At 38.6% G+C, this 106,990-nt stretch overlaps 5 protein-coding genes across 9 annotated transcripts in view; 2 read left to right on the top strand and 3 right to left on the bottom strand.

The window, feature by feature from the left end:
- Positions 1-13,203: 13,203 nt before the first annotated feature.
- On the bottom strand, positions 13,204-37,036 carry PLEKHA3 (pleckstrin homology domain containing A3). Its single transcript, XM_019654029.1, has 8 exons — positions 36,581-37,036; positions 31,778-31,894; positions 26,532-26,687; positions 24,289-24,425; positions 22,587-22,751; positions 19,157-19,200; positions 17,516-17,631; positions 13,204-14,519 (listed from the first exon to the last, which is right to left on the bottom strand). The coding sequence occupies exons 1-8, from the start codon at positions 36,618-36,620 to the stop codon at positions 14,392-14,394; spliced, it is 903 nt and encodes a 300-aa protein (XP_019509574.1). The 5' UTR covers positions 36,621-37,036; the 3' UTR covers positions 13,204-14,391.
- Positions 37,037-39,361: 2,325 nt separating this feature from the next.
- On the top strand, positions 39,362-48,157 carry FKBP7 (FKBP prolyl isomerase 7). Its single transcript, XM_019654030.1, has 4 exons — positions 39,362-39,666; positions 41,185-41,336; positions 44,610-44,743; positions 47,832-48,157. Exons 1-4 carry the CDS (start codon positions 39,458-39,460, stop codon positions 47,991-47,993), a joined length of 657 nt encoding a protein of 218 aa, XP_019509575.1. The 5' UTR covers positions 39,362-39,457; the 3' UTR covers positions 47,994-48,157.
- Positions 48,158-50,994: 2,837 nt separating this feature from the next.
- On the bottom strand, positions 50,995-57,166 carry PJVK (pejvakin). The gene is made up of 6 exons (XM_019654031.1): positions 55,938-57,166; positions 55,011-55,206; positions 54,362-54,503; positions 53,164-53,281; positions 51,614-51,712; positions 50,995-51,401 (listed from the first exon to the last, which is right to left on the bottom strand). The coding sequence occupies exons 1-6, from the start codon at positions 56,146-56,148 to the stop codon at positions 51,109-51,111; spliced, it is 1,059 nt and encodes a 352-aa protein (XP_019509576.1). The 5' UTR covers positions 56,149-57,166; the 3' UTR covers positions 50,995-51,108.
- A 1,475-nt stretch (positions 57,167-58,641) lies between these two features.
- Positions 58,642-77,245, top strand: PRKRA (protein activator of interferon induced protein kinase EIF2AK2). Of its 5 annotated transcripts, none has more exons than XM_019654032.1 (8): positions 58,642-58,877; positions 59,420-59,589; positions 62,606-62,687; positions 64,795-64,873; positions 65,898-66,015; positions 67,732-67,826; positions 73,334-73,508; positions 76,410-77,245. In XM_019654032.1, the coding sequence occupies exons 1-8, from the start codon at positions 58,813-58,815 to the stop codon at positions 76,565-76,567; spliced, it is 942 nt and encodes a 313-aa protein (XP_019509577.1). In that variant the 5' UTR covers positions 58,642-58,812; the 3' UTR covers positions 76,568-77,245. The 5 variants fall into 5 exon arrangements, with proteins under 5 accessions (XP_019509577.1, XP_019509581.1, XP_019509578.1 ...); XM_019654036.1 differs by having other exon boundaries at positions 58,844-58,877; positions 59,420-59,465; positions 62,606-62,736; positions 76,410-77,112; XM_019654033.1 differs by having other exon boundaries at positions 58,848-58,923; positions 76,410-77,112.
- A 15,682-nt stretch (positions 77,246-92,927) lies between these two features.
- Positions 92,928-106,990, bottom strand: part of OSBPL6 (oxysterol binding protein like 6) — a 210,586-nt gene continuing 196,523 nt past the window's right edge. Inside the window, exons 18-25 of the mRNA XM_019654014.1 lie at positions 106,712-106,849; positions 106,284-106,347; positions 104,729-104,807; positions 103,034-103,178; positions 100,895-101,039; positions 99,246-99,372; positions 97,684-97,806; positions 92,928-96,637 (exon numbers count right to left, since the gene is read on the bottom strand). Coding sequence (XP_019509559.1) covers positions 96,529-96,637; positions 97,684-97,806; positions 99,246-99,372; positions 100,895-101,039; positions 103,034-103,178; positions 104,729-104,807; positions 106,284-106,347; positions 106,712-106,849 — 930 coding nt within the window. The 3' untranslated portion in view covers positions 92,928-96,528. The remainder of the gene's footprint in view (positions 96,638-97,683; positions 97,807-99,245; positions 99,373-100,894; positions 101,040-103,033; positions 103,179-104,728; positions 104,808-106,283; positions 106,348-106,711; positions 106,850-106,990) is intronic.

Below are 106,990 nucleotides of genomic sequence, written 5' to 3'. Positions count from 1 at the left end.
GGAATGGTACAACCCACCCTGAGAAGGTATTGACTAAGGTGAGGAGATATCTGGTTCTCCTGATTGGGGGCATGTGAGTAAAGTCTATCTGCCAGTCTTGTCCAGGAGCGTGGTAGCGAGCCTGGTGGGTGGGAAAGGTGGGGGCCCTAAAGTGCGCTGGGGGGAAACTGACAAAGAAATGTGGCAAGTGTTAGTGATGTCCCAAAGAAGGGGAGGAAAGTTTTGACAGGTGAGGACGGTCACAATAGGTGATGTAGGGTCCTAAAGCTATATGGAAGGATTGATGTATTTTGGTGAGAATGTCTCTCCACTGGTTATTGGGGAGGATGGCTGCATCCTTCTGAAAGAAGCCACTTGGCTTGGGGTTGAGCTTCCTGAGAGAGAAGAGATTGTTTCTCATTAGGTACATATTGGGGGTCCATAGAGGGGACAGCGATGAGTTGGTTGGCAACCGAGAGAAGGTGGGAGGCTCTTTTAGCCTCTTCATCTGCCCGGCGATTGCCCATTGTGACAATGTCAGATCCCTCTGGTGGCCCTTACAATGGATAACTCCAGCTTTAATAGGAAGGTGGGCAATCGTTCTGCCTTTTGTGAGGCCATGTCCAATGGGAGGGGATGTGCCTCGATGGTAGTGGTGGGAGTGACGATGCCACAGTCAGCTATACAGGAACCCTCAGAAAGGGTGGAGCTGCCATCGATGAACCAGGTGTGTTCCGGACTCGGGAGAGGGTTGGGGGTTGTATTGGAGAAGTGAGGCCCGATGAAGTCTAGGACTTCGGTGCAAGAGTGGGTGGAGGTCTGTGTGGTTGTGGGTAGGAGTGTAGTGGGGTTGAGGGGAAGGTTTTTCCCAACTATGAAGCTAGGATTTTCAATAAAGGTGGCATGGAGGAGCTGTAGCTTTGAAGGATATAGATTTTTCATCGCTCTGTGTGAAAGGAGCTCTAGGAGGCTGTGAGGGCTGTGGATTGTTGTTGGCTGTCCAAAGGTGAGATTTTTGCTGTCTTGGGCAAAAAGGGCTGCCACCGCCAAGGCCCAAAGGCATGTGGGCCATCCTTTGGTTGTGTCATCAAGTTGTTTTGATAAATAAGCTACCAGCCTGAAAGAAGGGCCATGGTCCTGTCCCAAGACTCTTAGGGCAATTCCGGCTTTTTCTGCTGTTTACAATTGGAAAGGCCAGGAAAGGTCTGGAAGGGAGAGGGCTGGAGCAGAAATAAGGGCTTGTTGAAGGTTGCAGAAGTGGGGATCCAAGTTTATTGTGGGGTCTAGTGGTTCCTCTGGGGGACCCCTAGCCGCTTCATATAAAGGGTGAGCTAGAAGGCCGAAGTTAGGGATCCAGATACGGAGGAAACTGATGAGACCCAAGAAGGAGAGGATTTCATTTTTTTGTAGTGGGGAGTGGTATGGATTTAATAAAGGAGATACGCTTGGCCGTGATGGCCCTGTGTGTGGGGGTGAGTTGGACTCCCAAGAAGATAATGATTCAGAAAGTTTAAGAAATAACTTTCCTACATGTTTCAGAGGGAGAGCATGCAGATTGATGCCCAGCCCCTCTGAGAAATACCTATACAGGCCTCCCATGAAAAGGGCCAGTGATAAGCCCCATGGGGAAAACCCTTCTGGACTCTGAGGCTCAGAATTCCTTTCCTTCTACAGCCGAGAGGTGCCGCTGCTAATGAGCCTTGTGTAGGAGTGTCCTTACCTAAAGGCCCTCCCAGAACAGGAGCTCCTGAACCAGCAGAGACCCAAGGACAAACGCTCTTTGCTAAAAACTCTTATACTAGGTACAAATTCCCTTAATAGGGAAAGTCTCTAGAGATGTTGAGAGGACCCTGTCCGACACCAGTCTCAGCTTAGAGAGGAACAAAGGGACAGAATTCTTCTCTGCAACTGTTAACACATGGGTGAAGTCAGCTTCTTGTTGACAGCCACCAGCTGCGTTGGAAAGCACTGTAACGTTTTCAGCTTTTAGTCAGGTGAGGCACAGGTGCTCCTCGTTCCCCCACCTGCTGAGAACTCACCCACATCCAGAGGGCAAGCTGGCCATCCCACCTCCACTCTCACTTCCATTACCTAGAACCACCCAAAGAAGCTGGAGAGAAGGGACATCACCAGGTCCATCAAACGAGGATCAGATGGGAGGCTGAGATGCCCTGTCCTAATAAATGGAAGGATCACTAAGGGGAAGACAACGAGGTCTCTAATGGAGACATCCACCGGAAGGAAAGGGGAGAACGTTGAGATCCAGGGTATTCAAATAACATGCCCAAAGTCACATGGTTAGTAGCAAAGCTGGCACTAGAAGCCAGGTCTCCACGTACCAGTGTGGACTTGCTACCCCTTCACGACACCAAAAATCATACCTGCTGGAGAGTGAGAGGGCAAGAGAGGGCTTGTGTAGGGAGAAGGCTCTCTGTTCCACTTTCAGGGCCTTTATAGTTCCGGGGCACGGTAGACAGCAACAGCCCTTTAGGTGACTCCTTGTAAAAAGCTCCCTCTGTTCCAGAGCAGTCAGTTCCTCATCTCAGAAAGCTAAGGCCAGAAATGCTGAACTCTTCATTGGCGTCTGCAGTGTAGCCAGGAAATAGGGTGCTTATCTAACCCAGCATGACATGTGAACACACAGCAGTGGGAAAGCCAAAAGCTTTCTGTAAAGGATGCTATGAACGCTAAAGAAACAGAAAAGAACCTTTCCAATGTTCGAGGATGGCGGTATCCTGACAAAACAATCTGCCTGGTTCTTGGTGGTACCGATACAGAGGGAAGCCAACTGAGAGTTCCTAGAATGTTTAAGGAAGGGACTGCCACCATGAGAAGGGAGGTTTCCGGAGAGCAGGGTGCTGGATAGACATTCCAGAGAATAGGGAAGATTCCGTTTCATTAATTTCCGTTTGAAATTAGGATGAGTAAATAAGTGTCTTAAAGGGAAATCTCTCTCTTTCAAAGAATTCTCAAAGTGAGGGCATGTGGGAAGTATCCTTGCAAGGACTATACTTTTTATTTTTCCTTAATACACAAGACAGCTGTGAACAGGGATTGAAAGAGCATGGCCTTCAGGCTAGCGACCATTCTTAGTTCTTCTCTTTCTCCATGTTAGGGAGAGTGGCGTTTGGTGGTGATGGTGAGAGTGGTAGTCATTTCCTTCACATGTGCTTTCTATCAGAAAATCATTCATTTTTCACCCCTCTATGAAAATGTCAAACCTTACTTAGGACAGAAAACCAGAGAGAAGCAAAAGGGAGGGTGTATGAAGATAGACATTTACCTTAATACAACCTCCGACCTTTTTTAAAGTGCAGAGGGGGAAAAAAAAAGTGCAGAGGAATCACCTGGGGGTCTTATTCAAATGCAGAATCTGGTTTAGAGGGTCTGGGAGGAGAGCCTGAAATTCTGCGTTTCTAACAAGACCCCATGTGAAGCTGAGGCTGCTGCTCCTCAGACCATGCTAAGGACCAGGAAAAAAGTTTGGCCTTTCAGGCTGTGAGACAGATGATGGCCCAAAACTTTAATGCTATATATACACACACCTCTTCTTAGATACAACAATCAGGAGTGGGAATTTCTACCCAGTCCTGGTTTAATGGCTCTCAACCTTGGCAACCCATTGGAATTCCTGGGAACTTGAAAAAATACTGACGACTGGGTCCCACCCCCAGAGATTCTGCTGTACTTGGTCTGGGTCAGTCAGGCATTAGGGAAGTTTAAATGCTCCCTGGGGGTTTCCAATGTTCATCCATGGTGGAGAACCCCTGCGCTAGCCAAAAGGTGATCCACTTAATGTTTTCTTTAAAGGCTCAATCTTACTTCTATCTTTTCTCACATCACAGCAATAGCTTTAATTTAGCCAATCAGATTTTACATTTAAGTATGCAGCAAACCAGTTGTCATATACATATTTTTTAAAGCTAAGTGTTATACTTCCTTAAACTTTCAAAACATGCTGTACTTAAATTTTTCTCAGTAACATGGCAAATGTATTAAACATTTTCCCCCACATGTTGACACGGCTCAGTTTTATTGATTTATAAAATTGCTATAATACTTCAAACAAGCATAATTTTCAAACAAATTATATATATATATATATATATATATATATATATATATATTTAACAAAAATATAGAGTACACCTTTTGGCATTTGGAAGAGAAAGAATACTCACAAAATAAGTATACATATATTTTTAAATGAAGTTTATTTTTCCCCTGGGAATAAAAATCCTATTCTGGAAATGTTTCGAAATGGAAGTGCTTAATTATATCAATCTAAAGTCATATTTGCTATTAGGTTACTAAGTTTATGTAGAGTCTAGCTTTTCTATCAGTTTCAGTATTTCCAATTTATTTAAATTCCGAAGTTACAAATTGCTCACTTAAAACACCCACAAACTCTTGCTGCAAGAACCATTGTATTATGCATTAGTTATGACTAAGCAAAAATAAAGACATTTAAAAGGCAAAAAAAACCCCAAAACCATGTGCTCATGTTTTCAATAATATTTATATACAGAAAGATAAAACTATTTTAAAACAATCATGATATTGTCTAATGCTCACTTATTTATGTTGAGGTTAAAATAATAGTTGGTGTGCAAATGTGAATACTATTTAACTAAATGGTAAAAATTTAGGAAAGCCAATTATAGTTGATATTCAATTTCTCAAAACTCTTAAAAATAAAGCAGTGAGTGTTAAATGCACTCAAGAATTAGAAAGCAAAGGTGAATACTAGCAACATAGCATTTAGAAAGTGGTCAATGAATATTGACTGAACAATATTTTTTGAAAAGGTGAATAAACATAGAAGCAATCCTAAATTAAACGTCCCCTTGGACTCACCACCCTTCCCAAGTGATTCTCTTTTCCAAAACTGTCCACTAATATAGAGATATGGAAGAGGCTATTTGGACTATAACTGTCAACCAAAAATGGAGAAAAAGATAACATGATAAGAAAAAAGTAAAGATAGAAAAAATAGGGAAGGTTTATATGATTTTTCTCTTTGACTAATTATGGATGATATTGGAAAGCTCTTAGAAACTTACTTTTAACATTCAACTATGATTTTTGTTAACATACAACCATAATTTCTTCAGTGCTGGTAAAAAGGAAATAACATACAGAATTTGAAAAACAGAGGGGGAAAAAAAACCCAACATAGTGAATCTTTTATTTCCTCTAGATCAAGCCAGTGATGGACTTGAACTATTAAAACACATCATCTAACATTCTAACATTCTAATCACTCCCTTACTCCTTCCATACTCCCCACAAAGAAAGAAAAATGCCTGCAGGAGAGATGTACACGTGATAGGAGAGGAAGCCACATGCCCCGAAAGAGACTGTTATGAGGCCAAAAGTCACCTGTGCCTTTTGCCAGGTTTCATGACTCAGGCCACATTCACAGACACTGTGGCCAAAGTGGCTTGATTCACAAAGCAAGAAAGAAAAGTTTCCATCTGGAAAATTTCTCCCCCCAAATTACGGCCTATATGTGAAAAACACAGCAAGGAGAAAGAAGGGCAGCTCGTCTGAGGCTTGCCACTTAAAGAAAAATCACAAATGAACTGAAACTCTTTTCTCAAGTGATGACTAAAGGCGATCTAAACACAAAAAATATGCTAATAGAATTTTACTTGCTAAACTCATACTCTTTTAAAGTTTTTTTTGTTTGTTTGATTTTTGTAAGTATGGCACTTTTGTTTTCCTGAGCACCACGTCAAGGTTGCAAAGGTCTTCGAATTCACAAAGGCACTGCTAGTAAGTGAAGGGTGTGTATTACTTGTGCACCAATACACTGGGCCCAATGCAGGTGATGGGCTATTTTTGTTTCCCTTTTTAAAATATACATATGATTAAGTTCATCCTAGTGTGACAGTAGAAACTGAAAACAGGGAATCAATATGAGTTTTTTCCACATTGTTTGTTGTACTTAAAATATATATATAATCTAGCAAAGTTATGCAAAGTTAGACCATAATCACTGCCCTATATTCTGGGTGACAGAATATCCTTGCCACCATTCGCCACACACCCTCCTGCCAAGCCCATGGCAGACATCGTTAATCAAGATAGGTCACTGTGATAATCTAGCCTCAAACTCAGAACCTGGGAAGCCACGCTAACAGAAAGCTTGATGCTTAACCCACAACTTCTAGCCATACTTTGGACTGCTGCCAAACAAAAACACTCAACTCTATTTTGACCAAGTCATGGTAACTTCTGTAGCAAACCTGTTTTATTCTTTGCAGGTAACTTGCTTTATCCTTTGCAGCTAAACCTGTAAAATCAATTGTAAAACTAAACATAAAGCTGTATCTCAAAACAAAACGATTTCAAGTTGCGTTGTCTATAACGAAGAAACCACGCACACAGCCCTGCACTCATACTCTCAATACACACGATTAAAGAAAAGTACTAGACCCTCTGGGTTGTCTCATTCTATAGCTATCTAGAAAACGCAATCAATTCACATTTCTTTGCATAGAGGGATTAAAAAGAAAATGAGCTGGAATGCCTGTCAGGTCAACAAAGGCAGAGGCCAGAATTATTCTACCATTGCCCACAAAAATTACTTATAAAGGCTCCTCTCTTTTATTACCAGCTGCATCATATAGATACATGCCACTGTTTACTTCATCACCTTGTTAGTGACGCGCTAATCTGAATGACTGCAGTGTACACTTCCATAAGACCGAAGTCAATGCGCGGGAAACGATCTAGAAAGAGACACACAGAAAAGAGTGGTTATCCCTGGGGAGGTGGGGGTGTCAAGGTGAACTTGCACTTTATTCATATTGTCTCAATGATTATTGAATAAAGAGAATATATTCAGGTATTGCTTTCAAAAACTAAGAGGAAGGGTGGGAAATAACCCAGTTCTCCCAGAATTTAAAGTCCAGGGTACTGGGAGAAAGATGGCACTGAATGGGACTGAAAAGTTTTCCTGGAACACCCCTTTTCATCACACACAACTCAGCCTTTATGCCTAAACTGCTACATCTCACTGAAAATGACCAGCTCTGCCTACTAATACCAAGAGAGGCTGGGAAAGAAAGAGGGTGAGTCTAGTTCCTAGTGGCTATTAATCCCTTTGTAACACAATTCTCTCCTTTGTTCCTGTCTCCATGCTACCAAATCTGGTAATATACTTTTTATTGAGATTTCAGTGGGTAACACAGTCTTTCTGACAGGCTTTCCAAAGCACAAAGAATATCAACAGCTTCTTCCTCTCACTCTGACAGAATAACACTAAGGACGGAATTCATTACAGTCATGCATTTTATTCATCTTTGGTATTCTGAATACATTACCCATGGAAACTTCCCCCTCCTTAATGTGTTAATATCCCTGTACAATAATTCATCTGATTTACCTATCACAATTAATCAAAACTTAATCTGCCCTGCCATAAATGTTGGGTTTTGTGATTAAATTCTGGGTTATTTATTCAGAAATCAATACTACTCCAGAACTAAAATACTAACTAAAATAAACAGATCATTTAAACAGTATTTCAGGATATAGTAACAGAATATTCATCATTCTAATCAATCACATGAGTTTATCCTGGTTCTATGCATCTTGGTTGCTCTTGTATTCTTGTACTTTCACATCTTTATTCTGAGGCTAAACTGAGGTGAATTAACTGGCCCATAACAAGTGTTCCAAAATGTTTTATTATCGAAGAGACAAACAAAAGTCATTTTGAGGGGAAGGAGAGCACATTATATGGCTGAAAGGGCAACTTCCATCCTATGAAAAGACATAGATTAGTTACTGCATTTGGAGAAGAGGCAGTGTAAGGGCTCTACAGAGGTAGACATGAAAACTCTGGAGATGAGATCTCAAAGCAAGAAGTAAGGGGACACAATAAACACAGTCACAGTCACATCTAGGGAGGCGGGATGCCAGCATCAAGCTAATAGCAGGCACTGCTGTACCCTAACCATGTCTACCTGTTTCATCTGTACTGCCGAAGTTATCCTGATAATTTGCCAAGCTTATTCAACTAAGCAACTGGCCGTTGTTTTTGCAGAAAAAATTCTCATCTCTAGTGGCACTGATATTTAGTGATTTGTCACAACAATGGGACTCTAGTGAGAGTCCTTACGAATAAAAATCTCCTTCCCCCAAGCATGCAGCTCACTAGCCATAAAGAGTGGTTAGATCACCTATTACCACTTCATCTCTAAGAATTATAATTCTGTTATCTATCATATGCTCAATCCAGATACAAAGGAGATACTTAAAATAAGTGAACAAATGCAGGCATTTTGCTTTGTATTACTATAAGTTCACATTTTCGGAGATGTTTCTCTCCTCTGTGTATCAAAGAGGGTACATCTACTGGCTGTAGGTAAGGCATAATAAACATCATCTCCACAATTTTAGTCTTTATACTTCATATGTAGATGATAAAAACAAAACATAATACCAATAAAGCTTAAAACCACATCAAAATTGTTACCATACACTTTTAAAAACTTTTAGACTATTACTGACTGGATTTCTTAAGGCTTTAACGTGTCTTAGATAAAATTTAACACCTGAACATTTCATGTGAAGTTTAATTAAATGTAAGGTCAATATTATCAAACACTTGATTTTCCCATGTATCAACAATTCTTCCTATGGTGAAAACATCTTCAAGTCTAAGTGGGTTACTGAATTAAGAGTAATAGTAGCAATAATAATAATGGCAACAACAATATTAATACTAGTTAATACTTATTTAATGCATACCACGTGCCAGGAAGTGTTGTGCTTTTAAGGGATTGATTCTTCTAATCTTCACAACGGTCCTATGAGGTAGGTAGTAGAGTAAAACCATATTAATTAAGAAGTATTACAGGGGCAGCTGGTTAGCTCAGTTGGTTAGAGCACACTGCTCATAACACCAAGGTTGTCGGTTCGATCCCCACATGGGCCACTGAGATGCACCCTCCACAACTAGATTGAAACAACTACTTAACTTGGAGCTGATGAGTCCTGGAAAAACACACTGTTCCCCAATAAAAAAAATTAAAAACAAAAAAAAGTATTAGAGAGTAGAAAAAATGAATTACAGAATACTAAAGAAATTTTATTTTCTGAACACTATTAGAATTTAAATCTAGACTTCCAGTTACATGATAGACTAACCACATTTATTTTCTATACCTCCAAAACCCCACGAAAAGATATTAAAGAAATATAAATGGTATTAATCCACAAAGACAGAGAACAGACTACACAGCCATGAGATTTCAATAGCATTTATACAACTGAAAACCAGGAGGAGGTGCAATAACTAACCTAGCAGAGCAGAGGAAGTTAAGACGTTAAGTGCCCAAAAATATACCCTACCAAATTCCTGACAAGCTCAGCACTGGGAAGCACCAGGTATTGTAGAAAAAGTGAGTTACAGGGATGAAATTAAGACTAGAAGTCCGTATAAAGAGCAACTGGACACCAGGTCCTCTCCTCACCCTCCACAGCCAGACAGCCCACCCAGTAACTTTCATCCACAGGAGAAACTGAGCCTTAATATAAATGGATGATCTCTCTAATTTTCTATGAAAGCCTTCAGAATGAAAGACAATTCACAATATATAAACAGAAAACAGGAACATGGAGGAAACAGGAACAATGCAAGAAATAGGAAAGACATGAGAAAAAAACACATAATTATCCTCAGGAATAATGAGAAGACATTGAATCTATAAAATAAGAATAGGGTATTATGAAAAAAGAACAGAGAAAAAAGATATATTACAAATTAAAATACATTGTTAAAAAAACTTCAACATAAGAGTCAGAAGATAACAAATATAAACAAATACAACTTATGGAGCAACTGGAGAGGCAAGATTTTTAACATTAGAGGATCAATCTGGGAGATTCAACATTCAAATAACAGGAATTCTAGAAAGGCAGGGTGGAGAGAATGGAGAAGAAAAAATTATCAAAAAGATAACACAAAAAATTTCCCAGAATTGAAGTAGACAAGTCTACAAATTGACAGACTCTACCAAGTACCCATTAACATGAATGAATGAAGATCTGCATATCATCATAAAATGTTGGGGGTAAAAAGAAGCTACTAAAAGATTCCAGAGTGTAAAAATAGGTCCATGTAAAAGAACGGTATCAGAATTTTCACAGGGATAACAAATGCTATAAGACAATGGAGCACGGCCTTCAATTAAAATTCTGAGGGAAAATTATTTTCAACATAGACTCCAAACTATCAATCAAGAGTAGAGACATTTTCAGAACTGTAAAGTCTGAAAATCTTTACTTTTCATACACCTTTTCCTAGAAAGTTTTGGGTGGTGGATACACTTTGGCAAAAGAAAGGCACTGATTCAAGAAAGAGGAAGTCATAGGATCCAATTAACAGGAGATATAACGGAGACTAACAAAGAAAGAGGGTCCCAGAATGAGCACCGATTGTGCACAGGCCTGGAGAGCAATGGTCCAGATGGCAGAAGATGAAGGCCTGTGGAAAGATGTTGTTTTGAGCATTTAAGCCTTTGGGTAATCATTGTGATCGGTACATATTATAAAAAAACAAATCACATTTTAAAATCAGGCAATTATTAATTCTGGGAAAAATAAGATTCCAGTAGAAAGGAAATGATGATAGTTGACCATTGGGTCTGTCAGTGAACTTTTATTATCTACTGATTTAACAAAAATTGTGATTAATCTCTATTGAGAGGGACAGGGGACGTAGAGAGATAAGAAAAGTAAATCCTGCCTGCCATGAAAGGAATTCAAGAATCATTTCTGAAATTGATAAGTCAAGGAAAGGTAATATAACTATTTTCAAATAAGAAGGTAAATACTAAAACCACTAAGAGCTGAAGGTGCTTGTCTCTGGGGTGCTAAGCTGGGGAAGGGAAAGCTACTTTCTTCTCATTGTAAGCCTTCTAGTTCTTCTTGATATTTTTAACTATGCATGAATTACTTTAGTAAAAATAAAGCTAAATTAAAAAAAATTTAGGGCCGAGTGGCGCGTTGGGTAAGAATTGGCTTGGGACGCCAGCTCTGAGCAGCACAGCCCCGGTTCAGATCCCACATGAGGGCCAGTGACACTGCACCCTCTACAGCTAAGATGGTGAACAACAGCTGGAGCTGGGCTGCCATAAGTGGCCAGCGATGGCGTAGGCTGCAGTGAAGCTGCAATTGGCTGCCATAAGCTACCGTGAGTGGCTGGCAGCCGGTGTGAGCAGCCGTCAGCCAGCGTGAGTGGCCGTCCAGAAGCCAGCGACCAATCTGCCTCACCCAGGAAGAGCGTAATGATACCAACACGGGCTAGTGAAGCGACGTCCTCCACAACTAGACTGAAGAACAAAAGGACAGCAACTTGTCTGTTCCCCTGTCCCAATTCCCCAACGCTGTTTCCCTCCCACAAGTCCCCAATAAAATCTTAAAAAAAAAAAATAAAAAAAAAATATATATATATATATATATATATATATATATATATGTAACTTTAAAATTCAGTATGAATTCAAAGAAAGAAGGATTGGGGAACTGGAAAGACATGAAAAGGAGCCCTACCTACCAGCTACAATTTACTTACCCACCAGGTTATTAAAAGAGAGACCGCCTCAAAGGTCTAATGTGCAGTCTAACCACGCTTTCTTTCAAGGCCAGGACAGGACACTCCCTCTGCACCAAGTGGCAACAACATGGCTCAAAAGGCCAACCCAGAGTTACTTCATTTAATGAAGAAAGTATTGGTAGAGTCCAAATTAATATTATAATGCATATGGAATTAGTATAAACAGTAGTATAATATTAACATATTATAAGGATACATTTCCTGAGATCTTGTGATAATTTCTAAATACTAAATGTAATCATGCAAAACTACAATTCAGGGTTCAAAGCTTTCGTGGTGACTGTGGAAATGAAGATACTTCATCTCCTGCCTTGGAATTTAAGGTTAAGCAATAGCATCCATTTCTGGACGTGTCCTGATTGAAGATAATGCAATAATTCAGTGTAATATAACCAAGTTCAAATTTGGTCCCACTTACAAAAGAATTCTCATCGAAGTCACTTTAACCACAGAGGCCTGCAATTCCCATACAACAGAAGAAGAAAAGCAAGCACTGGTTTTGCTTAGATGATCACTGATATACCAAAAAGTCTCCAAATTTCTCAATAATCCCATGGCCTAGACAAAGCAAAACAACCAACCATTATAATCATAAAAAATCCTGGCAAGCTACAATTCTTACATAATTGCTCTTATTTGGTTCATCTTTTTCTTAAAATTCAGAAAAGTCAAGCACACTTGAAAGGGCTCCTCAAAATGCAAGTTTCCCTGAAGCTTTATAGGTTGCTTCATGCTCCCAATTCAGTGATCAAAACCTAGATGTAATTCAAGACACATTTATGTCCCCTCAAAAAAATGATTTCATAAATACATTGGTTCCTAAGGAAAAAAAGTGGCTCCATAGTTAGGAATATAGCAGACCTGTTCAAAGCACCTGTTTCAAGGGGAGGAAATGATAAGGACCAGAAATGACTGCATTTTACTTTAGAAAACTGTTCAGAAACTCAGCTTTTTGGATAAAGCAATAGAATGGATTTATTTCCTGTGAGTTCAAAACCTTGTTATAGTGTTTTCATTATAAACCTATCAGTTAAAATAAAAAAAAAACACTACCAGGAAAACTCCTTATCAGTAGCACCTTGACCTTCATGGTCTTATCCTTTATGTAAGTTCTTACTACCACACACACAAAAAAAGCAAAAAATATGATTACTCGCTCAATATGACAACTTATTACATTATCAAACTTTTTTCTCAAATTAGACATATGAAGTACAACATATGAAAAATATTCCACTTAATGCAGTCTAATGACCTGTGTGCTATTTAAAATCACAATTTCTTTAAGTAGCATAGTTTATCTAAATGTATCTTAATGATTATAGATTGTATATGTCCACTTGAAACTTAAGGGAGAAAGCTTATAATTACCGATTTATTTTAGTAAATACCAATATTGACTCTTAAAAAATTCCCACATACACTTACGAGAGAAAATTTAAGTGAAATAGGCTACACTATTCTAAGCTCATAGGCAACAAACCTAAAGATATGCTTCATTTATGTATTCACTGTGAGGTCTGAATATACAAACAAAATCAAAGCAATAAAGAATACTGTTAGCACCTGATAAAGATTAGACAGAATACCAATAAATGTAAAAAATACAATGTATTATATGATGAGTTTGAATGCAAAAACCACATATTTATTAAACACATGATTAACTTAAAAACACCAAACCAGTTTGTTTTAAAGTGCTCTCATCCAAGACCTTGGACAAAACTGTCACTCCAAAGTGAATTTAAAAAAAACAGTTTACAAGGCAAACAATGACAATAAGTATGGACAAGCACTACTAAAAAATGCTATTTGTTCTTTAATTAAATAATGCCATTCTTGAGTGATATAAAGCATTCACCTTGACAGAAATCCTTTCTTGTATAAATAGTCATAAATAAAAAATGTCTCTAGATATTCTAAAGAGCTGCAAACATTAATACCTTACAACAGCAGCTTAATGTCTATTTGAGGGAAAAAAAGTCACTAAAATCCTCTTCCATTGAAAGTCGTTTATTTCTCTGGTGAAGTGAGCAAGGTCACTACAATATTAATCTCTTTTCTAGAACAGTGTAAATAACAATGTATACACATCTTAAATTTGGTAGGTCATTTTTTGATGCAACAGAACAATAAATAAATAAAAATTAAATACTTTAACCCAACATTTGGTATTGACAAATCAGTAGTGTCAACTTCACATATGAAGGACAGCACAGTCTGGTTTGTAAAAAATCCTCAATGTCATGGTACTTGGGTTAAAAATATTTAGAATATTAAATGTTTCCTTTTTGCTTAAAGGAATACAGTACAATCACCATCAAGCTGCTATCGTAACTCATTTTCAGCTGGGGCAAAGTGACCATTTGGTCCATGGCACAAGTTACATATATCACACTTCTGTCAAACTGAAACCTTATGTTTATAAGATTTCATGTTTATAAGCTACAATACACACTGAATAAGCTGTCAGTACCTCACAGTTTTTTAGAAAAATATCTACATTTGTCCTTATGGATGTCAAAATGTTACACCATCATTTGTTTAAAAAGAAAAAAAGATGCACATTCATACTGTGAAGTTATTAGGAAAATACTCTTGCAAATAAACTATATAAAGATAAAATACACTTCAAAGGTATGTGGGTTGTTTTTTTGTTTGTTTTACAAGATTCTATAAAGTGCAGAGAAATCCTAAGGGAAAAACTACTCCCTATAATAGTTTAATTACAGCAGCTTTTGCATAGCAATTCTTAAAGGAAGTTGGACACTTCTGTTTCCTCAGGAAGAGAAGGATGGAAGAGGATCTTCCAATTCAGATTTCTTTTTGGCCATAAGTCTACTTTCTTCAGGAATGGTTGTTGACGCCAAATCTCCATTAAGTGTATTTCTTGAACAGTGAACAGGTCCTATTAAGAAATTGATTAAAAGGTTAAACATCCTATCAATGTTAACTCCAATCTTCTGTGAAAGAACACTCTAAGTTTCCTATTCAAGGACATGAAATTCCTTTAGTTTTCTGCCAATTTTTTATTGTTTGATAGGAAAAAAATCTACCTTTTCTACTATTGGCGGTCATAAGGAGAAACTTCAGAGTTTATGAGATAAAATATGAAACTACCTAAAGTAGAAACATTATTTTGTTCATTGCTAGAACCATGACTGGCACATAATGGGAGTCAATAAATATTTGCTGAATTGAATTTAGTCTTTCATAATTACCTACTCCTTTTCCAACCTAATCATTTGAATGCTATTTAGTATCCTCCTTGCTTTCTACGCAAAGAAGCCAAGACCCAAAAAAGATTACATGCCTAATGCAAGATCACACAATTTGTAACAGGACTAGGACTAATTCAGGTCTTGCTCTTTCCGTCACTAGACTTTCTGAGCAAAGCTGACAAGGTACCTCACACTGAAACATCCCATATTTCCATTCGGAATACAACTCACAAAACTATCACTGTAGGAACAAGGGAACACAGCTCAATACATTGGCAGCTGCCTGTTCCAAGGCAGCTGCACTTTCATAGGTGCATATCATCTGACTTTAACACGTACATTTATTATTTTCATATATTTTTAAAATCTAGTTAATAAAAAATAGGAGTAGCTACATTTGTCAAGGAAAAGAATGTTTTGGTATAAAGATTTTCAACTAAGACTTTCACTGCAAACACATACTTTCTAAGAAGGAGCACTAATTCAGTCTCCACTTTGTCAATTAACTGAGACACTAAATTTTAGGATAAGCAGAAGGTAATCTAAGGAAAAAAATTCTGACCTAGCTTACAGGTGCAATTTTTAAAAGTTCTAGAGCATAAGATATATGTATGTATATAAATATGTATGTATGTGTGTGGGTATGAGCGCACGTATGTCTAATTTTGTTACACTCCTTAACAGCTAAATTGGGGAATACTAAATGAAATAAGGCATTGTATTTTTAGATCTTACATGAAAACTGTCTTTAAAAATTCAGGACCATAATGCCTAATGCAGAGGAGAGCTAAGGAAAATGGCTAGCTTTAAAAAAAATCAATTTAGCTATCACAAATGAAAATGTTGCCCTTAAAGAAAAAAAGAACTGGTATCTAGAGACAAGTAAAAGGCAGCAAAGAGAACTCTTTCCCGAGCTGTGGATTAAAACGGTCATGTACAAAAGGCATAGAGAACAAGGTAAATCAGAATGTATACACTACCTGTTTCAGGTAACATTTTCCCCCCATACCTAACCTCGTTAACCCTTTCTCTTTTCCTTCTCTCTTCCAAGTTGTACTAAATTGATTGGCCCCATAAAGTTTGTTTCTCCCTTCCCCTTCTCAACCTCACCCCTTTCCTTTCCTCATTTCTTTACCCATTGTCCCAACTTAAATCCAAAATGATAATGAGAACAGAGTAGTGCTCTATATCAATAAATAGGTTATTGGTTCTGTAACAAAAATGGGCATAAAAACAAGATATCAACTTCTAAAGATCTGAAAATGGCAAGCAGTCGGGCCGGCCGAGTGGCGCGATGGTTAAGAACTGGCTTGGGACGCCAGAGGGCCCCGGTTCGGATCCCACATGTGAGGGCCAGTGACACTGCCCTCCACAGCTAAGATGCTGAACAACAGCTCAACCTGGAGCTGGGCTGCCGTGAGTCGCCAGCGACGGTGTAGGCTGCAGCCCCTGTGGCAGTGGGTTGCCATGGGCTACCGTGTGTAGCCAGCAGCCAGCGTGAGCGGCCAGCAGCCGCAGTGAGCGGCTGTCCAGAAGCCGGCGACTCATCTGCCTCACCCAGGAAGAGAGCAATGATGGTGCCAACTTGGGCCAGTGAAGCAACATCCTCCACAACTAGACTGAAGAACAAAAGGACAGCAACTTGTCTGTTCCCCTTCCCCCAATTCCCCAGCACTGTTCCCATCCCCCCAATTCCCCAATTAAAAAAAAAAAATCTTAAAAAAAAAAAAAGATAATGGCAAGCAGTCCTTTTTAGAATCTCCATCATCTTCATGAACTCTACATTCTCCTCTAAATATAAACCTGTTTAACCTAGTTAAGTAAAACAACTCTATCTTAGTCAATGTTCTCAAAATATTCAAATACTAGAAATCCAACACCATTGTTCTGTACCACTTTAGTCATACTACGAATTAGCTGAGCTCTTTAGGCAATCTAAAGAATCTAACCATTTGTCATGTCATTTCCATAAGGGAAATAAAAGCTGTGTTCCACACAACTGATTTACAAATAACTCTTGGAACACAATCTGTTACTTAATTGGGATGTAATTTCTATCCCATATGCTTCATGGGAATAGTAAAGACTTTGAAAAGCAAAAGTTGTAATAATAAGACCATATTTGTGTTCACTGGAAATCATGGTCACTACTGCCTAACTAGATACCATAATTCACTGTCATCACCAGAAAAAATGATCTTCCTTGGCCATTTCAAATTATTTAAGTAACAATGCTGATTTTGTTTCTTTGAACCTCGAACTTGCTTTTATTTTTTCTTATTTTTGTTTCTTGTTTTTTTCTTAGAATTCAGAACTTGCCCTACCCACAATTTATTTTTTCTTCTAAAATGTTTTTAAATGTAAATGTAGTGGGAGTGGAAAATTATTAAGTGCTTACTAAAATGTAGTGGGAGTAAAAGATTTGGGTATTTTATATATATATATATATATATATATACCTGAGATACAGTAGTTACAAAGAGATACTCAGCACTTCTTTGTTAATAACAAAGGTACCTTATAAGAAGATAAATGAGCTTCTGTTGATTATGTACTGTTTGCTTAGCTTCAAATTAAGGAATTAACCATCCAAGGGTCAAGTACAGTGTTCACTTGTGAGTATTCTTCATTTCAACCATTTTGCTGAATAGGCCAAAGAAAGAGACAGCCCCATCTAACTTACTATCTGGGTCTTCAGGAGGAATGTCATTATATGAGTCTGTATCTGAGTAGGTTCTTCGGCGTCGCTGGGAGAGTCGGTGAAGTGTAGACACTGGTTCTTTCATAGAGTGGCTACTCCTGAAAATTAAATAAAAAACATTAAATCGTATGGCCTTAAACAAATGGAAATACCCTCAACTAATCTGGAGTTTTAAATGGCTTCTCTTTAACTGAAAGAGGAATTATTTTTATGCCCAAATAGTATTTTGGTAATATTCTACTTGTTCAGAGGTCAAGACACAGTAAGTCAAATCATTTAGAGCCTAGCTGGTAACCTGGAGACTACATCCTCTGAGTCAAACTAAATGGAAAAGGGGTACAATAAAGCAGCAGCAATTTCTTTTATAGAGGAGGATGCAGCTAGGCAGTAGACATATTAGATGGTTAACAAATGTTTGAGAACTAAAAATTATCAGTTTTACAACTACACGTATCTAGTGTCAATCCATATCTGGTCAAAAACAGCCGAGTGAAGGGACGGGCAGATAGTTTGGGAATACGCTAAAGGTCAACTTCTGACAGCAGCAAGACAGATAAAGGTGGCAAATGGAGCCTAGAAAAACTATTTTAAAAGTCAGTCTAGAAAATCAGAAAACTAGAGAAATCAATCAAAAAAATTCAACACTGAAGCAAATCACCATCACTCAACAGCATCTTGGCTACCACTGTATGAAAGCCCAACATCAATGTTCTTAATGACAACTGTGATTCATCAAGAAGAAAATAAAAATTAAAATTCTTATTATATTGTATTTAATAAGGCAGAAAGAATAAAATACAGAGCAGAAAAATTTCTATCATAAAAATAAAATTTTATCAAAGGGATCACACTTCTATTTTTCTGGAAAATTCAGCTGGTGAAACTTTTCATTCAGTGATAGGATTGGATACAAACATCACTGGACTCCTCTGAGCACATGATAGTTACATCAAAGATTACATAATCATCAGAGGGAGAAAAAAGGTGATAAAACAATAAGGGCTCAGTTAGCATTTATTCTTAATGTAGAGAAATAAATACTAATGTCAATGTAATTTCATCACTTTCCAAAGAACCAAATAAGAAAAACATAGCAACTTAAAAGAAAATCACCTACCAAGATAAAGAATACTTTAATAGCCTGGGATATTGGCAAGATCTATCTAGAAGGTAAATTTTATTGATATGAATATATACTTTAAAATATCAATTGCTTTTTTTTTTCACTTTTTTCAATGAGATCTTTAGCTTCTAATAAAACAATAGCTCAGTATGAATATATGATACTATAAAAAGCTGTAGTAAAATGAGCCTAAGCTTTGGAGCCTTGATCCATCAAAAATAGATTTCTATTACCATCATTTGATATAATTTCAAACATCTAACAACAGCTGGCAAGGTGCTTACCTTGAATAATTTATTCACTCATTTTTTTCTTTACTGGCTACCTACTGGGGCCAGGGCCCATACTGAATACTAGGAGATAAAAATGCTAAGCAAATCAGAAACAGACTCTGCCCATACAGAGTTTATATTCTACACCACTTTATATTAAAGGCCTAAAGAAATTCCCTAAGTAGATATAATTTTGAGAAACTTGGTCAAAATAAAAGGTTATTTTACCTCTCTGAACTGCAAGAACCAGGGTGGCTGACAGAACGCTTCATCTAGAAATTTAAAAAGAAAATGAGCGCAATCCATATGTCAAGTAGAATAAAGCAGTTTTAGTATATTATTATCTTTATTCAGAGAAAAATGGCTGGCCAAAAACATTCTTTTTTACAGACTCAAGTAACATTATTATCACATCAAGCTTTCTCCCTAATAACCATTAAATGGAATCTTTCTCAACACATATCGAAAACGCCTCTCTCCGTCTCTCTCTCTCTCTCTCTCTCTCTCTCTCTCTCTCTCTCTCTCTCTCAGGGCAGGAACAGAATCTGGTAGCAAAGCTTCTCTTTACCATTCATTATTCAGGTAGCTGTTACACAGATCTCTAAAGTGTGGTTTTCATGGAAGACGACATGAATAATTCAATTCTCTAAAGAACTCAGAAGAAGAATCCTACACCCCAAATAAATTTCTATATATATTTAAAATATAATAAGTAAAATTTGATTAATAGGAACATTAATAAATATGACAAATACTAAACATAATTTAGAAGATCCAACTAATGCACCAAAAATATAGAAAGAGCCAGTCAAGTAAAACAGATCATTTCAATGTTTAACAAGGTAGCAGAGAAACAAAGTACTTGAATATACTAAAGGCTAAGGATGGTTGCTTTTATATACAAGGGTCAAGAGTCTTACACTTGAAGTCTAACATTTGTATTATGTAAATGCTTTCTACATTTGTAACACGAGTTATCAGTTGCTCTGAGAAATCCCAGTTGAAACAATAACAGTTATGATCTAGCCAGTTTGTAGTTCAGGGACATCCCCACTACAATTATCACTCAATCTGTGGATCAAAATGACTGTTGTTTGAACTTCCATGATGATTTGAAATAACTGAATACAAGTTAATTTTAAGTGGGACACAATGAAAATAACTACATAAAATGATTATAATGATCAGGTTAATTTTGGAATTCTCAAATGTTTCGGCTTTATTTTTCATTTATGCATGTTATTTGAAAAAAAAAAAAGAAAGAAAAAAAGGATTTTCCTATGAAGACTGTTTGACCTTACTTTCCATGTTATTTGTCTCCAGAACTAATTTAAGCCGCAATTTTTGCTTTATGTACGAAGGAAAATGGCATAGCGAAGAAAAATAAGCAGCCACTAATATTTTTTAGGTTAAGTTATTGGATTTCCTATAATGTTTCTACTGAGAAAAGGTTTTGGTTTAAAAGTGACAGTTATTACTGTTTCTTATAAATAAAACACATATATGACCTTTCTGGACTCTACAACATTTGTAGCAAGGCATTTTCCTCATAAGTTCAATGCCAAAACACGGCAGCTTTGAGATATTACTATTGTGTTTGACTCTATAAAGTACACCTTTAAAAAAACATTGTACCTCTTGTACATCCATCTCAAGAACATAGCATTATATATCCACCTCAACAAATCTTTTTTTCTTCAGCTATATGTGTTATTTAACATTTCACAGTATGTTTACAATTGTTCTAAAAGCAACATCGTCCAACTGTGTTCTACTGAACACCACAGTCCTGTGAGATGTTATTCAATAATAAACAAGAGGGTTTAATTGTCAAATAAATTTCAGAAACACTGCATACCGCCTCTCCTTCTCAGAGATTCATAATATACTTTAGCATTACAAAGGCAAAACAGAGACGACACAGAATTTAAGTGAACCTAGCATTTCCCATACTAATCTGGCCATAAAGCTCCTTTTCATGGTACACCTATCTCATTAGTCCATCATACATTGATTAAAAAACAATGATCTAGGGCCGGCTGAGTGGCGTGTTGGTTAAGAGCTGGCTTGGGACGCCAGCTCTGAGCAGCAGGGCCCTGGTTCGGATCCCACATGAGGGCCAGTGACACTGCCCTCTNTTAAGACATTACAGTCAAGATTCATCATGAAAAGTCATAGATTTTGTATTATAGTTTGAGGACGTGATTAGGTTAGTTTTAGGAGATTAGATTCATCTCTGAAATGTGAAGAACCGGGCCAGCCAAGTGGCGTGTTGGTTAAGAGCTGGCTTGGGACGCCAGCTCTGAGCAGCAGGGCCCTGGTTCGGATCCCACATGAGGGCCAGTGACACTGCCCTCTACAGTTAAGATGGTGAGCAGCAGCTTGACCTGGAGCTGGGCTGCCGTGAGTCGCCGGCAACTGCGTAGGCTGCAGTGGGGCTGCAGTGGGCTACTATGAGTTACTGTGAGTGGCTGGCAGCCAGCGTGAGCAGCCGGCAGCCAATGTGAGCTGCCAAGAGCTGCCGTGAGCAGCCATCCAGAGGCCGGCGACCCATCTGCCTCACCCAGGAAGAGCGCAATGATGATACCAACATGGGCCAGTGAAGCAACGTCCTTCACAACTAGAATAAAGAACAAAAGGGACAGCAACTTGTCTGCTCCCTTTCCCCCGATTCCCCAGCGCTGTTCCCCTCCCCCAATTCCCTAATAAAATCTTTACAAAAAAAAAAACAAACAACAACAACAAAAAACAATGATCTAAATAAATTTAGGTAATAATGTTTACTAAATCTCTTGTAACTAAATTTGCTGGGGTGGGTAAGAGAACCTAGGAATAAGCTGTACCCTTTCTTTCTTCCAACAAATAAGTTTTCGGTAACTGCTTAGAATACCAGGTAGGTGGCATTCTTGCTTCTCTAAAAGGGCTCCTGAAAACAGTTTGATGAAAAAAATGTAAAGTCTCATCAAACCTTACCTCACCTTGGAGTTCCCCACACACAATGGCTATAGCAATTTTATTCGCTTGAAAAGGACAACAAATCTGCTAACCGCCCCTCCTCCCCGTCCCCCAGCAAAAAGAATACTTGTTCAGTGATCAGAAAGTAATATTAAGCACCTATCATTAAACAGGTCAGATCCTTTGAATGACCTTCTGATGTAGAAGATATCTGATGTTATAGATGAAGAAAATGAGGTCCAGAGAGATTAAGAAACTTGCCTACTTGGGAGGGTTCAAGTCCACATGTGGACTACAAAATACTGTTTCCTCTGTTGTTTCAAATCCCTTACAACTTCTGTAAATATTTGCTTATTTTATCCCATTGTGGGTAAAACATTACCCCATTGTGACGTTTTCACCAAGTAGAACAGTTCTCCCCAACCTTTTTTTGTGTCATGGCACCCACAAAAGATTATATTTTCCTGGCACATTACCGTAATTAGCACAGCCCCTCTGAGGGGAGGCGATCAGGACCTTGACACATGCTGAGCCTACCAGATGAGAGGCTCCAATACGGAATGTAAGTACAATAAAAAAAATTTCAACCTGTCGACTATTTCCCTCCCACTGCCATATTCCACCTTAAAAATAAAAACAAAACAAAACAACAACAACAACAAAAACATGCAATATTACTGGAAGAAAAACAAGTTGTTCCAACCATTTGAACAGGAGAAGGTGACACAGGAGAAACTAAGGGATCTGGATGGGGCAGCTGGAACATCTCAGGTTTAAACTTGGCATTTGCTATCTTCACACATTCTTCAAGCGTTGTGATGAATGTATTACATGTGGCACTAAGTAGAGAAGAGGCTTCATTCATGTTCTGAAAAATTACACACAAAGAGTTAAACAGACTCACACACAACTATATGGAATCATGCACCACTTCATAACCAAGTAGTGTAGCATTATCTCCAATGGGCCCCTTACTAGGTTATGTTCAAATCTATTTAAAATACACTACCTTAGAAAATTAAAGCAACACATGAATAAGAATTGCCTGTCTCGCAGGTAAACAATGTATGAAATTAGATTCCAAGAAAAACAACTTTTGCATTTAAACCAAATATCATACTGCAAAACTGTGTACAAAATTTACCTTTGACAAACCTAACCTAAATGGCAATTTTCTAACTATCAGCATTCCAAAGGTGATCATAGCAGTGGAACACCTGTACAGTTACTTAGTGGCAGGCACAATTCATGTCTACCCCAGGCCCATTCCCCCATTTCTTTCTTGGTAGAATAAAAACTCTGATTTTTTTTTTTTTTTTTAATGACAGCCAAGTACCCTGACCTTGGGGGATGAATACAAGCTGGTTTAAGCCAGTCAAGGCTATTCCATGACCCTTTATCAAGTACTCACTTGTCCTAGTTTCCACTGACCCAGACCAAAAGGATGGTGAGAAGTCTGCTGGGAAGTTTCTGGGATTTTTGTTCCATGATAAAAGCTAAGGATGCAAGCTGAAAAAGTCACTCTCCACCCTGGCTACCCGACTCTTCCTGCCTTTGTGTGGCTTCGGCAGCCACCTTGAAGCCTTGGGTATGAGGAGGAAAAAAACCCAACACAGCAAGAATGGCAGAGTGGAAAGGTGCAACGAGCCTGGGTTCCTGATACTATCCCTGAGCTGCTGGAGGAAATGTGAGGGCGCCTACCTTCAGAGAGCTTGTGGTAGCACAATATGTGGCCTCAGGGTTTAATGTACCTACAACCAAAGGTGACCTACCTCACACAAGATTCCTGCCCAACAGGAGGAGGCCAGAGGAGAGGTAGGAAGATTTCTTGTCCCACTTCTCCCAAGTTCAGCTAAAGGGGACTGGGGACCATGCTGGTCTTTCAGCCGGAGAGCAGAGGGCTCAATGGCCCTACTTTATCAGAAAGAGTAAGCCTAATCCATAGCCAGGTCCTACAAATCTGAGTTTTGATTCCTACATCATCGTCCTGAGAGTATTATTTTTAAGTTATTTCATAAAGCTAAGTTATCACCTCTCAGTAATTAAGCTACATCCTTATTACAAAAGGAAGAGAATAGCTGTTGTCCAATCAATTCAAGTAGTCATCCTGGAAAACAAATCCTGGAATGCTGCTTCCCTACTCCAACCATCTAATTATCAATTGGCTGCAAACATAAGCCTTGGTTCCCTAGAGAAATGTGCTGCTGCCTGCTTTACTCTGCCTGCACACACATAATCTAGAAGATTCTACAGATTTCCAGATTTCCAGTCTACAGTAAGGAGAGCTCAGAATAGCTGAAAATAACTCATTTTGAAAATGCTTCTCTGTTCTCTTATGGGAAGAACCTCACCCACCAGTGTACTGCAAAGCATAACCAGACATGAAAGGGTCATCTTTGTTGTACCTCTATGCTGGGAGGTGAATGATTCTCATCATGGTGAACAAATTCTTGGATCGTATGAACTTGCTGCATTAGAAGGTCACAGTAGAGGCGAAGTTCAGACATTTTGGTTTTCAGAGATTCACTGGTTTCACTTATTTCTGAAAGGAACATACATAACCATTCAGTTAGATCATTTTCGTATTTGGGGGCAAAACAACAAATGGAATAATTAAAAACATAAAACAATAAAAATACCTATAGCTTAAGAGGTATGAGACCTTCAAAATAGGATACAAGGGCCCTGAAGAAACACCTTCTCTTCAGATAAATAGAAAAAAACTGGCAGTCATAAGCCTGACACGAAGTTTAGATAATTTCCAGAGACAGGGTGATGACCACTGATATTCCCACTCCGTTACTCATCTTTCATTTGAAAAGTACTTGTATTTTGTCTTTTGTGAATTGGACTTTCTTGTCCTTAACACATTTTTCCAGTTCTGATGTTTGGGTTTTCTCTTAATAACATACAAATTGATAATTTACAAAAGTTCTTATATACTGAATTTAGCAATCTTTCATTTGTCCCACACACTGCAAATACATTTCAAGATCTGCCAGCTCTCTTTCAGTTTTCTTTATTGTATATTTTGGCATACAGAAGTTTTTAATTTATATATAGTTAAAACTATTGTATATAAATATTCATTTATTTTCTTCTGTTCCTTTCATTGCTTCATGTTCAGAGTTTTTTAATTAAGAGCTTACTTTCTGTTCTTTAAGCTCTCCAGGCAGACTAAACATCCAGCCAAGATCTCAGCCCCTCACTTACCAATGCCTTCTAAACTAGTGGTGTAAGCAGGGGAGGAAGGAGGAAAAAACTACACAGCAGATCCTGCTGCTGCTCCATCTTCCTCAGCCAATGGAATGGCTCTGTGGTACTAGCCACAAAGCCACCCTAGCCAGAGTGGACCAAAGCAGCTCTCTCTGCCCATCTAACCTAACCAAGTTAATTTCTACCCAAATTTAAGTCCATTCTTTTTTTTTTAATTGTAATAAAATATATTATTACCATTTTAACCATTTTGAAGTATACAGTTTGTTGGTATTAAGAACATTCATGTTATTGTACAACTATCTATTTCCAGAATTTTTTTATTTTCCGCAACTGAAACTTTGTACACATTAAACACTAACTCCTCATTCTCCCCTCCCCCAGCCCCTGAAAACCAGATTCTACTTGCTGTCTCTATGAGTTGACTACTTTAGGTGCCCCACATTAAGTGGAATCATATAATCTTTGTCCTTTTGTGACTGGCTTATTTCAGTTAGCATTATATCTTCGAGATTCATCCATGTTGTAGTGTGTCAGAATTTCGTTCCTTCTTAAGGTTGAATAATATTCCATTGTACATACATACCGTACTATGTTTATCCATTCATCTGTCCATTATGAGTATCCATGCCTTCTCATCCTACCCTTAGCCATATTCTATCCATGATGTTTTCATATACTTGAAAACTGTCACAAATTCAACCCTTACCCTTCATTTTTCAATACCCATAACTAGCTGCTTTCACTAATACAGATTAACTTCTATTGTTTTTAATTATAAAAGTAATACAAGGCCAATGAAAAATTTTGGAAAATCAAAAAAATATATAGAAAAAAAAAAATCAACTGCCATCTCACTACCCAGATCTAAATACTGTTATTTTCACATTATATCTGCATATAATTGAATTAATACCATAAATTATTTGCTTTGATTTTGATTTTTTATTTAGTCCCTTTGAATTGGCCATATATGTACACAATAAAGTCAAAAGGTACAGTCAAAGGGTACACAGTGAAAAGGGAGTCCGCTTTTCACAAATTCCCTTTCCAAAGGTAACAACTTGACCAATTCTTATATCTCTTTCCTGAGCTGTCCAATGAATAGATACATAATTTTGAATCCTGCTTTTTCAATTATTTAACCTTGGGAATTTTCTCACATCATTAAAATTCCATGTAAACATTTTACTGGCTACATAATAATATATCAGCCTATGGAAGCACTATATAGTTTACTGAACCATTCCATTAAAGGTTTAAATTTAAACCTTTGCACTGTTTAAAATGTTTTTTACTGTGAGGAACATCTATGTACATAAATCCTTTTCTATTGGTTATTTCTTTGGAATAGATTACTGCACATGAATATGACAATTTACATTTATGTTTAAGAAAACAGTCTCATCACAATGGAAAAATCTGTAGTTACCTTTTTCTTTTTTAGTCCTAGTATCAGTCAAACAGGCTTTGGAGCTCCCCAGAGCTACCAGCCACCTCTGTCTTTCAGCTGCATTCACAGCCTTCATGTAGAAATGCTGCTCTCCTGGAATGATTAGTTCCATTCTTGTGTTGTCTGCTGAATGGACTATGATGATAAACAAAGGGGAAATACAGTCATGGATGTAAGTAAGGGAGAATCAAATCATCACTCTTACATAGTATCAGATGTTTCAGACACCTCAAACAACAAACTAGGATTCAAGACGCAGGCAGTGCTGCTTGCTAAGGGCCTACCTAGTGGCACCCTCAACCACCATTCTCACATCTACCCTACCTGGCAGTGGTGCCAAAGTGGTGGTGGCATGTAAAAGGAGAAAACAGCAACAAATTGACTATTGAAAAATGAGAACTAAGAACTCCCTCCCTTGGGGCCAACTGCTCCACCTTAAATAAACATGCATTATTATACTTATCACTCAGTTTTTACTGATTTCTTTAAAAGCAGAGTCTGCGTTTTGGTATCTGTGAAGCCTAGGACAGTGCCTGGCATACAGCCAAAGAACAAGGAATGGTAACTATGGCCACCTTCCATAAGAACAATAGTCCTCCACTAACACACATATCATAATCACCTGGAAAGCATGAAGATTTTGGAGCCTTCCTCTTTCCCCTCCATCCATCCTCTTCTTCCTCTCCTACACACCACCCCACCTGTTGATACTCTGACAAAAGAGAGCTAATCAAGAATTATGCTGAGCCAATCCTACATTTCTGTTGTAAGACTAAATTTGTGTTACGTTTCATTAATCAACACGTATTTACACAACTCAGAGCAGTGATGGTAGAGGGGAAGACAAAGCAGGAGAAAAAAGGTGTCTTTGCTCTAATACAGGTGAAAATTTAACAGAGGAAACAAACTGACACACTAAAAACAATCAAAACACCTAAATGTTGAACGCTTTGGTACAGAGACTTCATGTGGAATTATAATGAGAGAAAGGTAAGAAGCAGCAGAAAATAAAGAAGTCTTCAAGAAGAGGGATTAGATGACAGTAGGATTTGATTAAATCAGAAAAACTGCAAAAGAAAAGTTCTAGATGAAAAAATATGTACTGAGGATATCATGAGACAGGTCTAAATGGAGCCCTGTGTTGTATAAAAAAGCAATGATATTTATGAATGGATAAACAACCAATGATGGGTGCAAAAGATTTCTAAGCTAAGATAAAACTACTGAAATTCCAAAGCTCCAAGAGTAACTTTTTTTTGCTACTTGTTATACTAGTGAAAGCACCAACAGCTACCTTAAAAGGAAACAATGCTCTAATTTCCAGTGATGTTTCTACAAGATGAAACTAAAATAAGATGACTCATTTTTAAACATACTGTAATTTATATATCAGTCAAGAGTTGTCACCTGAGAAGGCAACAAACTTAATTAAGAACAATGCTTCCAAAAGACCAAGTTCCTAGGAAAAATGGACAAGACCTCTATACATAAATCTGCAAAACATTACTGAGAGAAATTAAAGACCTAATTAAATATAGGAATATACCACACTAATGGATCAGAAAACTCAATATTGTCAAGAATACAGTCCTCCCCAAGTTGATGTATAGATTCAATGCAATTCTAATCATAATTCCAGCAAATATTTGTGGAAACTTATAAGCAGATTCTAAAATGTATAAGGAAACGCAAAAGGCCAATAATAGCCAAGACAATCCTAGAAAGCAACTAAGTTAGAAGACTTAGACTATCTGATACTAAAAAGTATAAAACTAAATAAATTAAGGCAGTGTGATATAGGCACAAGGATAGAAAAACAGGCCCATCAAACAAAAGACAGTCTAGAAAAAGACCCACCCCACACATACATGGTCACTAGCTTTGTGACAAAGATGTCCCTACATTGAGTGTGTGGGTGCAAGGTTACTCTTTTCAACAAGTGGTGCTCAGTCAACTGGATATCCATATGGGAAAAAAAAAATGAATCTTGACCCCTGAAACCATATATAAAAATAAATTTTAAGCCAATTTTAAGCCACAGACCTAATATAGACCTAAATGTAAAAGGTAAAACAATAAACGTTCAAGAGGGTAACAGAGGATTTCTTAAGTGGGATATAAAAATTTCTAATAAAAAATCGACAAACTGAATTTTATTTAAACTACTATAAGAACTCGTGTTCATTAAAAGATACCATTAACAAAATGAAAATGCAAACTACAGAGTAGGAGAATACCTTTGCAATACAAAAAAATCATTGTGAAATTGGGCTAAAAAATTGAAAAGGGACTTCAAAAGATGATGTTCAAATGGCTAATTAGTATCTGAAAATAACAACTCAAAATCATTAGTTATTGAAGAAATGCAAGTTTAAACTACCATGAAATACCACTATACACTATAAATATTCAAAATCTTAGCTGAACCAAGTTTTGGCAAAGGTGAGAAACAACTAAAATTCTCATACTCTGTTAGTTGAAAAATAAATTGGTACACCCACTTTGGTAAACAGTTTGGCATTATCTGTGACAATGATTCTCTCCTTGATCAAACTTTAGTCATGCTCCGCTGAGCCTTCTGCTTGACTAGGCCCCAACTTGGACTTCCATCTCTGTCTTTGTAGAGTCCAATTTTAGCAAGAATCCTGACAAATCAGTTTAGTCAGAATCCCCCGCCCTCAATATCTGATCGCCCTAGATATCTGACCAAATTCCTCTTCGCTACCATCCCCCAGGTATTATCTGATCACCCTGGCCTGCCTTAAAGAATCCTGTTAGGTCAGTTTGACCAGAATCCCCCTTTAGCCCTAAAGTTTCCTCTTACTAATTTTCCATCCACCTCTCTCTCCCTCTCTGCTCCTTGGCTATAAATTCCCACCTTTCCTTGTTATATTCACAGTTGAGCCCAATCTCTCTCTCCTACTGCAAAACCCCATTGCAGTAGTCCCTATACCTAAAACAACAGACTTAAACAGTTTGCCTTACTATTTTAACAAGTGTCAAGAATAATTTCTTCTTTAATATCTGTTAAAGCTGATTCAACAATTCTACCCTAATTTTAGATATATACTGAAAAAAAATTCATATACCAAGGGGTGCCAAAAAAAATGTATACACATGACTTGTATTCATCTTTTGTTATCGGTATATATCGAGTATTACAATTTTAATACAGTTTTTTCATTACTTAAAATGTATATATATATATATATATATGTATGTATATATATATATTTTGGCACCCTCTGTATGTGTATAACAAAAGAAATACATAGGGATGTTTACTGCAGCTTTATTTATTATAGTCCCAAAATGGGAGGGAAAAAACATCCATCAATACTAGAATGGATATCCAAATTGTAGGAAAGTCATACAATGAACATATTACACATTAATAAGAATGACTGAACAACTAATACAGAGAACAAGGATGAATTTCACAAACATAATGTTGAGTGAAAGAAGCCGGGCCCAAAAGAAAATACTGATTGATTCCACTTATAAAATGTTCAAAAGCAGGTAATACTTATCTATGGTGATAAAAGTCAGATTAATGGTTACCTTTTAGAGGGATTAGTGGCTGAGAAGACATAATATCCCAGCACATAGGATACTGATAATATCCTAATTCTTGATCTGGGTGGTGGTTATACAAGTGTGTTCCCTTTGTAAACATTCTTCAAAGTGAATATTTAAGATTTGTGCCCTTTTCTATGAGTATGTTATTCTTTAATGAAATGATTACTTTAAACAAAACAAGAACGAAAATACTTCCATGGCTTAAAAATGCTTGGAACTGCCTTAGAATTCTGTCAGTAAACAGTCTCTTAAAATCCGCAAAGTTGGCAAATTGTTGAACTTTGAATGTAGTTTGATTTCTGATTTCATCAAATTTCATTTGGAATCAAATCTGGGGAATCCAATAAGATAAAACCATCACTTTTTAAAAAAACATTAAGGGCCGAGTGGCTCAGTTGGTTAAGAGCTCGCTCAAGAGTTTGAGTTCTGAGCAATAGCGGTTCAATTGCCGGCCCGAGCTGAGCAGCCGCTGAGGGGCCAACAGGCAGCAGGATGGCTCAGCTTAAAATAAATAAATAAATTAATTAATTAATTAAAAAACATTAAAATTCATGCTTTGAATGTGCTATTCTTGTGTGATTTATAGAAATAAAACAACAAAATTCACCTCATATATCTCAGGGAACATACAATCAACAATGCAGCAGGCTGAAGTGTTTCTTTATCTTATATAGCCATGATTCCCTATTGGGGTTTAACAGTCACTACTCTAGAGCTTTAATTTTTCTTCAATTCTCCTTGAAGAATTCAATACTTTTCATTATCATTTTGTCTGATCTCTCCTACCTATCTACCTCCACCCCACATACCCCAACCATACATACAAATGAATCAATGGTCCATGAAACCTTCCTTCATGAAAATTACAGCACAACTCATTGTTTTATTTCTACCCTTCAGAAAGTGCACAGTATGGAAAGGGAGGAGAGAGGGTAACTTTACAGTATAGAAATCTACAAACACTGCCTCAGCCAAGTGGTCAAGCTTAATTTAACATCAAGAGTGATGTGTCATGTTGATACTATGGATTCTTGATATGATGTGTTGAGAATGGTAGTTTACCTTTGTGATCTTCCTCCCTAAAACTCATAACACCAGTCTAAATCATGGGGAAAACATCAGACAAAATCCAATACACGGGCTTCCTACAATATTCCTGACCAGTACTTTTCAAAACTCTTAAGATCATCCAAAAAGAAAGAAAACATCTCTGTTACCCAGAAGAGCTTATCTCCAATTCAGCAAAGAACCAGAGTTTGACTGACTTCATACTTGATGAAAAACCTACGAAGTACCTTTAGAGTTCAGCTCCCAACCTTTCTAATACCTTTCTACCAGAATGAAAGAGAATGCTTGTAGACTCAGCATGAACACTTAAGTGGCATTCGCAGAAATTGTTTTTCAAGTCCAAATTGGAAGACTAGCACTAGTACTTCAAAATTCAATTAAAAGTATATTTATATAGAGAGAAATATCAAAAACTGTGCTTAATAATGCCAAATGACATTCCCGAATGCTAAGGAAATAAATGGTACTAGAAGATCCTTACTTGGTTACAAATGCTCTTTTTCCTCTTTGTGGGGTATGCTGAAGAGCCCTTTTACTTACCTAACTTCAAAGTCCTCTAATTCCATATATTCACTCACCTTTAATTTCACAAACTGCCATCTTTATACTTCCTTTGCTCCCTTTGCAAACATCATCTTGTGAATCATAGTAGGATAAGATTCCATTATCTAAAACAAACCATCGAGGCTGCCAACCTACAAAGATCATAAATAACAAATAAGAAATTATTTTCATCACATGGAAAACTGAACTCAAAACTTACCATCCATGTTATTCTTGGCTCCAAAATAACATTCTGACAATGAATTTTTTAATTGCCAAGCCTTGCCTAAAATGTTCTTGCATCCATCTCCACTTTGTTAGGAGAGATTTCTGGGGAACTCTCTCGATCAGCATAAATATGGGGAGTAATACCTTTATTCTAGTTCACAACATTCTCATTAACAACCTGTGGATGGAAAAGGGGCCACATGTTAAACATGACAAGCTCAGGAGACTGAAAATAACCACAGAGGATGGTGTGAACATAAAAATTCCTAACTAAGGTAGGCCATGGCGGGAAGTCACATCTTGAGCTTCCTTATTAAGTTAATCTGTGTGTTTTTAGAGTGGGCCTGTTCCTCATCTTTTTGTACCTAAAATAACATATTTAATCCTTTTCCTGGACCAGAACTGGAAACTGCAAAATTCCTCATTATTATACTAGTCTCCAGATTACCATCTCTAAGTGCTGTAAAAAGCCAACTGTTAGCTATCCTGCACCCACCTGTATGGGAGGAGTACCTGTCTCTCTAATTTACTTTTATCCAATCCCAGAGATTTCCTCGCTTTCCTTTCTCCCACAACTTTATCTATCACCAATGGATTTCATGTAACCTTCCTCCTTTGATTTTATGTATAAAATAAGCTGTAAAACTGCCATTCTTCAGAACATTTTCTCAATCCGCTGAGATTTTGCTTCCCGGCAATTGTCGACAGTTTGGCTCAAATAAACTCTTATAAATTTTCTCTTAGGCTGAATGTTTTTCGTTAACAAACCCATAAGACCTGTCCTCAGTAACAGCCCTGCACAGGGTGCAACATAACTGCCCCCTTTTTCTAAAAGGGAACCAAGTTGGGTTATGATGCAATAACTCTACTACCATTCTTTAGTTGGATAACCTAGGACAAATCTTTTCATTTCAATAACTATCAAAAATGTTCAGTCTCGGGCCGGCCGAGTAGCGTGTTGGTTAAGAGTCGGCGTGGGATGCCAGCTCTGAGCAGCAGGGCCCTGGTTCGGATCCCACCTGAGGGCCAGTGATGCTGTGCCCTCTACAGCTAAGATGGTGAACAACAGCTCGACCTGGAGCTGGGCTGCCGTGAGTCACCACTGACAGTGTAGGCTGCAGTGGGGCTGCAGTGGGTTGCCGTAAGCTACCCTGAGTGGCCGGCAGCCAGCGTGAGTGGCTGGTGCTGGCATGTGCTTTCGTGAGCGGTCGTCCAATGGCCGGCGAGCAACTGCCTCACCAGGGAAGAGCGCAATGATAATACCAACATGGGCCAGTGAAGCGACGTCCTCCACAACTAGACTGAAGAACAAAAGGACAGCAACTTGTCTGTTCCCGTCCCCCAATTCCCCAATAAAATCTTAAAAAAAAAAAAATGCTCAGTCTCTCAAATGAGTGAAAAAAACAAGATAGCCTCTCAGGTGCCACCTAGCCCTCTAATTCTGCAATGTGACCTTCCCCTCTCCTATAAATATGTTTCCAAAGCAAACTCCTTTGCACACAGTGAGCACTGAAGGAGTTCCATACCCGTGGTGAGAGCATGGATTCCCTACCACCCCTCTCTCCTCGTTCTGCTGGGGGCACAGCTCAGGCAGAAATGCTAGAAGCTGCAATCATTCACTTAATTAGTATTTATTCAGTGACTAGAGCACAACTATCACAGACTGGGCTGTAAGGCAGAGCTGGGGATGAGGAACATGGCTTTCCTCAGAGATCAGTTCCTACTCTTGAAAGCTAAACTCAGTGTTCCCTGAAATCTTATTGAGCATGCTACTAATTTACAACAGTTCACTGATTAATAACACAGTGACCATGCTGGAGGCTGTGACTGTCCATGTTCTTTCTGTGACTATTAAATCACAATTCGGCCTGGTCTTTTTGGACACAGCCTGCTATATGATGAATCAATTCCACTTTTCCAGGGCCAGATAATACCAAGACAATGACAGATGAGGGACTACTCTTACATACTGACACAGACCCAGGATTTACCTATCCAAATGACTTTGCCTGCAACATTTTTGAAATGATAATGCTGAGTCATCACAAAAAGGTTAAATGTCACAGCAGGGAATGTCATAATACAGTTCAGAGAGACAGATAGCCACAAACAAGTTTCAGACGCTTGGAAAATTCTTTTTATGAAACACTATACTACTCCCTAATGAGGCCAAGCAAATTTGAAGGTAAGTTATTTTGGTACATGAACTTTACCTTATTCATCACTGCATTCCTAACACCTAGAATGGTGCATGGCACGTAACAGGTGCTACAAAAATGTATTTCTCAAGTGACTTATTGAATGAATGACTAAATACCAGAAAAGTGAGATACTGCATGTTATCCATGAGAGTATAGATATGCAGTAATTCCATGAGATTATATTGTATTGAGCATGCACAGAAATGATGAAAACATTATCTTTCCAAACACTAACTTATCGCGGCAAACAAATTATAAGCAGTGTGTAAAAATACACTTCTCCACTACAGGTCCAGTTTGATTTTTGTAAGCCTGCATTATTATGATTCAATCTCTCTTTAAAACAAATATTGATCAAAATGACTCATTTATTATTTGTAATAACTAGAAATGTGATCATGGTTAATTAATCTAATTAAGACTGTTAATTATCTATACACACCTTTTTGAAAAAATATTTAGTAAAACCACCTCTAATTGATTCACATGCTTATAAACAGAGTGCTATATCTGTGAAAAAGATTCACAGGTAGTCCCTCTTTTAAATTCGTTTTTAAAATGCACATTTTTATCCCAAACTACTGAATGTTATTGAAATCCTTCTCTACAAAGGATTCTCAAAGAACACTCATCAACCTGGAAGCTTCTTTATAGATCACTTAGTGTGAAGAGATGCTCGTCATTCTAACCCAAGAAAACTAAAATTAATAATCAGCATGTCACTGAGTCAAATTTAAATTTAAAAAATGTAATTCTTCCAAACAAAAGATTTCATCAAGGTTTTACACTGAATACTAGCAGTTAACTTAAATACCCTTCAGACTAAAACCTTAAGCACATTTGGTTAAAAGCTCAACCAGCTGGTGTTCTCAGTGTCACAGGAGATAAGAAAGAAAGCCACCAAGGCTGTATTTCGATCCAGGAATAAATTATGACTCATCTCAGTAATCTCACATTGCTCTGGGCTATGTATTAGTGGTTCTCCAAAAGACCTCCCAAGACACTGTGCTTATAAACATTTGCAATGAGATGATCATTTGCATCTCAAAGCATAGAAACTATTGTCTTAAAGTTAATACAAAATCTCAACAGTATAACTGTTCTCACAATTGCCCAAATGAAAATGCTTAATAAAAAAATTGCCTCATTTTTTAAATGTTTCCCATTAAAACATATCATTTATAGAAACAAATTGTTTAGCATCCAAGTGCCAACAAAATAAAGCATCCATGTATCATAAATGTTAAAGCATTTGCTGCTATAAATCTGGCTTTAGCATTGTGATTATCAAAAAGACAGATGCAACTGTAGCTCAATGCTTATTCCTCCAAGTATTTATGTGTAGATTTTGTACAAGGTGGGGTGTATGTAAGTTAAGTGTATCATACAATTACTAAGGAGTTCAATATTTTTGGCACAGTGAATAAGTGGGCAGCAAGTCAAGATTTGCCTATTATACTGGCCCAAGAAATCTGTTGCTATTTAACCTTATCTTAAACCCATTCCCCTTCCGCTAATTTGGTGTGATCTTAGCATTCTGAATTGGAAGACACCTCCAGGGTAAACTAGTTGATCACCCTGGTTTTATCAGATTGAGATCCTGAGAGAAAGAGGTGACTAGTTCTTACTGTTGGTTGATGGCAGAGATGGGATTAGAACTCAGATTTAAGACTCTTAATAAACCAGGTTGTTTGTGTCATGGAAAAGTGCCCTTCCCTGCTGGTCTCATTTCCACAAAAAACCTAGCTCTTTGGAGTTCTTCCTTCCAACCCACTCACTTCATGGTTGAAATTGACTTGGCTACTCCACTTCTGTGTATTGCACTTTCTTCCACTAATTCTCACACACCTGAGTTCCAAAGCACACGGCTACCTCAATGACAACCAACCCCTAAGAGAATGTTATCTGGAGACAATTTCAACAAGAGAACTGTTAAAATGAACCACGTTGCTAAGGAAATAAAGATTTCTTAAAATTAAATCTTGATTTTAAAGGGTCCATTCCAGTCTTATACCCCAATAACGGTTATTAACACAATGCTGAATTAAGTGTGAATAAGGACAGAGATTACAACACATGTAGAGTGGGAATTGTTCGGGAAGCTACAGGGGGAAACAGAAGTATTATTACACGGGCAGAGTGGTCAGGTGCACCTCCCACCGTCAGAAAGGTACGCAGTCTCGAACTGTCCCCTGCAGAAGCCAGACGGGCTCTAAAAGGGGACAGAGAAAGGGAGTTTACGCCCGGGAACCAAACAGAGCCGAACGACTCGCTTGCCGTAAGGGTCACCGCAGGCCAAGAAGAGGGAGGCGGAGCCCCTGACCTGCCTTCTCCGCAGCTTCCCGCTGAAGCCCGCCCCAGCCCTCTCCCCGCGGCCCCCGACCCCTGCAAGCATCCGAACCCTCATACCTGTGAGATAGTTGGTCCACTTGTACAGAACCCCCTCCATGCTTCAGAGCCCGGCGCCGCGCATCCTCCCGGCCTGGCGCCGGCCGCGGTGATGGGGTAACGCGGAGCCTGGGCCGCCCCGCCCGGCCCGCCGGGCCCCTCCCCCGGCGCCCCCAGCCGGCACCAAGGCTTCCTTAGCCCGCGCGCGCCGTTGGTACGTGGCGGCCCTTAGAGGCCGGAACGGCGGCCGCCCCGTGGAGCGCGAGGACCGCGAGGCGCGGGCTCAGACATCCCCGGGCGAGCCTCGGCGGCGGCGGCGGCGGCGGCGGCGGCGGCAACAAAAGTGTAACCGCGGCCGACCTCCCGCTCGCGCTTCCGCTGCCTGGCAGCTCCCTCTCGCGCCCTGGAGCTCCCCCCTCCTCGCCTGCCTGCCTTCCCCCCCGGGCTCCCCGTTTGTTTTCATTGACCCCGACGTCGCTTTCACTTCCTGGATGAAAGGGGCCGGCTCGTCCCGGGAAACCCCTCCCCGGCGGCGCGGCTGAAGGAGCCGGCGCGGCCTGCTGCCCCGCCGCGGGGCTGGAGGCTGAGCGAGGAGGGCATGCGGGCGCGGGGCACCCTCGGCCTCCTGGCCTGGGCGCTGGACAACGCTCACACTCCCTCAGGCCCTCTACTGGCGGCCCCGGGGCGCCCCATCCGCCCCGCAGCTGCGAAGGCCCGTGTTGATAGTCCCCCCAGGGCCGAAGCTTCCCGGCCCAGAACCGGCGGACTCGGACTCCGCGGTGCGCGCAGCCCTTGGACCCACCCGAGCACCAGCTCCCTGCGCACTTAACCGGGGGGCCGTGACTTAGGCCTCTCGGGTCTTCCTATAACTGAGCCTCAGGTTCTTTCCGGTGTCTCACCCACCCCCCACCCCCCATCCCGCAAGAAAATAAAAGACTTCTTTTTATGTTCCTTTGTATCCTCACATTTAGGGATCCAATAAATTATTTTTTTAGGGAGGCACTGTGCCACTGAAAATCCTCCAGCCAGGAATTGTCATCAGGCTAACAACCTTGGATAGTCACAACTGTGTTTAGAATATAAAATGTGGAGCCAAACTTTGGAGTTTATTTTATTCTAAAAATGGGGGTTTTCCTCCAGCTTTTATGATTTTTAATAACCCTGTTTGAAAATGATCATCTTACAGAATTGACAATTTTCCGATTTATGGACTTTTGCAAGCTTTAAGCAAAGCAGATACAGCAAGCTCAGTGCTGTGGTTTTTTTTAGTATCGCTGAGGTAGAATAACACCTCGTCTTCCAGAACCCAATCCAGGCCTTCAGCCTTTCTGGTTTGTGTAAGAAGTCTTATGGTATTCACTTGGAAATAAGGTAAATTGATGGATTGATAGAGAGAAGGATAGATGGATATGTAATAAATCAAATGTTAAATGTTGATAGGATCCAAGTGGTGGGTATAAGGCCATGATGACGGGGCAGTAAAAATTCAATTTTTCTGTGTGTTTGTAAGTTGTCCATTCTACAATGTTGAGGGGTAATGCTGGCTTTGTGTCAGACTTCATCAAATCCCTACTGTGTATTGGCTGTGAGATTGGAACAAAATGCCCAATTATCGTAATTACAGTAGATTCTCCTTTGCTTTTCAGTAGTTTGGCCTCCAGTTTTTGCACTTTCAGTTACCTGAGGGCAACCATGTTAAAAACATTAAATGGAAAATTCCAGAAATAAGCAATTCCGAAGTTTTAAATTGTGCCAGGTTCTTTGTAGCCCAATGAGAGCTTCTGCAGCCCTCCTCCCTCCCACCGGGACAGGAATCATCCCTTAGTCCGAGCCTCCTTGCTGCGACACAGGACAGTATTTTGAGACAGAGAAATCACATTCACTTTTAGTATAGTCTGTTGCTATAATTGTTCTGTTGTGTTATTAGTTATTATTGTTAATCTCTTACTGTGCCTAATTTATAAATTAAACTTTATCATACGTATGTATATATAGAAAACAGTAAGTATATACAGGGTTCAGTACCGCCCTTATTTCAGGCACCCACTGGGTGGGGAGGGCTTGGAACATATCCCCCTGTGGCTATGGGGATTACTGTACGTCATTTTTTCCCCACGGTGCAATGTGGGTAATTACCAATCCTGCAGAGTTGGTAAGAAAAAGGACGCTGCCAAGAGCGCTCCCCCTGCACTTCTATAGGCCCTTAAATCAAGGGCGGCCCCTAGTGATGGTGGAAAGAAATGCAAACAATCCTCCCCCCCTCCCCCCAATCGCTTGAGCCGGCTTGTGGGAAACTCCTTTAACAGCAATGAGCAGGTGCACCTTTGTTTACTCGCGACCAGGTGGCCGTCAGGTTGTGTATGCCTTAGCCTGGAACCTCTTAATACATGACTCCAATCCCGAAGTGGATTCAAGGACACCCGAGAATGCATCCTACTCCCCCACCCCCATGCCCGCTAGTTCTCTAGAGGTCTGAGGAAAACACCTGTACGCCCAGAAATGACAACATTCTTCTCTGACTACATCCCACCCTAGCTAGGCTGTTTATTTTGTCTTTTGCCAGTTTCATTTTAGGAAATGAGAACGTTACTATTGAATCCTGTAAAATATACAGACTTAAGCGAGGAGAAGCGGTGCAAGTATGCAGTGTTGCCTTGGCGACTGAGGACTGCCAGCCAAATCGCCTAGTACAGGGACACCACCCGCCCCGGGCTGACAAAATTCCCTGGCTAAGCGTGCCTGGGAAGGAGGCGTGGCCCCGCGCTGCGCCGCCCCCGACTCTTTGTGACGTAAAATAAAGCCTGCCACGCGTCGAAACTCTGCTCGCTGGGCGGCCACCAGGCGCGAGTGACACGCAGGAGCGAAAGCAGTAGTCATTTGGCGCGGACTCCAGGAGTCATGTATTTCTTACTCAGATTAATCGTTTTCTTTTACATGTGGGGCATTTTTACTGCTCAGGGACAGGAGGAAGGGGAGAGCACAGAAGAAGTGAAAATAGAAGTTTTGCATCGTCCAGAAAACTGTTCTAAGACAAGCAAGAAGGGAGACCTCCTAAATGCCCATTACGACGGCTTCTTGGCTAAAGACGGCTCGAAATTCTACTGCAGGTAGGAAATACTGCGAACAGCTCCCATGTCCAACTGAGGCATGAAATCTAGCCTCCCTCCACCAACCAAAAGCTTAATTGGTTGGTTGGTTGGGTCTTGTTTTTTAACAGTAAAAGTTAAGCCTTTTATTCCTATGGGGGGGGGAGGGGGAAGGAATCAGATTAGATGCAGTAGTTCCCTATTGAACTGAATATTACTTTTTAAATTATTGAAAATGTTGGCCCAAGAAATTATAAAAAATACAATATGTCCACACACATCCTTGACCACCACCACTGCCATTGGGACCTATAGAAGTAAGTCAAGGTACTGTCTGTAAGGATGTTCAACCTTTTCCTTTACTGTGGGTTGGAGTCTCTTTACAGAGGGATTAAGTAGGGTAGTTTAAGCGATTTTATCTGGCCTTCAGAAGCACCATATTTACAGGCTGGGGGCCACTTTCCAACTGCATCAAGAAGCCACTACAACAGTGACTTCTTTGTCCTCCCACCTGACCCCTCATTCCACCACTGCCTACTCTGATTTAATTGATGGTTTATCACTCAGAGCAAGAATGTCTTTTCTTCATCTGTGCTGTTTACCCTATAAAGACAGGATTGTGGAAAGTTAGTTTTTCCATTTAGAAGAAAATAGAGCAGTTTAATGAGAAGAAAATGTACAAATTTTAAATACCTTTCAAATTACTTTTTTTTTTAAGATTTTTATTGGGGAATTAGGATGGGAACAGTGCTGGGGAATTGGGGGAAGGGGAACAGACAAGTTGCTGTCGTTTTGTTCTTCAGTCTAGTTGTGGAGGACGTTGCTTCACTGGCCCAAGTTGGCACCATCATTGCACTCTTCCCGGGTGAGGCACATCAGTCACCGGCTTCTGGACTGCCATTCACTGCGGCTGCTGGCCGCTCACGCTGGCTGCTGGCTACACATGGTAGCCCATGGCAACCCACTGCCACAGGGACTGCAGCCTACGCCGCCGTCCATGGTGACTCACGGCAGCCCAGCTCTAGGTGGAGCTGTTGTTCAGCATCTTAGCTGTGGAGGGCAGTGTCACTGGCCCTCATATGTGGGATCTGAACCGGGGCCCTCTGGTGTCCCAAACGAGTTCTTAACCATCGCACCACTTGGCCGGCCCTCAAATTACTTTTTGAGGCTAAACCTGTACCATCATTTTTTCGAACAAATCCAGAAAGGTTAAATGAGTTCTTTGGACAAGTTATGCAGCTAGGTAGGGGCAGGAGACCCATTAAAAGTTAACTGTTGAATAGTTTTTATAAAGGTGACAAAAAGAAAATGCGATGACTCCTAATGACTAGCTTTGGACAAATCATACCTCTTTCTGGCTATTATGAGGTAAGTTTGAGCCAAGCACCCCACTAGGGGGGTTAGAATGAGTGCTAGTATGGGAAAAGAGATGGTTAGAGAGGACTCCAATTTTAATATAACTAAGTGTCCAGCTGTATTTTAAAGTTTGATTTCATTTTTCTTGAAATCAGCTTACCTAAGTTTTGCTTTTTATTATAGCCGGACACAAAGTGAAGGCCACCCAAAATGGTTTGTTCTTGGTGTCGGGCAAGTCATAAAAGGCCTAGACATTGCAATGATGGACATGTGCCCTGGAGAAAAGCGGAAAGTGATTATACCCCCTTCATTTGCATATGGAAAAAAAGGCTATGGTAAGGTGTTTTAATACTTACATCTCTGCATTATATTTAAAAATAAATCATAGACTTCTGGGTATATATCCAAAAGAATTGAAAGCAGGCTCTCAAAGAGACATTTGTACACTCATTCATGTTCATAGCAGCACTAATCACAAGAGCCAAAAAGTGGAAATAGCCTAAGTGTCCGTTGACAGATGAATGTGGTATTGACATACAATGGAATATTATTCAGCCTTTAAAAGGAAGGAAATTCTGATACATGCTATAACATGAATGAACCTTGAGTGCTTTATGCTAAGTGAAATAAGCTAATCACAAAAAAGAAACACTAAATGATTCCACTCACATGAGGTACCTAGAGTAGCCAAATCCATTGAGACAGAAAGAGGATGGTTGCCAGAACCTGGGGAAAGGGTGGGATAGGGAATTTTTGTTTAATGGGTGTAGAGTTTCGGTTTTGCAAGATGAATAGTTTTGGAGATTGGTTGCACAACAAGGTGAATATCCTTAACACTACTGAATTGTACACTTAAAATAATTATACTGGTAAATTTTATGTTACATGTATTTTCCCACAATTAAAAATTTTGAATTTCTAGAAAAATGTTAAAATAAAATAAAAAATCATAGAAGAAATAATTACAGAACTATAAAGTACAATAAACTTTAGCTGTATCTAGTCCAGTCCCGCCCAGTCCCCTCTTATTACATATAAATAAAAGAATAGACTGTTGGAATACAGATCTCTGGCCAGAGTTCTTTCTCCCACCTAGTGGCAGCACCCATAATATGTATTCTATAAGCTCTATGTTAGCCATTTTTATTTGTTTTTAGCATAATGTGTATTTGTTTTAACATAAATGTCTATAGCATATACCTTTGGTAAGTAATACCAAAGGCAAATTCATAAAACTCAGGAAACTGGAATATATGAATAAATTTCAGAGTAAAAGGACAGCACTGGAACATTGTAAAAAGAACATCTGAAATAGCTCTCAGTCACTATTACCCAAGTTCAGGAGAAGGTAGGGGCTCTAGATCCCCTAGAGCTCCAAAGTGGATTGGAGGGAGGCTAGTGGTACAAATCAGACCCAACAGATTTAAAACTCCTAAAGGGACAGTTCCAGGTAACTACAGCTTCATTTTTCAATGCTTTTGGCCAATCATTTGGTCCCAGTAGCTCCCACAGAACCTTAATTTCTAGATCCTATTTTTAGTTAAGGAAGCTCAAGGAGAAAGAGAGAGAATTAATGATAAATTAAATTGAATGCAGCACTTGTCCTTAAAATGTTGTCATAGGTTGAGGCCAATTTTAGGCAAAATGATATTGGCAGTTTGCCTTTCAGTCTCCTTTATCTCATTTTCAGAGTTTCCCTTTCTCTCTTGTGTTGTCTCATCAGATGCCTCCACAGTCTGCCTACTACCAGAGCACCCACATCCCTCATCAAGAGGTGCTCATCCTGGGTCCTGTTACCTTAAGCCAAATGACTACTTAATTTCTCTTTTTTGTAAATTATGCTTGTAGATGAATGACTACTCAGGCTGCCTAAACTGTTAAACCAAACCCTTGCTGCTGCAGAGATGTTGAAATTTTGACTCAAAGAAGTTGGCTCATATTTAACTTGAAGTGTCTGCGTAAACATAAAAATAATGAATCTCATTAGTAACACCATCAACACCTTCTTTTTACATGTGAGGAAACTGAAGCCCAAACAAAGTGTGTTCTTAAGAATGTAGTTAACAGCTGGTTTACCAGCATTACAATAGCTTGGAGTAGATTATTTTAAAAGTTGCAGTGTAGACCATAAGTAACTGCGTAACAAACAACTTCTTGATCAAAAGAGCTTTTAAAAATAAGTTATGATTAAGAGCTAACATTAACTATAACTTTATTTTAGGTAGTACTTGAAGAAGTCTTTCCTCTGCACAATGTCCTTGCCTCATGTCACAGAGCACCCCTGCATGTCTTGAAATGCATGTGACTTGTTAGTGCTTTAATTAACAGTACCTATGGTATGTATAGATTCTTTACATTAACGCCTGTCTTTCATCTGCTTCTCTAAATACAAGTAATTCTATAGCAAATGCATATTTTCTCTTCTTTATACTTCAATTTTTTTGCAAGAAAAACCCTAATTGGCAATGTTTTCTATGTTTATAGTAGAATTGTTCAGAAACGTTGACGTAATATTTTTTCTTAAGAAATTTGAATTTGTGTTTTGAATTTGTTTTTAATGATTATCAAGAGAAGTTGTTTTTCTGTTATCAGGAGATTATAACTGGACAGAATAGGAATGGGTTTTGTAAAAATGATCATTGAATCAGTCTTGAGCTCTTTTACTCTAAAGTCAGGTAATATGTGGCACTTTGGTTGGGATTGTCACATCGGTCACGTAATGCATGGGTAGATTTTTCTACATCCAGGCTTTGGACATGACTGACCCACTACTTTCGGCTGTAATTTTCAAGCTCTTTTCTCTTTGCATTATATAAGCACTTCAGCAAGAATGCTCTGTTTTTTCATTAAAGAAATTACTGGTTCCTTCAAAGAACAAACTTAGCCATTTTAAAAATAAATGATAGGGGTCACTCATTCAACAAATATTTGGGTGACTAGATCAGGCAACCTCTGAGACTCTGGGGATGAATACACCAGTGACACAAACACACTGCCTCTTAGCAAGTCATTTCTACAGGTCATTTTTATGAAATGGTCATCTGAAATAGCCCACAGCTTGCTAAAATCATCTGTGACTTCAGTTAATAGGTTAATTTCATTAAGGAGAACTATTCAACTTAATACTTAAAATTTTTTATTGTGTTTAGAAATTTCTTCATAAAATTGTTACTGGTTTATTCTGTCATCACACTTATTTTTTAATGTCTATAAAGAATTTGAATTTGAACAATGTGAACTTGTTTTACATATGCTTCCAAATAACTATAAAACAATTGTTTTCTAAAAGATTACTGATCTATGCTTTGAAATTTTTCTGCCCATGCTTTTCTTCTCTGCACCAGCTCTCTCTTGTATAATGATGGGATAAATTAATAAAAATTACGTGATTTATATTCATTTTAATTTAATCAGGAAATAATGGTCCCCTGGGTCCTTAGATCTGACTTGGTTTAAAAACATATGGAAAAGTATTTCCTAAAAAGTATTTGGAAAGCAATTTTTATAAATATGAAATAATGTAATTATAATACTAAAATAACTATTTGTGAATAAATATTTGAACATTATTTTCATGTAAGTTAAACTGTTAAAATTTATACCTTTAGCAGAAGGCAAGATTCCACCTGATGCAACATTGATTTTTGAGATTGAACTTTATGCTGTGACCAAAGGACCACGAAGCATTGAAACATTTAAACAGATAGACATAGATAACGACAGGCAACTCTCTAAAACCGAGGTAATTCACACATATTTCACGTGTACATTCCAATTTTTTATCACAATTTAAATACATGTGTGTTACAACTATTATTTTTTACTTCTGCCTAGTGTGGGATGATTACTTGGCTTTTATAGAGCTGGATACAAGAAAATCTAAACTCCAAGAAAAAAATGTGCTTTTTCAATATAAAACTTGTAACTGAGTCGTCCTGTTCAATTTCGTTTCTGCAAGAAGGCCTTTAAAATACCAAACTAAGCTCTAGGGGGCATTTCCAGCATCTAGACTACAGGAACAGATCTCTTTCAAGCAGCACTGTCGGAATTTATAGCAGGGAAATTGATTCCCACCTCATAGGATTTTGAGGATTACATGAGATTATGAAAAGAGCTAGCAAGAATTTGAATTGTGTGGACTGGAAAGTTGGTAAGCAGGAGTGGGGAGTTCAGATACCTCGCTTCTCTATCCCAGAAGCTGAGGGATTAATAAAGGTCCTGGAATAATAATAATAGGTCACTTTTCCCCACACTTTCTTAGTACCAGGTACAATTATAAACCCATTAATGTGTGACCTCACTTAATCTCCATGGTAATTTACGAGGTAGACACTTTTTCATCATCCCCATTTTATACAAGGAGCAAATGACACCCATACACTTTCAGTAACTAGCTGAAGGCCACACAGCTCTAAGTGGCAAAACCAGATTGGAACCTGGGCAATCTGGCTCCACTGCTGTGCTCTTTCTTAGCCATGAATCCACCCTGCCCTTTTCAGAGAATTCCCCTCATGCATGTTTCAAGGCTAATGTTTGTTTTGTTGAAGTCTGGTGCTGTCCTTAGTCTTACTGACTATACTCCTTTTGCTTAACTTGAGTGACCCATTTGTCTCCCCTCTGATTGGAGACAGTTTAACATACATAATTCTTACCACCTAAGTGAATAATAAAAGGCAATTAGATCATGGATTCAAGTGATAAAAGACCCTTTCTGTTTCTTTTTCTCTCCCTTGCCAATCTTGCCCCCACCCTAATCCCTCCACATCCTCCTCCAAGATATTAGTAAGGAGTTCCTCTGAAGCTCTTTGGTTGATCCATTAGGGAAGAGGGATCAGAGAAGGGGGACATCCCCTGTTCATAAAGAGCAGCAATTAGAGGGGTGGCCAACTGTCCCCAGTATGTACTTTCCGTTGACTCCTTATCACCCTTTTTAGAATGAACAGTAGCTACAGATGAATTCACTCAAGAGCTCAGCCTGTGCACACAAACCATTCCGTATCACTTGCACACCAACAGGCGCATTCTGCAGTATGAATACTTCTCAGTAGATCTTAGGGGATCATCAATTCTTTTCTGGAAAATAAAAATAGAGCAAGTCCAAAATAGTGACATGCTAAGCTACAATTTGCCCAGATGTTTCTCAGTATCAGGTATCAGCTGCATTACCACTAGATTTATGAGTGATTTTCATATGCTTGAATAATAACAATAGCTGTCTTTAATTGACAGCCGTAACATGACTAATCCTCACATCAATCCTATGATATAGATCCTGTTTCCTTCCTTTTACAGATGATAAAACTGAAGTTTGGAGAGGTTAAATTGTTTGTCCAAGATCACACACCCCATACATGGCAACGCCTGGATTTGAAACGATCTAAAAGAAACTAACTTTCTTCATCATTAGAAAGATTCAGTCAGTTATTTCTTCAGTATAAATAAGGGGAAGAGGAGGATAATTACAGAATTTTTATTAAATGACAAAGTGGAAATAATGTGGAACCTATTGCCAGCAAAATTAAGGTCATGCTCTTACCCACTGCCTTTTGTACCTCTTCACTATAATGTACCAGAAAAAGATATTTTGAGAGTCAGCAATATTGGTTATGAAAATATATTTGCTTACTTAGAAACTGAGGAATATTTGAGGCTTTTTAAAATTCTTTACACCTACATGGGATTGCTAAGGCTTAATTGGAAGAAAAAAAATGCATCTCATATAGGACTGAAGTCTCATTTGAGAATAGTCGATATATCCTTCATTAAGATCCATTGATCATTCTAAAATAAAGTCTACTAGTAATGGATTGAGTTTGGGATATGTATTGCTGAAAACCTCTCAGGGTTCAACTTTAGCCTTCAAAAATACTCTTACTTCTAAAATGCCCTGCCTTGCTGCACATTATCTCCAGATTATTGTGCATTGATTTTATTTAGTTATATCAATATATGCATATATTAGCGCTTTCCAATGAAAATATAATTGAGTGACATATATAATTTAAAATTACTTAGTAGCCATATCTTAAAAAGTAAAAACAAACAGGCGAAATTAATTTTCATGCTATGTTTTAACTCACTATATCTAAAATATTACCATTTCAACATTAAATCAACATAAAGATTGCAAATGAGATACTTTTTTTATTGTCTTAAAAATTTGTTATGTATTTTACCCTTAACATATCTGTTTGATATTGCCACATCTCAAGTGCTTAGTAGTCACCTATGGATAGTAGCTACCATATTAGGTAGGCAGTGTTTATAAGGTGTCTTTGCTTAGAGAAATGCCGTATTATTACTGAGAAAAGCGAATACTTCAGAATATCTGTTCTTTATTTGACATTATTAGATAGTCATCATTTGTAGATTTTGGGAACAGCTATAGAAGCAGAGAAAAATTAAGAAAATTAAATTTTGTTTCAAAACCTGTGTTTTATTGATTATACAACATATTTATTAATTTTAGATGTTATAGAAACACCAATTTGGATTTTATTCACTAATGAAAATCACTAAGAGTGAATTTCCTCCATTAACGTGGACAGTGTAGATTATTGGAAAGCATTTAGTTTCAATAAAATTTAATTCAGATGTTAATCTTTGAGTATGTACCATTAACCATCTGTAACCTCAGGGGAAGCTAATTTGATCTGTTTCTCTTCAGAAAATTGCTTCAAAATATGAAACCTCAAATAGCTTTTAAAAATTTTGTATCACTTATTATAAGCAGTCTTAGATATGAATTTCTTTGTGTAAACATTTTCTCAAAGTTACTAGAAATTTATTGTGATATCTTTTTATTAATGAAATATTATTTTGGCCCCTAGATAGATCATTATCTGAAAAGGGAATTTGAAAAAGATGAGAAGCCACATGACAAGTCATATCACAATGCAGTTTTAGAAGATATTTTTAAGAAGAACGACCATGATGGTGATGGCTTTATTTCTTCCAAGGAATACAATGTATATCAACATGATGAACTATAGCATATTGTTATTCCTAAATTTTCTTAGCTACTTACTGTACTTTATATATAATGAAATCACTTTTCTCCAAGTTGTGTTTTCTATTTTTTCCCCCATGAAATATATTTTGATCCCCTCAATACATGTAATTTTGGAATAAATGTGAGACTATTGTGCAAATTTCACTTTTGGGAAAGGTATGATTATTTCCTATTGCTTTATTTATTGAACATGCATTGCAGCCCCATGAAATCCATCTGTGTCCCAGTGGGCAATTTCCCCGTTCAGGAAATAGGAGAACACCTATGTCAAAATCTACAAGCTCTTTCCAACTCTTACCTTAATGGTAGAAATATCTATCCATTTTTTAATATTTTAAATGTTAAAATGCCCCATATATTGGGTTGTTGGAAAAGTCATGACATATTTTTTTTGTTTTTCATTGCAAAAATGTACCATGACTTTTCCAACAACCCGATATATATATTTTTAAATTTTTTTTTTAATTAAGGAATTGGGGAAGAGAATAGTGTTGGAGAACTGGAGAAGGGAACATTGTGTTCTTCTAGGATCCATCGGCTCCAAGTCAAGTAGTTGTCCTTCAACCTTAGTTATGGAGGGCGCAACTCAGCTCCAAAGGGGGTGGAGGGAGGAGGCACAGCCTTCCATCCTATGTGGGAGTCAAACCAGCAACCTTGTTGTTAACAGCATGTAGACCAACCGAGCCATCCAGCCACCCATAAAATGCCCTATATTTTATAAATATTCAACAGGGACCCGGGAATTAACATTTCAATGTTTATACATTTCATAGCATTATGGATGGTAGGATATTAAAATCACAGGACTTCCTCTGGTATGCATGCAGGAAAATGTAAGTTGAATAACTGTCCCACAGAGAACCTCAACACGGTCTCTACTTTTTGGTGCATGCTTCTGGCCCTAGGTATTTGTTCCACTGGGGAACATTTAAAGATATTTGATCAGACCAAAGACTTTGTGCCTCTTATCTTATAGCAGACATAATGGTGCGCTGAGTCTTCCTTCTCTTCCTTCTTGTAGGCCTTCTTCTCTACCATCCCTAACTTTTGGTCTTGATTTTAAATTGATGCCATGGTATTTCTTAGTTTCCAGTTCCCTTTCTCCAGGTATCTCTATTCTATGTCACTTCATTTCACAATGTTCTTGTTATTAATAGTGAATGAGCATTACAACCGGTATGCCATCAAATTTTTTATAAATGGGTAGAATTTATTTTACACATGAAGATATCAAATGAGGATACAAGTGAGGATACATAGTGCCATGGCAATTTTGTGACATGGTCAAATCATGACGTGGTACAGATTGCTGAGAATAAGAAGTAAGAGATCACATTGGTGCCAAAGAAAGGGTACATATTTATTAGAACATGTAAGGTTTGGCCTACTATGTATGTAGGAAAGTATAGTCAGACAGTAAATGGCTCTATTCAAAACAGCTGAGTTCAGGGCCGGCCAAGTGGCGCGATGGTTAAGAACTGGCTTGGGATGCCAGAGGGCCCTGGTTCGGATCCCACATATGAAGGCCAGTGACACTGCCCTCCACAGCTAAGATGCTGAACAACAGCTCGACCTGGAGCTGGGTAGCTGTGAGTCACCGGCGACGGCGTAGGCTGCAGCCCCTGTGGCAGTGGGTTGCCATGGGCTACCGTATGTAGCCAGCAGCCAGCAGCCGCAGTGAGCGGCCGTCCAGAAGCCGGCGACTGATCTGCCTCGCCCAGGAAGAGCTCAATGATGGTACCAACTTGGGCCAGTGAAGCAACGTCCTCCACAACTAGACTGAAGAACAAAACGACAGCAACTTCTCTGTTCCCATTCCCCCAATTCCCCAGCACTGTTCCCATCCCCCAATTCCCCAATAAAAATCTTAAAAAAAAAAAAAAGTCATTAGACTTTTTTTGGATCAGTATACTCATATTTGCATTTGAATCATATACTCTGCCCAAAAGAAAAATACAGTGACAGAGAAGGTATACATGGAAATTATCAGATAATACAAACTATAATTCTAACCTTTCTGTCCCATTGTTTTCCTACAAAGTGCTTTTAAACTTGTTTTTAAAAAACTATAGATGATGTTAAATGAATATGGAGATTTACTCAAACTAATCACATTTAAACAGCTAAAAAGTAAAATTTTAATCATTCTCCATGCATATAATATACAAGTATTTCGGATTTACTTAATTGTGTTATGCCTTCATAGGTATATACCTAATAATGAGTGCTATAATTATACACTTTGAGCTCTAGAATTTGAACACATTATTTTTGCAATTGTTTTAATAATTAAATTAGTTTTAATAATTGTTTTAATAATTAAATTACTTAAATTAGTAATTTAAGTTGTGTATGAAAAATTTCAGATCTCTTACAAAGTAGATGAAAAGATCTCTCAGAACTAAATATGTTAAATGTTTTAAACACTTTCAAAGGAGAAAATAAACGTGCCCTAGATGCCGTAACTTTAAAATGATAGTAGTGAGTTTCATAAAGCCAAAGTGAGCAAGCATATGTACATCACAGAATGGCAGCTCGCTACTGTTAGTCACCCTGTTAACTGTACACAAAACCCCACACTGAGCTCAGTGTGCTATTAATTTGATACTGCAATTAAACATTTAGGATTACATTAAATTATTAACATGTTTTTCTCATTTTACCAGACCTAGGGCAATAGTTAAAGCACCATAACGATGCACTCTGTTCATCCTTAAATGTTGAATTCAAAGCCAATTAAAAATAAGATGGATATTTAGATAAATGTCTATATATAAAGTTACCTAAAATGATAGTCTAAATCCCAAAAATACTTCAAAAGCGACTGGCAGATTTTATGAAGGAACATCTATATTCTGAATTTTACATTTAACCCTTTTTAATATAAAAATATTAATATTCATGACAGTTTATGAGGTAGACACTATTATCATCTCCACTTTATAGATGGGGAACATTATGTTTAGACAGGTTAATCTCTTTTTTCTCTCCCTTTTTAATTTGCCACCATTCATCAAAGGGAACCTAGATAATTTTGGAAAGGTGCGTGGCACTGTTGCACCTAAAACATCAGCAAGGTACATTTATTTTCCATTTTATTTCATTCTCTTGTGCCAAATATCAAAACAAGGAACCGCATGAAGTCTCACGTACTTCTGCCCATCGACAGAACACTGAAAGCACCCATAAACCGTCTCCCTTTTTAAGTTTCCCATTCCACAGAGTATACAAGGTCCTTTCGGAATGTTGTGATTAAGTAAGTTAACTCGGATATGAGTCCCTTCTTTGAGTGAAATATCAGTCATGCTGAGAGGTTTGTCATAGTAGTCAGAAAAAAGATCATCTAAGTAAAGCTGTGAACGAGAAATGACGTCCATCACTCTTCTATCTGAAAGGACAAAGACAGAGAAATGTGTTCAGAAGACAGACAAAAAACAAAGCTGCATTTATAAATACATGAATCTAAACCATCAGTCATGAAATGATTTGGCTTTTAAATTTAAACGCATCTTTAACAGACAGGATTACTGAATAGGCAACCTCAGGTGTTAATCCAAGAAGAGAAAAAAATACATTTGAAATACTCTTCAATGGACATACTTCTTTCAAATAGTATATTTCTCAATCTGTAGAACGCTGCAAACGTTGCTGTTTCTTCCCTTTCAAATCCTCCTTTTTTCACTGAAGTGACACAAATGTCTATAAGAAAAAATTTAGATGTTATGACTTGAACAACTCATATTTTTGCAGTTGATGTGACTGTGATTGATGAATGCTGGTACCTGACATTGTATTTTTTAAGTTAAATTTTATATGATTTTAGAAAAGGTAACATTCATATGGTACAAAATTCAAAGTGTACAAAAAGTGACAAATCTAGTCTACATTGAACCTAGCCTGTTTTCCACCCCAGAGGTAACCACTGTTAACTTTCTTGTGTGTACCTTCAGAAATATTCCACATATTTTATAACCATAAAACACACACACACACACACACACATATATATATATATATATATATATATATATATATATATATATATTCTTTAGGCTCAAAAAGTTACATACTACACACATTTCTTTCAACTATCTCTTAAGAGATTATTCCATGTCAGGATACATAGTGCTACCTCAAGTTCTTGTTAATGGCTTCATAGTATTCTATTGTGTGGATGCACCATTATTTAACTAGTTGCTAATAATAGATTATAAGGTTAGTTCCAATATTTTGCTATAACAAACTGAATATCCTTATACCCATAAAATTTCACATATGTATATCTGTAGGATAAATTCCTAAAAGTTAAGTAAAGCTAAAGTATATGTAAATTTAAAATTTCAATCGATATGACAGTTCTATCAGTTTATACTCCTCCTAATAATATAATGGTAAAAACCTACACCTGAAGTATCCCAAATAGAATTTAATTTGCATGTTTTGTTTTGTTTCTGGACTCCCTATTTCCCCTCTCCCACAGAACTGCAGAAACAAACAAAAACAGGTCTAAAATTGTTGTTTATAAATTACCATGGCTAAGGAGGCTTGCTTGGCTAGTACTTTGGGCTGCACTTAGACTTGAGCTGCCTCCTAATCTTAAAAGACCTGTGAAATGTGGAAATCTAAAGTGAGTTGCACTGAGGAATTATATAAGGTGATAAATAATTTTAGGGGAAGCATTCATACTTTTAAAGTTAGTTTTTAGAGAGAGTTGAAGGGGAAGCTGGATCTATGGCAGGTAAAACTGAAGAAAAATTGTCTTCAGGTAGCCTAGTTTGGGCATCCTGACACCTTAAGGCACCTTAAGGCATCTTCCTCCTCTATTTGCCATCATGAAAAACTACCGATTAGCAGGTCAACTATTATCTCCCCATGTAAGTCAAGGAATGCTTTGTCAGTGGATTTCATTTTAGTTCTTATCTATAATTTTAAGTGGGGTGGTAGGGAATATGCAGCCTTTACCAAGAAGCAGGAAAAAGGTATTGGGTAAGTAGGGATTGGAGGGTCTTTCCCAGCTATTTCACCCAAGCATAAGATTGACAGTGCTGAGAGCATCATTCTTCTATAATGAAAGAGAGAAAGAAAGATTCCTATTAAATTCTTCTTAAAAGTATAATCAATTCAGTGTTTCATGAAAATCATTCACTCACCAAAAGCACCATCCAAGTAAATGAAGAGTTCAAAAACACTGAAAGCTATGGTTGTGTGTGCTGGAAAAACAATAGCTTTGTCCCTTCCCCTGGCATTCTGTTCATCCATAAAATGAAACTATATTAAATAAATAAATAAATAAATTAAATAACATTATTAAGGATCATAACATGATAGCTTTTTGGAGAAACAAAACATCCTTCAATCCTACCAAATAACAAACAAAAAAAGCACCTCTCCAAGAAAAGAATTATCCTACTTGAAATAAACTTTATAGCAGAGGTCCAAATGGTCCAATGGGAACTCATGATCTGTATTAGGAAATACCACTCATCACTTTCTCACTTACTTCAGAATTGGAACCAATGATTAGTGCTATTACAACAGTAATGCTCTCTGGTATAGAAAACCTTTCCTTTCAACTGCAAAACAACTGCATTTAAATGCTACAGCTTTTTTAGTCTACCCTATCTACTGTTCCAAAGTCTCCAGAGTTTTCTGCAGCTTTCCAAAGCAATCACCAACAAGTAAATGGTTCAGTTCGTGCCCAAATGACCCAATGTTAATTTGGTGGGCAGCTAAATAAACAGAACCTTGATTTGCAAAGACTTGAAAAGATTGTCACTGAACCCTATCTTTCTAAAAATTGGTTTTAATAAAACCAATCAAGTCATTATTATGCATCATTGTTATGTGAATGACAAGGACAAATATCATAATTGAGCTAATAATTAAACAAATTACTTTCAAGATTTTTTTAATGTTAAAGGATTTAACATTGAATGAAGCATGTTTAGCCATTGACAATATTATTTTAGAAAAATATAAAAATGTAAATTCAGCTTTTAAAAATTCAAGTATCAACTACATCACTTAAAAATCAAATCAAAGAATTCAACATAAGCATCTAATTTTTATTCTTAAAACAGCATTTCCGTAGTAATAGGAGGGACTCCAGTATGCACATTATTTCACACAGATTAGTGTTTTGTTTGTATAATAACACATGCTTAGAATCCAAATTTTCCTGGATTTTTTTTTCATATTCTAAAACAAAACCATTACTGTGTAAAATCCTATATATACCATTGCAGCTATTTAATCTCAACATTTGACAAAATATATGTCTCATTAGAAATTTCTTTAAATTCCCATTGCAGCTTTTTGGTAAGAGAAGCCTAATGAGCGTGGTTTTACCCGCATGGCTTCCCCACGAATTCCGGCATGCACAGACAGTGAGCACTGTCGTGTGGTTCGAATGCTTTCCATGACCACACACAAGACTGCCTTTCTGCTGCTCCTTGTCTGACGTATCAAGCTGTGGTCAAAATTAATTTTTCTAAAATAAACAAGAGAGACATTCACAAGAATCTGTAACATCTGATTACATATAATCCAGTACATTTTTTGCTATCATGTGTTACACATCCATGGTCCACCTTAACTAAAAGTAAGTCAAGGCAGGCTTAATACAAGTCAGAAAGATGCTCAAAAGAAATTTAATAATCAGCCTCTCCTTTCTATTTTCTTTCGACATGCTTCTTATAGGTGTCTACTGGAGATGCTCAGCATACTTGTTGCAAGCAGATTCCTGTATTCTTTTAATCTAATAATTTTGCAAATATGTGTAGATCCAAAGCAATTTTGTGAAACAATTAAAAATTCTGTTTGAACCAAATGATTTTGGATATCTATCCTTATCCAAAGTTAGGGTATGTTACTAACTTGTATTATTTCAAACAAATAAATTACATTAGTAAAATATAACCTGAGTGTTTTAACCATTCTTTATGATGAAGTTTATATAATTAAAATATTTCATGAAAACACTGATTATTATACTGACCGTGTAGTAATTTCCTTGAGTAATGTTGATACTTCCACTTCATGTTTGGTTACTACACCAAATGACGCTTTTACTGCCACAGAATCTGAGCCAGTAACGTTAATCCCAACATCATTCACAATATGGTTGCCTCGCCTTCCATAGAGTGAAACGTCTGATTCATCCTCATAGTTCAGTAACTGATAAGATGAAATACCTTTTAAAAAAAAAGAAATTAATATATTTTTCAAAAGTCTTGAATTTGTCTAATTTAGATTACATATAGTTAACACATTAATTTACTATTTAAGGCTCGAGGACCCAAATGTTGAGAATGGCAATGCTTCAAACCAAGATTAAAAATAGCAATTCAATTAATTAGAAAACAATGAGAAATAGAATACGTAAGATGAACTCAAATTCTACAGAACTTCAAGAGCACCAAGTTCTATTGGGTCATTCAAAGAAAAACAAGTGTTGGTAAAAAATAATTTGTCAAAATGTCAATACATTCTCTAATCTGGCCTGTAATATGTAATAGTTTACCAACTGTAATAACTGAATCATAAAAAATACAAATTACTCTCATCTCATTTGACCCTGTGAGATAGGTAAGATGAAATAATGGCCCCATTTTATAAGTGAAGAAATATATTATTATGTCATATTCTAAGTTGATTTGGTTAAAACAATTTACAAAATAATTGAAATAAAATTACACAATAATCTTATAAAATAGGCTTGAAAATTACTTGAGCAGTGAGACTTGTTACTATTACAAACTTTAGGCACTGTTAATCATAATATTATTACTGCCATAGCAATAAAAGTTGTTTTTACAAATGAAAATGTGTAATTATGAACATAAGCAGTATACATGATCTATCTTTAGATTACCAATAATACAGCTGAATGAGCAGACATTCCCAAACAGACACTAAAACTTACCAGCTGAAATTTCTCTGTCTCCTAGAAGAATATCTTTCAGTGTAAAAGGTGTCGAGGTAAATTTATATCTAGGAAACAGAAAGCATCGTTTCTTTTTTACCACCAGACTTAGAGGCTGGTATTTGTCAGCTTCACTGAGGCTTGGAACGGGAACTAATCTCCCTCCATCTCCAACTTGCTTGACAAAGCTCTTGGTAGCAGCAACAAACATATTAATATGGTATCAAAAGGCCATCAACTGCAACCCTCAGATAAAAAATCCATATTGTCAAAGAAAAACAGGCACAAAACTAAGCCTTGCTTGATTTTAAATACAATTATATACATTAAAAATACAAAGCACAGTTTCACCAAGTAGTTTACAGTGCACAGTTCACAACACTGCCTCCCTTGGTGTGCTCAGGTGTTGAATTATAGATCGACGGTGTAAAATGATATACTAAAAGTAAGTCTAATTTGAAATTGCAGTCTATAGCACGAAAATATACACAGAAAACTAGTAATTTTTAAATACTACCAATGTCTTTAATGAGGGTTAAGGTTAATAGTGGCTTGCCAGTTTTGAGGGAAACATATAGCCTTATGGGGAAAGCAATTCAGTTTAGGCACTAACATTAGCCCTGGATACCAGCTACAGAGGACCTAGTCCAAAGGGAATTCCTTAAGTTCATCATGCCAATTTTGGCAACAGAAAAGTCCTGCTTTGAATCCCAATGGTTTACAGTTTATTGTTTGAGCACTTCATTCATTTTCCTTGTATGCTTACAAAACCAAGTGATCAATACAAAAAGTAAATTCACAGATTACAAGGAAACAATTGTATGCAGATCTTTATAAAATACTAAATGAAAGCCACATTACATATAAATAACTGTATAAACTCAGACGTATGGGTTTCTTACTCTGAAGCTGGCACACAGACATCTCTTTGAACGGGGGTCCTGCTTCATTTATTTATGTTTTGTTTCATAATTCTTATCCCAGCTTCTCAACCTTTAAAGAGAGCTACATAATATTTTGGCTTGTTTTAAAGGCATTTTGTGGCTAAAAATACATTTTAAAAACAAATCTGAGTGCTGAAATACTGTATTGCCATTGTTATGCGGATGTTATATTTTGAAATAGTGGCTATGTGGTGCTCACAAAGTATTCATTAAAACAAAGAACATTACGGGCTAGCCGAGTGGCTCATTGGTTAACAGTTGGCTTGGGAGCATGAGCTCTGAGCAGCAGGGCCCAGGTTCAGATCCCACATGGGCCAGTGATGCTGCACCCTTTACAGCTAAGATGGCGAACAACAGCTTGACCTGGAGCTGGGCTGCCGTGAGTCACGGGCAACAGCGGCGAAGGCTGTAGCCCCTGCTGCACTGGGCTGCTGGTAGCCCTGGTGAGCGGCCGTCCAATGGCTGGCAACCCATCAGCCTCAGCCAGGAAGAGCGCAATGATCACAATACCAACATGGGCCAGTGAAGCGACGTCCTCCACAACTAGACTGAAGAACAAACAAGAGTAACTTGTCTGTTCCCTTTCCCCCGATTCCCCAAAGCTGTTCCCACCCTGAATTCCCCAATAAAATCTTAAAAAACAAACAACAAAGAAACAAGTAAAAACAAATAACATTAGTGGATAATAACATACTATCAAGAGAGGATGGGGAAGAAAGAATAGGTTTAATTCGCGCCTCAAATAATATAAATCAATTTGATTCGATTCTGGACATTTTTAAAATCCGCTTTCAAATATCCAGGGCTCCTATGCAACCCCAAAGAATAGTTTTGAATAATGTCTTTCCATGCAAATAGTATTATGAAAAGCAATCTTCCAGAACACCGAGAAAGCACAGGGTGTCATTTCTGCAAGTGGCTAGCAAGCCCCTAGAGAAGTGACTGGATATCTAATTTCTAGCCCCCCCCACCACCACTACCACCCAAGGTGGTGCATCCCAAGCAAACTCCATTACAACCAATACCACAGCTGTGCAGAAACAGCATTTAATTGGAATCCGGTCCATAGAAAAGCCTTCGTTTACATCTAACAGGCTTTGCTGGGATCAGCGGGCCCAGCATTCACCTAGCGATGAGAGCCTAGAAGACAATGGAGCCCACCGGGCGGTAAAGGAGGGGGTGTCGCCGGACGTCTCTGCGAGCTCCTAAGGACAGGGCTCGGAGGCCGGAATAGCCCACCGCAGCCCTCAGAAGCTGATATAACGCGAGTCTCAAGCTTCCGGGCCAGGCCCGGGGATGTACGCTATAAATTCTGCACTTGGAATTTTGAAATCTTTTTCTGAAAGTGACGCAGCCCTCGTCCTTCCCCACCGCCAAAAACAGACTGGGCTTCGGATCCCACAGAGTCTGAAAGCCTTCCCGCCCGACAAGCCTCCTCTCCAGGAAGGAAACGGCCTTCTTTTAGACACAATTACGGCCTCGATCAGGCCGGGGAAAGGGTGCCGAGGACACCCCCCCCCCAGAGGACACAGGCTGGGCACCCGCGGGAGATAAGGAAAGCCTGGGCTGGGAAAGGAGGCGGAGTCTAGAGGGACAGGGGCGGGGCCAGGCGCCGAGGACTCCCGGAGCCAGTGGGCGGGACCGGGCAGGGAGATAGGCCGGGAGCTATAGGGCAGCGAGGGGGCGTAGCCGGGAGCCCTGGCCCGAGCTGCAGCACAGAGGCTCCGCCTCCGCCCCCGCCCGTCCTCTTCGCCAGAGGGACGCAAGCTGGGAGAAGGGGAGCTGGAAAAAGAGAGTCGGAGGAGGGGAGGAGCAGGCGGCGGCGGCGGCGGCGGCGCTGGCGTGCTCCTCTCCCGGACCGGCCGACCCGGGAAGCGAGGACGTTACTCCGCACTGCTCTTCCTACCGGCGTCGAGCCGTCCCTTCTCGCCATGTCCCAAAGCAGGCATCGCGCAGCAGCCCCGCCGCCGGAGCACGAGGACAGTGGGACCTTTAGGTCAGCGCCGGAGAATTCCGGGCCGAGCCGAGCAACTGCCGGAGTGGTGGGCAAAAGGGGCGGCGGCGGCGGGGGCGGGAGAGCGGCTCTCGAGCGGCATTCTGGGTAAAGCCCCTTTCAGGCGCTGCCGCCTGGGAGGCTGCGGGCCGACCCGCGGCGCTGGGGCTGGGGTCTGCGGTCCTGCACTGCCCCTCTGGCGTCCTAGGGTGGCGGGCGGGGTGGGCGGAGATTATACCCGGCCTCCTGGGGAATGGGATTTGTGTGTTTAGTCTTGAGAGGTTGCAGCACTTCTATTCGTCTACGAATCTGTACCTGCATTCAAGTTACCTCCTTAAAGACCTCCCTCCACCCTGCCAGCGCGTGCCTGACGCCGGCCGTTGCAGGTCTGGGAGATGGTACGCCTCGCCAGCTCTGGTCCTGGCCGCCGGGGAGCTTCGGGGTCTCTCGCGTCACTGTTAGTGGCAGTTAGAACTGGCTTCTGTATGCTTCTGCTTCTCTCCCGGTTTTGACATGCACAGCACACCTTTTTCTGTTTTCTGCAGTTTGGGGAAGATGATTACAGCTAAGCCAGGGAAAACACCGATTCAGGTATTACACGAATACGGCATGAAGACTAAGAACATCCCGGTTTATGAATGTGAAAGATCTGATGTGCAAATACACGCGCCCACTTTCACCTTCAGAGTAACCGTTGGTGACATAACCTGCACAGGTCTGTATACACAGCTAACCTTGTCGACCATGCAGGTTGGCGGTCAAGACTTGGCATTGCTTATCAGTTTAGAAAAGTACCCTTTTTACTAGAGACAGCTGTGAGGAACAGGTTCTTGAAACTGAGACCTCATCTCAGGTCATTGGGACTTTCCAACTTCATCTGATTCTGTCCTTAATTTTCTCATCCCCAGACACCGAGAGAAGCTCAGAGACAGATCCTAGGATCCTCCTAGAGTACTTCCAAGAATTAGGGAGAAGCAGGAAAGATTCTTGAGGCAGCCATAGCTGGATCAGTAGGTACTGTCAAGTTTTATAGTTGCATAGATCAGGAAGTATGACCCCAGAATTTTCTGAGCCTCCTCTTTTTGTACAGACTCATTTGGCACTTTTGTCTCATTATACCACTCGACTACTCGCGATTCTGTATCCAAGCAAAATGAGGAAGGCGGAAGGCTCGAATGCTCTATATTGCATAGCAGCTTCTAGTTCCTGATATACAGGTATCTTAATGAGCCATTATCTCCATATATATGACAAAATAGATTCAGAGAGATTATAAGTAATACGTCCAACGTCACATAGTAATGAAGTTTCAGAATTCAGATTCACCTTATTATGGTCCGTGAGTTTGAGCAAATGATAATAAAGCCCATTTGTAAATGGAGACTTTTTATTTCTTATGTATCTATGTAATTGCAAACAAAAAATATTGAATGCTAAATTTAATTTGGAAGGATGTCAAAAAAATTCAGCAGAAATGCCAAAGTTCCACCAGCTGGCAATCTGAGGGCATCATTTGTTTGTGTCCCTAAAAATCTGGAGTCTATTTTCATTGAAGCCACTTGAAGAAAATTTTGACCTTTTTTTGCCTGTGAGGCAAGTGAATTGAAGGTGCTAGCTGGAAGATTCCCCATATGAACTGTAGAATCAACATTGCATGACTGCTTTAGCTGGTGTATTTTTAAATATTCAGTGAAAATTCAAGAAAAAGGAGCCTTTAACCCTTCAGTGTTTTATAACCTATGGCAACCATTCTGCCTAGGCTGCCCCTACTCTGCTCACACTGCCCCATCTTCCTGTACAAGCTTATCTGCCTCAACAGTTTCAATACTGTCTAAAGGCTGATAATTCTGAAATCTGTCCTCAGCCCAGGCCCAGACAGTGTGTCAGTCTTTGTTTGCTGGACATCTTTGCTTGGATGACCCAAAGACACCTGGGTCTCTCATTGACTTAAACTGAATCCATCTTCTCTCTCACATCCATTCCCCCTGCATTCCCTTGCTCAGTAAAGGCACCACCAGTATCCATTTGCTCATAGTAGAAATTTGGGTCTCATCTTCTTGACTCCTTCCCTTCCCTCTGCTGCATGTCCAGTCTTGTCTCCAAATCTTACTTCCTAAATATCTCTTGAATCTGTCTGCTTCTCTCCTCTTCCCTTTGCTACTGTTTGGGCCACTGTCATCTTCCACTTGGATTATGGCTACAGTCTTGTAGCTGTTCTTTCAGCTTCTAGTCCTGTGATGTCCATTCAAATCTGTTCATGTACTTCCTTTTCTTAAAACCCATTCATTGGATTCCCCATGAACCTCTGGATAAATACAGGTTTCTTAACACGACTTACAACCCTGCTGCTCAAAATGTGATCAGCAGCAGTGTTGATAACACCTGGGCTCTTGATGGAAATGCAGAATATCAGGCCCCATACCAAACGTACTGGATCAGAGTATGTGTTTTAACAAAATTTCCAGGCAATCTGTATGCACATTAAAGTTTGATAAGCACAAATTTAGGAGACTGTTCCCTACCCTCCAACTCTCTAGACTTTTATCTCAAAACTCCTTCCCTCAAGCTCTGCCAGTACCCAACTACTTGGGTCTCTTGAGAACACCATGCTTTGTGTTGCCTTTGAGCCTTTGCTGGTGTTCTTTTTCTCTGCCTAGAATGTTCTTCCTAACCCCCAGCTTTCTTCACATTATTAGCTTTTACTAGTCTGTGAGGTCTTCATTTAGTTGTCTCTTCCTTCATGAAACCTTTCTGAATCCTTGCTAGGAACAGGCGAGCTGCCCCCTTTGTACATTGCCCTATAGCCTGCACTTAAGCCTGTCATTACACATACCACTCCCTATTTCAAATGCCTATTTATAGACAAAATCCTACACTAGGCTGTGTGCTCTTTAAGGGCAGGGACTCTGTTTAGTTCTCCACTGTATCCCTAACATCTGTGTTATGGATAAATGAGTATGGTTTGTGTGTCCCCTTTGTTTCCTCCACACCAGAGGAATGGACGTGAGCATTCTGATACCACTTTCAAAGGGTTCTCAATGCCTAGTTTGAACAGAGAAGGAAAAAGATTGAATTTACCATTTACTAGGTGTGATTGCTTACTGAAATTAGGCATCGCTCTCAGTGATTAGTCAGGCCTGTCCCCTGTCTCCCCCTTGGCTACCCATCCATGTAAGGGATACAGACTGTATAGAAGACACGTAACATAAGCTCTCACTTTCTTTCTATATAAACCTTCTCGCATTGAACCTAACGTAACCACAACTGCTTTGCCAATAAAGGGGTTTAATCCAGTCTAGGACAGGCTGTTAGAGTAAAATGATGCACCTTTCGCTGTAGGTGGCTCCCTTAAAGGAAACTTCTTGCCACGGAAGAATTGCTCCCCGTGAATAGGGGAAGAGTAAAACACTAAATTGCATTTCCTCAGGAGTGACATACCTACTTTTTTACCATTTTAGGTAATTAATAGACATGATGTAGGCATGATGTCGGTTTTTTTATACAGGCATGCCTAGAATTAAATACATAGAACTTGAAAACTCATGGGTTTTTTTAGTGTTTTTCATGTGAATATTTTATTATCATGTATAACTGTGTTATGTGTGTGTGTTTATTACCTAATGTGTACATGTAAAACCTGTAGTGACTATGTTTTATATTATGAAAACATCTATGCAAACCTCACATTTTCACAGCATATACTTTTTTGTTTGTTGTTAACCTTAATTCAGGTGAAGGTACAAGTAAGAAGCTGGCGAAACATAGAGCTGCAGAGGCTGCCATAAACAGTTTGAAAGCCAATGCAAGTATTTGGTGAGCTCAATTTCTTTGTATTCTGCAGCTCAAAAATATCATGGCTGAGGTAAGATTAAAAGTTTGAACATGCTCACAAATGGAACAAAGTGAACAGTTGTTAGTATTTAGCTCTAAAATTCTGTTTCCTTGTGGAAACCTGTTATCCATTAAGGACAACTTTATCCTTAAGAAATGAAATACAGCAAGGAACTATTAATGAATGCTCTCTTGAACTAGACGCTTTTTTTCCTAGATGGGGTGCAACAGGAGAAAACCAGTTTTCCTGACCAATATCTTACTGTATTAAGACTTTAATTATTTCTACACTGAGGAAAGCAAGGTGTGAGGTGGAAATAGATTAGCTATAAAAGTACCCTGTGAGGAATTCTAGTTTGGAAGGAGACAGAAAGATTTCCTTTTGTTAAAGCATGTGTACCGAATATAAGGATGTTAAGTGGGATGGTAATTCTTGACATATCTTTCCAAAATAAATTTTATTAGTACTTTAGTTACTTTGGAAAGAGTATTGGTCCTGGAGTATCTCACGTATCATAAAGTAGTATCCTTTGGTTTCTAGTTGCTTCTCTTTACGTGCACTCAAATATACTTGGAGGATAATCTGGTATATCTGCTCATAGCTGATGGCAGAGGCCCATGGAAATTTAGGAGGGGGTTTTTTGCTTCCAGCCATAGCAAAACTTGACTGAGGGATATATTTAGGTTCTCATGCAGTGCACCTCTATTTTTCAAAATTATTCTAACCATTTGGATAGTTCAGCACTAACCAGTGTAAGCCTTGGATCTCACAAAATGATGCTTAATTCTCGGGGGTCATCCATTATGGTCGATTTATGCTAGCTTCCTAGATATGCCAAATGGCATGGCAGGTTTGGATCTTCCCCCTCACTGGTGAAGACCGTGCTATTTTTGTGCTGCCCAAAGGTCAACCCAAAGTGTTAAGTATATTTGTAGAAATGAGCTAGTATCCTTCCTGTACATGGGCACTTCGCTTTGTCAGCAAAAAAGGCTAACCCACTTACTATATATTTGTACTTCTTGACAGATAATATGGGAATTACTAAGCTGTAATGAGGCCTAAAGTGGCCTGATTTAATACAGAAACTTTCTCACTTCTCCATCACAATTATTTGGGTAGCTTTGGCATGCAGCATTGTAAGTGAATATTCGTATCTCATCAGCCTATGTAAAGCTTGAAATTCTGGTAGTTAGAAAAGAAACTTGAGGAAGTAGCAATAACTGAACCTCGTTTGTCATGGAAGAGATGATTCTTCAGTTGCCTAGGTGGTAGTAACCTTGGAATGCAGCTTATCCAGTGTCGGGCACCCATCACCCAAGTAACTAGTATTTCAAACTACTTAAAAGAGATTGTTCTCTTTTTCCCTAATCACAATCCCACAAGCTGAAACCAGATGCATACTGGCCACCTATTCTATGCAGGAAACATATAAATCTTAGGAGGATTATTCTAGCATAGAGCAGATAATATATAATATATCAAAAAAAGAAAGAAAGATACAGATATGGATAATTCTTCCTTAATTATCTGCATAAAAACAGCTATATTTCTGATCTGTATTATTCACATTGCCTGACTAAATTTTCTGACTAATTGTTAGTCTTCCATGTTTGTGTAGTTGGAGCAATAGTATGCCTTATTTAAATACATTTTATTGAGCACCTATTATATAAAAAGCACTACAAGGTTTATGAAGGTAAGTGATACATAGGCCCTACCATAAAGGATTTTATAGTCTGTACAGAGGAAACGTGAGGGATGGACAAATTACATGTATTCGTAAGAATGTATAACTTATGGTAAAATAATTTACTTAAGAAAGGGTCACACCAAATGTTATAATGGCTCAAAGGAGGGAGAGATTATGTTCCACTGGGGTAAAAGAATGGGCTTTTTAGAGGAAGTGGCGTTTGAAAGATACCTTGGATGATGGATAGATCAGATTCTATAGAAGAGGTGAGAGAGAGGGGCATTCCATGTAGAAGGAACAGAAAGAGCAAAGACATAGAGGGTTAAATAGAAAGTACTTGTCATTTAATAATTTGGGGGAAATTATTTGGTTTTATAACACTTTAAAAAAATGTTTAGCTTTGCAGTTCCTGATCCCTTAATGCCTGATCCTTCCAAGCAACCAAAGAACCAGCTTAATCCTATTGGTTCATTACAGGTAAGTCGCACAGTTTTTCCATACTTAACATTTTGTCTACTGAAAAAAAGATGTCTTACATTGATATCTCCTTTTTGGCTAAGGAGAGGAATTAATATTTTGAAGATAAGATGGTGTAATATTTTGTTTTTTAAGTTATGATCATTTGATATTACAGCGCTAATTTAAAATTATTTTCCTATTTATGTTTTGGATTTTCTTCCATATACAGTATCTGCCTTTGGTTTGTGGAATTCTCATTTGAGAGCAACAGGACCTCAGTGCACATGGGTAGAGTGTTTTATACTTTAAGAATATTTCTTGCCACTCTTGTGACAAACCTCTTTCTACTCCTGTTGAGACAGAAGACTTTATATAAAGAACCCAAAGCGGGTAACCTCATTCAGGAATTAGGGAAGTGGTCTGTTTGCTTATTCTACCAAAAAATATATATTCAGCTTTGAATTTCTGTACGCAGAATATCCTTCTTGCAGATTATCCATGTGCTCTGTTGGACAACTCTCCTCCCCGTTACCCAACCAGTCCTTTGGACTCTTTCCTGCTCTATGAGCTTTTCTGTAGTTTAATTCTTTTCTCAACCTCATCCAGGTCTGCTTGTTTGCTATCTCTGCTCCTCACTTGCTCTTGCTCAAATATAGTAGTTAGCCAGCTATGGGTATGGAAGTCTATAGCTAGGAGGGGAGAGGCTTTAGGGACAGGTGACAGTGAGACCTGTAGAGATCCTCTCTGATATTTCCAAAAAGGGCAGTTTGAACTCTTTGATATCAGCTCACTATGGCTTAATGGCAGAACATCATTCATAGCAGGAAACTTCTTCAGTTTTGTAATCGCAGGCCTATAAGATAATAAAATGCAGAAATATCTATGGGAAATACAGGGTCTCCCCTTATTTTTCCATTGTATAATATCATTATTCTTTTCAAACATACAAATATAAGTGGGATTAAAATTGTGAAAGAATATCACTTATGTTATTGAGCCATTGCATAGTAAAAACTACTAAAGCCTGATCTTGGTTTTCTAGGAATTGGCTATTCATCATGGCTGGAGACTTCCTGAATATACCCTTTCGCAGGAGGGAGGACCTGCTCATAAGAGAGAATATACCACGATTTGCAGGCTAGAGTCATTTATGGAAACTGGTACTTATTTCTTTTTACCCTCATACAATTTATAAACCAGAATTAAAAGCATTTATTTGAGCAAAAGGAGCTACAGCCTGGGAGAGACAGATTCAGGTAGCAACCTAAAGTGTGTTCCACCAATACAAAGGGGAGGCTGCCTTTTATATTGAAAATTCCTGCCTCGGTTCCCATTTAGGTCCGTTTTATATAAATGAAGTATCCAAATTGTGCAGTTCTGATTAGATGAGGCAGATCTCAGTCTGTTGGTAGAAAGAGGAAACCAGGGTTTCTCTGTAGTGATTGAGTCAGAAGGCGTAAACAAGTGAGGCATAGTGCGGGAAACCGAGAGTTGGGTCTGAGGTTCTTCCCAGTATACAGAGTATGTGAGGAGCCCCCGTCAGCAAATGGCCTTAGGCTCTTACTGTTTATAAAACTTGTGCCCTCAGTTGACCATGGGGATTCCATCTCAGCAGATAAATTCCTTCTCATCCGATGAATCTTTCTTCTCGGGGTCCACAAATTGAAGATATTTGAAATATTTTCAGATGTTGGATGACCATAGAAATTTCTATTGTGATATCTTTTCAAATACGTATCTGGAGAAAAAAATTGATTAGACTCCTGTTCACCCATCTCTAACTCTGTGGTTGAATTTAACTATAAATATTTGACTTAAGAACACTTCTTAATTTGATATTTTTTAAATCATGAGTAGTTAATGGAAGGATAAATAATGATTTGACGCGTTAAGCAGTCTTCATTGATGTATTAGTGACAAAAATACTCATTTGGAGAAAAGCAATAGTAAATCTCTTGGAGTTTCAACAGCTAGAGTTTCATTCTAGAAGATGGGAGTATAAAAAGATTACATTTGAAAATGATTCATAAGAGGCTAGATGACAAAACATCAATCACAGTGTGATAAAAATAAAGTAGAAATTATCCTTTTGAATTATAGCAACTTCTATGTTATTAAATGCCATAAACGATGAGAGAAAAGTCATTTAATAAAGTACTAGTGACGATTCTTATTTTAACTTCTCTAGTGTTCTTATCATTTTTAAGGTGACTTTGAAGGGACTTTTACCTTGGCTGCATATTAGTTTTAACCAATCAACTTTTTGCCCTCAAGAGGTACTGTGGGCCAGTGCAGAAAACATTGGGCTAGAAGCAGGAACCTCCACTTGTGTTCTTGATGCAGTCTCTGATTTGCAGGTTAAGCAAATTACTTAAGCTCCCTGGGCCTCAACTTTTAAATATAGAAAACAAAAGCATGGAAGGAGATGAAATTTATGGTGTCTTTCAACTTCAGTGTCTCCTATGGCCATCTTATTCATGTTAAAGAAATTCCATATAGTTGTCAGTTTATAGGAAATTTTAAGTAAGAAATAAACATTGAGAGATAGGAGTTGTAATTTAAATGTATCTTGATAAATTTGAATGTTTGGTCAGAATTAAACCAAATGTAACTCATTAAAACTAGGCATAGGGAAATAAACTGTTAAAGAAAAACAGGAAGTGTAACTATTAAAGATAAATTATTAAAAGCAATGCCTTTAAAAATGTAAGTTTAATATCTATGAATCACAACAAGCAAAGATGTCAGGTCAGTAAAAGAATAGGCTAGTAGATAAAAACCATGAGGTTGTTCTCTGATTAAATGCAATATATATTTGATCATTCTCTGGACACTAATTTCTTTTCTAAACCTACCATTTTTTCCCCTTTATTTAGGAAAGGGGGCATCAAAAAAACAAGCCAAGAGAAATGCTGCTGAGAAGTTTCTTGCCAAATTCAGTAATATTTCTCCAGAGAACCACATATCTTTAGTGAGTAATGATCATACAGCTGTGATGTTAATGTGATGAAGTGTCTCTTGCTGGAAAGCAGACTTTCCTAGTTTTCTTGTTATATAGATACTTCAGAGTTGCCATTTTTAAAAACCTCTTCATTATTTAGTTACACACTACCCCAATTTTATCTGCTTGCTATATAAGCCAGAGTCACAAGGGTGACCAGGTAAGAGGCCTTGAGAGAGACAGTTGAATTCAGAAAAGTAGCATGGGATCTAAAGATGGTAGGCCAGTAGTCCCATTTTTGCCTTTATGTTGATAGTGCATTCCCATCCCTTTGTCTATTCATTTATCCACCCAGCAAACATTTAGTGAGTTCATACTGTGTGCCAAGCTTTGTGCTAGGTACTGACATCAGTGAATAAGACAGCCTCTGCCCCTAAGGAGTTTATAGCCTACTGAAAAAGAGAAAAGAACCTACAAACTGGTCCTTATGAGAGGGTGCTGCAGGGACATAAGAGAAGGCATGCAGCTAAGGCTGGGAGTTTGGGAAGGCTTCTTGGAGGAAGTAATGTCTAAGTTGAGACCTGTAGAATGAGAATAGGGGGAAAGAATTCCAGAGAGGAGAAAGGACATGTGCAGAAGCCTGGGAGTAGAACACATGCCATCTCGGAAGCTTAAGTAACTTGGGATGGTTAGGACATAAAAGCTGGAGGGAGGGAGTCTCAGACCAGGAGGCCAGAAAGGAGAGGAGGGATTCAGTCTTGCAGGAGCGTCTATATTAAGGAGCTTGAACTTGGTCCTGGGGGTAGTATGAAGTCATTCAAGAATTTTAATCTGGAAGGACAGGATCTAATTTATGCCTTAGAGTGGAAATCACTTGGCTGCGTCACGAAAAGTGAATGAATAGTAGAATCAGAGAGACCTAGACTGTTGTTATAGAAAGCAGACACCTGAAACTAATTAAAAAAAAAAAAAGATGAGAAATGATGATGGCCTAAACTGAAGGTAATAGCAATAGAAATGGTAGATTTAAAAATTATTTCAAAAACTAATGTGAAGGGAGGATGGTAATTGATTGGATGTGGGAAGTAAGGAAAAAAAGGAGGAGATTACACATTTTTAACTTGTCAATTGAATAGATGCTGGTACCATTTATTAATATGGGGAACACAGAAGATGAGTAGAATTTTAGGGGGAGTAGATAATGAGTTAAATGTAAGATATATTGAGTTTAAAGTGTTCATAGAATATCTAAATGAAGATATTGAGTAGACAGCTGGGTATATACATATACGGGGGTGCCAAAAAAAATGTACACACAGTTTAAGAAAGGAAAAAAATATATTAAAATGGTAATACTCAATATATACCGATAACAAAAGATGACTACAAATTATGTGTATACATTTTTTGGCACCCGCGGTGGGGTGGGTGTGTGTGTGTGTGTGTGTGTGTCTTAAAACATTGAGCTATACATGATATATTACTTGAGATTCTGATAGCTGTAGAAAGGTATGCCTTGTGATACATGATCTGAGAGTAGTGTATTAGGTGAGAATGAGAAGTGAGGGCTACAGCAGTGTCCTCATGGGGCTTATGATAAAATAAGGGCTTATTCTGTAAAAAAATAATAGAAAAATATAAAACATTGCATTTGCTTTTTTAAAAATTGAATCAGAGATAACATCAAAACCACACAGCACAGAAAGGTTTACAAGTGAATTTTGTTGAATCTTCAAGGAAGAGATAATTTTCAATGCAATTTAAACTCTTCCCAGAAATGTATACAATATAGGGGAAGCTTCTAAATTTATTCCCTAAAACCAATATGACACTAACATGAAAACCTGACGATAGCATAGCCCAACAGAAAAAAATAAGGATTAATCTCCCTTATGGTGAGACCTTATTAAAATGTTCAGTAGAACATTAAAAGAATAATACAGCATAGAAAAGCAAGTAGGCTTTATTTCAGGATTGCAAAGCTTCTCAAGGTTAGTAAATTGGTCACTATAATTAATCATATTAATGGGTCAAAAGGAGAAAAAAGTATATAATTGCCTCAATAGATGCCAAAAAGATATTTGACAAAATTTAGCAATCATTACTGATCAATACTTAAAATTCCCTATTGTGATTCAAAATATATCTAAAAAAAATCAATCATGATATATCTATAGGTATAGATGAAACAGTGTAACAGAAAATGAATAAATGTAAATCTTTCTCTTTATTTTTGATATGAAGACTCAGTATTGTAAATACATAAAATGGTAACATCTCACTCAGAATATGCCAGAATTTATTTTGGATGTTGATACAACTTTCTAAGTTTTGTCTGGAAAAATAAACTCTCAAGAATAGCCAAGAAAACTAAAAAGGAAAAGTATGGGAGTTCGGGTGCTACTCTACCTGAGAATTTTTGTGCTGTAAAAATTTAGTAGTTACAATAGGTGTTGGTACAGGAATAAACAGAAATGAATGGAGAATCCAGGTATAGACACTAATCCATATAGGAGCATAGTATATGGCAACAGTGAGATTTCAAATCAATGAGTGAGAGGATAGATTATGCAACAAATGATGTAGAAACAACTTATAGCCGTTAGGGGGACGGAAGTGTCTGTGTGTATGTGATATTTGGTTGCTACCTTATTCCTGTTGGTCTTAAAAAAAAAAAAGAGCCAGTTATTCTACGAGCAAAATGGGTTTATTCAGGAATAGCAGAGGGATTGCAATTCAGGACAAGCACACTATTGCAAAGCATAGGCAAGCCTGAAAAACAGGGAAGGACTTGCATTTGTAGGGGACAAAGAGGAACTTGAGAGGGGCTGTTTCAAAAGGCTTAGGGTAGTAATGGCTTCTCATTGGCTGGGCTGTAACCAGGAGCCCAAACCTGAAGGTAACCAGCTAAAGAGGTTCACGTTACAGTTGACAAAGGTGGAGGTGTTGTGCTGGGCAAGGAGAAATTCCTCCTTCCTCCTGCTGTGATATGTCCTACTGTTTGGGGTCTGGGTGGCAGTGCATGACAGCTCCCTTTTCAGGGCTTCCTGACTCCCATTTTAAATAAGGTTTCTTTTGTTTTTAATGTTCCTATACCAAAGCAAATTTCAGATAGATCAAAGATTTGAACATAAGAGTTTCAAACTATTTAAGTATTAGAAGACATGGAAGAGCTTTTCTTTTAAAAAATCTTAGTGCAGGGAAAGCCTTTTATACCTAGAAGCTGTAAGGTAAAAGATTCATAAATTTTAAAACATACTGCCCAGCAAAAAAAATCTATAAATGAAATTGAGAATAAAAACAGTGAGATTATGTATTTGAAAGTTGATAATAGAGTAGATCTTAAAAGTTCTATCACAAGAAAACAATTTATGTGTGGTGTTGGATGTTAACTAGGCTTACTGTAGAGATCATTTTGCAATATATACAACATGAACCATTATGTTGTACACCTGAAATTAATGTTATATGTCACTTATATCTCAATAAAAAGAAAGGAAAACAAGTGAGAAGAAATTGTTTTCAACACATGACTAAAGGGATTGTTTTCAGTACCACACAAAAAGCTCTTACACATGAATAAAAATGACAACCAAGTGGAAGAAATATAAATGATTGAAAAAGAAAAAAATGTCCAACTTCATTCATGCAAGATGAATAAAATACTAATTTCACCTTTTAAGTTGACATAAAGTTTGATAATATCTGGTGTTGGTGAGGGTATGAGAAGACAAGTACCCTCCAAGACATTTGATGGGGTTAGAAAGTAGTTCAAAAATCAGTTTGGATATACGTATCAAAGTTAAAAGCATACATGTTCTCTGACTTAGCAGTTCTACCTCTAGAAATTATTCTACAGAGAAAGTCACCCAAGCACAAAAGAGTTTTATTGTAACATTATTCGTAAAAGCAGGAAACGAGAAACAACCTAAAACCCTTAGTTGGAGGCTATTGAGATAAATATAGTGCATTTTTATGTGCTAATATGAGAAGAATGAACAGATGTAGAAGAGTAAGCTATCATTTTTGTGTTAAAGATCATATATGTATGTGTACTTGAATGTGCATAGAATGTTTATGGAAGGATACTGAAGAAATGTTTAAAAGCAAGTGCCACTGGGGAGTGGAACAGAAGTCTGGGGATGGGGTATAAGAAACAAGACTATTCTTCATTAGCTGTTCTTATTGCGGGTATTTTTTTTACCATGTGAATAAATTATGATTTTTTAAAAAAAATTAGTTTCAGGTGTACAAAACAATGTAATAGTTAGACATTTCACCCCTCACAAAGTGATAACTCCCTCCCCCCACAATCTATTGCCTCTCCAACATTGTATATAGCTGTTACAATTCCATTTACTCTAGTCCCTATGCTGTACTCCACATCTCGTGACCATATATTATATATATATATATATATATATATTCAATTATAGTTGACAAACAATATTCAGCTTCAGCTTCAGGTGTGCACTGCAGTGGTCAGGCATCTACACTGTCCACGAAATGGTCTCCCTAATAAGACGTGCCCATCTGACACCTGATAAAATCTTCACAACATTATTGTTATATTCCCCAAACTGTCTTTCATATCCCCTATGGCAATATTGTAGTTACCAATTTATGCTGTCTAATTTAATTATGATTTAAAAAATATATATATTGTTTAGTTTCAATCAAGGAATATAAAATTTTATTTAGTGAATTTTGCAAATTACTCAATTCTATAGCATGGCCACCCTTCTGATCTTTTGAAAATCCCTTAACCTCTCTTGGGGCTCATTAATAAATAAGACTAAGGATAGGTTGCCCTACTTTAGAGAGTAGTTGCTTTGGGTTTTTAAATGGCATAATATAGAAAAGCAATTTGAGAACCATAAACGAAGATGGAAATGTAAAGCATTTTAAAAACGGGTGAAGAGGGAAGGAGATAGGAGAGAATAAAGAGAAAAAGAAAAGGAGAAAGTGACCAGAAAAACCTAAGCTCACTTGGGTTCTGGATCTAAGTCTGAGAAGAAAGAACTCTCTGATGTACTGCCGTTCATTTGAATCACTTGTTCTCTCAAACCCAACATGCACTTCTTACCTTTTCTACCGTTTGTTTTCTGCTTCAGAGCTCTCAGTTGTAACGATTGGTATTTAATACAAGAAATCATAAAGATATAAAAATTATGTTTTAATTTGTAAGTTGACTGTTAGATTCAGTTATTTGCAAATTTGTTTATCGTGCTCTTAAATATCTTACGTGTCTTAATGTAACTACCGGAAAATTTGACTGAGAGACATTTGTATTGCACAGAAGTATTTTTAAATACTTCCAGTATATTATTACACATGCTTCTTCTTTCTTAACATCGTGGTATCAGTTAAATATGTACCCTTGTTAATGTTGTCTAGTTTAAATTGGAAAGTTAATCAAATGATGACCATTTAAACATGCTTTATAAAATACTAAATGTGCCTTCTAAGTACTTTTAATTATAGTTTTGGGAACCAGTCCTAGTTAAGAGCCTTAATCGTCATCTCTTGTTTTTCAGACAAATGTAGTAGGACATTCTTTAGGATGTACTTGGCATTCTTTGAGGAATTCCCCTGGTGAAAAGATCAACTTACTGAAAAGAAGCCTCCTCAGTATTCCAAATACAGATTACATCCAGCTGCTTAGTGAAATTGCCAAGGAACAAGGTTTTAATATAACGTATTTGGATATAGGTATGATTTTTTTTTTTGGCTTATCCCTAAACATGTTACTTTTAAAAATATGTTTGAGAAACAAAAACTTCAATTATAATTGATTTCAATGATCAGGGATTCACTGTATTACCAAGCAGCAATATATATAATTGATGTGTCCCATACTTATAAATAATAATAATAGCTAACATCTATACAGTTACAGTAATAAAAACAACAATAGCTGAGATTTATGGAGCTTTCCTATGTGCCAGGCACTGTTCTGAAGACATTACATATATTAACTAACCCTCTGAAGTAGGCTCTATATTTAAGTGAAGAAAGGAAGGAAGGCACAGAAAGGTGGAAAAACTTGCCCAAGATGACATAGCTAGTCAGTGGTAGAGCCAGATTAGGGGAAGAGTGACTGCAGATACACTATTAACTAGCCCTGTTGGGTAGATTGACAAATATAAAGGCACCCACATTTCTAGAACAAGCGCCAAGTTTGTGGGGCCAGACCTCTCTCTCTCCACTCTGTCACAATTTGTCTCAGTTCTTGGAGACAAATGGGGGCAAGTCAATTTATAGCTTTATCCCATTCCAGCTATCATCTCCCTTCTCTCTAGCCCTTAATCACTTAGACAAATGCGGAGAGACTGGAAAGCAAGTCAGTTTGGATTTTCTTTTAATTCATTTTATAAAGCTGGCTAGTTGTGTGCCTCTGTGTGTGTGTGTGTGTGTGTGTGTGTGTGTGTGTGTATGTATGTGTATGCATGTGCATGTGTTTATTGTCTTGATTTAAAAGTATAACAGGTGAATTTGATATCTCTTATTCCAGTCTCAATGAGCTGTGAGGACCTACCTTGTCAGAGCTACTAGCAATGAGAAAGGGTGTTTAGGAACTGAAAGAACTTCTGATACTTTAAGATTGAATGATGGCTCCAGTGCAGTGTCCTAATATACTGAGAATGAGGCCAAACCTGGGAATTTAGTGGAGAGATGGTCAGAAAAGGTGACTGATGGGAGACTATCCATTCAACAAATACTTAAGTGTCTATACTTTGTTGGATGTTGGAGACAGAGATGAATAAGCCATGTCGTGGATAGGACTAGGGAAGGTTTTGAATCTAGGAAAAGAGGGAAACTTGATCTTTTTAGATTATGAATTAATGATGCTGTTGGAATGCTTCTTAACGATATTAAGAACTAAGTAGTTCTTGTAAATAAAGGATAGCCTGAAAAACACAGTCAGTTAATTTGGCTAACTTCTATGCAAGTACCTTTAAAAGAATCTAGATGCTTCCCTTAGAAGATATACAAATGGTCAACAAGCACATGAAAAGATGCTCAACATCATTAGTCATCAGGAAAATACGAATCAAAAACCACAGTGAGGCTCCATTTCACACCCACGAGGATGGCTATAATGAAAAAAATAGCAAATGTTGGTGAGGATATAGAGAAATTACAGCCTGCGTATATTGCTCATGGGAATGTAAAATGGTTCACCTGTTATGGGAAACAGTTTTGCAGCTCCTCAAATGAGTTGCCTTATGACCCAGTAACTCTACTAGGTATATACCCCAAAGACTTAAAAACTGGTATTCAAACCAGATACGTGTACACACGTTTATAGCCATACTATTCACAATAACAAAAAGGTGGAACTAGCCCGTGTGTCCATGACAGATAATGGATAAATCAGTTGTGGTATATACATGCAATGTAATATTATTTGGCCATGAAAAGGAATAAAGTTCTGATAGATGCTACAACATGGATGAACCTTAAAAACAAACTAAGTGAAAGAAACCAGACACAAAAGGGTCACACATTATATGAAATATCCAGACTAGGTTAATCCATAGTGACAGAACACAGATTGGTGGTTGCCACTGGCAAAGGCTTGGAGCGTGGAGTTGGGAGTGTGGGCAGGCAGGTTGGGAGCCACTGCTTAATGGCTGTGGTGTTTCCTCTTGGGGTAATGAAGTGATGAAAATGCTTTGTAACTAGGTAGAGGTGGTGGTTGCACACCATTGTGAATGTTCTAACTGCCACCGAATAGTTCACTTTAAAAATGGTTAATTTTATTTTGTGTGAATTTTACCTCAAAAAAAAAAAAACACCACCAAAAAACAAAAACCTAGATGCTATAACTAGAAAGCCTCTGCAGGCCTTAAATAATCCCATTGTATCTGGATATTTTCCACTATATTGACTCTAACTGAAATAACAGTTAATCATGACCACTCTAAAACCATAACTCACATATTTCTACTTGTCTTATTTAATTTCTTTAATTATTCATCACTTGATGAGAACATTTGTTTCCTAGGTTTAGGTATTGTTTTTAAAACATCCTAACGCATACACAAGATGGAGCTAGATTCTTTGCACAGATTTATAACCAAAGAACATGAAGGCACAAGGCGGTCTTGCCCTGAACCGTGTATTTCCTGGTTCAGTTGCCTACTGAAAATAACCCTAGACTTCATAATGAAAAATACAGTTTTCCCAGGCTTCTAGTAAATGGATTTTATCCCTTCTAAAAAAGTTGCTGTGGTTCAGTAATTTGCAAACACTGTTCAACTAGCCACATTAGACTTGCATTGGGAGTTTTTTTTTTTAAATGCAAGAATGTGGCTACTGTAACCCCCAATCTGCATTTCTGATTGAGCAGGCTGGAGCGAGGCCTGGATACCTCTATTCCTTCAAGTTCCCTCATGAGTATGAAGCACACCTGTGTGTGAGAACGACTGTAGCTGCGCAATTGTGTTTTGTTTTTTGTCTGTACAAGAATGACAAGGTTGATGAGTAAGTAGAGTAGGCCACCGTGGATGTTTACAGAAAACAACAATGATAAAAACTGTATTGTTTATACAAAGGATGTACTTTATATACACTGATTAACCATCATGTTTGAATATGTCATTACAGAAGAACTGAGTGCCAACGGACAGTATCAGTGTCTCGCTGAACTGTCCACCAGTCCCATCACAGTTTGTCATGGCTCTGGGATCTCCTGTGGCAACGCACAGAGTGATGCAGCTCACAATGCTTTGCAGTATTTAAAGATAATTGCAGAAAGAAAGTAAACTTGGAGCGACTTAGAAAACCCGTCAGCAGCACATAAAAATTTCCCCTTTCACCCCTTCCCAAGTAAAATGTTTACTGTAATGAGTTTGTGAGTTGTTCCTAAATTTCTTCAGATTCCATCAGCACTCCAGTTTTCATTATCTTTTAGTCGTTGTTATTAAGCTCTTTTTAATGACTTCAACTTTGTATTGGTATATTGTATTTATAAACTTTGTACCATAAGCAGAGTATAACACCCATTTTACAATGCCATGTACACAGAAGGAAGAAACTGCATGTTTATTGATGATGAAGACGATGACATAAAACTGCTAACAACAGTCTTTCTTTCTGGTGCTTAACTTCTTTGTGCAAGGCTTTGTAAAGGGAATTCGAAGGAAACCCCTTAGAATTAGAGTGTTGAGGAACACACTAAGGCTTTTATTGAAAGTGATTGTTAAATGTCAGGGAACACGATTGGTCTGCTGTGTATTTGAATCCATGTAATAAAGAGCTGTTGTTATAATGGATTCTGCTCATTTTATTAAAGTGTTACTGGACTGTGGCCCCCTTCTTTTTAGCCATTGTTGTGAGTAACATAATGTGGCTGTTCTGTTATTTATATAGCTCTAATTTACTTCTGAAAGTCAAAGGTGAAAAAAAACCAAAAACCTAGGGCCTAAGGAAAAATTTACAAATTCTCATGTATACGTGGTGAATCACTTCCATATTTTCTCTAAGCATATGCAATGTTGTCTTTCTTTGACCTAAGCATTCATAGATGAATTAGTACTGTAGCAGAAAAAGCTTTAATAGAAATACAAAAAAAACAGAACTTTCCAGTGCACTCAATTCAGTTACAAGGAAATGTTTGAAAGCAGTGATTAAAAGGTTAGGAAATAAATCTCATGAGCAAATGTTAATTTTGCCTTTTACGTTTCCATATATCATCGTGTAACTCCTCAGGTCTGCCATCCATCAGTTCTAGCTGACAGAGCTGCCTTTGTTAGGTGAAGTCTCAGCCCTGTTCAGAGCCCACGGAAAGCCTCAGAGAGGAAGAGCACTCTGGATGATAACAGGGTTTTGATAATCTCAAATGTGAATCCAGCAGGAAATAGGTAACAAGCATTTTTCTGTCTGGAAAAAAAATATCATACCTGACGAATCCTTTGACAATAAAACTACATAATAAAGGAAAACCAGTGCATGTAATTTATCTACAACTCTTCAGAGCATTTAACTTAGTTTCGTGTTACAAGCTATCTGTGTCAAAAAAAAAAATATTAGGTACTTTTTTGGTGAGATTAAGGAATACACAAAGACTATAAAAATTTAGGCGTAAACTGGAGCCTGTGGGTCATTAAGATTGGACTGACCTTGGGTTTTTATGATTGCTTTGGAATGTAGAGGGCACAGTGAACTCACTAGAGATGACCTTAGACTCTTCTGCATAATAAAATGCTGACTTTGAAGAGGAAAACTTTGGAGGGGAAATTTCCTAAGGCTTGGAAGAAGAAGATGAGGTCCAACATAAAGGGAAGGACAATGTAATAAACCTGAGTACAAGGTGCCCAGAAGTCATGTTCTTCCTGGCTATGCTTTGCCTGCTTCTGGCCCTGGAGAAAACACATTTTATAGATACTGTTCAAAATCACCTCTGTTTGGAGTGTCCAGATTTTCTAAGGAGTGGTTACACAATCAGGTGTTAACAGCATTTTATTAAGGCTCATAACCAGCGCACTTGGTCATACCTGTTAACCATGTTAGGTAAGTGTCCCAAATAGTCTGAACAGGCATCTATGCCTGTTAGATGCATCAGTGGTGGGAAAAGATGCTGTGTGGGGTTTATGACAAGTTCCAGTGGGAAAATCACAATGCAGACTCCAAGGATTTGGATCAAGGTCATGCCATCTATAACAGAGAAGTAAATCCCTTTCAACACACAGCTTCTGATGTGCTGCTGGGCCCTGGTAGAGAGGTAGCACCTGATGATGGGATGGATGCTCAGTGGCCACGTGGCCAAAACCACTGATCATGAGCTCGATTCTATCAAGCCCATCAAGTCATAAGGTTGGGTAGAGTCATGTAGCAATCCATTGTAAGATGGAAGATACACTTGATCAAACACAAATATGGCCCAAGGGCACAGGATGCTACATAAGCAGGCAGCCCATATTCCTATGTCATCTATCACTGTTGCACCAGTGTCTCCCCCTCAGTACACACCTACTGCCACTGAACCTGTATGACCCGTTGATGGGAAAAGAAAAATTCCTGAACTTGACTCATGGATGGGTAAGCCCAGTACAAGATGCAAACTGAAAATAGATGACTATACTACAACCCCCTTCAGGGGTGGTCTTGAAAGATAGTGCTGAGGGGAAATCCTCCCAAAGAGCAGAGTGTCAGGTACTGTACCTTGCTATCCATTTGTGAGGGAAGTAGTCCAAGGTTAGGATATATTTGGGCAATGGTCGGGCCTGGAAAGAAATAGACTGGAAGATTGGTGACAAGGAGATCTGAGTTAAAGGTACGTGGATGGGCATAAAGTGTGAAGAGCTTTCTACTGCCTCTTGACCCGTGATATAAAGCACCCTTGATGGAAAAGGCCCTGAACAATGAAGTTGACGAAATGACTTAAGTCAGTTGATATCATCCAGCACCTGGCATTGGAATATCCATTGTGGCAAGATCAGAGGCTAAGAATGGGTCCAATGAGATGGGCTCCCACATACCAGGCTGATCTAGTTACATCTAAATGCATTCCAGGTGGTTCACCTTTCCTAGCTGCAGGGCCTCAGTCAGCATTGCTGAGGATTTTCAGTGTTTAGACCACATGGGACCCATTTTAGAGCAAAGGAGGCACAAGAGTGGACAAATGAGCATGAACCCTGCTTGTTATATCACATTCTGCATCACCCAGAAGCTTCTAGCCCAATAGAGTGATGGAACAGCCTGATGACATAGCTAAAGAGGGTGCTGCTCTCCAAGATGAAGTGTACACCTTACATTAATGACCTTTATATGGTGCTGTGTTTTCAACAGATAGAATACATGGGTCCCGGAATCAAGGAGTGGAAGCAGGCATGCCCCTGTTTATTATCATGCCCAGTGGAGAACTTGTGTTTCCTGTCTGTGCAACTCTGGGCTCTGCAGTTCAGAGGTCCTACTTCCCAAAGATGAAACTCTGCCACCAGCAGACCCAGAAAGAGTGTCATTGAACTATAAGCTACATCTCCTCTCTGGGCATATCAGGTTTCTTGTGCCAAGGTACTAGAGTGCAAACAGAAGTCACCCTCCTAGCTGGGGTAATTGATCTGGTCACAAAGGATGTATGACTGCTGTTACACGATAGGAAGAATAGGCTGGTACCCAGGCAATTTAATTGGGTGCCTCTTGGTAATCTTTTGCCCAATTTTAATTGTAAATGGACAAGTGTAGCAGCCATGATGAGCCTAAAAGATCATGAGACCAGGGATTCAGAACCTCTAAGGATCAGGGCTGGGTTCATTACCAGATAAGTCACTGAGACCAGGAGTGTTAGGTAAGGGTGAGGAAAACTTAACTGGATAGTAAAGGAGAAAGATGCTGTAGCCCCACGTCCAGTTTTGGTATTGGAGATTGTAGTTCATACCACTAACTTTCTTCTAATTTTCCTTTAAGGAAAGGCTGAAATGCTGGAGAATGCTCCCAGGACTTATGCAAAGAAATGGAGTCGAGCAAGTGAGCACTGTGGTCCATCACCCAGATCCCACTTCAGGAGTGAAGGACTTATCATCCCAGCTGCTGGGTGTGCTGCAGGCAGGCAGCCCTCTGCTGTCAGCAGGACCAATTACATAATTCATAGGGCCCAGCGGAAAATGAAAATATAGGAATCCTTGATTGAAAATTATTAAGACTTTTAAGACAGGAACAGCAGAGTACTAAACCAAGTGTGGGGTCTTTCCAAGCAGGAGCCCTGTGTGACTACACGTTGCACATCAATGAAGCTGGCCCTAGCTATCAGCCCTCATCAGAATCACCTCGGTTGAAAAGCGCCACTTCATCCAAGGCCACATCCCTTTCTTTGGGCAGGCTGCATCCAATGACTGGTCAACAAAGACCTGACCCTCTTGCTCCAACTTGGGGCAATTTTGAAGGGCCATTCAGCTTCAGAGTTCCCCATGGGGGTAAGCAGAGAACTTGGTTTAGACTATATCACAACCCAACTCCTCCTCTGCCCAATCCCTATTTCTTCCCATTCTTTCCACAAATGGTGATTCCCCAGAGCATTCCCTAATAAACCTCCTGCCCTTGCTTTCCTTCTCAGAGTCTGCTCCCTGGGGATCCCAACCTGAGACATAGAGTTATAGTTTAATGCAAAAAGATATTCATAGAAAAATCAGATAAACCATTTTTTTATCATACAAAATTATAACTCCAACAAAATACTTTGGTTTCTCTTTAGCTCATATATACATTGCCTTATATTAAAATTTCTAGAGGAAGGACCGGTTGTGAATTTGTGGCCAGTTTTTCTTTTACAGGTCTCTGTTGGGTGGCATGTGTATGGGCTTCAGTGGCAGGGCACATTTGCGTTTTGAAAAGATTCCTCTTGGCATCTAAAAGGATATGTAGGAAACAAAATAGAAATGATCCTAATATAATGTGAGGACAAATCCCACAATGATTAAGGTACATCTAGAATAACACTGAAACTCTGAAGATGAATGGCCCATCAAAATTATCCCAAAAAACAGTTAAAAATCATGAAAGAACCCATACTGTAATATGAATTCCAAAAAGTATAGACTCCAAGCCTGAAAGCTTCTGAGTATTAGAACTAAGCTTTTAATAGATTGGGGGGAAAATTATTGTGATGCAATAAAGCACAGCTTTACCTAAAAATAAAAAAATGTAGATTTTTGGAAATTATTGAAGATGTGGGCCTCTCTGAAGATTTTATTAGCTTGACAGCACATTCAGAATTATTCACAGATAAAAATTCATGATGGCTTTTTGCTACAGATAAAGGTGACCTCAAAAAAGAGAAGTTTGGGAACAATAAAAAAAAGTTGGGGAACAATAAACCAAGTCTTGCATTTGTTATATTTAATTTGCAATTTACTGATTTCTTCATTTACCTTGGTAATTTTTTTTTCAGGTTAGAACTTATCAAAAGGGCCATCTACAAAGAACAATGTGCAATGAAGATCTGACAGCTTCTATGCAATTGACCTGAACATCAAAGAGGGCAAAGTCAATGGAATGGAATATATGTTTGTTTGCTTGTCTGTTTGTCTGGTCTGGGGCAAGAGTAGGATGTTGTGGAAAGAAGACCTTTCCACATGTTATGCTGGTAGATATCTCTGAAGTTTGGAAAAGATTTATATATACATATCTCAGGGAAAAAAAAGGCAGAAGACAGAGGCAAACTGTTTTCAAGTTATAGGCTAAAACCAAAGAAATGTGTGGGCTTAAATATGTCTTCATTATGCTTTCTTACATAAGATGAAAAATTGGAGCTCATTTAGGTGGTAAATTAAAAACTAGATGGTGGATTAAGTGCTGGGTTCTATTACAAATATTTGCATTATTGTTTTGAGCTTGTGCCTTCATTCTGCTGCAATCTCCTTCATGGCCTGGTGGGTGTGTTACTGCACAGTATGTACTGATTTGAAATGAAGAAATTGATAGGAGCACCTATCTGTGCCTGATTGCTTGGATTATTTTGTTTTATTTTTCTAATGAAGAAATATAATCTTTTAATGGCAAAAGAAAGCAGATTAGGGATTTACTATTTTGTTTATACAAATAAACAGTACTTAAGTCATAAAGGACTTAAGCAAATGCCCTGTGTTCTTTTGCTAATAATAGGACAGTAATAAAGATTAGTGTTAATCAAGAATGTGGTAGTGCTTATATCCTGTTGACCAACTTTTGCTTTGAAGCACTAGATAGGGACAAATCCATACTGAGCTTTAGGATTTTAAAGAATAATATAGCTGATCAAGATGTTAGGAGATCCAAGATGGCTGAGTAAACACTGTGCCTGCATCCTTCCATGAACCCATTTAAATTACAACTAAATTATAGAACAATCAACCTGGAGAACTATCAGAAGTTTAGCTAAACAGAAGTTTCATAACTAAGGATATAAATGAAAAGCCAGGTCGAGACTGATAGGAGGAGGAGAGACACGGAATGGGCCCCAAACCCCCGTGTGGTGGTTGAGAATCAGGAGGGATATCTCAGCCATGGAATTTCCCCTCAGAGGAGCAAGGGACCCCAGCCCCACACCAACCTCCCCAGCCCAAGTTATTGTGCCAGGGAGAGGAGTCCCCACAACACCTGGATATGAAAAACTGGGAAGTCTAACCATCTGACCATCCAGGTGGGACAGAAGGCTGTGGGAGAAAACCCGGTCATTCTCTTAAATGGCCCACACAATCTCACTTGCTCAAAGGCACTCACCCTGGACTCTTGCAGAGGGATGGTGACTTGGGGACATTGGAGGCATATGGGGTGCAGACTGAGGTATGTGGCCTCGAGGTGAGAGCTGGAGGACAGTAACCTTTTCAGCTGTGTGGGGTCCTTCTCCCACGCAGCCAGCAGGTGGGCGCCATCTTTCCTGTGTTGAACCCTCCCTGCACATGGCCAAATCTGAATTTGATTGGCCTGGTGAGCTCCACTGAAACTCCACCTCACCTAACTCCCCCAATGTTGGAGGCACTTTCTCTGTGAGCAGCCAGCCCTGCCAACACTGCACTCTTTCTTGGAAAACTATCAGAGTCTGGCAGGCCCCAGGTGGCAACTGACCTTATGTGCTCTGAGACTTTTGCTGAGTAGCTCCAGATTCAGCACTGTTACCAAACCAGAATTTACATTAACCTGGTGACCACAACACTTCCCACTGTAGTGATTCCCTGAGACCCTGCCTCACCTAACTTGCATACTGCACAAGACTCTATCAGCAGCAGAAAGTTAAGGGAACTGGCAGGTGGTAAGGCCTTGGGGTGTCCTGGCTTTTTGCAGAGCCACCCCAGGCTCTGTACTGAAGGCAGACATCCTTGGTTCTCAGCATGGCCTCTCCCACAAGCCTCCAGGTTTAGCACAGGCAGTGAACAATTTTAGACTGCTTTGTAGCTCTTACCGGGTAGCCCCCGGCAGGTCACAGGTAGTGACTGACCTGGGCCTGCACCAGATACCCTCCCAAAAGGCCCCAGAACCAACATACTTGGAGGTTAACTTCAGAACACAGTACAGCACTGCCTAATTAGTGGCATACACAAAGGGCAGTTTTAATAGGCACCAGAGCTCACTGGGGCGAATCCCACTCAGTGGGATAAGCTCCCCATGCAGCAGCCCATAAGCTGCGGATGTGGCCAAACCCCAGAGCCAATCAGCCTAAGGGTCAGTCCCACCCACTGATGTGCCATTAGAAGCAAGACTTAATTATAACAGGAGGGCACACACAACCAACATAACGGACACTCCTGGAGCTCCCAGCTCAGGTGACCAGAGAGACCACCCTTCTATGATGTTGGAACATTAGAGATAATGTCTTACAGCACCTGATGCAGGGAACATTTTTAACAAATCATTATTATTGTGGTATAAATATTGAATGCTCTTAATTTGGGACCACAGTTTGGAAAATGGAAAGAGAAGGAAGCTTATTTACTTTTTATGTGGCAGGCCCTAAAATGGATTCAGAAGAATTTTCATAATGCTTATTTTTGATCACTTAAGAATGAGTTTTGTGCCGGCCGAGTGGCGCAATGGTTAAGAACTGGCTTGGGACGCCAGAGGGCCCTGGTTCAGATCCCACATATGAGGGCCAGTGATGCTGCCCTCCACAGCTAGGATGCTGACAAACAGCTCAACCTGGAGCTGGGCTGCCGCGAGTCGCCGGCGATGGCGTAGGCTGCAGCCCCTGTGGCAGTGGGTTGCCATGGGCTGCCGTGTGTAGCCAGCAGCCAGCGTGAGCGGCCAGCAGCTGCTGTGAGCGGCCGTCCAGAAGCCGGCGACTGATCTGCCTCGCCCGGGAAGACCGCAATTATGGTGCCAACTTGGGCCAGTGAGGCAACGTCCTCCACAACTAGATTGAAGAACAAAAGGACAGCAACTTGTCTGTTCCCCTTCCCCCAATTCCCCAATGCTGTTCCCATCCTAATTCCCCAATAAAAATCTTAAAAAAAAAAGAATGAGTTTTTACTTCATAATCAGAGTCCAGATGCTCTTGTTTCATTTTTTGAAGTATGCTCATGTCAAAGTCAGTTAAGGCTGCTATAACAAAATACCATAGACTGGGTTGCTTATAAACAGTAATTTATTTCATGTACTTTTGGAGGCTGGGAAGTCCAAGATCAAGGCGCCAGCAGATTTGGTGTCTGGTGAGAGCATATCCTCATTGACAATCCTCTTCTCAGTAGCAACTTACATGGCATAAGGAGCTCTTTGGTGTCTCTTTTATAAGGGCACTAACTTCATTTATGAAGTCTCCACCCTCATAACCTACTCACTTCCTAAAGGCCCTACCTCCAAATACCATCACACTGGAGATGAGGTTTCAACATATGAATTTGGGAAGTGGGGGACACACATATTCAGTCTATGGTACTACAAGATCACACAAGACAGTAATCTGTGAAGCCCAAGTGTTGCGCTCTTTATAGGGATTTTTTTTCCATGGTGAATGGAAAAATATATCTCTCTTTTGTATGCTTATGAAACAACCCTGGTTCCCTGGCCTTGAAAAGAGAAATCTTTCCTTAGTTTCCTCTATAACTAGCCTTTTGTGAGAGTTTAGAGTCAGGCAACCAGGAATATTTCTTTCAGAGGCTGTCATTCCGGTTGAAAATTTAGGATTTGAGTCCTACATGATAAAACTAAATAAGATTCTAGACATCACATCCAACCCCTTCATTGAAAAATTTGGGACTGCCCAAATTAAGAGAGCTGGTAGTTGAGACAGACTGGCACCTAAAACTTTTAAACTTTTTAGACTTCAGTTATTGGGGGCGGGGAGACTAAGTTTTTTTCCAAAGGGAGGGGTAAATCTTGTGTCTGAATTTGGAGGGCAAATCTGCCATTTCAATTTGGCCATGGTAAGAGGCATCACTACCAGTTCTGCCTTCACACTGTTATATTGAGCGATACAACTGGAGAGAATCTGTGCTATATTTTACAGTTTACTGTTGGGCAAATGAAGCATTTGACATGCAGGGGAATTATTGTTGGAAAATCTGCTCAATAGGAAGCCATTACCAAGGCTCCAATACCCAAAGGAAAGCTTGTTGATTCAACTTCCCTTGAAAGCTAATAACTTGTAACAATCATTACACGGGTGACTTGGTCCTGCTGGGTCTCAGCTTGTGAGCTTCTTTCCGATCAAAGTTACCGTTATCGGCAGGCTGTGGTTAAATAGGCTCTTTAATCTCTGTCTCCATGAAGTTCTGTTATCCTGCCCCAAAAGATTGAACTGGCAGTCTCTAACTTCCTTACTGGTTTGTTTTTTGTTTTTTTTCCCCCACACAAGAATGTGATCTTCAAAACTTTTTTGCTTGGAGTAATTATAGACTTGCAGATAGTTGCAAAGATAGTACAGAGATGTCTGCTGTACCTTTTACCCTTGATGATTAGAGTTTACAGACACATAGTGTAATATCAAAACAAGGAAATTAACAATGGTATAATATGTGTATACATCTATGTCATTTTTAAAAAATTTTAAAATTGTGGTGAAATACATGTAACAAAATTTACCATCATACCCATTGTTAGGTTTACAGTTCAGTAGCAATAAGTACAGTGATGTTGTTGTGCAACGTATTTCTAGACCTCTTTTTCTCTTACAAATCTGAAGCTCTCTGTACCCATTAAACACTAACTTCCATTTCCTGGTCCCTAGTCCCTGACAACCACCCTTGTACTTCCTGTTTCTATGAATTGGACTATTTTAGGTACCTCATATAAGTAGAATCATCATACAGTATTTGTTGTTCTTTTGTGACTGGCTTATTTTACTTAACATAATGTTTTCAAGGTTCATCTATGGTGTAATGTGTATCAGAATTGTTTTCCTTTTTAACACTGAATAATATTCTATTATATGTATATGACACATTTTGTTTATTCATTTTTTTGTCAATGGACAGAAGTGGTTATTTCCACTTTTGGTTATTGTGAATAGCGCTGCTATGAGCATGGGTGTACAAATATCTCTTTGAGACCCTTATTTCAATTATTTTGGGTATTTTTAGGGTCTGAATTGTATCCAGCCCCAAAAATTCGTATGTTGAATTCCTTGCCCCCAGTATCTCTGAATGTGGCTGTATCTGAAAATAAAGCCTTTAAAAAGGTGATTAAGTTAAAACGAGGCCATTAGAGTGGGTCCTATTCTGATCTGACTGATTTCCTTATAAAAAGAAGAAATTTGGACACACTAAGAGACACCATGGGTACATGCATGCACAGAGGGACAACCATGCAAAGAGGCAGCAAGAGAGTGACTATCTGCAAGCCAAGGAGAGAGACCTCAGAAGAAACCAAACCCACTGATGTCCTGATATTGGACTTGTAGCTAAGATCTATGAGAAAATAAATTTCTGTTGTTTAATACCAATCTGTGGTATTTTATTATGGCAGCCCCAACAAACTTACACAGATATATACCCAGAAGTGGGATTGCTCAATCATATAGCAATTCAATTTTTAATTTTTTTCATTCTAACATAATACTAGATTTAGGCACTTTCACCACCAATTCAGCTAACTTGTGGAAAAAACATCTTTTTTACTGAACAAAATTAAAAAGTTTAGAATATTCCATCAAATATCATTAGCTACATTTGGTAATATTGTGAGAAATTTAGAAAAAGACTGAACTTTCAGGGCTAATGCTATGAACCTGAACGTTACTGACCAAAAATGCTCTGCTAGGACATTCCTGTGTAATGCAGTCTGGATAGATGCTGGGCCTAGTTAGGTGCCTGGATATCCAGGTACCACTTAGGAGTAAATGAACAAAATCTAAAGGCTGGTGCAGATCTATAATGGTGACGTAGGTGGTGATATTTGAAAGGGCCACTGAGAATCAATCTTGGTTCAACATCATTTGCCTAGAATTGTGGGGAGATTCATGAAGAGGCTTCCTTGACCATTTTCCTTTGTATGTAAAGAAAGGATGATTTTGGAATCTTTGGAGAATTAACCTGTGGAGACCTCACAAAAATGATGGGTACATTTTGAAGAGAGCATACTAATTACATACATATAAATGCACTTTATTCTACATGGGTAAAAAAAAGACAGAATAGAGGAAGATTTAGTAAGAGAGGATTTAAAATACAATTTTAAGGAAGATGAGAAGCTTAAAAAAACACACAACCAAAACGTATTGTGCTGGCATGGAGAAAGTTCTGAGAAAGACAATGGAGAATAAATCATTTGCAGGCAGAATCTTTGGGAAGAAAGGTTGAATGTGAAGTGATTTGATTTTCCTTGAAAGAAAAATTTTTATTCTCATATTTGTCTTCCTATAGTTCTACAGATAATGACCTGCATTTGAAACGTGGTTTAAAGTACTGAGTAATTACTATTTGAGGAGTTTACTTTTGGTCAACTTTGAAAATGGTAATGGTTGACAATTTCAGGAATAATGAGGAAATGCTGAGTATCACCATTGTTTTTTTTCCTTTTCTGTTTTTTTTTTTTTTTTTTTTTGAGTACTTGTTGTGGATAACCTTGTTATGGACTCCACGCTTCCTAGAAGGGTTTTGCTTTTCGCAATTTTCGCTTTTTTTTTTGCCTCTGAACTTAGGAAACCCACCCAACCCATTGTTTGAAGGCGAGAACAACCCTGTTAGCGGATCCTGTGTGGGAAAGAAGCAGGCTCACCTTAGGCAAGCAGCTCTTCACCTTGCACAGCTTGGCCAAGCCAAGCGCTGTCTGACAGGCCTCCACAGGTCCGTGAGGCCAACCCACAGCCTTCACTATTCAGCCCTTGCTATCTGATGGCTTTTCCTCTGAGCAGATTCAAACTTACTTGTAGTTTATCCCAGTGTGTCATCCAAATTTTGTACCCAGGAAGCTAAAACTAAACCAAGCAGTCACTACCAACAAACCAGCAATAGTATAGTGTCATTGGGACTATGTGCACACGTAACAGATTAAGTCCTTGGCATGATTTTATAATTGGGCAAGAGAACTGCCTGATGGTAACTGTGATTATATCATCACAAAATATGCAAATAAAAGTGTTATCTACTGTGTCTCTGTGCTATTGATTTTCAGTTTGCTTTCCAGTTACTTTATTACACACAGCAAGGAGAGGGGCATTTCTTTGGCATGTCAAGTTATTATCATTACTTCTCTTTCCCTGTCTTTCCCGCCTCCTTTTTAGCCCTCTAAGCTAAGAACTTCTGGTGCATACGCAGAAAAGGACACTAGGAAGAAAGATTTCTTTGTGCTCCTGCCACCCACATGGAAGCTTGTCAGTATAATCCTTGGAACACATCCTCAGGCAGCGATATTACAAGGTCTCACATCCCCATGATTGGACAGTGTCGGGATGAAGCTGTGTGCCACCCCATAAATGCACCCCGGTGGACCAGGCTGTTGAAAAGTCCCATGGCCTACGTGTTCAACATATTCAAGAGGGATTGAAATACGGTGTCTGTCAAGATTTGTTTTTTAGAAAAAGAATTTTGAGATTCTGGTGACTCAAAGTTTGGTATAGTGCTTTCTTTGAAACTGCCTCTTAAAACATTTTTCCTCTACCTGTTTATAAGAAATTCAAGATTTGGAGGTCAAAGCTGATAAATCGTCTACTTACAATGCATGTGAAGACTGAAAACAGAATAGACTATCACAATGTTGTTGGAACTGCCTTCACCATGACAGACAGGAAATATCTCTTTAAAATGCTTGAGTTTCCTGCAGTCTTTATGAACTTCAGCTTTACGCCCACAATCTAAACAGATGGAAAACTAAAGCCAGCTTTCTAAGTTTTTTAATATAAATAAGTTCAAAATTCTGGAAAAAGTCCTATGTTCTAGTATTCAATTTGAAAACAGTTTTTACATAGTTACTACACGAAAAAAGAGCTGGAAATGTAGTCAGAATAAGTACTCAGTCTTCTTTATATACGTTTGAAGTCTCTTGCTGGAGACAAAAATACTTATTAATTTTGTGGAAAGACCATTAGAACATACTATACACAAAACACAAATCTCTTTCTGTAGTTTATTTAAAATTTATTGAGTGTCCTGCGCTCTTACAAATGTAACATTCTTGTATATAACATTCATTGGAGAGGCACAATTCTTTTTTTGAGGTGGCACAGTTAGACATTTTTTTTCAGTGAATAATTTCTCTTTTAATAGGAAATGTAACAACAAGCTAGTTTTCCCCATAAAAAGTGGTTTGAAATTCTATCCCTAATATAAGATAAAATTAAATTTTTCTATCTCAAAATGACCCTATCAAACTAACAGTACATGACTACTGCCTTTATACCTTCAATTATAAGCAGAGTAATTTCACAGTGGAAGTTTTTAAAACAAAACATTTAAAAATATATTATTTTCAGGGAAGAAACTGACCTGGATAAAGAATTTGGTGCTACATCTTGTTATGAAATCATCAGTCAGGTGATCAAGAGAGTGCATTGCCACAGAATTTCTTTGCAGGCTTCCACCAGCCAGGGCCCCGTCAGCTAATTTGAAAACTCCTCTTAGAGACATAGATGTCTAAGAGGGAATGGAAGATGGGGCAAGGGAGATTGATCCATGGTTTTGGAGAGTAGACTTCGGGTTATCTGGGCTGGTTAGAATGTCTTCAGCAACACACTTGTACAGCATCTGGCTTAACACAATTTCATCTTTCAGGTTTCAGAGCTCTGTCCTTCCTACCTTTCACCTCCAATATTACAGCCCTGGCATCAGGACAGAAGTCCGAAAGTGACAAGAAGCCACGCAGGTAGAGTGAGTCACAAGTCACTAAGCTCTAGTCAGTTTTCTTGAACTAGGCTTTCTAACCAACTACTGAATATCACTGAGAAAAACAAACCAAAGACTGAGGTTGAAGCAGGGAAGAGGCAGTGGGTGGTTAGGCCAGCGCACAGTCATAAAATTCCCCATCTGCCTCAAAATTCCCTGGGGGCCAAGGGTGCTTGTTAAAATGCAGATTCTTGGTCCACACAGGTACAAAGACTCAGAATCTTTGGAGGGGAGCTGAGGAATCTGCCTGTAAACAAACATCTAAGACTGTAGATGGGGTCCATCCACAGGCCAAGGCATGTGATCCTCGCCCCACTTTTCTTTCCCAGGTTCCATTTCTCTTTTATTCATTCTTGCCTTTTCTCTTCAATAGCATTTAATGTCAACAATGCTGTATTTGACAATCTCTGGAAAGCTTTCTACTTTTGACCAACAGGCTTTGAGGATGGAGGGCAGGATACAAGGAATGTTTTCAACCTGCAGAACTGTCAATGCGAGGAGGTTCACCAGACTCTGGGCACTTGATTTCCATTTCTTTTTCAAAATTAGGTTTAGCAACTTTGTTTCCAGCTAGGAAGTGAGGGCATTAGAAGAGATAGAAAAGCAGCTATCTTGAGCACTGGAAGTTTTAAATGTTTGTGACACAAATGTGCAGCATGGGAGGTTAATAATAAATAACTCAGTATAGACTACCTGCCTCGTCATCATTAAAATGGCATCATTTCACGAGCAGTCATTCTGGATCCCCACAGCTTTGTCAGAGATTCTTTCACCACAAACAAGAGAAAAACATTTCCCAGGGCTTCCTCACCTGCTGCCAGCAAGTTCGGTGTGACCATTATTTTGGACCCCCAAAAGATGGAAATGAATTCACTAACTTACCATTTCAAGATGAAAAACAGTGTATTGTTTTCTAAGTATTTCAAATTTAACATTTTGACTGGGCTACCAGAACTAGAAGTTGACGAGATTCTCTTTCTCTGGTAATGTGTTATTATTTAATAGTAGATACTGGGGTAGTGGTAAGGCACATGCGCACAGCCTTCTAGAAAAGCCCTATATGCGATAAATAAATTTAAAACAATGCAGATTTTAAAAAGTGGCAAAAGCAGATCAATGAGAACCTCAGGGTGGAGGTTGGAGAGGCGCAGGGCAGAGGGATTACAAAGGGGCAGAGGAAACGTTTTGTGGTGATGGACATGTTCACTATTGTGATCTTGGTGACAGTGTCAGGAGTGTACATACACATGTCACACTATCACATGGTACAGTTCAGATTTGTAAAGTTTATCGTATGTCAGTTATAGCTCAATGAAGCTTTTTAAAAACAAACTTGAAATGACTAAAAAATTTTCTAGCAAACTACATTATTTCCTAAAGAAATAACTAGGTGAGGATAGCTAAGGGAATCGGGAGTTGGTACCTAACATAAGTACTAATTTTTAACATTATTCTTTCTAACAGTATTAAATTGTTGCTTACCCTGTTAACTAAAAGTAAGAAGAGACAGGAGGAACTTAAATAGGATTATGCCTTGTTTTCTGGAAACTCAATATTTCTCTCTCCATAATTGCCTTAATTTTTATTTAAAAGGGTAGCATGATAGAAAAAAAATTTTCAGGAAATAAAAACATTCTTGTTTTATGTTTTTTTCCTACCAATCTGGAAATACTGAGGAAATTAATAATACGTAATTATGGTGTAATTTTGAATCCATGAACTTTTAATAGTGTTCCACAGGAGGCTAAATATAGTTGTTCTGATATTGATATATTACCCTGCAACTGCTTAAACACTGCATATTTCATAAACACTCCAGACACAGTGCAAAAGAACAGACATGCATATCCTTGCCCCTCATTATGTTAGGACCAGAAGGAGCAGGAAAGTAAATCAAGTCCGATAGTTGTTCGAAAAACAAAAGAATGTATATGACTGACAGGTAACTGCCAACTGTCAGCTGCAGTAATCAAGGGGCTTCATTTGCTTAAGATGTTGGGCATGCTGGTTCATCACAGCAATTTTTAAAGAATTCATTCTTTAGATTTCGTTTTGGAAGAATTAAAGCTAACCCTTTCTTAAACAATTTGTCATTTTCTCTAATAGCAAAGGCTGATACAAAGTCTTAAAATGTATGTTCTTACAATATGTTCAGTCACAGATGTGTGTTCTTACAATTACGTATTCAAGTCAGGTTTAACAATGAATCATGCAATGTACAGTTTAAATGTATCAATTTTACAAAAGAAAATAAAGCACAGAGGATCTAATTCTGGTTTGATAAGCGGTATTTCTAAATTATGGGAAGCTTTTTGAAAAAAACAAAAACACTTTAATCTTAGCTCCAATGACATTTTTTTCCATCTTTCCCCCAAAAGAACATGTCTAGAGCACAAGATAGATTCATAATTGTTTAATTAGATATATTTTATATATCCTGAACATAATGGCTCCCAGAGAAACAAACTAATATTTTGTACACAAACTTTTTATTTATTGTGCCACATTCATAATATACCAACTTGAGCCAAGTGGAAACATTGTTACACCCCCTGGTGTGTGATGAGCTCTGCTCTCACTAACACTTCATCATCCAGGATGACAGAGAACAAGATTAGACAAGATGGCTAATTAAAATCCACAAGGTAATAACAAAAATGTACATTAGATTATGATCATAAACTCTTCTCTGGCCACAGCGGTCACCAGAACTAAGCAACAATTTTATCAGTTTCCTCTTTACTCCCGTCCCCCCCCCCAATGCTCCTTGGGGCAGAACTAATGATTGTTGAGTGGAGTTGCTGTTGGGCATGGGGCCAGAATAATGAAGAGGCGTGAAAGGTTTGGAAAATCAACAACTTGGCATCTCTTGTATTGAAAACCCTTTGGTTTCTCTTACCCAGCAAATACATTTGGTAGTGTTTATGTCACATATACTTGACATGTAATATTAGAAGGTATCTCAAATGAGGTTAATTTTTAGAATTGCCTGGAGATTATGGGATATTTAAAAATAACCCATAAAAACTGACAATTAAAAAAATAAACAGTAAAATAACAGCAAAATCTAAGAGCAAATTTGTACCCTGGGTGGCAGAATACGGTTGTGTCTATGTGTGCTGGTGTGTGCCATTGGTCTGTTCCATCTAGCCACATCCATGACCCATCATCGCTTATTACTGCTTTCCTTAATGACCAGCTCAAAGAGATGAAGGAGGTTAGGAATAAATTATGGGGAGGTGTAAAGATATATTAAGTCTCCTCCATCCTAGATTGTTTGGGAAAAACAAATAAGAAAAGTGTCCTGAAATAAAAAGACGTGTTTATTCTATCCTTTTGCTATTTAAACTAGTCTCAAAAGCCCCTAAATTTTGAAGATGAAAATTCCAAACAGAGTAAGTCTCACAATTCTCTAACCACCATATCAATAAAAAGTAAAAAAGAAATAAAGGATGAGGCCATTACATTATGCATATTTGACGGAGAGATTTGTGATTCAAGTATTATAGGAGTATTATCTAAAATTTGATTGATCACTTGAATTGGAAGTCTAATCAGGATGTCTGAATCTCAACAGAGATTCTGAATCTGGGGTTATTATAAAATGTGGTGATTTTAATTAATTTGACATTCTTCTCATTCTCATCTTGGAATCCTAATCAGTTTCAGGTTAGCTCTGACCAACATACACTTACCTGATCTGTAGTTTGAACTTATCTAGTAAAGGTCCTCTGTATTAGTTATTCTTTTTCTCAATTATAACTGAAACAATAGTTGCTTCCTTGATGGGTCCTGAGTCCTCTCCCAGCTGCCTGACTGATAGCATGCCTGTTGGTAACTGATGCCTCACCTTCCTATTTCTCTACTTGCAGTACTTTTACTTTGCAGAATTCTTTCCTTATCTTTAGGTGAAATATTTGTGAGACTGTTCAGGGACGGGCTAGTAAGTACAAACCAAAGCCACTTTCGATATATTTAAAGATTTACCAATCATAGGAGAATAGACTTCTATGACGAAGTCAATAATATTCTAGTTAAATTCTAATTAAATTTAGAGGCATGTATCTCAGGATGCAGATAAAAGGACGTCAAGATGAATGAGCAGAAAAAGAATGGATAACAAGGGAAACATTTTACTATCAAGAGGCACGCCGCCTATAGATTTAAAACTGGAATTTAAGGCATTGGGAAACCTAGGGAGGGTGCTGCTTAAATGGGACACTTAAATCTGGTGATGTATTAGGGAGTTTACTTGAGAATGAAATTTCATTCTAAACCAGTGCATGCTGTATACATAATGCAGGGACTCAGCTAACAGGAGGGATGAGTTTTAGAATAACTAAAATATTGCTCCACCTGGTGGAAGCTTCAGAGCTTTCCGTTCTGCTCTCAGCAGTTTTGATTTGATAGTGGGTTAGTCATTCATTATTAGGAATGCTTTGCTGAGGAGAAATAACCCTAAAATCAACACCTTATAACAGAATGTACAATGTCAGTAACTCTGTTATCAGAGTTGAAAATACCACTTAATGTCTGATGGTAAGAATCTAGAACTGACCTAACTAAGAATAAAATATATGAACTTTTATAATTCTTTAGGAAAATCTCTAGAGAGATTTTTTTTTTAACATACATTTATATAGCTATCTATGTGCAGCAACTCAGGAACAGTGATGTGAATTTACTGCAAACGCCTCTGTATGCTGGAGGCAAAAACAAATCCTGAAATATGTAAACACGTTTGTGTCCACATCCACCTTTTGTTGGAATGGATAAATTCCTTAGCTTATGTTTTATATCTCTGCCAATAACAAAGTAAATGCTTAATATGTGGTCATGTATTATGCAGCATTACGTGATGAAAATATAAAATATGATTTTGCATAGAGCTCATTTAAACAATGAAAATAAGCTACTAACATGCTTGCTTCTCTTCCCAGTGGGATTCCATTCATGCCAATGGGTTGGCATAGGATAGAAATGCGGGTTACATTGTGCTTCACTCAAAAATAGTTACGTTTCTAGTCCTCCAAAGCCCTCCCCCAAAATCCCATATGCTTTTTGTTATTTCCCACAAAGGTTTTAACACTGATGCCAAGTGTTCAAATCAAATACAGGTGTTACCAAATATGTTACCAAATAATAGGGCACACGGTGAGGTCAGGTGGAAGAGGGATGGTTTATTGTCAGGATGATGCAGGACAGGAACTTGATGAGCAATGTGACTACAGAAATCTACCTAGCACACTGTTTCTTCCTTCCCCTCCAGATGTACAATACAGTAACCAGTATAGCAAAGTAAAGCAAGTGTGATTTACTTTGTGAATCCATTTAAGTTTGACTCATAATTGTTCTGATCCCAGGAAGTGAACCATGCCATGATTCAAAACTCTGTCCTCCACATAAACCTATGAGCACACATTAAAAAAATGATTTATTTTACATCTTTGCATTTCTTAAGGCATGAACAATGGCGTACGGATGGAACAGGTTCTGAGAAGCATGTCTTTACTGACAAGGCCAGCATGAGTACACCACATCAAACAGACACACTCGAAGTCTGAGCTGACCAACTGCAGTGGTTCAGGAGCTCCTACGATGAGGGGACGGTGCTTCCAGAAAAAGGACCACACATGTGGTTTACATCATGTTGCTTTAAACTCTCTGGATCAGCTGTAAGCACCAATTACAGTTTGTTTTTCTTTACAAACTTGTCAGACTTTGGATTGTATATTCTGCTCCTTTAATTCTGCTTTTCGAGGAGGGTGTGGAATTTTTTTTGTGTTAAGGAATATGGTTGCAGCAAAACAGAAAGAATCCAAAAGTGGTTAGGGGCCTTGTCTAATGCACTTCTGAAAGTCCATTATAAAGATGAATAGAAAAGCAAATGGTCGATGTTCAGTCGACCCAGAAACCACGCAGAGCTCTAAGAAACATAATTGTGCATAGTTATTTGTTCATCCAGAGAGTGATAGGCTGGCTAGCTCTACATTTCCAGGTTACCAGAGAACAGGGCTGTCTACTTTGCTAAACCCAGGGTCCTTGCGCAGCTCCCAGTAGGTGTCGTTAGAAACCCAGGCTTCTCTTTGATTGGCATCAATCACTTTTCTGTGAAAATATAAAAATCAACATTAGGCACACATCACATCAAGGTGACCTGATCATTGGACTCTCTCCTGTAGATAAGACATGTACAAATAAGCAGTACTTTGTAAGCTAGCTAGTGTCCTAGCTGCTCATCGATGACTTGACTATTTTTGACCAGAAATAAACTCATTTTTGTTGTTAAATGTTTGAAATGGAAGTGAGTAGGGTCACGGGGAGAGGGTCTGAGGGCAGGAATAAATCATCTCTGGGCAGGGCTAGAAAGTGAAGTGCCCCAAACAAAGCATGTACAAATACTGGAACTAAGATCTTCAGGCCCCAGACCCACAAGAAGCGCCTCTGCTTCACTTGTGGGGAAACCATGTAACTTTAGTAGCTCCAAGAGCCTCTGCAGGGCCCAGCTCCACAGAGTGCACTTTTGACATCTAAAGGGCTAGGCTGCATTTCTCCCCAGGGCGGGATGGAAGGACTACACAGGATATAAGGCTATTCTGGGCTTATCTGTCCTGGCTCTGGAAGGCAACAGATGCATCTGGAAACTGACGTTTAATGTGTGTGATGTATACATAATCCTGCAAATAATCCTGTGGTAATCACCCATGATCACACCACAGAGGGACCAAATCTGAACGGACACAAGCTCCGTGTGCCAGACATACAATTAATACTAATGAAGCCAGGATGATGTTGTGGGCAGTGGAGTCCCCTCCTATCTCTGAGTGAGGGAGTGGGGACACGTTTCCACTATTCCAAAGGGCGGTGCTGAAGGACAAAGAGTCTTCTGGGCAAGACCCTCACTCCTTTTTACTGCCCATGAAGAGAAAAGAGCTGTCAAGGAACATTCATTTTCTTGGTGACAAACTTCAAGAGCACAACATCTGATTTAATATTTTCACTGCCAAACCCAGTTATGAAAATCAGTTTAATTTTTCACCTTTACGTCCCCTGGACACTAAATTACCCCGCATTTTCTTTTCACCTGGAGTTTTGCACTGCCTGTGACAACCATTTGCCAAACATGAACTTGTTATGGGAATGAACTGACTTACTTAAAAAATTTTGGTACGTGTTCAAGGTTGTTTTCTTCCATGTATCGTCTTCGAGACCTCTGGAGTTCCTCGACTCTTTGCTTCTCTGCGGCTGCAGCTTCTAAATTTCCTTCTTCCAAGAATCTAAGCAGAAAGCAGTTAATCTTTTAATATATCATCCTCATTTCTGATCAAAAAATAAAATCTCATTTGCATATAATTACATTCTGGTTGCTGTGAAGATAACTGTGAACAGTAACACTCTGATTCATGTCCCCTCACCCCTGCTCCAAGCCACACTGTCTCTGCCTGCCACCAATTAACATACTTTCTGTATATGTGAACTGAATGATGGCAGACACCAATGTATCAGTAGGAGTGAAAGGTGAATGAGTGGTTTGACCTTGAAGACTTTTCTGTGCTGTCAAGGGTTCTAGAGCTTGAGAGTCTCAGGATAACTGAAGAGCATGAAGTCCCAGGTTGTACTCCTTTTCCATATTATCAAAAGGCACACGTTAAAGGCCACAGAATGGAGGCTGGGAATTGGCTGTTCTCCATCTGCTTTTAGAACTGATTGAGAGGGAAGAAGCTTCCCTGTTCTATTGGAGAGAGTAAAACTGATGAAAAAGAAAAGGTAACAGGCGGGGAAATTTATAAGCGGCCAGAGAAAATAAATGAATGGTAAATGAAATTCAGAAAGAGAATATTGAAATAGAATTGAGAAAGAAAAAAGCAGACCCAATGGTGGTTGGCAAATATTTAAATTTCAAAATGAGAGCAAAGAACAGGGACACCATGTGCTACACACTGTGCAGGAAGTTTGTTGGTAAATTTGAATGTTAAACAGTGAGATTGCATGTTCGGGGGAGGGACATCAGAGAACTGAACGGAGAACGTTCTATCCTGGGAACATTTTGGCAGAAGACAGAGAAAGCTACAAATATACTGGAAACAGAAAATGATCTTGGACGGAATTTGAATGGCATATAAAGTGTTTGGAAAAAGTGAACTTAATTCTGAAGAAATGGACAACATGAGTACAGAACCACATAAGAAGAGTAAAAACTAAGAATCACACGGCACTAAAGGGACTGCATGAGTACATCTTACACCCCGTGGGATCCAAACCATGTTGGGGAAATACCAGACTTTGACTCAAAGCATTTCTAGGTGCCCCTGTAACTTATTCTCTTGCTCTTCAGTTTGAAAGATACTCCATGCTACAGAATAATAGAATTAAAAAGTACAAACTCTGGGTGAGGAATGATTCTCTTATATAGTGGAGCGAGAACTCATGAATTTGCAGAACTTTGGCATATTTAGGGGTCGGGGGGAAACTTTTTGTTAAGAATCACCTGAGTTATCTTCCATGGGGAAGTTTTTAGTAAGCTAATTTTCTGTTATGAGCATCCTAGGATTGTTCTTTTACCTATGGTAGAAAACTCAAATACTGCTGATTAAATAAGGGAATGGATGAATAGTCAATAAGTAAAGAGATGATGGTGGTGAAAATAAGTCTCGATGATGTGTGTAGTGACATGCCATGATCTAGTGTCCATTTTCAATGCCACTGCCATGCTCACCTCTGATCTGGCCGGAATCGGGCATCTGTTGGTGGGAGGAGATCTTTTAGTACAGGATCTAACTCATTGAGCTCAATAGCAAATCTCGTGAAGCCATAGTAGAGCTCATAGTTTGTCGGCAGGGAACCTGGAACGAGGCCAATAAACCATTGTGAGAGGCAAAAAGGTTTAAGAAACTAGCAGCAGCTGACTTAACTCAGGGGTTTAATTAATATCCAGGCTATCAGCAAATTTTCAGTCATAAAATAAGATGATGAATTTTTTTCAAGTGCATTAAATTGGTTATATTTTGTTAGATGGGAAATGTTACATTGATTATCAAAACTGATAGATGCATGTATTTAATAAAATCCAGCCTTTAAAGTAAAACTTTGCACATATAGCATAGCCTTCGCTTGCTAAACAATGCCATTATTTTTCTCCCAAATACTCAGTTGGGTAACTAAATGCTAGGGTGATTAGCTATTAACATTAAGATTTCACCAGAAACACAATTTATTTCTTTTTGAAAAAGAAAAAGATGCAGATCTAGATTAATATTTATTGGCACTTTTAAACTAAACTCAAAGGTAGAATCTATGTATGCTTTGCTCATTGATGTACTCGTCTAGCTCCTAGAGCAAAGCCTGTTGCATAGTCAGTGCTCAATAAATAACTGTTGAATGAATGACCTAACCATTCTTTTTTTTTTTTTTAGCTGAGCCATCCTGCTACCTGTTGGCAGCTCAGCTCAGGCTGGACTCGAACTGCTGTTGCTCAGAGCTCAAACTCTTGAGCGAGCTCTTAACCAACTGAGCCACTCGGCCGGCCCTGACCTAACCATTCTATTAGCAGGACATCTAAATATGCACTGAGGTCTCTTAGGAAACCAACTAATTTTAAATTTATGGCTTAAAGGGCCGGCTGAGTGGCTCAGTTGGTTAAGAGCTCGCGCAAGAGTGTGAGCTCTGAGCAACAGTGGTTCGATGACCGGCCTGAGCTGAGCTGCCGCTGAGCTGCCTACAGGTGGCAGGATGGCTCAGCTAAAAAATAAAATAAAATAAAATAAAATAAAATAAAAACAAAGTTATGGCTTAATTGACAAATGTCCAATGAAAATAAACATCATGTGGAGACCTGTTCCATTTATACTTGATATTCAATTATATGCTAGTGTATTGCCAGAGCTCTCTTGATGAGTTTTATTAAATGTCAACATATTGCAGCTTTTTGCTTTTCAAATGAAAAAGATCACTTATTCTGGTAAGTTATTGAATTTGTGGATTACAGATGTTTGCAGGCTTTCCTTTATTTTATTAAAACAGAATAAATAACAGGAGTAAGGATTTGAGTTTGTATATTTCAATTATCTAAACTCTTTCAAACTTTACCTACCTAGCTTTTGAAATGCAAGCATTACATTTAGAGTGATTTTACATGAAGCCCAACCTCTGACCACTTGTCAAATTTTATAACTCCTTATTATCAAATACTGGGACTTATAGGATTCACATGTTAAGTATAAATATAACTACAATTGCTTTAGTATGTAGGTTTTTAATGTCGTTATTGAAGAAAACATAAGATGAACTGCATGGGTCGATGTGACATTTCCTTCCTTCTGTCACGCATGGTGCCCTCCTGAGGCAGGGCATTCACGCGGGTCTCACCTGGTCTCCAGATGCATTTCGCAGACGGGGCCACTCCACAGTAGAACCCCTCATGCCACTTCCCAAACAGCCGGCGCACCACCTTCCCCTCCTGATCCATCACAACCCCCTGGACTTCATTCATATTAGAATTCCAATAATTCACCTGGAAAAGCCAAACCCCAATTAAAACAGCCAATCTCTTTAATAACACCAATCTCTATAATTTCCATATGGAAAATTTTCTTAACCTTGAAGTTTCTCATTCACACCATTTCCAGAAATCGATCTCAAAATGTTTTATATGGAAGGATGGCTTTCTAGGCATTAGCTGGCTTAACTTTTACGAAGGGGATGACTTCTACTCCGTGCTATAACATGGTAGTATGATGCAGAAAAGGCTCAGTTTCTATCACAACTGCATATTAATTTATAGGTTAGTAATTTCTTCCTCAGGTCCTCCTGTCTTGAATTTCCCTTTTGCTCATGGATTTCAATGATTTTTCAATTGGCAATGCTATAGAAGTAGTTTGTGAAACATTTTTCATAGGATCTGTAAATGACTAAATTTTATCATGAGGATCGTGCTTCCTGCTCTGGTCTTCTTCCAGCCATGCTCCTCCCCATAAGGTGAGAAATCTGTGAGAATTTACCCATTTGGATCCCATGGGTCCTGTTCTAGATCAGTCCCCAAGTATGCAGGACCCTTGGGGTCCACATTCCCGGTTCACATGGCTCTAAGATTATTCCGTAGCCTGCACAGGCCTCTTCTTTGGATTTATCCACCCAAGGGCAGACCACCCACCAGTGTGTGGATCTTTAGGCCCGAGGGGTGGCCAAAGGTGGCAGTTTGAGGGTGTGGGGACAGAGCTTGGAGTTGTGGGCTGGATTGCCTACATATGTGTGTGAGGCCCCTTGCAGTGCAGGAGAGAGCTGGAGGTGGGAAGAAAGTGGGGAAGGCTATGTGTCAGGACTGGCTCTTCTCTACTTCCAGGTTTCCAGCTCAAGTCCCGAAGTATCTGTCCTAGCCTTGCAGGTTTTGTTATAAAAGGTATATCTGTCAAGGTGAGAAAATAAGAACACATTTTATTTGACAGTTTGTAGGCTTGATTTACACATTTCCAATATTTACACACATGGCACAGGGATTTCCATTTGTACCCTTGCCCTGAGCTCTGCATATATTAGGGACAGGCCTAAATCAAAGGTTCTCATAGCCTACAAAACTAAATGCACACATTTACTGTCATCACTCAGTCAGAGTAAATAACGATCCTGGCTCTTCAGTTCAGAGTCACCTACTGAGTTTATAAGAAAAAAAGGAAAAAAAGAAAAACATCTCCAGTTAAAATAAAGGTGTTTAAGTAAAACAAACACAACCTTCCAATATGGCTTAAAAGGATTTAACTAAGAGAAACATTTTGCATTTTAAGAGACTCCACGATGCTACCTGTTGCTGCCACATTAGAACGAGATCAGGAGTAGAAGAGGTAAAGAGGGTGGGTGGAGTTTCTGTACCATGATGAATTCTGTAGTGCCCCTGGACAAACATGGCGGTGATCCTATGTATTCCACTTCAGAGCAGACAGACTAGGTAAAATGGTGCTCTGGAGGCACTTGCATCCCAGACATCTTTTCTTGTTAACAAAGGTAATGCTTTTTCTTGAACTTATTTAGATTATAATAGTGGCAGATTTGGATAAGCTTATAGTGACTGGAAACTATCATCTAAAATCATCCTTAGAAAAAGATAACTGCATTATAATTAGTTCCCTAAAATTGATCACTTGAATATGTCATAATCAAGTGGGAACAGAAATAGAAATAGAATAGAAACCAGAAGACATGCTATAGGCCAGAAGTGTTTTCTGGGAATTTTACTTAATGAACTACTGACTGGTTGCTTAAAAAGAAAATTCTTTAAAAAAGGTGTTTTTTTTTTCTCTTTTGAGATGGTGCCCTTTTTGACCTCCACATGTTCAGAAGTCTGTATACCTTGAGTAATACCACCAGTTGCTTCTGCTTTCTTACCTAAAATGTCCTTAAGGGTCAATGATACAGAATAGATTCACTTGAGGTTTTTTAAGGTAATTATTTTATTCCTTCCTTAGGGAGCATATTATGCTATTTTTTTCTTTACTGCTGTAAGATACTATTTACCTTGACAAACGTGAGTTTGCAAATGCAAACACTGCTTTTGGTATTTCTGATGGTTACTTCTCCATAATGCTCTATCCATCTCCTCCCACTGAGAATGTTGTGTATGCACGTGGTGACTTTATTCCACACATAGCAATCGCCATACCTAGTGTAGAATACAACATTGATTAAAAACAATGAAGACTCCCCCCCACACACACACACACACAACATATATATAACTATTTCTACTAACGAGAATATTCTTTGGCCAAAGCTTCCTTTTCTCTCATTTTCCCCTTTCTTTGTTGAAAGTTTCTATATGGTCAAGGACATTTATGACATGATTCATTCATTTAAGGAACAAGTCAGTGCTTTCTTATGGGCTAGGTGCTAAAGTTACCAAATTAAATAGGGTCTGATTCTTGCTCTCCTGGAGCCAAGGATGTGGTAGGGGTAGATGGACAAAGTCAACCAACACTTCCAATAAGATAATAAGGAAGCATCATGTGAACACAGAAGGGGGAGTCCTTTGTCCTTACACCTGCCTGGAATGTGGGGCGAGCGTCAAGGAAGACCTACTAGAGGAGACTGGGGAGAAGTATCAGAGGCCAGAAGAGCACAACACATCTGGGGACCTGTGAGTGGTGTGCTACAGGCGAGTGGCTGTGGCAGGGGGCAAGGTGGAAAGGTGTGATGGGGCAGAGCAAGGAAGGCCTTTAAGACACACCAATGAGTCTGGATTTACCCTGCATGCAATGGGCCATCCTGGAAGGTTCCGAGAGAAGAGAGAGGCAGATAGGGTATGCATTTAAGACAGGTTACTCTGAGGAAATTGTTTCATACTTTGCATTAAGACCAAAAATATGAATAATTCTTTGGGAAAGGACCAACAAGCATAACCAAGAGGGCACATATCTAATGCAAATAAATTCTAGGGAGTAAGGTATAGAATTTCTGCCAGTGAACGAGGTAGCATAGCTTCAAGTCACATTTGCATGTTATGTATACTTTCAAATAAAGTGTTACTTCAAAATAAAATAAAACGCTACTAAGTTTCTAAAAAATTATGAATTCGCATGATGCAGGTACTATATACACCTGAGAAAACTCTTTCTTCCTCATGAGTTTGCAAATATTGAAAGTTTACTTTGTAGTAAATATCCAATCCACTAGCAAATTCTGTCATTGAAATAGACAAAAAACAAACCAAACCAATCAAATGAAGACAAAAACAAAACCAACCAAGACTTTGGCCTCAATGAAAACTTCAACTAACTTTAAAAGATTTATCAGCTGTATCCTCTAAAAAACAACTATAAAATAATATTCCATCCCTCTTACTTAATAAAATAACTTAGAAATTAAAAATAACCCCAGGATCTAAGATGAACTCAAAAGTGAAATTATAATTTATATAGAAAAGAAATGGCTGAAAAAAGGAAACTTTCATATAAAATGCAAACTAATACAGTGACTGAGACAGGTAGACACCTAGTGTTGATTGATGGATGAAGGATGTGAAGAGATAAATAGGAGGCTTTGATACATATGCTAAAGTTCTCATTTGCTTTTGTGGGAGAACATTCTCAAAATGTTGGTGAAGTTAACAGACACTTTGGCCATACAGGCAAAAGGGCCCTTGGCAACTTCTAGCGTTTCAAACACCCACTTCTGATTTAGAAAAGCAGATAAAAGATTTTGAGAGCAACCTACTTTGGAAGCATGACATTCAGTGTTCCAATAGGCAGGATTTCCATTGACTTTCCCCAGAATTTGTTTTTCCATCTGATATCTAAATGACATAGGCAGAGGACAAGGAATAGGTCCTGATGAGTTTGAAGTGTCTTTACACCATAAAGAATTACTCCACATCAAACTATTTATTCTATAAAAACTAACTTTTGTATTATACTTTACATTTTACAAAGAACTTTTGTAATCACAATTGATTCTATATTGTTGATTTAACATGACAAGTGCCTGAGGATGGCCCAAGGGGAAAAGATTAACTGTGAGCCCTCCCAAATCTACTATCTATGTTTCTCTGTAACACATGCTCCATATTTGTTTTCAACTGGTAAAATGGGAAAAAGCCTTGAATAATGTGCGTGCATGTGTGTGTATTCACATACACATATACTCTACTATGCTTTAATTGGAGATAAATGTTGTTATAAATGTTAACTAAATAGTGTAAATTATATATACATATGTATATAAAGTGAGTTGTATAGCAAAAATAATTGCAGTATGACAATACCATTGATTTACATACACATTTATTCCAAGAGTTATATGATTTGGGAGAACAGTACAAAAATAAAACCTCTAACTACAGATAGGCAGGATTTATGAGACAGTGGTATTAACTTAATGAACATGTTCGTACTCTGGGTAAGGTTTGGCCCAGGGCCCAGCACTTTGTCTCACATGACGGCTTTATGTTTTACTTGTGGACACTCACCTGTGCCTTTGTTATAACTACTTGGTCCCACTCTGATGAACTAAGGGAACTTAGTTCCCACAAAATTTCTGACTCTTAGTTATGATAAAGAAATGATTTATTTTCTAATTTTGCAATAAAGTACAATTATAGAGCTCTATCATTCTTTGTGTTTTAGGTTGAGGAAGTACATATAAGAAGAGTCATTCTGTGAGCAAATAAAGCACCCTTCCAAACGTGAAGGAACTATTTATACCTCATGGTCAAATTTACATACATATCTATATATGTAAACACTTTATTGAATTTTGAAACATTTTATTTTTGGTAAGTTTGCAACATTCTAACTGAATAATGGGCATTGATTAAAAAGAGACTTCAAACCCCTGAGCTTCAATGAGTTAAAGACCAGAAATCACTGCAATATTTATGTATCTAAATAGGCTATGATGTGCCATAGAGCCTCCCTTCAGGATTAAGATCTCTTTGCACACCCTCAGGAAACAAGAAGGCAGCCGATATAATCTCCATGTTATAGATACAGACAATGAGGCACAATGAGTTCAAGTGATAGCCCCGAACTGGCACAGTCAGCATAGAACTTTGTTGTCCCATAGGGCTTTGCTTCCTTGATTAAACTCTCATGGCCTAGATAACATGGTTTTATATTCAAACCAGAAAATCTGATTTCTCAAACTGAACTCTGTACCAATTACAAACATTCTCCAAGCTCCCAAGGTAGAAATTTAAACTGAGCATAATGAAACTAGAAACTGTTTCATAGGCTTGTCAATTGGATTTTTAAGTTGTAATTGAAATACAAACCTTGCCAAAACACAAAATTCTTGGACTCACAGTGACAGGCAGAAATGGGTGGATGATGGCTAACCTGGTCATTAAAAACAAAACAGAAGGCAATGACATCAGTTTAAAACTCCCATAAATAATCATTTTTTTATGACCCATCTTGGCTACTCCCAAATAATAACTGCTCAATTTACCCATCTCTATTACTGAATTACTCTCAAAATGTACAAGTAAGTTACTGAATCTTTACATTTTAAGACTTCATGCTTAGAAACAGAGCGCTTATATACATTTATTTAGAGGGGCAATTCCATAGATAAACTAAATGAGTTTTTGTTAACTGGGAGCATAATCTACCCCAAACAGAGGTTTATCAAACAGCTATTTTCATCATCAAACTGCCCTCCTATGTACTTAGACACCTACCTGAATCCAGCAGGACTTACCTGTTCTGAGAAAAAGCGGAATCCCTTGTCCTCTCGAATGCATTCATAAGTCTCCCCAAGGACAGGGTTGAATGGCTTACTTCCTGCTCTGAAATAGGTGGAGCAATATCCTGAAACTGCAAATGCAGCAATAAGAACCTGTTAAAACATTTAAGAAAGGAAAATAATATAGGAGAGATGACTTCCAGGTCTGTTTGTCCCTTATTCCTCTAGACGTTACACATCCTCGTCAACGGGTGCCGACTAGATGGCATTTGCATTTTCTGTTATTTGTACAGA

Source organism: Hipposideros armiger, unplaced genomic scaffold (genome assembly GCF_001890085.2).
Source record: "Hipposideros armiger isolate ML-2016 unplaced genomic scaffold, ASM189008v1 scaffold_212, whole genome shotgun sequence".
NCBI classification, from domain to species: Eukaryota; Metazoa; Chordata; class Mammalia; order Chiroptera; family Hipposideridae; genus Hipposideros; species Hipposideros armiger.
This window is presented reverse-complemented; position numbering and strand designations above follow the sequence as displayed.

Coding starts and splice junctions, on each gene's coding strand:
- PRKRA (XM_019654032.1), top strand. CDS start 58,813: ATGTCCCAAAGCAGGCATCGCGCAGCAGCCCCGCCGCCGGAGCACGAG. Junction 58,878..59,419: donor GAGGACAGTGGGACCTTTAG/GTCAGCGCCGGA, acceptor TGTTTTCTGCAG/TTTGGGGAAGATGATTACAG. Junction 62,688..64,794: donor AAAGCCAATGCAAGTATTTG/GTGAGCTCAATT, acceptor AAAAATGTTTAG/CTTTGCAGTTCCTGATCCCT.
- PJVK (XM_019654031.1), bottom strand. CDS start 56,148: ATGTTTGTTGCTGCTACCAAGAGCTTTGTCAAGCAAGTTGGAGATGGA. Junction 53,282..54,361: donor TTCGTGGGGAAGCCATGCGG/GTAAAACCACGC, acceptor TATTTAATATAG/TTTCATTTTATGGATGAACA. Junction 51,713..53,163: donor TTACTTGGATGGTGCTTTTG/GTGAGTGAATGA, acceptor TTTTTCTTATAG/ACATTTGTGTCACTTCAGTG.
- FKBP7 (XM_019654030.1), top strand. CDS start 39,458: ATGTATTTCTTACTCAGATTAATCGTTTTCTTTTACATGTGGGGCATT. Junction 39,667..41,184: donor GGCTCGAAATTCTACTGCAG/GTAGGAAATACT, acceptor TTTTTATTATAG/CCGGACACAAAGTGAAGGCC. Junction 44,744..47,831: donor GGCAACTCTCTAAAACCGAG/GTAATTCACACA, acceptor TTTGGCCCCTAG/ATAGATCATTATCTGAAAAG.
- PLEKHA3 (XM_019654029.1), bottom strand. CDS start 36,620: ATGGAGGGGGTTCTGTACAAGTGGACCAACTATCTCACAG. Junction 19,201..22,586: donor CACCTTCTCCTGTTCAAATG/GTTGGAACAACT, acceptor TTAAATTTCTAG/ATGAAGCGTTCTGTCAGCCA. Junction 14,520..17,515: donor TCCTCCTGAAGACCCAGATA/GTAAGTTAGATG, acceptor ATTTCTTAATAG/GACCTGTTCACTGTTCAAGA.